This window comes from Poeciliopsis prolifica, unplaced genomic scaffold, assembly GCF_027474105.1.
Source record: "Poeciliopsis prolifica strain line A6 unplaced genomic scaffold, Auburn_PproV2 SCAFFOLD074, whole genome shotgun sequence".
In the NCBI taxonomy this organism is placed as follows: Eukaryota; Metazoa; Chordata; class Actinopteri; order Cyprinodontiformes; family Poeciliidae; genus Poeciliopsis; species Poeciliopsis prolifica.
This window is the reverse complement of record NW_026562449.1, coordinates 1,526,531-1,630,000: the sequence shown is the minus strand read 5'-3', so window position 1 is coordinate 1,630,000 and position 103,470 is coordinate 1,526,531. Positions and strand designations below refer to the sequence as shown.

The 103,470-nt window shown below is 42.6% G+C and overlaps 1 protein-coding gene across 6 annotated transcripts; it reads right to left on the bottom strand.

Annotated features, from left to right (window-relative positions):
- Nucleotides 1-23,427: 23,427 nt before the first annotated feature.
- bahcc1b (BAH domain and coiled-coil containing 1b) lies at nucleotides 23,428-102,839 on the bottom strand. Of its 6 annotated transcripts, none has more exons than XM_055021103.1 (28): nucleotides 102,760-102,839; nucleotides 86,983-87,396; nucleotides 62,129-62,287; nucleotides 58,935-59,045; nucleotides 56,253-58,187; nucleotides 55,916-56,027; nucleotides 55,193-55,383; nucleotides 54,737-54,877; nucleotides 52,781-52,971; nucleotides 52,117-52,489; nucleotides 50,523-51,386; nucleotides 44,343-44,509; nucleotides 42,427-42,563; nucleotides 42,013-42,117; nucleotides 38,013-38,091; nucleotides 37,710-37,884; nucleotides 37,459-37,614; nucleotides 35,595-35,762; nucleotides 35,196-35,437; nucleotides 32,417-32,588; nucleotides 32,155-32,272; nucleotides 31,693-31,768; nucleotides 31,495-31,603; nucleotides 31,299-31,421; nucleotides 30,414-30,545; nucleotides 28,439-29,865; nucleotides 27,089-27,325; nucleotides 23,428-25,871 (listed from the first exon to the last, which is right to left on the bottom strand). In XM_055021103.1, the coding sequence occupies exons 2-28, from the start codon at nucleotides 87,152-87,154 to the stop codon at nucleotides 25,662-25,664; spliced, it is 8,082 nt and encodes a 2,693-aa protein (XP_054877078.1). In that variant the 5' UTR covers nucleotides 87,155-87,396; nucleotides 102,760-102,839; the 3' UTR covers nucleotides 23,428-25,661. The 6 variants fall into 6 exon arrangements, with proteins under 6 accessions (XP_054877078.1, XP_054877079.1, XP_054877077.1 ...); XM_055021104.1 differs by lacking the exon at nucleotides 102,760-102,839 and adding an exon at nucleotides 92,758-92,776; XM_055021102.1 differs by lacking the exon at nucleotides 102,760-102,839 and adding an exon at nucleotides 90,489-90,689.
- Nucleotides 102,840-103,470: the final 631 nt, after the last annotated feature.

Genomic DNA, 103,470 nt, shown 5'->3' with positions numbered 1-103,470 from the left:
AGATGTACCTTAAATCACACAATGACCTCTTGATGCTCAACATTATATCATCGGTAAAACATATCAGTGAGTCAATAAGCTGATTTATTGTTTCATTTGCGGTCTGCGTAGAAAAGCTGTTTTAGCCTTTAATCCACATCTGAGCGACACAAAAACAACAGAAAAATCCAGTTTTGACTCACTTTCTCTTTCGAAGAATAAATTATATTTTTCACCCATTGTAGGTTTTTGTACAATAGTTCAGAACATGACAAAAATAAACACAAACTTAGGCCCTTTGTGACATTTGCAGTCAGGAAGATGAGTATGTTTTAGGGGATTTTATGCGATAATCTCGCCTGGTAAAAACCAGCCTCTTGTTCTACGCTTTGCTTTGTACAGAAGGTCTGGAAATGAGGCCTAGATTCTGTTGAAGTTTAGATGATTGGATCTGAATGTATATCACTTGTAGGAGTAAAATATATTTTGATTTGTTTCCTGGTCCAGTGGCCCTTTAATCTTACAAATTCAGTATTTGAATCGAATACATTAAATTCCTTCTTTTCATTCTAGTTACACCAGTTCACAATGAATATTGTCTCAAGCTGCTTTACAAAGTAAAATCAAACAAATACATATCCTGGCCACACATTATGGATGACTATTTAAAAAAACTAAAACATTGAAATTATGCACTAACTTGTGTTGTCATATAAAAACTTGTGTTTGTAACAACACCATTCAAAAAGTTCATCTTCTGTGAAGAAAATGTTTATTTTGCATTAGAAATACAATAATAGAAAAGCAAAGATTCATTGTGCAACTGTAAAACATAAAGGAAACAAACAAACAAAACAAAAAAACACTGTCGGTTGAAAATTGAGTTTATGAAGCATTGTGTCAAAGTATTAAATCTATTTATTTCTCTTATTTTTTCCCCTGTATGCCAATGAGGTTTCATGGCTGCCCGGGAATCCAATTTTTCATAGAAGGGTTTTGGAAGAGTAAACCTCACTGCCTTTTGCGTTTTGCTTTCTTTTTGTCCCTTTTGAAAAGCGGGGCTAAATGGATGTCGGGTCCAACCCTTTGTAAACAGGCTGTGGGTCCGGTCAAGGCTGCAGGAGCCTGTTAGAAGAAGGACACACAGGGGAGACAACTGAGGTTGTTTGCCATCAGGTGTGTGTGAAGATATCTCTAAACATTTGGACCCTGGAGATAACAACATGCCAGAGAGGTGGGGGGGCACAAAGGCAGAGAGACAGAAGGAGATGAGTGTATTTCCCGGGACCACCTAAGCCGCCTAATCAAGATACGACTTCAGTGTGTGTGTGTGTGTGTGTGTGTGTGTGTGTATGTGTGCGTGTGTGTGCGTGCGTGTGTGTGTGTGTGTGTGTGTATGTGTGCGTGTGTGCGTGTGTGTGTGTGTGTGTGTGTGTGTGTCGGGAAGGGGAGAGAAGCAGACACAGAAAGCAAGTGTGTGCTTCTTTGCCCAAGATAAAACACGGTAAATCAGAGGGTTCCCCCATCCTGATCCCTCATAGCAGGTTATATGTGTGTGTGTGTGTGTGTGTGTGTGTGTGTGTGTGTGTGTGTGTGTGTGTGTGTGTGTGTGTGTGTGTGTGTGTGTGTGTGTGCTTTAGACAACAGCCCCCATCCCATCACCTTGACAGACCATGGAGATGGGATGGGGACTGGCGCAGCGGTAATGAGCAGTGTGCTGTTTTGTCTACTCTACTCATAATGATTGTGTGTGTGCATGTGTGTGTGCGTGTGTTTGTATGTTTCCATGAGAGCAAGTGATAAGCAGTGGCACTGTGATGTAGCTTTAATTGTGTGCAGAGTCTTTGGTTTGGTCGCATGGCGTTAATGAAGACGCTCCGTGCCGCTCGTCCCTCTCCGGCGTTCTGCTTTGAGAGCCACGGTGGCCTCCGCCGCGTTTAAGCACCGTCATTTGGCTTTTAACTGAAATAAATGAGTTATCAGGGAGATCCTCAGGAATATGATGATTATTATGTTTCCCTTGGTGGCAAAATGCCATGCTGTGATTGGATAATGGCCCTCCGCTGAGCAGCGGTCGCCCTGCAGGGTCGTCCGGAGCGAGGAGGAAGGGAGGGAATTGAAGGTGCCAATCTGGATGAATACCGAGGAACAGTCACATCACAAACTGTCTCTGACCTTTCTAGGACCTTGAGCTTTGGGCAGATCGGACACAGGAGGACACGATAGAGGGCCACATTGTGAGAAACCTTTGGATGTGAAAAGCCTTCATTCCATCGCTGTGATGTAATCAGTCTTCAAATGCAGCCTTCAAAGGCTACAGGCCCTGAGTTCAGCAAAACATGAATTTTTTATGAATATTATGAATAGAAGCCAACATTTACCAACTTGTTTGACAGAATGAAAGTTGGAATAAAAGCTACTTTGAGATTCTGAAAGAGGAAAAACATTAGATTAGATGACTGTGTCACAGGAAAGGAAACTCTGCCATAGAGCCGTCTTCTGTAGCTCAGGATGAGACCACCAAGGTCATCGCCTTCAGCCACCACCCATCCCACTTCACACCTGACCCCTTTGGCCCTTCCCACAGGTGGTGAACCCATGAGAAGGGGGACCAACGTTTCCTTTTTGGGTTGTGCTCTAGTGGCTACCATGCCAGCATGACTCACCTCTAGGCCAGGCTCCAGAGAGGAACCCAAAGGCACAAAGGTGAAGCTCCCTATTATACAAGTCTATCTACCTTGCTAACCTCATCTGTGCTCATGAGTTTTGAGTTGTGTCTGAAGGAACAAGATCACAGATACAAGAGGGTGATATCAGTTCAATAGGACATCTGAGCTGCTGCTTCTCCACATCGAGAGAAGCCAGTTGAGGTGACTCGGCCTCTCTGGTGAGATGAAACCAAAGAGGAAGACCCAGGCAGACTGCAGGGACTATGTTTCTCTGCTAGTCTGGGGACGCCTTGGGATCCCCAAAAGGAGCTGGAACAAGTGGCTGAGGAGAGGGACGTCTGGGCCTCCCTACTTAGGCTGCTGCCCTTGCGAACTGACCTCTGACCCTGGATAATGAATGGAAACTCTGATACACATGCCTAAGATTGTGAATGATATCATTTTGGCCAGTTCAGCACAACATTCCACTGCTTGAATATTTCTTTACCTTTGAACTGTAGTCAGATATGGAAGTGGGAACGTTCTGGATATGATTCCAAGAAAATAACATCTGACAAACAGCTTGCTCTCAGACTCAGAGCTGCCATGAGCACATTTCAATTACTAAACATGATTTTCATGTTAGCCGTGCTGCAGTAGGTCTTAATGTCTGTGGCTCTTCCAGATTCACATCAGCACTAAACATGCCATCCAGCGTTTATCTACACGATGAACTCATATATCACAGCTCATTTTCTGATACGAGTCTGTTTTCTGCGGAGTCACAAGTAGTCAGATGTGGAAAATCCTCATTCATTGTTGAAGATAAACCTCTGGGAGAAAACAAAGACCTTTTGTCTGTTCATGAAAAAGAAACATTCCAACCATTGTTGTGTTTTGCCAAGTAATTGCAATGTGTTTATGATCTTAATCCATTTTCACATGTGAACCTCACACTCATTGATCATAAATGTACCTTAAAACCACCAAACCACTGCATGCAGCTACTAGGTTCTGGCCCGCGCTTCGTCCGTCTCCATCATTGGGACGAGACACTTCAGATGCTGCACGCACTGCAAAAACACAAAACCTTATTTTTTTCCGTTTAGTTTCTAGTGCAAATATATTGGAACAACTTGAATTAAGACAAACCTGACTTTTTCAGAAAGATATAGATGCTCGTTTTAACCCATTTAATCCCAAATTTTTTCCAGACATGAAAATATTCAAATCAGACGTCATTTATAGCCCTTTGAACTAACCAAGGGGAAATAATTTTAATAAATGTGAAAAAAATATATGAAAAAGTGTGTTATGTTATTGGTCACAATTGTGATTGGTGGAATAATGTAGTGTTCTTACTAAAATGAGCTAAAAGTGCAAATAGAAAAGATCATAAAAGGTGAACATTGTTTCTTTATTTGAATATATCTTGTCACAGCATAACTTTACTGCAACATTTTCTCTGTAAAGTACAAATTTGACTATCTGTATATTCTAAACCAAGGTAAATTTGAGTGCTGGAGTGTTTATGCATAATTATGCTGAACTTCAGTCATTTGTAGTGTTATGTTATCACATTAACATAAACCATAAATATAACTTCTCTAGTAGAAACCATCATTTATATGATTGAAAAGCAATCAATGTGCAATAAAGCCTTGAATTTCTCCCAGGCCAGAGTGATGCAAGAAACGATTCTTGCTTTGACTGACCAGTAGGCGTCTTGGTCACATCTTGAACAGAAGAGTCCATCTGAGATCGTTTTCCATGACTTTGTGCCAAACCTTTGCATAATATAATGAGTCTCTGTGTAGTTCTTTCTCCTCTTTGTTTCTACTGTGAAAACATTACAAAATACATTAGCACTGAAAGAGAAATGAAGTAGTGGAGATAAAATTTAAAAATCCAAATTTTTCCATTTAATGTTTTATTTTTAATTGTTCTCTCAAAATGGATGAACTCTACCACACTATACGCAGGTATTCCACTTCAGCTAGTGCATCTCGGTTGTCCCTCACTTTGGCCGCTCTCTGTGCATATGCAGATAAGGATGATTATTCTGTCTGTTCCTGTGTGCACATTGATGGAAACTAAAAGTCTTTCTGTCTCTGCTGAAAGCAGAACACAAGATCTGATTGAGGAGAACTCCCTGCATGGTTAAAACCCTTTTTTTCCCCCTTCCAGCTTGCTTCATATAAAAAAACCTCCACTATTCTCTTTGTCTATTTCTCAAAATGCTCGACTCATTGTCTCTGACTTCTTTCAGATAATCTCATTTGGACTTCCTCTCTTGATTTTCAAGCCTCTCCTCTCTCTCGGCATATTTCTCTGCCTCTCTCCCATGGCTCCTTCTTTCTTTTCCTTTCTTGCTCACTTCCACTAAATGCACACAGTATTGATGTTTTTTCTCTCCATCATGGCCCCTGTGATGCTTTTCCTCCTTTTAGCTTCCTTTGTCTCCCACCTTTCATTTGTCAAAGGTTCTCTCCAGTGTTTTCTCCCCAGGTACATGCTGTCTCGTGCACACTGATGTACCGGGGCTTTAAGGAGCTTTTCGGGGCTAATACTGATTTCGGCCCCAACACTGCTGATGACCAGAATGCCAACAGCATAAGAGAGAACGATCTGGTGTCTAAAAGAAAAATGCTATTCCACAAAGGATTCAAGAATTAATCATAATTTACAAGCATGACATGCTAACTTTGTAAAAATACTTTAAATGAACTATATATTCTTTCTTAGTGGTGGGCAAAGCAAACTAAATGTTAGTTACACTAACCCTAAAGCGCTACATAGAAACATTAGTTCTGTTGGTGCTATGTTGGAAACTAATGCTAAAGTGCAAGGCGCTAATACACACCATGACTCAATGACACAATCCACAGGGCCAAGTTTGTCATTCCACACCAATACTGCTGAGCATGGCTAACTCTGTGGTTGCAAACTCTGTTTTTGCCTAATGGACCACAGAAGGGCTTTGGTCAGAAAGCAGGCGGTACATCAGTAGATTTTAAACTGTTTACTGCAGAACCACAGCCTGTAGTTTTGGAGCAAACACTCTAAAGGCCTGTGAAAGAACTCTCCTGGTAAAACAAACAGTTTTTCAGAAGTTCCTTATCAAACTAGCTGTGCAGTTTCAAATATGGATTTGATTGGGGATGTCCTGATCCATTCCAAGAGCTGCTTCGAATGCTTCACATTGATTTGTAGCTCAGTGCTTGAGCCACGGTGGCCCAGAGACAAACAGAGATTCATCCCTGATATGAATGCTGCCTGCTACTTTTCCCGTTGAGAATTTCCACCACACTCAGTACTGGAGTCCATCAAGGTTGTGTACTCAGTCCATTGTTGTTTACTCAGCTAACATGGGACATGTGCATCCACACATGGAAACCTGATCATAAAATGTGCAGATGCCACCACAGTAGGGTTCGTTATGGGAACGATGAAATGAAGCAGCCAGATATCTGTCAGATGTAGAAACAGTAATCTGGTTCTCATCTTGAGTAAAACAAAGAAGTTGACTGTGCAGTGCAGGGAGAGGACGGCATCAAACTACCCGACGTCCTGATCTCTGATGACTCCACTGAAAGAGCGCCGTGAAGCTGGCCCACCGGACTGGACAGTCTACAGAACTGTGGCTGATACTCCAGTTCTGCGTCTGATGGCAGAACTCCAAACGAGGCGATTAAATTCATCTCAGGTCAGTATTAAAGTAATGAAAGGCTGATGATCTGTTGTAATACTAAACGTTTCTTCTGTTCCGTGCAGCAAAACCATCATAAACCTGAAAGTTAATGATGGGAAAAAAGAGCTTTAAATTGCAGAAGTGTTTCTTTCTTTCCCTCTAAACTGTTTCTCCATTTTCTTCACTTTGCCTATGTATCCCACTTTCCTTCAGTTCTGCCTTATTACATCCCATGGCTGAAGTGAGGTTCCCTGTGGTGCGTCTATATTACCGTGTGCAGCTTCAACTCGGAATAAGCTTTCAGTTTTGATAGACGTGTCTCATTGCCAGGAATGAGACTTCATCAAGATAAACGTGCAGACAGTAGATGTGAGGTTGTAATATTTCTTGCACTTATGCACAAGCATTCGCCGGTATCCCATGGCTGCTCGCTTACATCACATCAACATTTCAAACCATTCAAATCGCGCTTGCACCCTTTGTGAAAGAAAGGTTTAAGTTTTGAACTGTGCCATTCATCTTTCGCATCATGTAAACCAAAATACGGCGAAAGAAAAACAAAAAATCCAGTTGAATTTCATACAAAGAGCTTCAACGTCTTTCATTAAACACCAAATAAATAATTTTCGCTTGTCGCCGGTGAGATTTACTAACCTCTAATGTTGAAAGTAAGTCCATCATCAAGGCACAAATATTTACTTCTTCTCCAATTAGTTTCTAAGTCCCAGTTTCCAGCTACACCCTCCTGTCCAAACAGAACCTTTTCTGGCACCAAGGAGCCACACGGTGATGGCCAGACGCCAAACTCTAAACTTCAAAGAATCACTTTAAATGCGAAAGAATAATCTGAATACAGTAAGTACAGTACTAATGGGGCCGGTGTGTGTGTGTGTGTGTGTGTGTGTGTGTGTGTGTGTGTGTGTGTGTGTGTGTGTGTGTGTGGGGGTGTGTGCGTGTGTGTGTGTGTGTGTGTGTGTGTGTGGGGTGTGTGTGTGTGTGTGTGTGTGTGTGTGTGTGTGTGTGTGTGTGTGTAGGTGTGTCGGCCTGGACTGAGTATCTTTACCTCATCTTAGATGTGGGTCTCAATGTTTTATTTATGTTCTCCGATGCATAAACATAAAAAATAAAATAAAATTTAAAAAGGATCAAATGTTAGGAATGTTAAAGGTCTGAGAAAGTTGGATTAATGTTTTATATGTGAAAACTCCAGTTATGGTGAAGTCAAAGAACTCATTCTAGTTGATACCCAGTGACATTGGTTACGTTTTGGACATTAAAGTCATTGAATGTGATTGATGTTTGTTGCTAGACTCAATGCAACCGTCCATGTGTCAGTGTAACATACCAACAGAGGCAGTTTTTGATGAGGGCAACATGGGCAGCTGCTATGGAGGCAATAGGAAGGGGCAATTTAAAGAAAAATGTAAATTTACCTCCCAGTTGCACCCTGAATTGCATTTTTTGCATGTGCCAGTCGGGGCTCGATCCGTGTACAGTAAGAGCACCACAGCATGTTTTTCTCTACCTCACATCTGAAAACATTTTCTTGATGTTGATCATTGTTCAGGAAGCGTAGTGTGTCTATAGAACTAAACGCGCATCGGGTGAAGTGCAAGTTGACATGAGCGGGTGCCTGATGTGAGTTTTAGCAAGCTTTCTCTGGACATTTGTGTTGTGAAGGCAGTAATAGAGAGGAGAAAATGTAAAGCTAACGGGGAACGGCATGGCCTGGCTGACGGACCCAATGAGTCAGGAGCTGCTTGTTTACAGCTGGAAACGGTTCCACACACCCAGAGCAGGTTTTGTGGTGTTTATGTGGAGCAGAAGCTGTGGAATAATAATAATAATAATAATAATAATAATAATAATAATAATAATAATAATAATAATAATAATAATAACATGCAAAGGGTTCTAATGAAGGGTAAATACTTGATTTGAGAAATTTTGCGTCACAAAGTCACAAACAGTTGTTGAATTGTGCTTTCTGGCCTCTGACTGGTTCTGATTTCCATGAACTTGTTTTGTTGTCAGTAAAGTCCAGTTTCATTTGGAGTCAGTCTGAACAGCAAAGGCCACTTTGGTTCAGTTGTGGATCCTTTAGGAAAGTTTCTGCCTATTAGTGGTGGAATGATCGTTTGCTGAAGCCACTCAGCTTGGCTTTTGCCTTCCTGCATGATTCCATTTGATTCTCACTTTCTTTTAGGTCTCTGTTTGGAATTTCTCCCATTGAGCTGGATTTCTCTTTGAATGAAGACGGCGCTTTTCTGCACTGTTTTAGAATCGTAGTCTGCCTGTAGTGGCAGCAGAGGAAGTGAATGAAGACAGTCCGTACATGTTGGCCGTGCTACCAAATACTGAGCAACTTAAGTTGGACACAGATGAATGCTAAAGGCATTTTATTGCTGGCGAAGATAACATAGTTTTACTCTGAATGGGATTATTTGCAGCACACACAGTTTTTGGTAAGCTTGATAGGTCAAACCTTAACGAATGGTTTAAATCAGATCTAATCGTTTAGAACAAGCAAATATTTCTCAGTAGTCAACGATCCAGATGTTCTGCACGAAGTGAAGCATAGAACAAAAAAGGGACCGATTTTTACAAGACTAAAAGCTAACTAAAGTATGAAAAAAGAACAGAACATGTGAGGATCCATCCATCCATCCATCCATCCATCCATCCATCCATCCATCCATCCATCCATCCATCCATCCATCCATCCATCCATCCATCCATCCATCCATCCATCCATCCATCCATCCATTTTCTTACACCGTTGTCCCGGGAGGTTCTGGTGTCTACCTCCACCTAAAGTTCTGGGCGAGAGGCGGGGTCACCCTGGACAGGTCACCAGTCTGTCTCAGGGCAACACAGAGACAGACAACCATCCACACACACACACACACACACACACACACACACACACACACACACACACACACACACACACACACACACACACACACACACACACACACACACACACACACACACACACACACACACACACACACACACACACACACACACACCTCGGTAGAATTTAGAGACCATTTAACCTGACAGTCATGTTTTTGGATATTTAACTATATCTAAATATTTTGTGAAGTCATGCATTATGTTTTAAAGATCACCAGTTTGTTTTGATTGATTGAAAGCCATAATTTAAACAACCATTTATCATAGTAAGAGCCTGTTTTGTTCTGTTAAGAGTTTTTGTCAGATTTGCAGTAGCTTTGACAGCTGGCTTGGAAATCATAAAACAGGCTTAGTGTACAGTTCTCCAGATGGAAACACTCGCCCTCCATATCAGCATGAAAGCTGCCCGTCTTTCCAGACCAAATCCTATTGAATGTTGAGGATTCGATTACAAACTGTCAAAAAATTTTACAATTTTTTTTCTTTTATACCTTTCTGTTCTAAGTCATCCAGTGTAACCAGATCAAGACCAGTTATCTGAAGTTAAACATGGAAGATACTGATTTCTACATTAAGCATTAAGCCAAGGCTTCCTCTTTAATACTTCTTTGCTGAAATTAGTGAACTTTTGCTCCGTTCATGTAAACCATCATTAGCTTCATGACCCTGAAATCTTTGTAGAAATCATTCTAAGCTACTTTTCTATTAAACAAATATTTAGTGGCAGTAAATCAAGTAAATGCTCCATGTTTCCAGCAATACATGACATTTGATAATTTTATTGGTATTTATAGATTTACCTTTTCCAAAAGGAGATGCTCTCACTCAGAGGCAACCTTGGCCCTGTTCGCTTGGACTGTAAAAAGCAGCCGTAATAGAGAGCCATACACCATGACAAGCTGTATTTTACATTAACAAGCACATCTTTCTACGAGCCGTTCTGGGGAGCTGGGGGGTGAGGGGGGTACTGCCTGTATCACAACCCATCCAGTCAGCAGTTGCTCACCTCATAGCATGTCTCGTATCTGAGCAGAGGGGATATTTAGGGAGCAAATATTGAGAGAGATAAACGATGGGTGGCAGGGAGGACACATGAATGGAAAAAAGACGTAAAAAGAGAAGGCTCATGTGTAAAAGAGGTCATAAAGAGCGAAGAGGTTGGTTTCAGTGTGTTTAAGAGCTTGGCCGAGGAGCGGATACGGCAACTGCAACTGTGGTTTCTGGGGAATCGATGTGAGCGTGATGGAGGGAGGAGGGGAAAGGATTCAAGGTATTTTTCTGGCAGTTGATGGACAGCTTAATGCCCGGCTTGTAAAAACAGCGGCGCAAAATGTTCCTCGTGCTAAAGGACAGCGGAGGTCACACACACTCAAATGCACACACACACACACACACACAAAGATGCATGCAAGCACATGCACAATAAAAGTGAAGTGCAGAGTTGTAGTTTTATTTATTAGAGATCCCGGGGTGTAGGTGAACAGTCACTGGGTGGCAGGGCGGTTCAACAGCAAGAGGATATTTTCTTAACATTTCCCCTCATTACAGTGACCCCCCCTCCCTCACTCGACCTTCATAATTAATCAGGTTTTCAACATCACCCTCAGTGGGACGGGGAGCCAGTTATGACCCCCACACTGGTGGCTACATTGCCTCAGTCGGGCCTTGCTGAAACTTATATTGCGATGTTTCCACATGTCATAATAATCAGTACATACATAATCACCTTGGTTGTAATTCTTCTTCTTCCAAAATGAAGGGACATTTTTTTAAACTTATACCAACATTAAACTTTGTACAGTATAACCTTACATATCATCCCTGCTTCAACTGTCTACCATTTCTACTCCAGTTAGTCTATTAACATTATTACCGTAGTCTATTAAAATTATTACGGTAGTCTATTAACATTATTACGGTAGTCTATTAACATTATTACGGTAGTCTATCAACATTATTACGGTAGTCTATTAACATTATTACGGTAGTCTATTAACATTATTACGGTAGTCTATCAACACTATTACGGTAGTCTATTAACATTATTACGGTAGTCTATTATCATTATTACGGTAGTCTATCAACTATTACGGTAGTCTATCAACATTATTACGGTAGCCTATTAACATCATTACGGTAGTCTATCAACACTATTATGGTAGTCTATCAACATTATTACGGTAGTCTATTAACATTATTACGGTAGTCTATCAACACTATTACGGTAGTCTATCAACATTATTACGGTAGTCTATTAACATTATTACGGTAGTCTATTAACATTATTACGGTAGTCTATCAACATTATTACAGTAGTCTATTAACATTATTACGGTAGTCTATCAACACTATTACGGTAGTCTATCAACATTATTACGGTAGTCTATTAACATTATTACGGTAGCCTATTAACATTATTACGGTAGTCTATCAACATTATTACAGTAGTCTATTAACATTATTACGGTAGTCTATCAACACTATTACGGTAGTCTATCAACATTATTACGGTAGTCTATTAACATTATTACGGTAGTCTATTAACATTATTACGGTAGTCTATTAACATTATTACGGTAGTCTATTAACATTATTGTGGTGTTTCAGTAGAAACACAGCTTGTGATTCTGCAAGTCTTCAGTGATGGATGGACAGAGGGACAGTTGGGTGGATCCTGCTCAGACAGCTGCAGTACAGAGTGGCATCCTGAGGTCACCACCGGTCGTTTGTGAGAGATGGAAGACAAAAAGTCATCACAAAGGTCAACTTGGAGTTTGCTCAGCCCTACTGGACATTACCTTGAGTTGAGTTCGTTGAGCAGATGAGACTCTGATAAGACTGAGATCTTTGGGAGCAAACAGTTCAGATGTCTTTGGTGTGAAACAAAACATGAATAAAAGCATTTCATGCCCACTGTTCAGTATGGTGGAGGATCTGTGATGCTGTGGGTCTGTTTCTCCTCAAAATTCCCTCACAACACTTCATGGCACTTTTAAAAGGGAGAATTATGCAAAATCAACTTTATGCTTTACAGTGTGATGTATTGTTTCTTTTTTCCTCATCAAAAACATATCTGGAGTTTTGCTTTCATTTTTTCCTGCATCTTTGTGGAATTTTTGAATCTCCCGTGGCAACCATTCAGCTGTGCCTAAACGAGCTTCCCTCCCGTCTTTAAACCAAGAGCCTGCAGAGTATTGATTTCAGCCCATTTCTTCAGCTCTGTGTTCGGCCTCCAGCTCTTTGCTACACCATTGGTCCTGTTGTGTGTACAACTGGATTTTACAATACAACTTAAGACCTACATTGGTTCAAAGCACAAATCAAGCACTTCATATACGAGGGTCAGTGGCAGAAAGTCATTCTCATAACTTTAAGCGGTCAGTTTCAGTCTCATGTGACGGTCGGACTCAGCTGCTATTCTGGAGCTTCCATCACATAACAGGGATGCTGCACTAAGGGGAACCGATGATCCCGTTGTCTCCAACTGTTACATTTCATCAAGATATATTCTGGTGACAGTCTGTATGTTAAATTGAAATGCATTGATTTAAAATCAAATCGATGTGTGTAGTCGGTTTTAAAGCCTATTCTGACTGTCTCTGATTGAATTGTAGCCGGAATGAAGTGAACTGTATGTTAATACGTGAGGCAAAGGTCATTGGACGTCTTTTCTGAGTCGTCAGTGTGTCACATTGGTACAATCGAATCAAAAGTACATTGGATGTCAAACAGCTGTAAAGTAGAGTCCTGTCGCTTTCATGTTCTGATCCTAAAGTACTTTCACAGCCGGTGGTTCTTCCGGGCTGAAATGAGGCGGTTTAGGTGCCATCCAGGGGCCTCCGTTTGGGGGACCTGGACATGCCCGTCTGGGAACACACTCAGAACTCACTGGAGGGACAGGGACTTCTTTCCCACCAGTGAGTGAACCCTGTGGCCTGGGAAGGAATTGCATTCCTCCCTGGAGAGTGTCTGGGTGTCCTTACTTTAAATGTTCCCCACAAGTCAACCTTTCATAAGCTGAAGACAATGAACAGATGAGTGGATGCATTAATGCACACGTCAAACTAAAACTAAACCAAACGCCGTATGAATGTGTGTGGCTGGTTGGTTGTAGCTCTGATGTGAAGGGATTTGAGTGGCTTTACTAGAATCTGCTTGGTGTTGACCTCTGCAGGTCAGTGGGCACCAGGTGAACTACAACCTGAACAGATCACCAGTCCGGTGAAGTTCTCATCCAAATCTGTAAAAATCAAAATCTGAATCCACTCCTTCTGTTTTCCACTGCTGTCATGTTACCTGGATCCTTTAAAACTCCATTATGAACACGCAGAACTAAACAAACACTGAGTCGAGGTTTGCTCTGGAAACACTTGATCTGCATTTACTGTTGCCACCGGCAACCCTAACCCTACCCCTCGATAAGTTGATGCCAGTAATATTTAACGTTTGTCCCAAGCTATCTCACAATCTGTCCCTCCAGACACCCCCCCGCCCTCAGCCCCTCCATCCATGCCACATTTACTCATAATGAGGAGCCGTCACTCAAACCGCCTCCAGCTGCACTTATTGCAACACCGTCGAGGTTCTGGGACAAGCTCGCTCAGCTGGGATTAATGTCTTAGTTGCATTTGTTGAAACAGAGTTTTGAGCAATACAGTGGACTAATCTAGGGGAAAGAGTTCCAGACAAAGGCCGCCTGCTGCAAACTCTCTGGATGAGCCGTACGAAGCGGAGCTTGTGAATTGAAATGCATGCATTATGCATAATGAACAGAGTCCAGAGGAGAAACACAGAGACAGAGAGGAGACATCTTGTCATCACTAAAGGAGAGCGATGAAAAGATGGACAAAGGAGATGTCCCAAGAGACTATGCTCTCATTCTGCATGGCTGCCTATTGGTCACCATGGAAACTATGTGTGTGTGTGCGCGCGCGTGTATGTGTGCGTGGATGTGTGTGTGTGCTGCAGACCAACATCACTCTGTGTGTGCCATTATGAAGAAGATTCATAATATGGAGGTGCTAAATGAAGGGCCTCCCACTATGTTTGCAAGAATTTGTTCATAGAGCGCTACGGTCACAAGTCACGCCACACACACACACCTGAGAGAGTACGTGTGTGTGCGTGTGTGTGTGTGTTTGGACAGGGAGAGATCTTATCTTTTTTAAAACAGAGCCCTCGGCTGATGACTGATCTGCTGCATGGCGTGATTGATGAGGGACGGAATGATGAACACTTGATGAGATGAAAGAGTGAAGAGCCATCGACCTGCAAACACAGGCATGGGCACACACTCATCTACACGTGCACACACACACACACACACACACACACACACACACACACACACACACACACACACACACACACACACACACACACACACACGCACGCACGCACTCCGAGGGACTTTGCTTACCAGAAAGTCCCAGCCTATGTGAATGCATACTTGAACAGAAACTTGAAGAAACAAAAGGCACTTTCTGAGATCCCACCTGGGTAGATGAAGGGACGTCTCAGCTGGAACGTGTCTTCCAAGCTAACTGGAGTGTGACATGAAAAGCACGGTGAAGGCTGTCGCTTCTGTAGCCACAGATTTTGCCGAGGTGGAGTTTGCTTCAGTAGTTTTCGTGACGCTGTAGGAGAGGAGGCCCGAGTGACGTTGGCCGCAACAATTTCCTCAAATCCCACAAAATTGGTCTCAAACGTTTGTGCGGTAAAGATTTTTGGTTTGTGCCTCCATGATTTTAAAGATGTTGATGAAAACTTTTCCAGACGTCATCATCGATACCTTCGAAGCAAAAGCAGCACAAATGAAAGTTTTTGCTGCGCAAACCAGCACAAATGTAGCAGAACTGATTGACACCAAATCTGTTTGGTTTTGTAAATGAAAGGTGGGGAAGTGGCTGCTGACGGCTGATGACCTTTAATGACCACTGCACAGAAGCAACTCAAATGTAAAATAAGTCATATTGGAATAGTTCATGTCAGAGAGTTATGACTGTTAGACTGTAACCGTCTGCAGGTCCTGTGTGGTCTGGGCTCAGAGAAACAAATGAAACATATTCAGATCCAGGCGTTACTGTAAACATGTAAATACACACAAAAAGACAAAGTCTTATGCTTTCTGCCACATGCTCATGCTTTTCTTTCAACACACACACACACACACACACACACACTCACACAGAGCGCTGGCACCTGGGGAGAGCGCCCTCACTGTTCCGTGCTGCGCCAACATGTGGGAGCTGTTACAGTAAGGAAGCTCTGCCAACACCTCTCTGGGCACAGCAAACAGCTGCCAGGGACACACACACACACACACACACGCGCACACACACACACACACACACACACACACACACACACACACACACACACACACACACACCCACACACACACACCCCCACACACACACACACACACACACACACACGCACGCACACACACAATCCTAAAAACCTGCACTCTTGTTCACCCACCTCTGTCCCTCTTTAACTTCTCTGCGTATTTTCTGCACACAGAGATAATTCACACATAATCCTCCACCTCCTCTTTTGCCTTCTTTTTGTCATGCAAGTAAACACACACGCAAACACGCGCACACACACATTTGCTGAGTCAATTCCACAAAAAAAAAAAAAAAAAATTGTTCAAAAACCAAAATGTAAGTAGGATTCCCCCGCCTGTCTGCATCTGAGCTGATATATAGGAATCTTAAGCGATCCATTGATTTTCTCCGGTTGGTTCTGGTGGCAGCGCTCTGCTCGCTCAGCGTGCCGTCTTAATCTCTCAGGACGGCTGCCAGTGATGAATTGTCAGTCATCGAGACAGAAGGAGTGCAGGTTTCAGCTTTGGGGACGGAAAGCCGGAGAAGTGACACAGAGAGCGTCCCTCTGACGGCGGCGCGTTGAGGCGTCTCTGTCTGCGCGGCTCCTGCATTGTTATTTAGATGAGAAGTCGCTCCTCTGGGGTTCATTTCTATTCACAAATGACAAGGTTTACCAATTAGAGCCTAAATTGTTTATTAATTTCCTGCCATTTATCGCCATGGTAACCGTGCCTTTGCATTAGCCGCGTTCAATGGGTGTGTGTGTGTGTGGGGGGGGGGGGGGGGGGGGGGGGGGGGGGGGGGGGGGGGGGGGGGGGGGGGGGGGGGGGGGGGGTGGGGGGGGGGGGGGGGGGGGGGGGGGGGGGGGGGGGCTGTGATTATTATTAGCTCAAATTTTCTTGTGGTTTTGCAGGAACTGCAGAAGTGGCCTGTGTTTTTAATCCTGAACTGTGGAGCTGATAGAAGAAAACACACCAGACCTCATCATGTTCTCTGTTTGACATATTCAGAAAACTACAAATGTATTTAGTTCTGCTGAAAGCCGCAGATAAAGCGTTTGTCCTTGTTTGGGTTTTGTTGACATTTATCAAGCCTCTGATTTCTCCCAGGTATTTAGAGAATTTAAAATAAAGACAGAAATGACAGGAGTGTCATTACAGACACTCCTGTCACATTTTTGACCCAAAGACGACAGACTGACAGAGCGCCATGTTTCAGGGGCAACTCACTTTCATTTTGGGCCAAATCCAAAACCTGAATGTTCTTAAAGGGCCAGTTGTGTCAGAATGTATTGACTGGAATCCAGAGGGCCACATGAAAAGCTACGGCGGGCCAGATGTGGCCCTCGCGCCTTCAGTTTGACACGTTCCATATTTAGAAAGATTTCCAGACTATTTCTAAAACTCAAATCTACTTTCATGTGATTCGTCTGAAGGGTCTCTGATCCACAGCAGACCCTGCAGAAATGTGAATAAAAAAAGGTTCCTTTATTCCTGTAATTTCACAGAAATATTAAAAAACTAAATTCAGTACAATACAATGAATGAGTGATAGATTTCAATTACATATTTTCAATAATTAGTGAACATATTCAGGTGTTTTTTTTCCCCCTAAAATTTAAATATACTGGATGGATATACTGCACTGAACAGCATATGGACGTGTTTCTTTTGCAAGAATTACATTGATTAATCCCATAATGTTGAATGTTTTCTTTTTTATTCTGCAGCTCTTTCATGGACCGGGTCAGAGCAGGCCGGTATAGAACACCTTGCTCCAGGTCAGCCTGTCCGTCTGTCTCTTCACCTGACGTCTAGAGACAGACAGGACGGAGGGAGCTGCAGCGTCTTCTGACAAACATGTAGAAGCATGAAGGATCCACGGCGAAGTGGAATATAACACATTTGAGGGGTGACAGGTCGAAGGAGGACGCTGAGCTCAACTCATTAAACATCTGATCTCCAGCACAGGGCGAGATGTGCTTCAACTTGCTCACGATGAAGCTCAGGTGATCATCTTCACCTGACGATGAAGCAGCCGTGCAGGAATTAATGCGTCAGTGCAGCGTGACACGGAGACAGTCGGCCATTGAGCCAATCATCTGTCCTGCTGAAGGACAGACGATTGTTTGAAAATAATATTCTAGTAAAACCAAACGTTCAAGCTGAACTGCTTTACTCACGAAACATTTACAAAGTAAATTTGAAATGTACTTGAGTCCACAGTGTTCTACTTGTTAGAGACACTGGAAGACTTTTTTTGTGCCATCGGTGGATTTTTCCATCTTGGAAATAACAAGAAAAAGAAAACATTCCTTTAATGTGAAAATATGAGGAGTAGAAAGTGCAGATATTTCTCTTAAAATGTAACGTAAAGGAAAAAAACCACCAAAATGATAAATACTCAGTAAAGTTACCTGAACTGTTTACTTCAGTGCAGCAACAAAACACTTGAACTTTTTTACTGCCAGCTGAAGCGTCAATGAATAAACAACATTTTTGAAGACATTCTGATTTACTCAAATTTTCACATGAGGATTTTTAGAATTCATGATGGACATATTTTAGATATATTTAACACGTGCTAAAATTAACTAAAAATAAGAGTGAACTTTGTCTACGCTAAAACACTACGACCACATTTAAGTGCCAAAAGTGGATTCTTTCTTCTTTAATTAAATCTTCATTTGCGTTTTAAGAAAATGTTTGTTTATGTGTCAGGATGAAGTTGCAGCTCAGTGAGCAGATCGTCGCCTCGTAGCGTTGAGGTGAATATTTCTACCTGAAGTATAAAGTTTAGCTGTACATACCTTTCTGCGGCTAGCTGCTGGAAAAGAGGAAAAAAGTATTTTGTTGTTACCACTCTTATTGGTTGTGCAGAAGGCTCCACTTCTGCTTTTCAAAGATTCTTGGTTGGATGTAAACAGCAACCTACAGTGACTTAAAAAGACAGAGCTCATTCTCAAAGGGACTCAAAAAGGCAGAACTCGGATTTTATTATCTACAATTATTTTGTACCGAAAATACAATGAGGATGTCTTGTGCAGCTCATAGACCCATCCTAACTCACTCAAGAAGCATCATAGGTCACGTTATGGACAGACAGTGTGAGAAAAATGAAAAGGAAAAGCAATGAAACTCAACCCATTTGCCTATTCATACCACACTTTTTATTTGGGTTCATATTTAACTTGGTGAAGTGATAAATCCTCAAACACTGTCGCAGCGTTCAGGTGTCACTTTAATTTACTGTACATATTAAATCGACATCAGTGTAACGTTACAGGCATTTTGATGACCCCCGCAGTGGGCTGACAGCACTTCAAGAGGAAACATCATACAGGCCTGGGTTGTGTGTGTGTGTGTGTGTGTGTGTGTGTGTGTGTGTGGTGTGGGTGTGTGTGTGTGTGTGTGTGTGTGTGTGTGTGTGTGTGTGTGTGTGTGTGTGTGTGCGTGTGTGTGTGTGGTGTATTTGCAGCGGCGGTTTATTTCTGATACTCTGCAGATATCTTCCGTCTTCCTGTCGCTGAGGCAGAGCTGACGAGCCTGGCAACCGACTCTGTTAATTTCAGCCTGTATCAAGATCATATCAGGAATATCACACTCACAGGATCCACACACAGCTGCTATCAGGTGTCTGTGGCCGAGGCTGCTGTGTTCACCAAGACTTTTACAGGATGTTTGACCTACTCTGACTGCCGGTCCAGGCAGCCAGCGGGCCACCGCGGACCTTCTACTATTCCAAATATCAGATACCAGCAATAGCTGCTGCAGGAGCTGCTCAGCAGAAAGAAGAGCAATTAGATGTATCTCATCTCTCACTCTCATATATATATATATTATATATATATATGTGTGTGTGTGTGTGTGTGTGTGTGTGTGTGTGTGTGTGTGTGTGTGTGTGTGTGTGTGTGTGTATATGTATGAGCTTCTTTAGCTCTTGTTGAGACATTAGTCCTTTAATCCTTGAAATGTTCTTCAGGTGATAGAAGGTCGACTTTGTAACTTTCTTCATGTAGCTCTAAAGTTTCAGGTCAGAGGTCATCCCTCCTCCCAGATTTCAGCCTGATCACTGGTTTCTGTCTGTAATAACTGAAGCTGCGCATTGACTCTAGTTCAGGTGCAAAGATAATGACTTTGATTTAGTTTCTCTTCAGTTACGACACATCCACACATTGACATGCTCTCATTGTCTGTTCAGTGCTTGGATGGTGACGTTGTGATGTAAAGATGTATCATCTTATAATTTGTCACAACCTGAGCCAGCTGGAGCATGTAAACATAAAACAGAAGCGGCTCAAGGACTGAACCTTGGGCTACGCCACATGTGACTCCTGTCCACTCTGAAGGGAAGTTAGCTAAGAAATCTCTGTTCTTTAGGTGAGACTTGAACCAGTTACGTACTGGACCAGAGACTCTGACCCTGCTCTCCACTCACTTCAGTGATCTCTCATGGTCAACAGTCACATAAATCTAAAAGCAACACTGGCTGCAAACTCTTCACAGTCTGTTCAAGTCAACAGTGAATAACTCAGTTGGGCGTTTCAAGACACCAGTGATCCCAAACTCTAATTGAACCTGATTCTAGAGAAAATCAAGTCGCCTAAAACTATAAGCTTTTGGAATAACTTGAACATCAACCTTCTTAAAAATGTATGATATTTGCTGGCTCAGATCAGAACCTGTTATGATCTGAAGGATGGTTTCTGTTTGGTCTGGTTCAGAGTTCTGTGTCACTCATGGTTTATTTCACATTGTAGTAGAATCTTGTATTTACTCGTGTTCTGGGCTGTCAGGGTTTGTGGTTTTATGTTTTTTTGTAAAGTTTATCCTCCGTAATTTCTGGGTTCTTTATTGTAGTCGTGACTTTCCCTCAATGCCTTCGCTCTCAACTGTTCATCATCCACTATTTAGACTCACCTGCTCTACAATTCAGTCATCAATCTCCCCAGTATTTATGTCTGTCTGTTCTGTTCTGTCTCCTCTGTCTTCCTCATGCCTTGCCGGTTTGCTCTTTGTCTGTTTCCCTTCATGTAACCTCCAGATTTTGTACGTTTGCATATTCCATAAAGTCATCAACTCAGAATGACCTGCCTGGGTTTGGGGCCCAAACCGCACAACAGGATTATGCTTCTGATGAGGTAAAAAGCCACGCCCAAAAGTTCTGCTCAACTGGAAAAGTTGTGGGGGGGGGGGGAGAGAAACCCCCAACATTATGCATTCGCCTTATCTTCTCATGGTGGAAGAGAGAAATATAGATGTCAGAAAATTTCCTTGGAACTCTTTGTGTAACAATCGAGAAAGAGAAACAAGTCATAAAACTAGCAGGATGAGGTGAGAGGGGGGAAGAAAAAGAAAAACTGAAACATTTGTAGATGCTGTAATGTGGAGAACATGCGCATGACTTCCACTCTGCCAAGAATTCCTGATTTATGTGAGTGTACCATCTGTCGCCGTGGAATATGTTGTACAACTGGAATGGAGTCCGATTGGCTGCAGGACGTTTACAGTGTCTCTGCCTTACGGTCCGGCGGCGGCAGTGAGCCTCGCTGCGGCTCATGTGAGCGATGGATGAGGTGATGCGGACGGGACCGCTGATCTCCTTACCCCCATGCTGACCCGAATACATCCTGGCAAACACACACACACACACACACACAAACACAGGGATATGTACACACCTCACTGCAGCTGACAGCCATCCATTCACTTCCCTGACATGCTCAGACTATATCTAAATGGAGGGCTTTCTCATGATTGGAGCCCCCCCTCTGAGGCACAGCTCTGCATACAGTTATGCTTCCATTCCTCCTTTTGCGCTTCGGTTTAAACCGTTTATCTTTTCACCCCTTTAAAGTTCCTCAGCTTCTCTTCTGTAGCATTTCATAAAACAAAACAGAAAAACCCTCTCAAAATGGAATCCCAGCCCCTCCTGCAAAAAAATACAATAAAAGCTACCACACCTTCCTGCGACACCTTGACCCTTCACACACACACACACACACACACACACACACACACACCACACACACACACACACACACACACACACACACACACACACACACACACACACACACACACACACACACACACACACACAAATCAGCGAGCAGCATATTTGCTCTTACAACTTGAAAGCCTCTCTCATTAACCCAGAAGACCCCCCCCCCTGCACCCCCAAGCCGACTATTGTGCCCATATCTCCTGCAGCATTCTGGGTAAAGTAGTTTAACAATGTCAACTAGATAAGCCCAATGCAAACCTGCTGATAAGGAGCCAAAAGACCACACTAAATGTCTGTGTATTTTCAAGGCGTGGGCTGATTGAGGAGCCAATGAGGAGGATGTAAAAGACCAACAGGGAGCAGAATGGGGGCATGTGTGTGTGTGTGTGTGTGTGTGTGTGTGTGTGTGTGTGTGTGTGTGTGTGTGTGTGTTAGGAGCACTGCTTCATATCTTTGCAATAACAAACTGCCAAACGGCTAAAAGAGAACTGAACAAAGAGGTTGTAATTGAGTAAATGAATAATAAGTAAATGTTTGTAAGGTCTTAATTTATGACCCTGGTCTGTTGGTCAGGCGCTTTTTTCTGAACTGACAAGTAAAAACTGAGCCAGTTGAGGGCAAAAAGGCAAACGTTTGAAGGAGGCACCGCCACTAAAAAAATCCACTAAAAGTGAGGTAAAGTTTACGTTGACACGGCAACGCAGCGTGTCAGCTTCCTTCGAGCCGTGCCATGAGACGGCCCGGTTGTTCCAGGTCAAAGGTAAATGCCCCTTAGATGATTGCTATGATCACACCGAAGGCTGCAGTTACAGTACGATAAGAAGGTGTGAATACGTCGCAGGAAGTCTCAAGTAACGCAGTAAAAAGTGAACACTTTGTCCTGGAAGATCAACACTCTGGAGGCCATAATCCCAGCTGGTCTCCAGGCTGAAACTGACTCACCTATTGCAGCGCGCTCTGATGAGCATGTGGGAGCGGCACACACACCGAAGGGGTCGTGTGAAAAGACGACCCCTTCGGGGTCTCCAAGGGCCGATGAGTTCCTGACAACTACTGGCCGTGTCCTCCACAAATCCTTTACTTATTTGTCACAAGCCATGTGTAGCCCCATTTTTGGCCTATATGGGAAATGCTCTGTATGCCACATGGTGGTGGCAGCATCATGCTGTGGATATACTTGTATTCACATAAAATTACACACAGGGAGAAACTATATGTCATTTGATTCCATTTGGATTTTCTTTAGGGGTAGAAGTGGGAGTTGTACACAAATGCACACCACACTTTTCAGATTTGACTTTTTTTTGTTAAAGGGATGAACAACCAAACTGATTGAGACATGTTCTAATGATGACATGCTACGAGTTACAGGGGCTTGAATACTTTCTGTGCTGGCCACAGTCAGTGTGTGAAAGCTGTGAGCGCAGCCTGAAAGCCGATAGCCCCCCCGACCCCCCTTCTCCACCACCCCCCCAACCCCCACCCCCCACAGCTTTGTTCTATTAATGGTCCTGTTCCGTTTTTGTGTTGCTGTGAATACCTGACCCACCTGAGGAGCCGGAGAGGAGGCTCCACATCCTGCCTCGCTCCCCCCCATCAAACACCAGATACAGTTTCCCATTCTCTCCTGCTTCTTCCCCTCCTATCAAACTGGAGCTACAGTTTCAAATTGCTTCCCTTCTTTTGAGCCCCCCTCCTCCTGCCCCACCCTCACAGCCTCCACCTCTTTATTCCTGCTTGCCACTGCGCTCTGTGTCCTCACGTCTGGCTTGGCATTGATGCACACAAGGCCGCATTCAGAGAGCAGCACACGCTGCAGGAAAGGTGAAAGGAAAAGCAGTTCAGACGCTTTCATTCTTAAGAATCCTTTTTTTTTTAATGAAACGCAATAAAAGGCAATAAAATTAAGATAAATATTTTTCTTTTTGTACACAAGGAAATATTTTAGTCATATTTCCAATGAATGACTGAAATTACATAATATATTTTCGTAGGCTATTTTAACCATACAAAGCAGATTCCAGTGGGTCTAAAAACAAAAAACACACAATGATGCTCCCCACCCCAAACCCCACCTCCCGTTGAAATGTGATGATCAGAATTCAATCCAGTGTTTCTTAAAGAAAATACAGCTTTAAAAAATCAATCAATTAAAGACCCATAAAAGCAATAGTTCAAAGCTGAGTTTCACATTAGGTTCCATTTAAAGCTTTTGCTTTGCAGTGTAACAGCAGAGATGCTGTTAAAAGTCAGTCAGTCCTCAAAAAGGGAAAAAAGGCATTTATGTTCCTCCTCCTGTACATCCTATACAACAAACAGTCATCCAGGCTTGCATAAACAAGAAGATGATGATGAAAAACAAAAGGAAACATAAACACAAAAAATGTACAGACATATTTTTTGTTTTTGGCAAAGCGTGAATAAAAGTGACAAGAAGCATAAATTTGTGATTTGATCCTTTTCTCTTGTATTTTTGTCTCCCAACATCGTCCCATTGATTGGCTCTGATTGTCCTACAGGGTCACGTGATGCCATACTGGTTGCCATAGAGACCTCAAGTGCATCAGCTGGGTGGCATGCGGACACCGTCTCCGCGAACACCGGATGAATGCGGACAGGACGAGAGGAAATCCCTCTGAGATTGCAGGGGTCCCGGTTTCAGAATTGATTGAACGTCTTTTATACTTTCTTTTTATTGTTGTTGATCTAATAGGGTGTAGCGTAAAGTCACAGGTGCTTTGGTATGTTTCTTTTTGCTGCCAGATAAGTGTCTACACTTTCCACAGGCTAAAAACAGGCAAGAACTGGATTTTTAATTTTTTTTTTTTTAGTTTGTTTTTTGTTTTCAGGATTTAGGCAGAAATGCAACTTTCTTTTCTGGTATTTGCTGAACAGAAGTGAAAAGAAATGCACATTCTAACTCCAATCGATTAAAACAAGCAACAAAAAAAAGAATAAAATAGTTACTAAACATGTATAAAAAAGAGCTTTTTTTGTTTTTGTTTTTTTAAAAAAAGAAAATATTCCAAACACCTTTTCTACATATTTACTTTTTGCCTAGAGCTACAGCCACTAAATCATCACATGGGTTGCAGAGCTTCACCCCAAACACACCTCTAGTCCTATTCAGTGCATTTATACAGAAGAAAACATTAGCCCACCTTCTTCCTCTGCAACACACAAAAACACCCACCATCCCCAGAAAACTCTAAAATAAAATAATCTCTGCAAAGGAAACCACATGAACATAAATTTATATATATTTATATATTTATATTTATATACTATGTTACAGCGTGTTACTCTACATAGAATGCTGTAAAAAGCACATACACATTTGCCCAGGCACACACACACACACACACACACACACACACACACACACACACACACACAGCTCAAATAAACAATCCTACTGCCTGCGCCCGGACAGGCGGACATGACAGAGACGGCGATAGAGAGGTATTGATGTGTATGGCTTCAAAGGAGGAAAACTTGGTTCGGCCTTTTGGTCGTTAATGACCGACAACTAAAGTCGTCGAGCACTGAATCGATTATTAGAGTCTGGTGACATCGTGTCGTCGCTCGACGTCACAAACTGTACAAACGCAAGCACTGATAATGTGCATTAAAAGTTCATTAAATGCCATCACAGTCACTCTGCAGAAACATATATGCATTTAAGTCCAAACTACAGTGTTTATTGGTCCTATTGGGGGCCTTTAAATAGCGTCGTCCGAGTCAGACTACATGTATAAGACCGTTACATCCATCCAAACCAGTGTGGTTTACAGCATGTCTCTCCTTAGCGTTGAGTCTCTTTGCTTCAGAAAGCCCTCCTGTTGGAATACTTCCAAGACGTTCCAGTCCAAAGTACTCGTGTTTGGTTGCCCCAGAGAAGGGTTGAAACTCTGGGTAAGACAAGGAGCCTGGGTAAATGTGGCCTGGGCCAGTCCGTTCCTCTGAACTACTGGCTCACTCTTTATCCAAAAAAGTGAGTTCATCCACGGAATCAAGCGTCATCTTGCCTCTGTCTAGAAGAACTCCAGCAATCGTGTTGGATATCTGCTTCCCCCAGCGGTGCTAGGACAAGATCACCATGCCGTCCGCGCTGACCAGCTGGCCTGTGGTGGGCTCGTAGGTTCCAGCCAGGTAGAACAGGTCGTTGGAGGGGCCGCCCGCCTTACGTTCACGCATCAGGTGATCGTACTCCACTTTGCTGACCACCTGGCAACGATGGGAGATGGTCTGCACATCGTTCTCATCCTCATGGCTCGACTGGTACAAAGCGTTCTGCCGGAAAGAGACAGAGAAGGATAATGAGAACTCTCTCATGGAAAGCAAAACTGGAAGATAATGTTTTTGTTGGCTCTTGTGGGCTTTATTTGAAAGTAGTTCGACAGGAAAGAGGGTAACAAATAAAGGGGAAGACATGCGGCAAATGTCACCAGGCTGGGAGTCGAACCTGTGACCACTGGTGTGAGGACTAAGGTATCAATATGTGGGTTGTGCTTTGCCCCTGCGCCACCACAGCACCCTGGAAGATTACATTTTTGTACTCTGGTGGATTTGTGCAAACTTTCTAGCATGCTTGGTTGCACTTCACTCTATGGAACACCAGGCATACTTCAGGCAGACTAAAAGTGGACGCCTGCTAACTCAATTTTTATGACTCAGGAAACAATGTTAAAATCAAATTGAGTTTTGTGCTGATAAGGTGCAACCACTGGGGTAATGCACAGCAGGATTGCCACTCTCTGTACACATTTGCAGATGTGCAGTGACTGTCCTTGTGGTCAAGACACTAGTATGTCAAACTTGCTTGTACTGTATCTATTCATATTGTTTGAAATGTAGCAATTCGTCATGAGAAATTGAGACAATTTAGGTAATGACTATGAAATTTCAACCGCCTGTGAACAGCAAGCTCATGGTTCCATGTGGCCCACAGAATTTGGTCGATACGCCTGACAATGTGAGACCCTTTACAGCTGCAGTATGTAACTTTTATAAAAATAATACTAATAATAATTTCTTTACATATTATAACAGTAACATATCACAGATAATCAGTCATAGAGAACTGCTGTTAGCATGATGGTTCTTCCAATACCAACTCCGCTCTGCCAGAAACAACCAATCACAGCTAGAGGAGGGTTTTGGCTAAGGTGGAGGAGCTTGATGTTTTTTGTTGAGATTATCTGTCTCATCCCAAATTGATACAATGTGATAACGGTTTTAATAGACATGGAAAAACAACTATTTTTTAAATGTACATACTGCAGGTTTAATAGAAGGCGTTACAGCTCAGCATGAATGTTATATCAAGTCCATGGTAAAATCTACAGTAAACATTCCATTTAAAACAATGTCAGAAATACAAATGCATACATTGTTCTGATCTGAAAATTAGAAATAATAATGAAAAGTACCAATGTGGTTTTGCATTACTCTTAAAATACCACAGTCTAGATATGTGTAGAAAGGATCCTTGCACTTTCCAGCCTTACCTTGCCATCACGGTGTCGCTTCCCCAGGCGAGTTTCCTCTGGGTGGTAGAACCACTTGACCCTGACCACCATGCTGGAGCTCCACGACTCCCAGAGGCTCTCCACTCTTCCCACGTAGGGCAGCTGGGGCCGACCAGGTGACAGGAACACGGCGCAGTCGCCGACACGCACCATCTCCTTGCCCCGCATGATGGCCTTGTAGAAAAGCTTACGGGCTTTACCCTTTAGACCTCTTCTCTGTTAGAGAAACAGCAAATAGCGGTGACTTTTTTTCACCATGTGTTGTTTTTTTTTTATAGCTCAATTTAGCTTTGCTTTGTTGAACACAAATGTAGGAGAAAGTAATGTGTCTTTGCAATGCAAAACAAAAATTTCTGCAAAAAAACAAAACAAAACGCCTGATTCACTCAGTTGTTTTCAGTCAGTAAAACAGCAGGTTTGATTTTTAAGGGGGATTTCAGGTTCTTAGGAAAAATGTAATATTCTGCCCTGAAAGAAATTGAGTAAAATGATACATTTCTTGGGTCTAACAGAGAATGGAGAGTCCTGTAGCAGTCTGGGTTTATGCTAAATGCAGACATCAAGACTTTCTGCTACTGTAGCTACGATATTCACAGCTTACAGTGGACCCCGACAGTTCTTGGTTCAGTATTTATCTCTTTTTTGCATATTTCTGTGAAACGACAAAATCAGCCTATTTACTAATTTGATTGGTGGAGCATATCTAAAAAACATATTTTTAAAATGCAGCTTGGGAAGTTGATATACCTCGGTACAATGACACTTGGCACGCTTTCGGCTAGAATTTGCAAAGCAGCCAATCCAGTGCTGGGGAATGACACTGATTGGTTGACCATGGATATTAGCTTCTGCAGTAGTGCCAAAACGATTCCCATTGTGTATATTCATACGCATTAAGATGTATTTGTACACTGAACTATTAAAATAGACAGCTATTAGCATTTTCAGAGTTCTCTCATGTCTTCACAGATTTCAGTCAAATGCAAATCTTCTGCAACCTTTTTACAAAACCTCGCTTAAAAAGGTGCTTAAAATTAAACTAACTGAATGGAGCAAGAAAATGTTTCAGCTATTTAGACTTTACTTGTATCAAAAAATGTATTTACTTATGTATTTAGTGGATGGCATTTCAGCACATTTATTGACAGAAAAAGAATTAAAGAGAAACAGAAATTTCCATAAACATTTCTGCTTTATCCAGTGGAATTAAGTAGGGGTTCCTGAAACTCAACATAGCTTATTTCAGATCATAAAAGTCTTGATCTTTCTAATGAACAAATTACTGGATGCAAAAAACCTCTAGTAAAAAAATGCCACAAAATGTCATACCTGTGTGGGATTGCCAGACCATTTCCAGAGCTGGCGTCCAGGCAGCAGGGCGGCCATTTTTGGAAGAGGTTCAGGCGAAGACATTCTCTGCTTCTTGGTGGCTGCTGAGTCCTTGTTGGCTGGTTTCATCTGCTGGCTGGCAGGGCTGCTTTGGGCCTGATGGTGATCGTTAGAAGAACTTTCTTTCCTCTTCAGCTGCACTTTAGTCATTCTGCTGCTGACCATCATGCTTTCTTTGGAGATGTACTCTTTCCTGTCTTCCGCTCTGTCGGCTCTTGCCTTCAATCCTCCCATGGCTACACCAGCTTTGGTAACGTAGCCATTAGGCGACGTTGAAGCGGGGTTGGAGGTGGTGGGATCGGGGCTCCGGAGGCCGGAGTTGACGTTCTGCCTGTTCTTCTGTTTGTCCTGCTGGAGAAGCGCCCGCCGCAGCAGCACAGACGATGACTCTTCATCGGACGAGTAGGAGGAGTCGTTGTCCGAGGAACACAGAGAGGAGGAGGAAATGGAACCAGATGAAGAAGAGGAGGAGGACGATGAAGAGAAGCAGATGGACGGACGGGATAGAAAACGACCGCCCCGATGGGATGAGACGGCTGCTCGTCTCCGTCTTGCTTCTTGACCATCGTCCTCGTCTTCCTCATCCAGTTCAGAGTAAGAGCTGGGGCAGTCGCTAGGGTAGTCCAAACTGTAATCTCCACCTTTCACCCCAAGTCCTGCAGAGAGAACATCTTTCCTGAGAGGTGGACTGCCCTTCCGAAGGGTCTCAGACCGAGGCCTGGCGCTGCTTTCCCTTTTCTCTCCCATCTTCTTGTCATGTTTTGCCAGAAGAGAAGGTTGGATGTACCGTTGTGGTACAGTAGATGCAAGGCCTTTCACTCCTCTCCCTCCTCCTCCTCCAAACCGCAGCAAAGCTTTTCCATTTTTGGTTTTGGGGGAAGTCACTCCTTCATGGTCTAGCTTCACTAAGAAGTGTTTTCTGTCACGTTCACTCAGAGGCTTGCGGCTCACAGCTGCCGCGGCCATGGTAACTGATGAGGAACAAGGCGAGTCCCGGAGGCCCATGGAACCCATGGCGGTGACTGGTCTCCCGGCTACAGAGGCTCCACCGTTCCCAAAGGTTGAGTAGCCATTAGCGATGCTACTGAATGAGTCAACCTCAAATGCAGTGCCAAAAATGCTTTTAATAGGGGTTGGAGGTGCTAGAGAATGCAGGACTGGCCGGTGAAACAAGCCCAAGTCTCTCTCCCTAATCTTCTTCTGGGTTTTACGGGATGTCCCATTGAAGAGGAAGAAGTCCATTGGTGGTCTCTTTCTGGGCATGGACCAGTTCAACAGCGGAACATTTCCCTTCATCACAGAATTGGTTGCTGAGCTTGATAAGTTGGCTGTCTTTGGCACTGAGTATGTTTTCTTTGGCCTGCCAACTAAAAGAAAGGAATGGAGATGGGGGCTGAAATCAATAAGGAAGAAAATCCTAAGGGCAAATGTTGATTAATTATGAAACTAAAAGCTTTGGTGAAACTTAATCTCTATCTCCTTGATCTTCACCTAGTTTCGACAGCTCCATTACTCAAACTGCAACAAACCTGGTAAACCTGTCTTCCTCCCCCAGGTTTATTGTCACTTTTAGTTTGCGATGACTTGTGATGTTAGCTAACTTTACAAAGTACCCTTATGAAACTCTATAAAGCCATGATTTATGTGTTTTTTATGGAGGCTAAATAAAAGGCGGCAAAAAAGTCATCTTAATTTATGAGGCCTTCAGTTAATAAAGCTGCTCTGGGCTCACCTGTGACCTGAAGGCATTTGATAATTAACAAACAACTGAAACTGTAATGTTTTTTTCAGTGAATGCACCTCAAGGGCCTTTAGACTATGTGTAGGAGTTAAAATAGCACTGGATTGCAAATAACTAGTCACTATATGGAAAATGGGCTGTTGGAAAAGCAGTGATCATAACCCAACTATGTACCTGGTCTTTTTTCCTGGGGCTTCCCTCCTGCCTCCTCATTGGCTAGTTTCTCTGTGTCTTTCTTCTCTGCCGTAGCGCTTCGCCGACCCCGATGGCCCGGAGAGATCAACAGAGCTGGAGACGGTTCTGCACCTGGAACACGAAACCACATCAGATTTCTCTCACATACTCTTCAAAATGGGGAAAACAAAAGCACACGCCAGTCATGTAAGGTCCAGTGTAGTTGATCTTCCAGAGCCAGAATTGGGTAAGGACAAAGCTACCTGCCAAAATTCACTCATATCTACAGTCAGAGCAAGAATTTAAAAAGTTATGAGTTATGATAAGGGAGCTACAGAATCTCCAACACTCATGGAGGGTCACCAGGTTTTCATAACAAAAGACAGACACTATCGTCATGCCAACTGGTTGTTCTGAGTCGTGCCAAGAAACCGACTTTCCTGTCCTACCACCACAAATGCAAATAAGAGGTGTTCCATGTACTTTACAGGGACTTAAACTAGAATCTTGGTCAGCTTAGACCAAAGTTGAGCTTTTTGGGTGGCTGCATTGAGGACCTCTGGGCTCTGTATTTGGGCTGCCTAGTCTACCACTAAATCTCACAGTGTTCCGATGTTATTTTTAGCAAAAATAACATCTACCAGAAACCTGTAAACTGAGCCTCTCTGGGTGCTTTAGTTGGATGTAAAACACAAAGCCAAATAAATTTAGAAATGATCACAAGGCTTCTTCCATGCCTTGTTAGCTAAAGACAGGTGCACTAAGTTAGAGCAACAGAGGATTCAGTAGTTGCGTTGCACATGATTTCATGTAAGAATGATGTCTTTGTCATTTTTTCCCCTGTGAATTAAAAAGTGCAACGGTTACCCATAACTCCACACTTACAGCGGATCTGGTATCCAGGAGGAAGAAGTCTGATGTTTACAAGGGAAATCCTTCCTCGGTCTCCATCATCAAACTCCACCATCACGCTCCCTTCCTTCTCCTTCTCTTCCTCACCTGGACCTCCTGAAGGGCGGACACAGAAATATGAGTTTCAGGAACAGAGTGAGCTGGTGAGAGGACAGAGGGGTCATCTCACCACGGTGGACGTAGCCGGGGTACAGGCAGCGTGAGCGTTCGCTCCAGTAGGCACACACTCGGGTTCCCTCCGTCAGAATAACCTCCGTCTGGGGTCGCACGTCTAACACCTGGAAGCAAGCACACACAAAGCTTTCAGGAAGCAAATAAAAAGGTTAATCATAAAATAATAAAAAAAATGCCATGTGGTCTGACTCACGGCTTCTTGCAGTAGCTGCTCCAGTGAGTAGATCCTTGGCCGATTTCCCCGTTCCCCTTCAATGACGACACTGAAGCTGAGAGAAGGAAATTGTAATTATACAGGAATGTATACCAAACTGTCATTTGAATTTGTAAATAATTTTCAGAGCTTAATCTGCAGCGTGTGTTGTGAAGGCAGGAGTTTTGTGACTTGCAGGCATATAATTATTTTTTCTATTAGCAGATGTGTTGGCATATGCTGCGACGCTTCCAAGCTTTGAAGTCTTTTAACATCCTTTTTGTCCTGTTCTGATCACCCTTAATGCTGCCACACATTCATATGTTGGGCATGACTAAGTTTTTGTTTGGAGTATGTCACCCAAATGGACTCATTGCGTCACAAATTTTGGAAAAAGGCGGTGAAAGCCCCTTAAAGATTGTGAGTGTGCTTGTGAACGATGGGAGTAAAACATGCTTGTACATGTCAGGCAGGTCCAGGGTTTGAACCGACGCGGCATACAGCAGCTCGTCCTCCTTGGAGATTAGGATCTTCAGGCCATCCACCAGCATCTCTTTACTCAGCACACAGTTTGGCAGCGCTGCAGCCAGGTGATGTGAAAGTTCAGGGATTGATGGTGGAGATAAAAGGAAACAAAGACATTCATTTCAGATCGAGTTGATGAATTGTAACGTCTTAAGGCAGGGACTGTAAGTCGGGTACAGAGGCATGCATTTATCCTCACCTGGTATTCTGGAAGGCATGTTGGGGGGAAGATGGGACAGGGACTTCTCCTTCTGCCTGTCGTCCTCCTCATCCTCTTCTTCCCCCTCCGAGAAACTGCTCTCCTCATCCAATCGGAAACCTTCATCAGCCGTGAAGCTCTGCAGGAGCCTGCTCACTCCATGACCCTTTTCCTGACCGGAGGGGAAACAGGATGTAAACGGTAAATGAACAGTACAGAGCTTTATCAAGTCAAGAGGACTCCAAAGTGCTTTGTACTATAAATCATTCACCGATTTATGCACACAGTCGCGCAGTGACGGTGGACAATATTGTCCTAGGACATAATTACAGAGGCAGACAGTGCGGGGATCGAACAGGCAACCCACCGATTGCAAGACGAACACCTACCGCCATCGTCAGCATCAACATCAGTCAGGGAGAAAACAGAACATAGTTCCACTATGTACCAGACTTTCCTCCAGTGTATTACAAGAGGGTCACCAGGCTTTACTTGCCCACGCCTACCCACCAGTCTAGGGTGGTTTGTTTACTTTATGTGCAGTTTTTCATACAGTAAAGATGGATTAAGCTGGGTTTATAGTTGATGCATTGAACTGGGCGCCGTTCCTGTACCCGCCCGCTGGCCTCACAAGCTATTATCTTCAAATTATGATGCCTGCTTGTGCACCTCTGAATTTTTGTAATTTCAAACATTTCTTAACTCAAAAACACGATGGTCTGCTGATGGACTGCCCTGGCATCCCTACCACCGAGGTTCTGGGAGAAAACCTGTGTACGCAAATGAGTCGACAGAAACAGGACCTTCAGGTGAGCAAACCTGGTCTGTTCCTGTCAGATTTGACTAAGGCAGTGAACATATTGGTGAGGTGTAACCGCTGGGACCAACGTCGCCAGTAATATGATGCTTCAATTAGGCCCTAAGCTGTTTTCTTCCCCCTTCATTCTGCGCAGTTCACTTGAAAGTTTGAGGTCACAGTCAGTAATAACTGCTGCCCCTGAATGGACTGGGTTTCGGGCTTATTGCTACATGGCGCTTCACTTCAGGTGGACACACACACACACACACACACACACACACACACACACACACAGTACACACCAGATCCTACCCATCTCTACACCGGTTTGAGCTGGTCTGTCTAAAGATGACAAATGAGTGATGATAAAAAGCCAGCTCACCCAACAGGTTTCTGCTTGTATTTAGACTTTCCAAAGACCATAATAATCTAGGTGAGATGGTGTGTGTGTGCGTGTGCATGTGTGTGTTGGAGTTTTCCACACCAGGAGACCGTATATTTTAGTGACAGAAGTTTCATCACCAGAGGGCATGGAGGATTGTTTCCCGTTAGTACCGCCGAGTGTGTGTGAGTGTAAGCATGCATGGGTGTGTGCAGAGTTATGGCCAATGATTATCTTCATATTCCTCTGTTTGGTTTGGAGTTATGTGTTTTTGGACATTCCCATATGATGACTCAAAAGGACTGAAACCTCAGGGCATTTCAGATGAAGGTAAATATAGGTGCCTCATCGCTGCTGCTCAGAGAGAATGAAACAGCCTCTTCACACACACCACATTCATACAAATATTCTAGAATGACTGGAGAAGCAACAGAAAACTGTCTCATTTCCAGGCTGATCAATGACAAGCTGGACAAAATGCAGGACAAAAGTCCTGCATTTTTCCAGACAGTAAAAGCACCAAGAAGCATAACTATGCTACCTTAGAAAGTACAAGACTTAAAGTTAGGGATTTTCACTCATTTTGGTATTTAACAATATTGTGCAGTTATAATTTTTTTTTGCAAATGTACTTTGAGAGTAAGTGAGAAGCCTATTTTTATCCTTAAGTCACAAAAGATAAAAGTTTAGGGGAACACAGAGACGCAAAAAACTTTTTAAAAGGAAGATGTATTTTCTACAACATATCTACGGTTGGGGAGCAAAGTTGCCCTGCAACGAGAAGTTTCTGGGTTCAAATCCCAGCCTGGGGCCGTTTTGCATGTAGCTTGCATGTTCTCTCTATGAAGGCATGAGTTCTCTCCAGATACTCTGACTTCCTCTCACAGTCCAAAAACATGATTTCGACTGGGTCTGCTCCACCGCGGCACAAACTCTGCAGGGAAACAACCTCTTTATAGTCAATAACGGCTTCTGCCAAAATTTAAGTCTATTCTTTCTTTTTCTTGCCCTGATACACCGGAGCAAGTATCAGTCTGCAAAGATCACACCACACTAACAACAAACCAAAGACAGACTATGTTTTAGATAATGAGTGGACATCTTTAGGCTGCAATGGGGCAAGAGAGAGCAAGATTTACAGTAGAAAAGAATGGGAGCAAAGTTGCTGTTTGAAATTGTTGCATAAAATGGGCCCAATAGCTCAGATATAGGGCCCATTATTTATTTATTTAATTTTTTGCAGTATGTGCTATTACAGGGGGGTGTCACTGTAAAGCTACATGATCGTCAGACTTCCTGACCGGGTGTGGTTCACCTCAGCGCCTTTAAGTGAGCGCTTTTCAAAAGTCCTTCAGGCTTTTCTGCCTCCTGGCATTTATTTAGATGAACAAAAGGCCAAAGGGAGTAACCTCTCATGACTCACCCCTCTCCTTTCTTGCTTCATTACTCTCTGACAGCTGACATTTCTGCTCATACTCTGTTGTTTTTCATAAGCGACCATTAATAGCAGTTACATTTTTAGATATTAGTTATAAAAATGTGCAGACTTCAACAGATGAATCCGTACGTGTTAACATAGCCCATGTGTAAGGCCTCACCTTCCCTCTTAAGCTCTGTCCTGCAGAGGTCTTCCTCTCATTGTCTTTGAGTCTCTTTGCCTCGGTCAGAGCTCGGTGGTTGCTGTGGCTCTCTCCAAAGTTGCAGCCTATTGATGGCACACCCCAGCTGGGGAGGGAGGCTTTAGTAGCCCCCATGTGGTCCGGATGTCCCCTGTCCAAGTTGCTGAAGTTTGGCCGCCTGGCTGCACTCCTCTGCTGCATGCAGGGGAAGCTTCCCAGGCCTGAGGATGAGGATGGAATATTAAAGAAGGTAAAGATATGTTGCAGTTACTTTCAGGTTACAATAGGTGTGACTGTAGACAAAAAACTGAAAGAGGCAGTGTGGAGTTACGTTACAACTTCCACTCCTGCAAATTACGAGCACATGTAATCTCTCACCAGGAGGTCCAGGCCTTTTGCTCCTGGCTTTCAGGCTTGCTTGGAGCTTGGAGGACTGAGCTGAAAAAGGAAACGTCCCAGCGGAGTTTGCAAGAGCTTCTTTAGAGGATGAGGTAATCTTGATGTCACCCGCTTCGTCTTCGCTGTCGTCACTGCCAACCTCCTCCTCTGTGAAATGTCAGCATCGGAGTCATCAGTCAGAGAACCTCCAGTGACTTTTACGTGAGCGTTGCTAACAGCCAGAGTCTCTACGATATTCGGGCCTCGGATGTTTTATGTCAAAAGACAATCAGATTTCATCACCGATGTATTCTGGCTGAATTCTGTAGTCTGGATTTTTTCAATTTTATAAATCACCAGTTTTAAGTGTTTAAACTGACTTCTGTTAAGCAATTTATACAGAATTTGCAGGGAAGCGTTAGATCTACCAGAGTGGGTTTTAACAGGAACTGTAAAGTTCCCTTCTATAGAAACACTTTTGCTCAAAGCACTCTCTCTGTCAGCAGATCTGCGATTTGGAACTATTACCAGCTTCAATATGTTCAGAACACCTGCTATGATTGCTTTAGGAGATTTGAACCTGGAACAGTGCAAATAGCTCCACACCTGTGCAGCCCAAACCTGATGTGCATCATTTCCTTCTTTAAATGTTGACACTTGCACTTAAATTGTAATTTTAATCTGTTCTTGATTCTTTATAGTAAATGTGTTTCAAGGTCAGTTGTAATCTACACAGTAAAGAGCGCGGCATAAAATATTTAGTGAATGAGAAAGAGTTTTGCTTTCTGAGAAAAAGTTGCTTTTGTTTTGAAAGTCTTTGCTACCATACCAGTAAGAGAACAATAGCTGTAAGGCCTAATTCAGCTTGAGAGACATCCATGAAGCTACAGCTAGCAGGAACAGATAATTATAAGCCATCTACAGGGTTTTCACCAGTTATTACAAGAGGTAAAGAGAGTTCATGAAATCTTGTTCCCAGATCCAGAATCTCAGTCTTAACAGCACAAGTCAAAATGAAGTCTGAAGTCTTTACTTTTGCATCTTCAGTGTGACTCGAGTACCAGTCTGAGACCAGAGCCACCATTTCTTGTGTGTACACACAAACAGATTGTTATTGGCAGCTGAGTGTTGCTGACACTCAGCTGAGGGGGGATTGTGAGGAGGATTTGTGTTTTGGGTGTCAACACTTCTCAAATACATTTGTCACTTACTCAGGATTCTCGTCAACACTTCGCCCTACACCCACACATATCCCACCTGTGCCGGTTGCCAAGGCCACAGGTGGATTGAATTCTTGAGTTTCCTCAAAGTTTTACATTCTCCTCATCAGCACTTCCTACAAAAAGGTCCATACCAGAGTGGATTTGATGGTCTCGTCAACTCAAAGCCTCCACTGAAGGCATTTTCACGAGGTTAGAGTTGGGAGGAAGAGACAGAAGGATGGGGGTGTGACATTCTGGACGGGCTCACGTTACGGTGTGAGGATGAGGGCCGGGGGTGGCAGTGCTGCATGCCTGTGGTACGTCGTTAACAGTTTTAACAGTGTGACAGACAAGCCGGGCAGAAAGAGGAGCCCCATGATGACGGCAGACATCTCACTCTCAGATGCCTCGATGAAACACTCACAAACACACACTCGCAGCAAAATCTCACGCCGAATGGTCAATGTTCATTAACCCCATCAGTCCACCGTTTGACTCACATGATTGACTACATATGAACGCTGAAAGCTAACAGTAGCATGTGACAGCTCTGCAAAATATGTTTTCCAATTGAAAATTTTGTCTGTAACTTTTGTATGATTTAGCATTGAATAATTTGTACCAGGACACAATCCTGCTGTCAGACCCAATCAGTAACTCACCACGCTCTGAACTCTCGCTGCAGCTCTTCTCTTCTCTTTCATCATGCGTGTCCCGTCTTTCCCTGTGATGAGGCCGGTTGGGGTTGATGCCCATTACCACTTTGGGCTTTCGACCTCTCTTCTTCATGGTCTCACCTGGCATCCGGTCTTGTCGATCTGATGGATCAACAGCAATCAGAGCTTTATCAATTTGGGATCCCAGATGCTTAATGGACAACAACTTTGCATGTATGCTCACACCAAATCCTCACCTTTCCCCTCCTGCCGGCTGTGATTCTTGGAAGGGTCTTCCTCACTGCTGTGCACCCCTCCGGCTGTTGGCGCCTCCCGCTGGGCGGAGGTTTTCTGCTTCATCTGGGTCACCCGCCTGGCCAGCCTGGAGCTCAGACAGCTTGGTCGACCTCTGTGTTTACAACGAGCTTTCATCTGTGAACAGTGAGTGGAACGACTAATTATTGACTCATTTTATTGTTGTGATTGACAAAAGAAAATAAGCGGCAGGAGATGGTAGTGAATTTGTGCGTAGGTAAAGTGTGAACAACAGGGTAACTGACCTGTGCAGCACTCAGACTGTTGAAGCTGTGATTGGACAAGACATTCCTGTTCTTTTGCTCTAGGATATTTAGCCCAGTCCTGGGAAAAAGAAAACATAGCAGAGATGGTCACATAATGAGAATTGACACTAGCCAGGCATAACATTTTGACCACTGATTATGTTTTAATTTTCTTTTCAATGTGATACTTCTTACCGGGTTCAATATATTAGATAGCAAGTTAACATTCTGTTTTCAATGTTAATGTGCCAGAAGCAAGTGAATGTGAGTTTTTGACAGAATATGCAATATTCACTGAACACTGATCCAGAACGGCACAGCATTCTGCACATACATCTGGGAGATACAGGCACAGGAATGACATCAGCTGTTCGACCTCTCTTGTTGAGCTAAGCTAACTGAGTGACATCAACTAACTCACTCACTCTCTGGTTACCTAGCAATAACCTGCTGAGTGACTTGTACCTGCTTAAAAATAAACAGCGGGGTGGAGAGACACTGTGGATAAAAGTTTTTCATATATATATATATATATATATATATATATATATATATATATATATAAAAGAAAACAAAATTTAATCAATAATTATTGAGAATGACAATTATAAATATTCACTAAAATGTCAAGCTTATATTGTGATGAGTTTTTCAGCAATCCTTGTTTGATCAAAACAAAGTGATGTGATGGCCAGAGGACTGTGTGAAGAGGATCTGATGGGAAACTTTCGATCCTGGTATCTTTGTCAAATGTTGCTTTGACACTACCTACATGTTTACACCTATACCTGTTCGTGGAAACTGCATTTCCATGTAGATGTAGTTTTCTGAAAGATAATGCACCTTGCCACAAAGCTGAAATGGTTTAAGTCTAAGGAGAATTAGATACAAGGTGATGACTTGGTCTTTAAATGCTGCAGGTCTCAATCAGACGTCCCGGACAAGCAAGTTCAATCCGTTGAATCTCCACTTTGCCACTTAGAGGATTTGGAGGATCTGCTGTTAACATCTTGGTGCCAGATACTGCAGTACATCTTTAGAGGTCTGGTAGAGTCTGTGCCTCTTTGGGTCAGGGGCTTTTTTCCCCTCTCACTAGACGAATGTTTGCCACAGTCCACCCTCTCTGGTCCTTTCCTTCTAGTTTCACTTTTATCTCATGATGGTTCGTTCATCTTCTCTCCGTCCTCCCTCTGGTTCTCACTGTCTTAATTCTTTTCATGAGGTTGGATGCAGGGTTTGAGAACCACCAATGCGGTTTGAAGGCAAACACAGAAATATTCAACCGCTGTGTGAATACGAAGCTGAATCATCATGTAAAAGGGCAAGGGTTGGTCTGAGAAACGAAGCTGCTCTACTGAAGATAGAGACAGGGAGAACAAGACCGAGGTTTAGTGGGGGAAGGGAAGTGAAAGAGAGAGAGAGGGAGAGAGAAACAAAGAGAGAGAGAGATAAAGCAGTCTCGGGGGAGTCTGTCCGTTGACCGGAGCTTCAGGGCTCAATCGATAAACACTAACCTCTATCGAACACTGCTCCTCCCTGCCTCTCTTTCACTCTGTCCTTCCTTCACTGCCTGCATGGACTCTTACACCATAGGCAGCCAACACACACACACAAACCCACACTCTGTTAGCAGCTGGTGTCTGAGGCAGGTGAATCCTATATTCCCATGGAGGGAAGGATTGGCTTGGAGCATCTCCGGTCCCAGGAGAGGCGGGAAAAAAGAGGAGGAGTCTGCAATCTAAAACCACATCGCCGACCCTGCTGCTCATCCCCATGGTTTAAGCTTCAAGGGCCAAAATTGCATCACAGGCAATAGGTACTGAATGCGCTCTCTATTACATACTTGCTAAATAATAGAATCATTTTAAAGCCAACACACTGGTTTCCCTTTTGCAGAAGGTCATTTGCTTTTTCAGTTTCACCGTAATGTGATCCAAAAGAAACTGATGTGAGGCCGAAAGCAGGTCGGGCCTCGTTTCATTCAAATAAATCCAACACCTGGATGTCAGAACACGCTCTGCAACTTTCTTACTAAAAGAAAAATATATTTCAGGTTAAATCCAGGAAGATGTTTGCTTCCAACTCTACTAGTAATCAGTGTGTCAGACATTGCGTGTTTAAAGGTGCTCAAATAAAATTTGACATCCTTCATCACAGATAATTTTTCTTGCATATATTCAATGCCAAATGTTTGTTATATGGCTAGCATTACCAATATTAGAGTGTACAACTAGAAATTATAATATAAATCTGTTACTTCACTTGATACATTTAGATGTTAGCACTTTTTGTTGTTTTTAGAGATACTGCTGTGGTTTCAGAGTCCACGAAATAACAGTGGGTAAGTAGTGGATGAACCTGTCAAGTAGAGACTCCTTCTGTATATCTAATGCTTTGAGAATTCTAGCAGAGTAGGGCCCCATGCTGGTGTGGGGCCCTTAGCAGCAGCTTAGTCTGTTATGCCTTGGGTTGGCTCAGAGATCCGATCTAAGTTCATACAGATGCCACAAAAGTTGTGAAACATTTCTTTACCACCAGCTGAAGCCAACTTCAAGATGAAAGCCAACTTCAGGATGATTCCATTGGCTGTGGGACAGACTGGAATTGAGTTTAGAAATAGTAAATGGTGACTTATGGATCCCACTTCATAATAGTCACCTTAACACAATGGAAGGTTTGACTACTCCTATGATCCTGGATGTTATGTTATTCATATTGTCTCCTGAGAGGTTTCCTATAGCAAGTTAGTCTTATTAGCAGGATCGGACGAAATATGTTTGACAGACCTTGGTAAAAGACGACCCCTACAAATAAGCAAATAAAGAATAAAGAAACAGGAGTTGGACAGATGGGAGATGCTTCGGCTGCAGGTCATTATGTGGGCAGGTCTGTCACATACCCTCAGCATGTGACAGGCTGAGGGTAAAGTTTCTAAACATGGCTAACTGAGCATGCTCTGTCCCAAGAATTGGAAGCTACTTTACATTAACCTTAGCTGAAAGCTTCTCCATTATTAGCATGCTATGCCATGTGAATGCAAAGAAAAACAACAGTTTTAATTTTGTCTGATCCTCTCCTTCTCTCACATTTTTTAATTGTTGACTTTCGCCCTCAATCTTCATGAGAAGATAAAAGCATAAACACGCGATACATTGCTTGTTAATGACAACATTCGTCGTGTTGCACAGGCACGTAGAAACCAGCTCGGCTAATTAAACAAGTTCCCTGACTGACTATGTGTGCGGCGATGCCGGCATATTATGACAAAAGGCTTTCATTGTCATTTTCATTAGCGCCTTCTAATCATGGTAACCGTGACAAACCCTGAGTTTCTTTAATCATTTTATCAAGGCGACGGGTGCACTTGCTAACAGAGGTGGGGCACCATGAGAAAACACATTTATCACAGTGAATGCTGGTGTGTGCGTGTGTGTGTGTGTGTGTGCATGTGCGTGTGTGGGTGTGTCTGTGTGATTTGAGCTTGTGTCTGCTTAAAAGTTAGCATGTTTGAGGTGCTAAAATGTGTGGAGACGTGTTGCTGCAGGTGGGGGAGGTGTTGAGTCATTTGTCACTGTAATAACAGACTTTGTCCAGCTGTATTAGTATATGCAAGTGGTTCACATGGAATCAGGACACAATCAATACAAGTGATAAATATGATTAAAAGTGATTAATGATGATTAATGAAGCCCTCAGCTCCATTACCTTCTCTCATTAAAAATCACAGCCATCTTACAGCTTCCATCACATAACCCACTGTGTGCGTGCACGTGTGTGTGTGACAGTGTGCGCGCGCGTGTGTGTGTGCATGCATGAGCAGCTCCTTCCAGGGCCCAATCAAGCAAATCATCAGCTATAGAGCATTTGAATCAATTCAGCTGAAGAAGAACTTCTTGAAAATCAACCGTGCCTTTCACCAAAAACACAAACAGAAATCAGGATGAATGAGCTGGGCTTGCCAATCACACTGATTATACCGACGCAGCATCAGAGCACTGACCTGAGTCTTTTGGAGCTCTCCGCGGCAGCTGGGCCGGGGGTGGACCTGCGCTTGCGGGGGCGGCCGGGCCCCCGGCGAGCGGGGCTACGAGACGTCTCGTCTTTCCTGCAGGGAGAGGAGCAACGAAAAGGAAGAGGAGGATGGAGAGAGAGAAAGAGTGATAGAGAGAGAGAGAGAAAAAGAGAGAGAGAGGGGTTGAAAATGCAGCAGAAATCAGGCGGTGGGGGTGGGGGCAGGCTGCTTCGGCTGCAGGTCAAAATGCATCCAGTGTGAGAAAGGCAGCAAGTCATGATAAATCAGGAGGGGATGCAGCATGAAAGCACAATTGTGAATGTCGGAATGCCCAATTCAGTAAAGACAAGAAAAGTGTGCGTGCATGAGTGCGTGTGTGTGTGAGTGTGTTATTCTGCTCACTGGTGGTCGTGTTTCCTCTGTAGTTTGGCCAGCTCTCTCTGTTTCTCTTTGTAGCGGCGCTGTAACTCAGCCAGCTGGACACGCATGGCCAACTCCTCCCCTCCCATAGTCTCCATGGAGCCCTTCACTGGGCACACCTGATACACACACACAAAGCAGAGGAATTTATAATGCTGTGCTACAAGCACTGAATATATAACCAGTGAGTTTTTTTTTTGGCTGGCGTATTGATAATGCACGTTTTAGGGCATCTTTTTTTGTCTTTTCTTTTCTTTTTTCTTTTAACAAGTATTGTCTGTTCTCAAATGCATATTTCTGGAAAACAGAAAAACATATTTCCAAAATGATGTCACTTTGAAAAAAAAAGTTTCAAAGGAGTTCCTTATTTTAAGGCACTTCAAAGTGATTCCAGGAGGCGGGTTGATGATTCTTTCTGTGTATTCACCAAAACCGGTTTTATTATCCAAATGTTCCGTTATTTAAACTGGAATCTCTTTTTTTTTTTATTGACTGTGATATTTGTGACAAAGAGATGAACTGTTCTACTTACACGGAAGTTTTGAATATGCAAAACAATCTGGCACAGTGTGCATATCACTGATAAAAGTGCCTGGATGATAATGTAGTGGTTCTCACAGTGCCAGAGGCGCCTGAACAATGGAGCAGCTGGAGCCGCCGCTCCAACAGGAACCCCATCCCTCCCAGCAGTCCAGAATATATATATTTTGTTGCAAAATCTGTTATTTCTCACTGTACTAATTTTGGACTAGTTTTGACTAAATATTAATTATAATTGGCTAACATCAGTTGCTTCAATCCAACTAGCCACATTAAAAGTGGCTCTGCCTCAGTCTGAATTCTTCGGTTGCTGTTCACAGCCAGGGAAACAGAAAATGAGCAGAATCTCAATCAGCTCTTTAAGTGTGGGAGCAGTGCAGCGTCTCTGCAGGAGGAGCGCAGGCCTGTGATTGGCCTGCCAGAAAAACGCAAACAGATGCAGGTAGTCTCTGTAAACTCTGTAAAATTGACTTATTAATTAGCAATAGGACGGCATCACAGAACTCTGCTGCTTATTGCATTTTTGATAGGTTCTTTTTTATTTCCATTATATTAGAAAGAAGCAGCAAAGGCCCCAGGATTAGGAATCGGACCCTGGATGTTGTGGCTCCTGATCAACTTATCAAATTTCTTCATATTAATAGTTCAGTTCATCCACTTAGTGAGTGTTTCTCTTACATGTATTACAAATATGTTTCACACAGTGCTATGCTATGCCATGAGTAAGATGGGGTATTTTTTTGAGTGTTGGTATTATTTTTTACCATGGTCCTTTAAATTTCAGTGGACTGCCATGTTTTGGTATTTTTGCTGATGTTCTCCAATTAGGAGAACATCAGCCATTTATTCAATTATAAATGGAATATCCATTTATAATGAAACCACTCTTTGAACCTCTGCACCTGTCTGATCTGGTTGTTGGTCTTTGTGATGCTCTTCATTCACTAATGTCTGACCAGTAATCTAAAGCCTTTGCAGAATAACTGGATTTATACTGATATTAGATGTATTCATTTGTTTGAGGGCGTCAGAGTGAAGAGGGGTGAATAAAAAAATTGCACAAAACCATGTCTGTATTTTTTTTTTTTTTTTGTGGTTGTTTTTTCAAATGGAAGTAAGATTATCACAAACTATGAAAAAACAAACAACAAAAGAAGAAGTGAATTACTTGTTTGGAATAGGCCAATTAGATCAAATCCTAACAAGACAAAGAGGAAGCCACCCGATCTGCGCTCTGTTTGTCAAAAACAACAAATCCCGCTTCTATTGTTCAACTCTGCAGCAACCCACAATTTAGTATGAATGATTCATGCTTCTGAAAACAGACGTTCTCTGATGTAGGATGGTGAAGGCCTCACCGGCTCGTGCCGAGGCGTCCAGCTGCACTTCCGGCGCAGATTTAGCCTCTTCCTGATTGGACACTGCCGGTCAGACTCCGTGTCCACAATGCTGCCGCCCATCTCTAGAGCCCGAGCCGCCGCCAGCGTCGCCAGACTGTGAAGGTCAAAGGTCAGCGTCTCCTCACCTGCGCGAGACATGGTTTCAGTTCAGTCCTGAGCGCCTCGTTGTAAAACACGGTGAGCGCTCAGCGGATTTATTTTCTTAGAGCGGTGAAACTGTGCCCTGAAAAGTGGTGATATTTATGATATTAGCTGTGTAGTTTATTTGATGTATACTTGTGTTCCTGCCTAATCGTACACACAAACACAGGCGCGCGCGCATCCAGAGGGGAGTAATGGTGGAGGTGAGATGGGGAGGAAGTGGAGGGGGCTCTCTACATCTGTCACTGTCATTAACTCTGTCATTGTCACCGCGGCAGCAGATAAAACAGAATATTAATGAGGAGGTTCACATACACAAACCTGTGCTAACACAACACACTCATTCGGAACACACACAGTTTTCGCTGAGCTCCACAGACACGAAGCTGCACGAGCGTCTGTATGTGTGGGAGAAATGGAGAGAAGGAGAGCAGCGGGTGGCGGGAGCAAGAGGAGGAGGAGGAAGGAGGAAGGACTGCAGCGCGGTGAGAAGGAAAGCAGGGAGGGGGTGAGGACTGAAGGGGAGGAGAAGCAATAAGAGGCAAAGTGTTTATTGAGCTATCTATTTATTCTCCTACATCTTCTCATTATGGACATGGACAGAATCCAATTTTCCCTCCGAGGAGATAGACGAGGAGAGGAGAGAGGTTCCGCTGGATCACTCGCAGGCTGCGCGCGCGGGAGCAGCAAGACCTGCCCAGCTGACACCTGACATTATAAAAACCTGTGCGCGCGCTTTATAGCAGGACACGGCGGCGAGGGGGAAGGCGGGAAACAAGAGGAGTGCGAGGAGGGCAAGAAGGATGAGAGGTCAGAGAATACGAGAGGGGAGTACGGAGGTGTGAGCTCAGGACGGTGGACAGAGAGGGGCGTCAAGGCGCTGCCTCTGCCGGCCGTGTCCGGTCCCGGCTCGCAGAGGTCAATGTCATCTCGTGTGTCAAGCTCCACAGAGCCAATGGCACGCTCCAGTTACATTGACAGGATGACATCACCGCTGACATCACCACCCCTGGTGTAGTATTATGGAGGATGGCCGCAATCAATACGTACGTTCCACTCAACAACACACACACACACACACACACGCACGCACGCACGCACACACACACACACACAATAATAACACTATGGTGTGTCGCTAACAGAGGAGAGGTCTGTAATAGGAGGCAGCTCAGGGGATTTGACATGAAAAAAAACAACAAATGTCCAGAGCATTGGTGATTGGAGTTTACTCTGCTGTATGGACAAATCAGTTCCCCCACCTGTTGCTGCGCACTGCTTGGTTAGCTGCCTGAAAAACAGCATCCACTCATAAATTCACTTGATTTTATTAAAATAGAATAGAAATTCCTCTTTTGTCCCACAGTGGGGAAATTACTCTGCTGCAACATGACAGGTAGTCAAAGCCAGTACGCTCACACAATAATAGAATGTAAAATATAGAAAAACACAATAAAGAATAAAATAATGAAAAAAGCAAGGGGCAACATTTCAACATGAATGCAATGTAATTATTAAAAAATATCTGTTTCAAAGGGTGGTGAAACTGCATAGGTTAATTTAAAAATGTTCAAAATGTGTGTCTACTTGGCCATAACAAAACAACAGACCAATTACGATAAGTAACAATAAAACTTTGCATCAAAGACATGCGCAGATCCCACCAGAAATGTTATTTAGAAATGAGTAAAAACTGTGCAAATATCAGTGAGCTGTTTGGAGAAGAGGTCGGATCAGTAGCTGTGTTTCCACTACAAATATGCACAAATCTGTGTTGATATTCTGCTAATTAAAAATAAATTAAAAAAAACACTATTTCACAATTGCAATGTTTATAATAAACAACAAATGCAATTTTAATCACACGTGAATAAACTTGTTCACGCAATAAGTTGTGATCCTCATGAGACTTCCTGTCTTCTTTGTTGTTTCTGCCAGTAGTAGCATCCAGTTGTTGATCAGGTGACTCATGTGATGTGAATCACCATTCTTAATACTTTACATAAAAATATGAAAGTTTGTTTCAAGAAATTGCTGCGTTTAAAACTAAGCAAATTTACTTTCGAAATATTAAATTGTACAATTTTAAAGTTAATGGAAATGGAGCTCGTGATGACGCTTAGAGCAGCTCTGCTCTTCAGTAACAATGTCATGCATGGAATTGAAACTATTAAAACTGCAGCCGGCATACTACAAGCAGCATATCCACCAGGTGTTGGCTAATTACCGGTATTATAGTATACCAATGAAATAAAGAAAAAAATTATGATCCTCCTGTTCCTGATGTTTAAAGTGCTCTTAAGGAGTTGCTGGAGAAAATGCAGGAGTGACAATATTTTTCTCTGACTTTACAAAGCATAAAGCATTGCAAGCTGGCTGGTCACTTACAAAAACAAACAAAAAAAGTTTTCTGGCATTTAGTAAACAGAAATCATTTTGGTAATTCGAGTTAACCTAAAATGAGAGCTTTTGGTCTGATTTAATGCCAGTAAAAATGAGATTGTGTCTTTTTAATTGATGTTATGTTGCCAACAATTGTGCTGTTAGTGACATAAAAGCTGCAGACTGTCCCGACCAGCTTGTGTTTTTCCATAAAGAACAGAACAAAAAAGTACAATATTTTGAGCTATTAGCACAGTGAGTTACTGAATTTAGAGGGTGGTAATTATAGCTGTAAAAAAACTAAGCGGGAGCACTGAAAAAAAGAGAATGGAACTTTTAAAAAAATGTGCTTAATTTATAACAGGTAATCAGATTTACTTCGTCAGACTTAATTTATTTACATTTGCTTAGCATAGCAACTTAATAAACTTAATATATTTACTTGGATAACCTTAATTTTATTACCTGTAACAAATTGACTCCATTTTTAAAAAAAAGTTGGATAGCCTGTTTTTCTTTTTCAGTGAGTGGGAGTAAAAATAGTTTTTTTTCCCCATTTGAAATAAAAGCAATTAGAGTGTGTTATTAAGTTTTAAAGTTTTCCTTCGGTACCATGTAACTGTGCTACTGTTCAGGAAGCTTTGTTCCAACGTAATTCATATATGAAAAAAAATTAGGAACATGTGACACTGACAGATTTTTAAAGTTTAACTCTGGGTGCGTAGATTCTTTCAAATGGTTTGCTGAATTGCTGATCTGCAGTTGGGATCTTTGGTAAAAAGCCTCGTCTGTCTGGGATCGATTTCCTCTCCCAATCGTCCAAAGCGACACAAGCCCCTTCAGCTGTATTAATAACATTCTCAGCAACGAGAGCAGAGCTGCTTTTTAAGTAAAACGCGCTGGGATCTGGTGTTTTCCACGCCCCGGATGGGACTGACTTATTGATTTCACACCTATTACACATGCTAAGCACGCGCGTACATGTAAACAAATGCACACTCACAAAGCCCGTATCTCTCTTTGCAGCAGCTGAGCGACTTATGATTTTTACACTTATTAATTCCGTCAACAAGGCTTGCAGAGGCAGGATTTACACACAAGATTACATTGGTTTTGTAAAAAAAAAAAAAAAAAGAGAGAGAGAAGACGCAAGTGAGAGGGAAAAAATAACAAAGGAGGAGGAGGAAAGGCAGGAGGAGGCAGTCTGGTAGAGAGACACAGGGACTCTGACGGAGGAGAGCAGGGATTCATCTGGGATTACTTAACAGCTTAGCCACATACACCGGTGTGTGCACGCCATGCATACAACACACACGCACACACACACACACAGATGCTGGCATAAATAAAAACACTTTCTCTCAGAGGGACGAGAGGAAAATAGGAGCGCTTACAGGAGAAGTGTTTTAAAGGAAAGGGTCTAATTAGCAAAGCAAGACGACAGAGCCTGAGGGACACATCGGGCTGAGAGTCTGTGCATGTGTGTCCTGGATCGTGTCTGAAGCTTAGCTTGTTTGTCCATCTCTGTGTTCCCTTTAAACACACACACACACAACACTCAACACACACACACTTACTGCCCAGGGGGGGAAATGTGGTTCTATGGGAAGGAGCTGAGAGTGGGAGCGAAAAGGAAGGAAACAGGACAGTTAGAGGAACATTTCTGAAGGTTTGTGTGTGACATTATAGACATCTGGATTTCACACGTGCGTTTCACATGTCTCCCAGTCCACCTTTTGTTTTGGGTTTGCTGCAAGTTGGAATGTTTGTTTAGGCAGAGAAAAAAAGTTATTTTTCTTCTTCCTTGATCTAATTTTCTGGCCTCATGGAGCTAGTTTGGACCGAAGTAATGTCTGCCGGTTATTAACAGTAAAAGTGCATTAATCTAAAGCAGTCACATTAATGTCATATCCTTCAGCTGATTTTAGCTATTTAAAACAAGTCAAAGTGGAAATGTTCACATTCAGATTGGCAGGTATGCAGTCAGTGTTTGGGTTGTTTCTGTCTTCTCAACTAAACAATATTAGTGTTGCTACACAAACGTACATGTTCTAAGGCCGCCATTTGTAGCAAACCACTCGATTAGTCACAACTTTTTACCATTTATCATTTATAGCCTGTCAATCCACTCTAAGCCCGCCAACAGGGAAGGAAACCACTGGATTTTGTCCAGTGGCATTAAAGATGGTACATCCTGTTCCTTTTTAAGTCTCACTGTTATTTGGAGATTATCACGAGTCACAACTGATCAAGGATGGATTGCTACAGCTAGCGGTCTCAGCACATGTCATTTTGTCTAGTAATAAGAGTTAAGCTGATGAAATAGTGATATTCTAACAACAGCCTGTGAATCTTCCATCATAGTCCAGTAAGGTCCTAATGAAATGCCAGAGACAGTGTAGAGTGTTTTCTTGTGGAACAGTGTTGGTGACCCCTGCATTTCGTCCTTCCTTTCCTCCTAAGCTAGCTATCAATCTATTAGCAGCTGCACACTGCAGGCCAGCTACTTGATCGAGCCTGATAAATTAAACAGCTTTTATAAGATTGTCATACTTTTAGACAGTGTCTGTAGTCTTTTGCGTTTCAGCAATCACAGAAATCTAAGCAAAATCAACCAACCCCTCTCATTTTTCCCCACTAATTTATTGTAAATTTTCTGCAAAAATGTCAGAAAAAAAAGGTTTTATTGACTTCTAAGCCCCACTTATTGGTGTCAGTATTTCCTACTACACTTCTGCCTCGGCCTTACTTAGTCTCAAGTCATTTGTCTTTGATCAATATGGTAACATTTTTATTTTCAATAATAAAAATGTTTGCGTGTCAAATCTACTTTCATTTTTGTCTCATCTGTTTTCTTTTATGTTTAGTTTTAAAAGGGACTTATTGAGGAAAAACATTTTTCAATTTCTTGCAAATATTGCTGAAGTAACGATACAGAATCTGATCTTGACTGCAGAAAAAAATTCACAAAAACATTCAGAAAATCTTGGAGGTACTTTCCTGAGATATTCCATAATGAGCAGACCGGGAAGATGATCTCAAAGCTCTGGCCTTACACAATGGCCCTTAATTCCCTATCGTCTGAATAGGAGTCTGCACAACATCTGAGCTAATTAGAGAAATAAATTCTAAGATGTTACTGAAATAAGCAAAAATTGTAGGTTGTGAGTTCTACGTGCTTAGATATGGTGGCCAACTGATACAATAATATGGCATCACTTCTTTAAATTAGTGTAGCTACATCATAGTTTCTTGCCTGATATATTCAACTGAAGCTAAACCTTACAAAAAACACCTGTTTGATCATTTTGCACCTTTATTGCTCTGAACAGCCTCAACTTTGCATTGACTCCCATTCAAATCTACATTCCCCCAAAGGACTGATGGGAGAAGCAAATGACATCATCACATAGGTCAGATCTAATGTTTACATGTCTTTCATTATAATCTGTATGCCAAAGCCAAACAAAGTTCCCCATAGGACTAAGTGTTAGCCTCTCACCACTCTCATGCTCTCTTCACCTCAGTACAGACACATAGATATGACATCTGTTTGCTTGTGATAATTTTAAGGTCAAAAACAGTTTAAGAATAGTAGTTAAAAGATATTCTCACCTTCTTCCTCCTTCTCTTTGAACTCCCTGCTCCTTTGCTTGATCTCCAGCTCAGCTAGTTCCCCCAGTATTTCCATACCATGGTGAGAAGAAGGAGACTGGGTCTGAACAACTGGTGTCGGCGGGTACAAGGCATCTCTGGTGGCACACAGAGCCGCCGCAATCAAGAGCTCCAAGCTCCACATGTAAGCCCCTTCTAACTGGGCTGCTGTTGTCATAGTGGAAGAGGGGAGCGGGTCAGCAGAGGGGGAAACAACAGAATATTCTACCAATCGCTCATCTGGACTTTTCCCACTCCCATCTTCTTCCTCTTCCTTATCCTCAACCACCTCTACATTCTCTTCACCGTTGTACTGATCCTGCTCCGGCTCCCCATTCGCAGGCTCTATGGGCACAGAGACCATACATTCAGCTGGTCCACGCTCTGTTCTCTCATTCTCCCCCATGTCATCCTCTTTGATGCACTCCCAATCATTTCCCTGCTCTTTGGACATCTGAGACTCCATAAGGCCACCCAAAGGAACATCCACTTTTAGGGTTTTGCCTGCTGGGCAGAATGGTTCGGGAACTGGAGCTTGGAAAGGGCATGACGGTGATCCAGAAAGAGCACTCTGGAGTTCAGATATAGAGCATCCTTTTGATTCACTCTCGGACTCCACTGCCTTGCAATCTGTTATGTTCTCTTCTTTCCTTGCCCGCTCTTTGGTGAGAGGCTGGATGGTGCATTGTTTAGAGAAAGTCTTGGTTTCAGACCCTGTTTGCTGTTCTTCCAACAAAGGTTGCTCTGCCGCTCGCGCTTCAGGAGGCGAAGGCCCGGCCTTGTAACCCATGGAAACTGGAGAGAAGCTATATACAGGTGGCAAGTCTGGTGAAAACATAAAGTGAGAACAAAAGTCAAAGTTTGACATAAAACTAAAAGTGTTTCTACATGTCAGAAATTTGACATAAAACACATAAAAATGTACAGAAGTAAACTCTGGCCTAGCTTTACTTCATTGGCATTCTGTTCAGGCAGACAAGATGAAGCATGTGATTACAGTTGACATAGTACATTAACATCGAGGTGCAGAAAACACTGAGTGTGTTGGTGTATATTAAATATACAAAATGCATGTGTGTGTGTAGAAGTGTGAGTTTATAGATCTACGTTGGATATTGATGACACCCTGCTGTTTTCCTATGATTGCTGCAGCAGACCTGTCACCTCGCTCTCATTTTATTGATGATATCCCTCCACCCCCTGACAACACAGCCAGATGAATGTGTATCCTTCCACCTGTACTTTTCCAAGGACCCCTGAAGGATAAGAAGACTTTGTCTGAAGATATCGCTGACCTTCCTCTTGTGACACACGTGTGCGCCTGGCAGGTTGCACTCATGCAACACAAAGAGTGTCCATATGCTTTCTTTGACCTTACTGGCTGGCCTGTCTACCGTCTCTCTTTAGCTTTCACAAATACACTCAAGGACATATGAAGCAAAGGCCCTGCTTCAAACAATTTTGCAAAACTAAAAAGAAACCATGTTTTAAAGATATACACCATGCTTCAGCAACCCTGCCTCTTTTTTTCTATCTCAATCTTCTCTTAACACACCTGGCTCTAAGGACTGGGGATAGTCCTGAGGTGGTTGCCCTTCTCCTCTGTCACTGACTCTCTCCAGTGCTTTGGAAAGGTGTGAAGGGGCAGGGCTGAGGGCCGGAGATCTTGGCGCTGCCGCTGCTGGGCTCGGGGTCGGAGTCAGGGAATTTGGCGGGTGTGTCAAACGCGATGATGGCGAATGGTAGCAGGGTGACTGCCGGCTGCTCGGGCACAGCCCTGGAGACGGTGTGGAGGTCTTAGGCAGAGGAGGGGTGTGAGAGAAGGGTTTTGCTGCATGGGTGGAGACAGAGGATGAGGAAGAAGATGGAGTTCTGGAAGTCGGGGATCCATTCGGCGAGTCGTCTATTGTGATTGTATCATGTTTTCTCTTTTAAAAAAAAGAAATGAAAAAGATTTGTGGTGCAAGAATTCTTGGGAACATGCAAATTCAAGTTTATTATTGTTAGTTCAAGGATTACTTTTTGCATGAGGATTTGGTTGCAATACTAAGCAATAACATCACCATTTTATGCTTTCCTTACATTGTGCAGCCCTACACTATCAACAAATATTTTACTGTGTTCCACTCCTAAATACCCGAAAGAGGAAGTTGGATCCGTGGATCAGCTTACAACATTCTGACTAGTTCTGAATCTCATTACTTGAAGGCCAATCTTACTTGTCCTAAGGGGAGTCGCTGCATGTGTTCCATAGCTCGCTGCTGTTGCTGGTGGTGCTGATGCTGCAGTGCGTACAGCTCTTGCTGCTGTAGGAAGGAGGTGCGCGAATAGACTGGGTGGGGCTGCAGGTGAGGGGGAGCTCCTCTGGCTCCGTACATCGAAGGCCAGAGACCTGACTGCTCCAGAACATCTAGAGGAAGAACCAAAGAAGAAGGTGGGACTTTACTGAGACCTTTGCTGAGATAGATTGAGATTGTTAACAAACTTAGATTACTTAGAACTACATGTAGGCAGCAATATTTTGCAATAAATTTGTCTGCTCACAAGATGAGTTGATAAGTTATACAATTTTTATGAAACAAGAAATGAGAAATTGTTATTCCCCATTTTTTGTTGTCATAAATAGAGCCAAGATTTCAATTATAATCACCAATCTGTGATCGACATGGAATAATTGGTCCAGGTTTGATTAAAACTATGTTTTGCTTCATCTAATCCAGTTCTAAATACTAAAAAGCCTGGAAAAGGCTTATTTTTGTGTATTCATAAATAGAATAAAGGTTTCATTATTTCATGATAGCCAACTGCAATAATGTTCTTGTCCATCAACATTTGTTTCATCTACAATTAATCCTAAAACAGCCTTTATTATTCTACTCCATTAACACTACAGACCAACAGTTTTTCAAGTTGCAAACATAGACACTGAGATACAAGCTTAAAAAGACACGGCTTTATATTTTCGGCTCATATGTAGCTAAACTACATGCTGACAGCCAGTAGATAGTGCTTCATTTTAACAAGAACATTTTTGAGGTTTTAATATTCTGTGATCTTGTCACGCCCCGTAATTTCACCCCGAGTTTCTTTTTCTGAGGATATGGTACTTTTTGCCGGGAAACCTGCAGGCTTTCATCCAAAGACACACACACAGACCCACACGCACATGCATCCCCTCCTTGGCTGGCTTGTCACTGGGAACCTTTGTTCTGTGAGATTAGCCTGAGTGGGCTAATGTTTCCCAGGGGAAGGGTTCAGTGGATGCACTTCCCCTCTCTGCAGGAACTCTTACAGAGCGAGTCAAGGGAGGCGGGAGATAATTAAATTTCACAGCCTGTTTGCAAAGCATCATCGACACACAAAGACAGACAAACACACACACGCACACACATATAGTATGTATTTCTATCTTCACAAGGATTTTACATGGACTACCCTCCATTTTTTTAATTCATTTTGATACCCTAACCATAAATGTAACTCTGTCCGTACCCACCACCAGTAAATGCCCAGCCCTAAACCAAACCTAAACTCAATTCACATTTTAGTCCTAAACGTAATCCCGAAACTCAAAACAGCTCTTCTTATGTGGGCCCAGGCTTTTGGCTCAAAAAGGAGCAGTAGATCCTCACAACGTTGTACTTGTTGGGAAAATGGGATTTACAAAGTGAGGAATGCTAAAACACACCCCCCCACCCCACACACACACGCACACGCACACACCCACACACACTCACACACCCACACCACACACATATATTTTTCTCTCTCCAGCAAAGGTTGAAATATACAAAAAAAAAAAAAACACTGTAACATGTTGCTTTAGACATTAACATGACTTTTAACATGCACACACAGTCTAAGCACCTCTGCACTCTACCGCAAGAGTGATGAGACGACAGTTCAAATGGTTTGCATAATGCTAGGCACATGCAGAGGGGGCAATAGAATAGCCGCTTCCATTAACAAAGCAATAAAACTTTGTCCCACTGACAGAGGGGCTTAGTTGAGCATTATATTATGATTAGCCAGTGATACTAAAACTCAGAGAGAGAACCGGCAGCAGCAGCATCCATTGTACAAATGAGAAGAAAGCAGGAGGCAGCAGGGCAGTAAGGCAGTACACAACAATCATTATGCATACTGTTGTTGCTGTGAAAGTCTGCTTTTCATACCGAGAGAAAGATGAGGCCCTGGTTCTGTTGGAAGAACCACAAGAGGGGAGTTAGGATCTTGGCTGAGGGACCCCAAGACTGGCTGGAGAGGGCTGGCAAGACCTGGTGGGAAGCTGGGGCTCATCCCCACATGGCTCAGACCTGAAACAGGAAGGGAGTCAATCACAGAAAGTCTGATCGATTAATCCATCCTTGTAACCTTTTCGCACTTTGTCATGTTGCATTTTTATTTTATGTGCTGGAACATCGCAAGGTATTGCACAAAATGTTTATCAATACATTTTTAAAAATGGAATGCTTTTATATTTCTTATTAATTAAGATTATTATGTATACTTTGTAATTTAAACAGTAAAGGCAAAAGGAAAAAACATGAACTTCAACAATAAGCCATCATTTAAAATGGAAACGTCAAAATCAAGTGTGAAATGGCTGGAGGCCCTGTGTTCAGTCTCACCGTATGAAGGGCCCATCCAGAGGGAGGGACTTCCTGTCCTCTGCATCCAGTGGCGGTGAGCTGGGTGAGCATGTGCAACAGGGTCCCCTAATTGGCTTGCTCCACTGGGGACAAGGAGGTGAGGGGTCAGGTCACCGTGGCAGCTACTGGATGGGTGGATCCGAGCAAACTCCATGCAGTCCTTGTTTTCCCTGCAATGGCGTTAGGCGAGGTGAACTTTGTCATTATGTTGATTATCCCTCTTATTGTCATCACCATCATCACCATTATTATGATCATTATCTTCATCCGTGTCATCTTCATTACCTCTACCACCATTATAATCATGAAGAAAAGGAAATGTGACGGCAACTGGAACAGCCATCATCTTGTGCCTGGTCTATGACTACTCATTATATGTTTTCTTCCCTTAATATGACTACATAATAAGAGCCTGATACTTCAGAGACATCCGTATTAGTCCCTGTAACATTAATGCACTACATCTCATCTTCAGGAGAAAGAGAGAGATGTGAAGTAAGAGAGTGAGGAGGTACAGAAAAACCACATCAAAGGGTGAGAGGAGTAAATGGAGTGAGGGGCTGAGAGAAAAGAGAAGCAGGGCTTCAGACTGGGAGAAAGAAGCGAGGAAAATAAAAGAAGTGCAGCTTATCAGATGAGAAGAAAACTGAATAGATGCTACCTTGTGTGTGTGTGTGTGTGTGTTTGTGTTTGTGACTCTACCTGATGACCAGTTCTCTATCTCTGTCGTGGTGATGAAGACCAATCTGGTCCTCTGACATCCTCTTCCTCTCCTCCAACTCCCGACCAAAAGGATACACAGTGCGCGATACTCCTGAGTTACCAAGACAACAGGACAAACATGCTCACTATTTTCCAGAACCTGTGCTACGTGCACACAAGATATCAGAGATGGTGCTTTTCCTTCTGCTTGATGAGTTTATGAAGCAGTCAAGTGTATCTTGCTTCTCATATTTCTTATATTTTAGCTAGCAACAACAACAGCAAAAAAACTTTGATTTGGACCAAATAATAATAAAAGCAGTATATGATGTCTGACCTTTCAGGCTGGGCATCACCCGGCCCTGTCTGCTGTTTCCAGGAGTGCTGTCTGGAGAACGATGGGGGGGCCTGGCTACAGCGACAGCAATACCCACCGGAGGCTGTCGGACCTCCCCCTCTCCGGCTTCTCCGGCCTCCTTTGCACCCCTGTCAGTCTTTTCTCCCTCGTTAGTGGAGCCACGGCGAGAAGGGAGAGATTGTTTGGAGGGGTCTTGCAGTGTGGTGTTGCTTTTAGCTCCTCCTCTGTCTGTCCTCTCTGATCTCTCCCCACTCTTGTTAAGGCAGCCCAGACCTCCGAAGGGGCTTCGCTGTGGCAGTAACAAAGGTTGCTGAGAGCTGTAGTTCATAAGGTTCTTCATGGCACCTCCCTCACCATCAGGTGTGTGTGGCGAGGAATGGGACAGAAGAGGAGGCTGTTTACTAACTGATCCAAGATGGCTACCTTTTCTCTGGTCCTCTTGTTGGCTCCCCAGAGCTCCCCATGATGATGCTGCCTGACTTCCATCCCTTAACCGCTCTTCTGCGGCTGCAGGCTGGCTGTTGTGCTGCTGATGTCGTATCCTTGCAACCTTTTGTCCTTCCCTCTGAGTTGCAAGTCCAGTTCCCACTTTTCCATCTGGACTTGAGAGAGAACAGTCCCTTAGTGAGGAAGCTTCAGTATCAGAACTGGTCTTGGCTTGTGAGAGATGATGGCAAATCTCATTTGCAACATCAGCATCTTTAAGAGAGATATTTGTTTCTAAGCTACAGGACCGAAGTTCAGGTTGAGAAATGCCGTTGGAGCCAGGTTTGTTAAAGTGATGTGTCTGCTGGTTCCAATCAGGAGGTTTGTCAGCTTTGCCATATCCCATCTGCTGTAGGTGGGGCTGGGATTTGTCCTTCTTCTGGCAGCTACTAAGGCGGCTGGGATGGTGAGAGGGACTTTCATGGGATCCCTCTATGGTTTTTTCATCTTTTCTTGTTCCTCCGGTTGCTCCACGGCAGTCAGGGGAGGACATGTCTCCTTGTGATCCAACTGAGGGCACATAAGTTGAGCCATTGACCTTTGCTTCCCTGCTGGACCCTCCAGTGCTGGATGTGGGTTCTTTTGAAGGTGTAAGTGTTAGAGGTGGGGGAGGAGGACAGTAAAACTCAGGATGCGGGTGGTGATTTGCAGGGTGTAGCCAGCCTCCAGATACTGTGGAGCCTATGTGCAAGGTATGAGGTGGAGGTGGTGGTGCGGGGGGTGGAGGCATAGAGTAGGAAGCTACAGCGTGAGGGGTTGGGGGTGTCAGGAATGCCGCCGCTGTAACAGTTCCTCGACGCATACATTCAGATGAAGAAGTTGAAGAGTCACTGATTCTCATTTCCCCAGTTATGGGTGCATCTTTTGAGCTTTGCCTGCTTATTCCAGATGAAAGTCTGCTTGCCCCACCATTGCAGCTGCTTAGTGTTCCACCTTTTGCTTCACAGGCACCCTCTGACCCTGTCCCACTGGACAGTTTACAGGCACTCATAGGTTTTGCTCCTTGACTACCCAAGTCACTGTCTTTATACTCTTTGTGTCGCTCTAAAGAGTTTCTGTGGTCTTGTTCCCGACCCTGGAAGGAAAGATGTGGAAGAAGAGCATGGTGTGGATGGGAGTAAGCTTGGTGGATTCCAGATGGAGTGGTAGCAGAGTTCATCTGATGAGAATGGTGTTGGTTGTGGAGCTGCTGCTTTTCTTTGCTGTCCTGGTGTCGCTCTTTGCTGCTTAATTTTTCCCTCTCTTTTGACAAACCCCCCTTTTCGCCCACATCCTTAATGCTCTTCACACCTCCTCCCCCACTGTCCATCTCACCACGACTGCAGGGGCCAAGTGGGTGGCCTAATGCGGTCCTGGACAGTGGAGGAAGGCTGTGATTGGTGGAGAGTAGAGGAGACTGGGGAGGAAGGCCTCTCAGGTAGAAGTGATCTAGAAGAAAATGAGAATTTGAACATGTACATGTAATAATTTCTTGAAACTGAATGGTCTCTGTAAATCAATAGCTTCTTTAGCAAAACACTTCAATAATAAAACTTAGATATTGTTTAGTTTTGTCTATGGTTATGTAAAAGAACCAAGGTGGCAAAAGAGATTAATTTCAACACAGTCACTGTCCCACATCAGCTGTTTTGTGCAAGAGTAAAACCTGCATTGCAGCTCAAGAGTGTCTGGTGATTACAGACAGTCTGTGCAGCAAGCTGACCAGGGAATTTATGTCAAAAACAGAGTCCACTTCTGTGTAGTGCATCACTGACACTTTTATTTCTTACTATTAACACAAGAAACTATGAGTACAAGAAAGCCACTGTACTTTGGTGAAGAGATGTTCCTTTCGGAGGGCTGTCACATAAAATTAGTAGAAAATATTTTTTTAAAAATGTCACAACTTGTGTTTTAAACCCTTCAGGGGTTTTTTGACTAGTATTTTCTACATAACATTCTCCATCAACCCTGCTGAGCCCCCCTTGGATCCATGATGCCAGTTTGATTTTATAGAGCTAGCCTGTGTGACCAGAGGCAGCTGAAACAGGACTAGATCTTTGTATGCTTGTGACGGCTGATGTATTCAAGTAAACTTTAATCATCATTACGATTAGAGTTATGGTTGAAAGCTAATTAAAGGGTTTAAAAGCTTTTTTTCCCCTACACAACACACAAGTACTCTGTAGCACTAACCTTTTTGGGTTTCATAGAAGCGGGGCTGTCCATAGAGACTGCTGCTATGGTGATCCAGGGCACTCATGGACAGAAAAGGAGAAGCAAGACTTCCTGAATAGCCTGGGTACCCTGTCAATGGGAAAGGGAGAAGCAAGAGAGAATTCATGTTCCTTCCCAATGTTGATGCTCAGCAGCACCCTGCACAAACAGTTTATCTCTGCAATCTATCATAAAAGACCCCAATTTTGGAAAAACACTGAAAAACTACAGCCAGTTGGTTCTATTTTCATCATAAATGAACTCTTGCACAAACATGCCAGATGAGCTGACATTATTTACAGTGGACAGAAGGGTGACAGAAACCACAGCCGACCACTATTGCCAAGTGTTTGCAGATTTTGAATGGATGGAATTTGCTCTTCTACAAAACACAGTTTTCCTCCCAAAACCTAAGACGAATAGGAGAAAGCATCACTCCCACTCCTCACCCTGAAACACACACACCGAGTCCTCCAAGGAGGTCAGTGGGAGGTGAACGATCGTTTCACTTTGTTCCTTGTCTTCAAGGACGTTGAACTAGGTTGTGAGATTGAGGAGATCTTGGCAGACCCACATATCTTTAGTATGTGGTGCTAGACTGTGTGGCTGTGCGGATGCTGGAGTCTGTTTTCCAGAAGTTGGTTTCATGCCCCACAGAGTGTCCTTGCTGGCCCGTTAATTGGCAGCCGTTAAAAGTTTAATGGTAGTGGCCAAAGTAAACAGCACTCCATAAAAACTCATCCTACGCATTCCACAGTCACACAGCAAAACCAGCAACACCCCCACACTGCTTCTAGTGTGCATGCGTGTATGTGTGTGTGTGTGTGTGATTATTCTGACTGGCTAACAACCAGTGAATCTAAATGGTGACAATTAGCCAAAAGGCTCTATCAGCCATCTAAGGCCAATCCCCTGGTTAATGATGAGTGATAAAACGGGGGTGGAAAGAGAGAGAGATGGAACTGGAATGACATGGAGTGCCACTGAGGCCAAAATGTGGAGAGAAAATAAAGTAAGGGAAGAGTAAAAAAAGGAGGGAGTTCAATGGTTGGATGAACGGGGAGATGGTCGGGGGAAACAGACACTAGAGAAGAGCAAGGCTGTCAATATGAAAAGTCATGAGTGTGCTGCTGCTGTGAGGCGTATGGAGAGAGGAGCGGGGGATGTGTGTGTGTGCTTGTGAGGGAGAATGGAAGATGAAGGGACAAGTGAAAGGAAAGTGGAGAGCTTTGAGATGCTGGAGATGAGAGGATGAGAGAAAGGGAGGTAAAGAGATGAGGAAAGGCACGAGTACGGAGACATAAAACAACGACAGGTGTAGAAGAGCCAGTAAAAGTAGAGTGTCCGTGCGTGTGTGTGTGTGTGTGTGTGTGTGTGTGTGTGCGCGTGCGTGCGTGCGTGTGTGTGTGTGTGTGTGTGTGTGTGTTTGAGACAGGTTCCTTCTCTCTGTGCTGGCTATGCTCCGCTCCCTGGACCGTGGCCAGCTGGCAGGCTGCCTATTGGAGCTCCCTGGCTTGAATTCTTAAAACCAATCATTTGTAGTGTGTGCCCGTGCAAGTGCGTGAAGGCGTATGTGCGTTGGAACATCAAAGCCGAGCCACACAGACGTAAACTCTGTCTTATAGGCACACATACATTCTCCCTACACACACACACATTCCTGCTCTCTGTTCACCACTGCTTCCTGTAGTCTTCAGCCTGAAGTCTTGCGAACGAGTTGTTCCACGGATTCAGGTGAGGAAAGTCACTCCGGGCTACATTAGTGCTCATTTTTATGGCTTAGTCATTGAAAATTAGACACAATTCTGTAGCCTGGCATCAAGAGAGAGTGCCAAACTGCTTTAATAACAGGAAGTAAGAAAATTAAAATCACAGGAGGGAAGTAAACAGCAGTTTTACTCTCGCCTCTTGGGCTTTTTGCACTCTAGGTCACAACCACTTAAAACGGCAAATGTGCCAACTATTGTCTCGCCAAGCAAAGTTCATGGTGCCACTGGCGAGGAAGACACATTTTGACTTGCAATGGCAGGAAAATTATAATAGTAATAAATCATATTACCACATGGCCTGTTTCTTTCAAGCGTCCCGGCATGCATGGCACCGGTATGCTGAAACTGATTCACCTGAATGGAATGCACTCATTACTTTTGTTATTGATTGCACCGCCGCTTTCCTTCTATGGTGCACAGAGATGAGGTGAGAAAAGCTGGATCGCTGAGATGACTGGTATGACGGGAGCAGCGTCTTTGTCAATGTTATAATTCTTGCCAGAGAGACAGTTTTGAATTGACAACACTCAGAAAGGCTAGGCTGTATTCACAAAATGCTAAACTGGAGTTAGATTCTGAGTCAGTCTTTACTTGATTGAGAAATATAGCTTGTGGTGCAAACTGTCACTTTGTTCGAGTCTTTTTTAGGTGTTATCTTTGGTCCTGTCTCGCCCACCCAACACTTCCCGACATGCACTCATGAGTGTACAAAAACACACACAGATATACCTGAAAGGGACAGATAACTCAGTCAAGCTCAGAATTTCACCACAAACGGTTAACAGTCGAAAGAGGACATGATGCATGAGGATCCGCATGCCGTTTCAGTGCATATGTGTGTGTCAGATCAGGAAGGGGGCCGTTGGAGGTCGGTTAGCCCAGAGGAGGGCCTGGAGGGTGGGGCTGCGGTCTGAGCCGAGGGGGGATGGTGGAAATGGGGGTGAGTTTCGAATCGTACCTGGGTGCAAAGAGAGGAACTCAGGGCCTACTGAGATCCAGCTGGATGAAGGTGGTTATAAAACGTAGCAGCGATGTGGAGTAATGCTGATTAATGGGTTCCCTGTTAGCGTGAAGAGATTTGCGTGCTTATTTATAGTTGGAGAAGGAAGAAGTGGGGGGGCTTTGTTGTGCTTGAGCTCTGAACTAGAAAACAACCACAAATACGAAACCACAAACAGACCCAGAAACACACTCAGCCGTACGTGTGTGTGGCTATAAGTAGCATCATCTGAGGCATCGCTGTTGCACGTGTTTGGCCTCGGCTCCGCGTTGGTTAAACCACTTAATGGCTCCATCTCGGTCTAATCCCAAACCAAGACCCAGGATTAGACAGAGAACCGAGCTGCTTCCTGTGAGTGCGTGCGTGTGTGTGTGCGGGTGCATGCATGTGTGTGTGTGTCTTACCTTCATGTGAGTGGGGGAACCAAATAGGGGAAGTACTTGAATGGGTTCCAGCCCTATAGGAAGGGGAGGCAGGGGAGGCAGCGGGTCCAGAAGGGTGAGGGGGATGTGAAGGTGGGGTCCCCAGACTCCTGGCCAGGAAGGAGCCCATGAAGGAAGGACCTGAGGGACAGAAAGAGAGATAGATTTAATCCACACTGAGACAGCTCAGTGTGAATTAAATGACAACAATTTCACTTTGATAAAGAGGAAGAAAAGTTCTAAAATGTTTCTGTTGTGCAAATTCAAAATAAATGCTCTGAAAATTCACAGATTACAAAGATAGACGTGTAAATGGCCTACAGAGGCATCCCGGGACGTCACAACCACTAATTCTACTGTATACTATTGCAATTTTTATGTGATTGATCAACGTTAAGTGATGCATCCTTTCAAAGTGGAAGGAAAACATGTTGTTTTTTTATTATTTAGAATAAATAATAATAACCTTTATTTATATAACACCTTCCAACAATGCCTTGCATTGATCAAGGTGCTTTAAAACATGAAATAAATACAGAGCAAAAATAAATCAATAAAAAGCTAAAAAGTGTGGTGGGTATTCAAGATCCCCTTCACTCTGATACCCCAAAATATAATCTGGTGCCACCTTCTCCCTCCAGAGGTAATCTGATTAGTAAATGTATTATCCCTGGTGTAATTTGATTTCAACATAAATACTGTCATATAATCTGTGAAGTATTTTTTGTATGAAAAAAAAGCGATAAATTGCTGCTTCTTTTTCCTGAAGTTAATATACTGTAACCAGAAAGCACATGTTTAAATTAGGTGATAAAGCTGCCGAGCCACATGCGTCTCAATATCTGTGTCACTTGGTGCTAACATATTAACCTCAATTAGCGGTTTAGGGAGGGGGAAAAAAAGCGAGATAACTTGAACCGATTAGCCCTGCAGCTGGTCTGACTGGGATTTTTATCTCTTTTCGTTTTAACAGACTCGGTTTCTCTGCAGATCAGATCCTCGCTGGTGAAAAGCGAGGCATCTGTCTGCCATATCTAAGAGTCAAAGGGAGAACTTGTCAAGGCTGTCATGTTTCCACCTGAGAGATTCATCGTTATTTTGGAGACGGGTCTTTTTAGCATTAGCATCAAATGACAAACGATGACAGCTGGACGTGGAAGGCCACTTTGAGGGGATTTTGATTGTAATTCTTATATTTAGAACATTTCTAGGCTGGTTAGATCCAACCAGTTAGGTTATTGTTCATGTGACCTTGGAAAATATAAAGCTCTTCGTTTTTTCTTTTCTTTTTTTTTTTTGAAGCATCTCTCCATGAAAGCAAATTCGATTTATCATCTGAACAGCCATGATATTAATGATTTCAACATTCACACCTTTGGATATATTGCTCATACTCCAGCTCCTGGAACAGCACTAAAGCTGTGTTAATGAATGAATGAGTGACCGTTTACCCTTTGAACGCACATCTGGTCATATATTAATCTCCCTGTGTACATTTACACAGGAAGCTGTGGACACGCAGCGGCTCTTTTCCGATTACTTACGGTCATGTTTCGTTTATACATTCTGGTATAGCAGTCACTGTCACATCCTTCTTTCCCAAAACTATGCACTGATTTCTGACCTCCAGTTATTGTAATGTTAAATGTTCCTCCATCTTGTTAAATATATTAATGCAGCCTCTTTACATGACCTCTCTGAAGTTAAGCACCTACTTCAGCTATTTATTCTACATATGCAAAGATATGCTGATCTGTATGAGAGGTGTGCATTTATCTTATTGTTTCTCCTAGTTTTCATCTTCTTGTTTGTCATTTCTCATGATTTTTTTTATCACGATAAGAATATAGATTTGTTGTTGCTTTGACAAATTTCAGTCATTGGAAAACAAAATCTGACGCTGTGATTGGAAACATTATTCTTGACATTTTCTCCGCTGCTTGTTCCATCAGAATACCAATGAACATCAGAAAATTTAAACATATGATTAAACAGTTTCTATGTTATTTATCTAATGTTATAGATCTCTTTTTTTCTTACTTCAGGTGTTGTCCTGAACAACCTATTGTAAATGGGAATATACAACATTGTGTAACTATGGATGCTGTACCATGCAGTCAGACGATGAGACCTGAAAAACAAGTTATAAATATATTTTTATTGAAATCAATATTGTTACCACAAAACTACCACAAAATATCACAGTAAAATTCTAAGTCTGAATCACCCGCCCCCTAATGTGTAGCCAAACTCGAGCACTTACGTCTTCAACTTCAGCTTTAATTGCAGTGTTTTCCAACTCCTATTGGCTCTAACCATCGATATAGCAGACAAAAAGAAATAAATACTCTTCAGCTAAAAAAATGCTAGACAAACACTGGACATGAAATGTATGAGTCAAAAGAAAAAAAGATTGCAACCCCAAACATGTCATGCTTCACCTGAGTGTCAAAAACTTAACATCTCTTTAATATTCTACTGATATTATGTAATATGCTAGCTTCTGAATGAAACTGCATCTTGGCTAAGCAAGATGGAGAATTACATTTTGTTCAGTAACCAGAATCGGACAAATTTAAGCTTAATTTTCAACTGAATTAACGCCCTTCACACTCAGAGTGTGAAGCTATCCCCAAGTTAGCTGACCCATAGTTAGCTATTTTCATGAAGAGTGAGGGGTCTGAAATCCCAAACCCTGTGAGTATCAAAGAAGTGTGTTCTATAAAAGGTGCTGGTACCACGTCATCCTTATAGTAGAAGCAGAGTCTTCAACTCCAGACCTTGAGGGCCAGGGGTCCTGCGAATTTTAGCTGTTTCCTCTTCAGCACAACTGTGTCAGCTAATCATCTCATTAGTAGAGCTCTGAAGAACTTGATTGTATGCTCTAAAGGTGATTCAGCCATTTGATTGGGGTGTGTTGGTCCAGGAACACATCTAAAAGTTGTAGGGCAGCGGTCCCTGAGGCTGAAGACCCCTGAAGTTGAGTCAAGTCGTTGGTACCAATGGAAAAGCACCATTAGTTCTGTAGCTAGTCTGGCCAACAAGCTGACAAGACTTGATTTGGCCGTTATCTCACTGGGTATTATAAAGCCTCAGACACACAGTGCACTCATTTTCCTCTTTCACCATTTTATAACTTTTGCAATTTTGCAACCTTCATCCATGGCAGGTGTCTCGAAATCTAGAGCCCTGCAATTTTTAGATTCCGCTCTGCTTTGGCATATCTGACTCCGACATGCAGACTATAGTCTGCATGTTAGTGAGGCAGTTTCACCATTTAAGTCAAGTGTAGAGAACAAAGGACGCATCGAAAAGTTACAGGACTCTGGACCTCCAGGAATGTGGTTTGAGACCACTCACCTCCAGAGGGTCAGGGGGGTTCAGTTCTGTCTTCACCACAACAGACAGAAGCAGCACATTACTGCAGACCAGGGATCGATTCGTCTACCTATACCACTCAACCATCACACCAACATGCTCATCATCCTCCGTTTGAGGGGGGAGGCTGACCCCTGACCTTGAAGGTTGTGAACCATGTCCTCAAACTAAGAGATCCTAGTCTCTTCAGACTAGACTAGGAACCACTTCAGTGCATGTTGAACACAACTTGAGTAGCACTTGTATAAATTCCACAGCAGTGGAGCCTGAATGCAGCATACATGGCATCTCAAAGATGCAGTCCTCAGGTCTGATCCACACACAGCATGCAGAGGCATCAGGCGCTCTGTAGTGTGACTGGGAAGAAGTAGTTTTATGATTTAATAAGTAGACAGAGCAGAGAAATTCATCACCAAAAGTAAGTTAGATTTAAAGGTGACAGTTTTGTGTACACATTACTGTTTTATAGCCCAAATTAGTAACTATGTTAACTTCATTTGTTATAAAAATGACTGTAATTTAATCTCCTGAAATTGGGTCTTTAAAAACTCCTGCTCTTTCAGAAACTCTGCCTTCAGGAAGTCTTCATAACATGGCACCTATTAACCCTTTAACAGCATTTTACCAGCGTTTCACTGACCTATTATGAGCTCAGCTGATGTGCAGTTCCACCAACTGTTTGCTAAAGCTGGCTAGTCTGAAGGAGCTGATTGGCATCGCGGGGGAGGGCTATTCTGTGAGGCAGAAGCTCAGCTTGGAAGCTTGGCTTGGAAAATGCAGCTTTGGGCCCATCAAGCGTTTTGCCTAGCTGAATGGTTGCTGTGGGAAACTAAAGAATTTCTCAAAAATGCATGAAAGAATCAAAGAAATGCTCTGGGTATGGTTTTGATGAAGGAAAACATTGTAACATGATGTAAAGCTTTGAAAAAGTGCAATCTTTTAGAAAATCTTGAAACGATCAAATTGAAATATGACCAAAAGCTCGATCAACAAAGCAAAGTTCAGCCTCAGCACACCGAGTTAGACGAGTGGGTTTATTCGAGTGGCAGGGTAAGGAGGCAACAAATCCGAATCCACAAGGAATCAAGTAATTAGCCACAGGACAGAGAGAGAGAGAGAGAGAGACGCTGGGGCGGGGGCTGTGGGGGGCGGCTAGGTCGTTACCCATAAACGCTGCGTCGCATCAGAGCCAATTACCACAACCACAACAGTCCACAGTGGAGTCACTCACACACATGCACTGTACCCTCACCTCAGCTACATTGTGACGCCCTGACAACCACAACCACAAGTGCCTTCAGCTGTCTGCCAGTCCTTCTCTCCAAGAAACACACACGCAATGCACACATGTGCACCAACACACGCACACACACACAAACACACACACACACACAACTGAGAGGGCATGGGATAAATCAGAGCTGGATGGAGCAGTGGCGTTGTTATTAGCTGACAAATCAGGGAGTGTGTGTGCCTATTTGTACAGCTGCTACCCAAGCATTGAGACACACACACACGGTTTAAATGTAGAGCCCCCTGCCCCCTCTTTCTCTTGCTCTTGATATTTTCCCTCTCTGTAGTCATAATAAATCGAAGAGGAAAAGAAAAAGATCCATGGAGACATTTATTTTCTCTATTTTGTTCTCACTCAGACAGGATATTTTTACATCTTTCTTTGCCCCCCTCCCAATCTTTTCTTGTCCAATGTACATCAGCAGACTTGTAGGCAGTCATAATAAAACGCGGATTGTATAAAGCTGGTTTCCCAAGGCACACCCCCCATCCCGCTTACTGTGCAGACTGTTCACACACACACATACACACACACACACAGGAGGATCTACACTGCCTGTGTGGTTCATCATTTACTACGTCGGTGAAGAGAAATAAGGTAAAAAATGGGGAAAAAACATCAGCTTCACCTGATGTCCACATTTTCCTCCTCTCCTCCTTTTTCTGCTCCCTCTTTTTCCTGTCACTGGACTCACACACTCACACACCCTCCCTGTCTGTTTTCTGTTGACGAGGTGATCTGAAAATCATATTTGGCCACTCCCTCTGGGTTGCCGATATGGAAAATCACACCAGAGGGCCAGTCGCTAAGGTAAACCTAATTTCTCTCCCTCCCATCCGTTTCTTCCTGGACTCTGTTTCCACCTTTGGTTCATCCAAATCCACACACACTCGTCCTCTCGTTCCGCCTGTCGCCACCGCTTCCTTTGGGAAGTTCCCGTTGCCCTCCAACCCCCCAACCCCCAAAAAAATACCAAACTGCTCAGATAAATCAGCAGCAGCTGATCTAAAAAACACACGTCTGCTTTTTAATTTTGTGTACGGTTTCAAACATCATACATAAAAACACACATCATATTTCAAATTTCTCTTTGTGCATATGTTATTTATAATAAATACAAGCTGCTGACTGTGGATGCAGCTCCATTCAGTCTCCGCAGTGGTAATTAAAAAAGAAAATGTGTTTGCAATGCTTCCCGTTTTCCCAGCTGGCATCATAACTTGGAAAATTGTGTCAACACGAAAGCAGCGAATCCTCCAGTGTTGACAATCTGAGGTAATAAAAAGCAGAATTATGAGTTTTTATTTACACTCACGCAGTCGCCTGCACTTACAGTGAACAGGATCTGCTTCAGTTTATTTATGAATGGCTGAGATTTGTCAGGAAAAGGAGCCATTTAAAAACACTTATATGCTGTTTTATACACTGAAAGCCCGATCTGGACGTACGCCTCGACTTTCTGGGTTCTGTTGCTTTGGAGTTTTTTTCTTTTTTTCTTCTTCTGTTTGTTTTTCTGTTTTTATACCTCTAAATGTAAGCAACTTTCCAAACATTACGGATAGAACTTTAGAGTTTGATAGGGGAATATTTTACTAAACAAAAGGAATCATTTGGAACCAAAACCTTAATACCCAAAATGCAATATTTCATGTCTTTTCTCTTAAAATAGCCCTAAAAAATAAATGCAGAAAAAAAAACCTACAAAAAAGTGAGAAATAAACTGTGCTGAATGAGTCCATTCTTATTTCCATAAAAAAAGTACTCAGTGCTTCTTGGTTTAACCGTCTCCTTTAACCATAGAGTGACATATTTTTTTCCATAACTACAGTAAGTATTCTCTCTTTGCTTTGACTTTTTCGTGAATGGAGCCACTGGCAGATCTGTAGCTGCCATTAGCTCTGGTCCTCCTGCCAGTGATTCAGGGTTTAGCTGCTTTTCTTCTGTATTTGAAGCCACGCTGGAGCTTTCGCTGGAGCTGTTTCTGTCTCAGTGCTGCTGTGTTTAGTTGTGTAGCATTCTTGGATGGAGAAATTAGAAGAGTAGCACTAAAGGAATACGTGTGAAAGTATTCTGTTAACTCTTTGGTTTTTCTGTCTCTTTCCTTACAGCAGGTGATCATCCATTCCTCCAGTCAAAAGGACGTTGTTCTTCTCTACTGTTGCCCCATGCTTTTCAATTTGAATCAGTGACTCAAAGCAATAAACTGGGCTTCTCTAGATATTTACCTTTTCACCAATAGGCATTTTTAGTTACATATACTTCATATGAAACCTTATGTTTGCCTTATAGACTGAGTTGGTGCTACATAAAATATGAGAATCAACAAAAATGAGTTGACTTGAAATAATGTCCAGAGTAAAACAGAAAGGGGAACGTTGCAAGGTGAAACTACTGACAACAGCAGCTGAACAGCAGTTTAAAAAAATTCAAGAAAATTGTTGAAACTCTTCAACAAAGCTGGGTTTGCATTTCAAATATTCAAAATCCTCCTGCACCATCATCTTCCAACAACTTCCTGTTGTCTTCTGCGTGGCCAGCAGTAACATCTGGCTGTTGCCCATGTGACCCATGTGATACACTAATTTCAATAGAGCCCAAAAATCACCTTCTCCTAACAGAAGACCTTTGTATCAAAAAATCTGACTTTTTTGCCGTGTTTCCAGTAAGTAAATTTATTTATAAAATTTGAGCAATTATATGGTTATTTGTGCATGTCTTATTTTCAAAATCTCGTGTTATTAGATTTATCAGTGCCATTAACAGAGACAATCTGCTGCATGTAACTGAGGTATGAAAATTAGCCAAAAGAAATACGCAACCCTGCATCTTCTTCTGTGGTGCTTCAGTAGTTGCTGACGAGTGCTTCATGAATTCAGAGTGAAATAAAACAGCACAGCGACTGAATACAGGCCAGACCGTCCCAAGGTCCTTCATAGTTTTAAGGAGGGGAAACAAAGAAGGAAGAGGATGACAAAGAATGAAAATGGAGAGAAGAAAAGGGAAGCTCCAGTGGGAGTGTTGTTAGTGGTGATAAACCAATGTCACACAGGGGAAGAAGCAAACAAGGATGAAGCAGAGGAGTGATTTCCTTTGTTGCATCTCTCTGAATGGACTGCTGCTGATCAATAGACACACACAAACACACACGCAGATACACACACACATACCTGGAAGGATGATGAGTTAAATCAATCTCCATCCAATTGAAGATCAATATCCTCTTGTGTCGTATTGTCACATTTTCCAATTAACAAAAGCACTCTGTGCTCATGCTGATATACTGAACTCTCTCTGCGACACACTCATACACTCTTGGACTAGTTGAGACACCTCAAGAGTCTGAATGTGCAGCCTCAGTGTGTGTATGCGTGTGTGTGTGTGTGTCAGAGGTTTTGACTCTCGTTAGCTTGGCTGTTACGCTTATTGCCGAACACTTGGCAACCTCTCGTCAGGCCGACCCTTTCATGAGCCTCCAACCACCAAGAGCCCTGGCACCGAGCCTCCGGCTCTGTGTGTGTTCAGATTTGTGTGTGCGTGTGTGGGTGTGTTTGTGTGTGTTCAGGGGCAGGAGTCAAGCCAGACCTTTCTGATCTGTTTTGACACCATGGCATTGCGCAAGTGACAGGGCTACTCAAACAAGTCGGTTAAGGAAGGCGCTTAGAAACCCCCTCACACAGACATACACACGCACACATACACACACCCACAGGTCCATAAAAGCATTGTGGCACTGGGGACATCAACACATTCAATGTGTGAGTAAACGGCAGAGCGGTGCTTTACAAAGAACATGCTCAAGGCAGAAGAGTGGTTCTTTTGCTCGACTTGATCCAGATAGCATTTTCCTCCTGCTCTATCTCATTATTCATCAGCGATTCCTCTTGACTCATTCATGTTCCAGAAAGAGAGAGAGAGAAAGACAGAGAGAGAGGAAGAATGGTGCACAAGCAAAGCATGGCATGTCGCCTGGGACAAGCAGCCATGCTGAATCACATTACACCGGGAAGAAGAGAGAGGACAGAGAGAGAGAGAGAAAGCGAGAAAAAGATTGGAGGGGGAGAAAAATGAGATGAAAGAGCTACAAATGAGAGATTTCCCTGTGAGGCGCATAAATCAGCAGACTATGAACAGCAAAGCCTGACTCCCAGTCTGCAGACCCGAGCATCGCCATCCACCACACACACACACACACACAGACACACACACACAGACACACACGTTTCTCTCACTCTCTCTTTATGCCTTCACGAGGCTCCGGTAGTCAAAGTTGTAACTCACTGCATCTACACTTGTGCTTTTATGACATTAAAAGTCCTTACGCTCAAAAGAAACATCATCTGACGGAGCCCACTTCACAAGAATTACAAGAAATAATTCAAAAGAGAAATTAAGTGCACAAAAACAGAGGGGGAAAAACTGTACAGGATTGTACCGAATGTGAGACTGTTGGAACAGACTAAAAAAAGAATTGAGGTGTTGCTCAAAGTTTCCCGACCGCCCCACGGAAGTCTGCTGACTGCGAGTGAGGAGGAAAATGTTTTTGACCACAGACTTAATGGACACCACACAGCCACCCACCCGCAACAGGAGGAAGGACCATTTTTGGTCATGGAGAACAGGAACTCACAACAGGAGAGATTCTTGGGAAGCAGGAAGAGGGTGCGGAGGAGAAGGTTGTCAAAGTAAGCTTTTCCAAGTTATAGCAGAAAAAACAAGAGGATTTGGATCACATGACAGCGCTCCTCCAGCGTGGGCCAGAATGAGACACAGATACTCAGTTCAGGGGTACACACAGCAACACACACAAGGCTAATGAAGAGCATAAGGCTGCTGATGGTTAAGAAGAGCCGAGAGTGAAGGGTGATAATGTGTGTGTGTGTGTGTGTGTGTGTGTGTGTGTGTGTGTGTGTGTGTGTGTGTGTGTGTTATTCAGTCCAACATGCCAATGCCACGCCTCTGGTCCATTCAGTCTGCAAACACACTAAAACACTTACACACACACACACACACACACAGTAGCACTGTTTCCATCAACCATAAAATTGCATAACTGGAAATTCTGAAAATAAATTTGCTTAAAGGAAACACACCAATTTCCAAAAGCATGTTTTTTGATTGTTGTTGTGGCAGGATGAGGTATTTTTTGTCGTATTGAAATGTTTTTTTTATGATTGTATGAGTCATATGATCAACATTACTACTGCCGAAAACGACAAAGAAAACGACAGGAAGTGGTAAGAGGTTCTATAATTTTTAATGACCCATCATATGAATAAATTTATTCACACCTGACTTGAATTCTATTTCTTATTTAATGGAAACACCATACTCACAAAATTGTGTGTGTGTGTGTGTGTGTGTTTTTTTACATTAGCAGAATATAGCCAAAGACTTGCGCACATTTGTAATGAAGACAACTACTGACCATGAAAGGTGTGTGTGCCCACTGATGGATGAAACACACCCAGAGTCAGGTCCAAACCCGGTTCAGTCCAAACGAGACCACCTCACCACGGGAAGAGTGAATCTCCAAACCGAATGCAAAAGAAGTTAATCACTTGTGAACGTTTGCAGCTTTACTTTTTTTTTTTTTTTACAACTTTACATTTGACAATCTAGCTTTCAATCTCAACTGCACACCCTGTTTTTTTTTTTACTGAAACAATATACTGCATGACTCCCTGCTAACTGTATGACTACCTATGAGTCAAAGAAAGTTTATGGCAGGATATGATCCATACTTAAAGATGATAGGCAATGTGATGTAATTGTTCAATATTTCTTTAGATGGTGTTTCAAATTACATTTTGTATAATATATTTTATATCAGAAGTGGAGACTGATAAATTCATTAGAGAATCCAGAGGATGGAGGCTGGCAGAGGAGACCAGATTACTAATGTCACAGTAGAGAGATGAGCTCACTTGATCAAAATTAGGATAAAAATGAGTTGTTTGATGAAGTGGGACATGTTGATCAGTTTGGTCCTGACTTACAAAAAGAAAAAGCTCAGACAGAAAAAAAACCCATTAAGGTATTCAAAGCCTAAATAAGAAAAGAGGACACAGTAAAGTCCCTGTCATGTTGGAAGGATTTGTTTGTTTTACATTCCTGTTTCCATTCAGCTTTTCCACTCGAAGGCTCTTTAAGAAGAAGCGAGGCGAAGTGTTTGGACCAAGAATTTAAAAGATATTTATCAGGTGACAGTAGTTAAATATTTAGACGATAAATACTAATTATTTCACAGACGGTTGAGGTTACAGCAGTGCTACGGGAATTTTAAAAATGAATTATATAAATCAAGCATCCATGTTGGACTTCACAAGTTAGCAACTAGCTAATCGTGAAGGACAGTCAACAAACTGACCTTGCAGAAAATTTAAAGACATTGAAGCAATTAAATTCAGGCCAAAACAAAGAATGTTTTGTTCTTTTTTCATGCAGTGATCATGACTCAACTAATATTTTTTATCGTTTGTTTTATTGTCAGCCAACAGTTTTAGACAGTTGGTGCGGTTTCCATATATAACTCAGAAACATTTATATGGTTTTGTCTCTATTGTCTTCTAGATTTCTCCAATTTAGCTTCAGTTTGAGTCAATAATTGTAATTGCGTAATTTATTCAAAAACATGCACATTTTAAAGCAAATACTCTAATTTTAATATGACCTTGTACAAAAAATTCCTAATCAACAATGAAGGGCAGACAACAAACTAGAAATGCTATTTAGAAAATGTACAGTGATTCAAATTTGAATTCAGTCAAAAAGCTAGATGTGTCTTCCTCTTTGTGCTGTAGTGTTTTTCAAAAAACTCAGATTTAGACAATAAGTTGCTCAAAAAACAGGCACAGAATAGCTTGTAGTATTTATTTTTTAGCTAAGGCCAGCTAGTGGCTGCATAGCAACCAAGGACATCCAACAAATTCCACACATGGAAAATGTACACACAGCAAAGACTGAGTTCAAATAAAACCTGGTATGGTTGTGTGTGTGTGTGTGTGTGTGTGTGTGTGTGTGTGTGTGTGTGGGTGTGTGGGTGTGTGTGTGTGTGTGTGTGTGTGTGTGTGTGTGTGTGTGTGTGTGTGTGTGTGTGTGTGTGTGTGTGTGCGGGGGTGTGTGTGTGTGTCCATCATTTCAGATTTACATCTTGTTGTTCCTAATCTACAGTTGTTGCACAAAAGCTACTGCAAACAAAAGTTCACACAAACCTTGCTAATGCAGTTTGTCTCAGTAAACCTGAACTACAGCATTGCTCACACTGTGTTTAGATACACATTTAAAAGCAAGCAGAGTTTAGACATGTAGCAGCGAGCTCAGAGTTCAGCAGCCTTTACAATTCAAAGAGCCACTTTTCCCCAACTGCTGCAAGATCAAATATGGTCTGAGCCGAGAAACAAGACAGATTTTAGAAACATGCTAAATTAAATAACTTCTGTTGAAAGCTAAAATAATTTATCTTCCTATTGCAACGCAAAAAAATACCCAAAAACTTTATTTTATAGAATGAGGCCATAAATAAGGAAGATGAAGAAAGATACGAAGGCCACTTAAATAAATAAAATCTAAAATGAAAAAAGGTTAAATGACTCATAAAAGCCTTGCAGCATTGGTGCCCTTCTGTTGTTGATACTCCATGCATGTAAACATAAAGATGAACTGCCAAAACCAGCCTTTTTTATTACCTTGATAATTAAAAACACTTCTTATTTGGTTTAGTTTGAGCCACAGTGGAGGGGCCAAGGAGCCACATGTGGCTCTGGAGGTTGCAGACCCTGAAGCTAGCTCACAATGAAGGACTGTTAGCAAATTCCACATGGGGCAAATTTACAGACGTTCACATCAAAATTCATGAAAAGAATTCCTCTTATTGTTCTTTTCTCATTTAATGATGTTCAGGATCTCAGATTTAGAATCAGTTAATGTACTATATATGCTGTGTTCTTTTAAGGAAATTATACTGTGTTTGTTATTGCAGCTCATAATATATCAGCAGGTTAGCACAATGTTTCCTGGCTACATTAATTAGGCCTCTAATTAATGAAGCCATAAGCTTGATGCTCTCCATATTTTCCCTTCAATCCACTTGATGATAAAAAAAAAAAAACAACAGACTGGTCTTCTTGTTGAAGTTTTACCTTTTACGTCAGAAATTGAAAATAATGATGCAGATGTAAATCATCTGCATAAATAACAAAGAATAATTTGAAAGACGTCAAAAAATTGTGACTCTACTCCAAGTACCTGACTCTCTCCTCTCTGACCCAAAACTCCTTTATTATCTAATAAATTATATATGCAAATTTAGTGGAGAGCCTTTGAATAGTGTCTAATATTACAAATCCTTAAGCTAGAATTTTTTAATTGGTTAATAGTCATTTTTATCCTAATAAGCTCAAATCACCATAAAAATATAAACTTAATTTATTCTGAAGGTCTGAATACAAAAACTGAATTCAGGCTGAAACATTCAGCTTAAACTTAAATTTAAACCATTTTTTCTATATTTATCATTTCAAATCTGATTTAGAAAAAAGGAAAAGCACAAAGAAATTAAATTCCAAAACTTCAACAGAATTTTGCAAAATAAATAAATGACAGATGTGAAAATGTATATTTCTATTCACAGTTTTGTTTCTGTTTTATGTGTGTGTGACACCCTCCAGAGAGCTCTTTGCTTTTTCTCCAACTGTCGCCCTAAAGCTTAAAGGAAACAAAAGTTTTGAAGCTATTTTTAATGTTGTTTTTTTTCTGTTTGTTTTTTTTCTGCTGCTGCTGCTGCAGCCCAGGATCTGCAGCAGCGGTGCAGCACAATTCGGCTCTGGCTTAAGTTAGTTTAAACTCCAGCGGAAACAAACACACATACACTGCAGAAGCGAAGGAAGAGGGCGGCTGCAGCGGAGGAGACGACATCCTTCGAACCAGCAGACCCAGATTTAACCACATCCAAGTTATCAAGCATCCATCCCACTGAGGGATCCTGTTGCAAACACTCAGTCCTCCCTGCCGCTGCTTAAACTGGCCATACAGTAAAGTCTGCCAGCAACACCAGACACTGTGAGTTTCCCTGCAGGGATCAAATATCACATTATTATTGCAACATGCTACTTGCAAGCCATCTACACAACGCTCACACCACACAGAGTTGCAGCTCAGCATCAGCACAGGCTGAGTGTGTGTGTCTGTGTGTGCAAGCGTCTCTGTATTACCCTGCACATGTGTGTTCAACCCCGTCATCGTGCCGTATCGCCCTCCATCATCGTGAGTCGAGGGGTTGTGGTTCCTAGAGAAGCACTTTACTTAAATTAGACCCTCAACGACTCAACATGCAGGTGTCGGTGTGTTTGTGCCCGCGTCGCCGTGTATGTGTACGCCCATGTCTTTCCAGCACGCTGACTGTGTGGGCGTCAGAAAGTGAGTGCGCCGTGTGTGTGTGTGCGCGTGTGTGTGTGTGTGTGTGTGTGTGTGTGTGTGTGTGTGTGTGTGTGTGTGTGTGTGCGTGCGTGTGCGTGTGTGTGTGTGTGAGTGTGAGTGTGCAAGAGAGAGAAGGAGAAGAAGCTGAACAAGAGAGAGAAACGAGATCAGCAGACAGCGAACATAGAGAGAGAGAGGTGTGTGGAGAAAACAGGTGAGAATAACCCAGTCTGACCTTATTTCAGCTCTTTATATTCCCTTATTACTGTAATGTTTACAGAGGAATGAAAGTTTATTTGAGAGATCAACAGAGAAGAAATGAAAAAAAAAGACAGGGAGGGATAATAAACAAAAGGAAACCACGGAGAAATAGAGACTTATGGGGTTAAGAAAAGGAGTGGAAGTGCATGAACGTCATATTAGAGTTGTGACTAATGATTATTTTCCTTCTAGTTCTGGCGTTTCGATGCAGTCCGCTTATTTATTAGTTTTTTTATTTATAACGCGCCGCAGTAGAAAACAGCAGAGAGCACCGACTCTAAATGTCGAACCCCAGAAGTGACTTCTTTGAAAAGCAGGTGCATATTTGTTGTGTTGCTTTAAAATGGCTATAATTATTCAGCTATTCTCGAAGTTTGCTGAGCAATAAATACACAAATGATTCATTTATGAGGCCGTTATGTTGATTTTTAAACAGGACTGTTTTAGTGTGTATGAAGGAAAAACTCCCAACGAAGTGAAAGAACCAAATGAATGCTTTCAATGCTTTTTCTATATATAATATTTCTATATAGAATATAAAAACTGCTGAGTTTTTAGAAAGAGATTTTGAATGAAAAACAAATATTTTCAGTTAGAAGTTTCTATAAATGGATGCTAGGCTCATTTCACATTTTTTTTAAAAAGAAAGCACACTTGGTGCTTAGTTAAACAAATGAAAGACATGCTCTTGACTTTATATCACCCTTTTTATCTTTGAATCAACGATGAGATTCATTTTTTTGCAAACCTGAAATAGTAACTTTTAGTAATATCTGGGTCATTTCATTTATTCATAAAAAGAAAGGACATTTCAGAACATGGTTTAAGAATATGAAAGATTTTACAAAACCAAGATACCCATTATGTTGTGTACATAACTGCAAAATTAGATTTTTTTTTATTTTCTTTTATGTTAATTAAATTGTTATGCTATTTTCAGATGCTTATTGCTTCATAACAACTTGCAGTATGTTAAATATTACCCAATATTGACCAGGTTGGTTAATAAGTTTATAAGTTAATAATCGACTCAGTAAATGTTCATTTAAAAAAAACTGATAAAGTTTTTGTACTGCACTAAAAAAAATTGCTTTTCATCTGGATGACGCTGGTCATCAATACTATGAACATTTGAATTAAATATATTAACTAATGTAAAATTAATATTTTATAAGAACTAAATTCAAACAACTGTACAGTTTCCATGGTAAACGTTTATTGTGCCATCAATCTAGAACAGATTCATTAAGCTTTTTTTTACTGTTTTTGTGAAGTTTTACAGCTTTATGACAAAAAAGTTCCTTTTTTTTCTGACTTTCTGACAAAACAAATCATATGAGCAAAATTATCACGACACTTTGTGCATTTTATTCTACTGGTTTTTTGCAGTGTAGCTTATTTTACTTGAAAAACGACAGCACTGACATAAGTGAGGAAACACGATAAAAACACAGGCAATGCTACTGACGAAGCAGGAACAGGTAGGAGCGCGTAGCACGCTCTGGCAAATAAAATAAAATAAAAAAAAACCTTTAAAAAATAGTACAGCGTCACACAAACGAGGTCCCTGGATTATGCATGCACACATGCATTCCAAATCTCACCAAAACACACATCAAATACGGGCTGAAGAGACAGTAGGTGGTTATTAAAAAGACTCGTCAGAAAAACAGAGAGGGGAAGACAAGACACTTTACCAGCAATCAAAGATGCAGAGTTGGAGGTAGGAGGAGAGAGAGAGAGAGACAGAGAGAGAGAAAGAGAGAGAGAGAGAGACAGCTTCTAATCAGCCTGGATCCAGAATTTAGACAGGCACACACTGAGGCACGAGCAGTCCCAGTAGGATTAGGACCTCAGTTCTCCGTGTATGCGTGTGTCTCTATGTGTGTGTATGCACCGTGTGTGTGTCCCATGAGACTGATTAGCCATGAATGACTGATGACGGATCTGGGTTTTTTTAAGACTTTCTTGCCCTCTTTTCTTGTTTCTCTTCTCACAACCCTCAGCTCGGGCAAGAGTTTGGGAGAGGGTTCGCTCATTCACACACACACACACACGCACGCAAACCGAGTCAGACACACACAGCTGCACACAACTCCATGTATATTCAACAAAAGGTTCCTGAATATACTTAATGCTTTCATGTGAGTCACTGTGTAACGATCCATGCTGTTCCACACAGCTGCTTCTCTCTCTTTCTTTACTCCTTCACACCCACACACGTAGAAACACACACCGATATGTACCTATTTCCCATTTAGAGCACATTAGCTGTCTTTCACACCAAATGCTAAATCTGTTCAATCCAAGCTTGCAGCAGCAGCAGCAGCAGCAGTGTGGCTCATGAAAAGCAAAGGGTGCTGCGTTCAATGGGCCGTTCGACAACTCTGCATCCTTTAACCTCACCTCCAGATGAACCTGCAACCCCCCCGCCTCCACTCCCACCTCTATGCATCCATCTTAAACGCCTGACAGCAAAACAAACTGGACATAGACTGGCCTGAATGGAGCCTATTACAATGTGAATGAGGCGAACGGGGTTGAAATGACTGGAATGGAGAAGAAAAAAGAAAAAAAAACACGGCAGCTGAGAACGAAGCGCCGCGTTGAGTCAAGCAGGTCAGCTGAGTCAGGCGCAAACGTGACCTGTGGCGGCGCAGGCCCGGCTCAGGTGTTGGTTGTGATAAGGGGGTTGCAGCGGTTGCGGCCATGTCGCTTAGAGGCTTGTGGACCTGCAAGTCTGTGATGCGACTCTGCGTCAATACGGAATTGCCTTGGCCCCTCTGAACAGGAGCAACGTCATGAAAAACAGGCAATTAAAGCTTGTGTTAAAGTTCCATTTCAGGCATCATGCAAGGTTTTCTTCATGCATTCCTGTCTTTGGCTGAAAGCTGCGCCTTGTAAAAGTATTGACGTCCAGTTTTTCAAATTTTGTGACCTTAAAATTGGAAACATCAATGGATTTCATCAGGAAATCCATTGATGTTTGTACCACTGTGACGGAGTGGTACAAAGTAGGGAAGGATAATGCTACATGGATTTTTGTGGCCTGTATTTGTTTCAAGACTACAGAACCACCTTTGGCTGCTGGGGGTTTTACTGTCTCTACTGACTTTACACATTTAGAGTTAAGTTTTATTTTCTCATTCTTCACACCTCCAGTTGAGTCAGAATGGACGAAGAGCATCTGCTGTATGTTTTATTACCATTTTGAAGTCTTGCAAACCCAAGAATCAGTTGGACTTTCAAAAGCCATTCTAACACCTGAGCATGCATTGACCTAAAAGGTTCTTTTATAGTTCTGACTGTATGAAGACTTGTTCTGCTGGAAGGTAGAGCTGGAATGTATGTGCCTTTAGCTACCATGCACCTCTTTGACGTCTGATTAATGCTCCCCTTGTATGAACTGTCAGTTAAAGTGGATCTCCATGTGTTGATTGGTCAGTGTATGTTCAATAATGGATGCATTGTGCTAATAGAGATGTTCCATGTATGTCCATTTAGATGTTTGTTTCCCCACCTTGTCTGCTTTTTTTCCATGATGCTAGAAACCAAGGAATCTCTGCTTTGATTAACTTACATGCAGATGGACTTTTCTATCTAGGTAACTTCTAAGACGGCCAGATTTGATTTAAGGCTTTCCAGTACTTCAACGAAGGCGTTGAAATTGTAGTCGTGTGACAAATATTGCCTCCTCTCCTTCTTGACACCAGGCTGAATTGTTTCAACAGAACTCTGAGTGAAGTGTTGTGCGATTGGTCAGACGTTTGTTGGTGTGGCTATCTAGAAAGACTGACAAATGGCTGAAGTTTTATGAACGAAAACTGCAAAGTTCATCAACAGAGGAGGCTGTCCATAGAAAGGTGTTACCTTTATTAAAATTAAAATTCAAAAATACTTTATTAATCCCAAAGGGACATTAGATATTATTGTAACTCATTGATTTAGATTCTTCAAAGAGTTATTGAAGATCATGACGGCTGTACTGCACTAAATTAAAGAAGACTCTGACAGAAGATGCTCTGCCTTCCCAAGACAGTCTTGTGAAGAGGATGGTCAGGGTTGTCCATCACTTTCTTGATCCTATGAAGAATCCTATGTGGTGTGATGTATACTGAAATGAAGGTGTGTCCAGATATGGTCTGGCACTGCGTGTGAAAGATACGTGCGAATACAAACTGAACCATGGGGGCCTTTAGTGGTGTCAAAGTAAAGCGGGCTAGATCGAAAGGCATGACAAGACTTTCCAACGTTATATTTATAAAAATTGTTGATACCCAACTTTGAATATTCCTACAATTTCATGATTATGCAGATCTTTGTATTGGTCTTTCATAAAATTCTATTAAAATCCACTGAATGTCAACATTTCTATTGGGTATAAATACTTTGCAAGGTCCTGTATTTGCAAATGAATGCAAGCGGCACCTCTTCCGACAGAGCAAGAAGCTGTTTTAGCCTTGTGTTTAAAACATCATTTTTCCTCTCATTCCGCTGACTTCAAAGGCGCCTCGCTGAGCTCTCACTCCCTGTTGCCAAATCCTCCAAACGTTTCTGATTTAGTGAGCTGGCCGCGGGCCGAGCTGCCCCGGGACGGCCCGTTAACAACCGGCCGTGTGGTGGGGAGAGAAAAGGAGAAGGGAGAAACAAACAAGGCAGTGTGGAAGAAGGGGGGGAAGCAGACCGAAACTGAGACAGAAATGAGAGAAGTGCTGAGAGATGCAGGCCTGCTAACAACACAAGGAAGGAGAAAGGTTGCAGAGGGAGGCAGACGGAGACGGGAGATGGATATAAGAGGTGTGGGGATCGATTGAAAAGGGAGAAGAGAGCAGAGGCGAGCAGGGAGGAACATGGCTCTGAGGAGAAGAAGGAAGAGAAAGAGGAGGAGGGCTGGAGCACCACTCGAAGAGCTGAGAGGAGCGAATGCCCTGGTGAAGGGGAAGTGAAAGAGAAAAGCAGAAGGGGGAGGAGGAGGGAGGAGCAAGGAGGAAAGTCTGGCCAGAAAGGGAAAGAAGAACAGGGAGGAGAAGAAGAAGAAAAACAAGAAGAAGAGCGAGAGGGAAAGAGGCGACCACATGGACACAGGAAGTCTGGCGCTTTCCTCTTACATGCCAAGTCATCAGATGGCGGTGTGTGTTCACACCCCAGAGATGTCGCAACCAAACGCGCCCCATTCCCTTTCAAATCACTGCTACCAACAATAAGCAGCTGTTCTCCACTTGGAAGGGAGCTGGAGACGAGACAAAAGTCTTTCCGTCACAGACACTTGCTCTTTGGAGCAAACGTGAGTGTCCCCCACCCTACACCCCAAACTCCACCGTCAAAGCCTCCATAATACACTTACACTTTTTCTTTATCTCTGCACTGATACCAGCCCTCAGGTGGCTCCAGTCTCTTATTCTCAGGTCAGCATGATTAGTTGTAGTGATACACTCAAGAACCTTTTTAATGCATTTGCATAAAGTGGAATTTGAAATGGAAATGATTTTTCTGTAGCTTCACCGGACAATTTCCTGACAATGCTGGACCTTTTCTTTTTTAAATCTGATTTGTTTTTTCCATTGTTGTATTGGATTTAGGAGCTCGCATCCAAGCAGCCTAGGTCCCACTGGGACAGTCTGTCAGTCAGACCTCTCACACTACGGGGCAGTAGAGGACAGTGGTTGATTTTTAGACCTTTGCTGAGGCAGATAAGATCGGCCCATCACCGATCTCCTAAAATGAAGAAAATTTGGGAAGATTTATTGTGAACCTCCAATTTTTACTACTGCTGTGAGGTTTTGTCACCGCTCTTTACAAATTGGCATGACACGCTGATATTAGCTGGGTTATAAGTTGAGATCGCGTAGCAAGCCTGCAGCCAGCTGCTTTACAGATTTATTTGTTTTTTTTATGACCAAAAATATTTCCAAGCAGACAATTTTAGCAGTTTGCGAACTCTATCAGTGCTCAGCAGCAGGTGAGGGAAGGGCAGAATTATGCTTGCCCCAAACCGCTGGAGAAAACACGGGCCATACCCAGCACTTTGTCAGGTATCACGACTTCAAACTGCAGACACTGAAGAAACTTTGTTGGCAGAAAACACACAATTGCCACATTTTTGAATGTTGCCACATTGATTTCACTCTTCTTTTTCATTTGCATCATCCTGGTGTTTCCACAAACACAGTGTGCTATAGCATCTCCAGCACTATGATACAAATCAAGTATTGTTGTCAAGAAAGATAAAAATCCACAAATTAACCGAATACAATACATGACACTTGACAAATATTCCTCATACTAAATGTTGTACCAAGCAGCCCCGTACAATTTTTATTTAAATACCCATTTTTGAAAATTGCTATTTTTTTTCTAAACCATTGTCTACTTTAATTTCTTCCTTGTAGCACAGTCCAGTTGACCATGACACAGTATTGATTAAATTTGGGTCATAATCAATTTTTTTTCTCCCTTTTGAATCAAACCAAGCTGACAGTTTACACTCTTCTCCCTCCAGCCTTGGCTCGGCTGGCCACAGCCCTCACCAGCTGTCTCCTCCAGGCAGGGGGTCGTCTGGCACACTGCACCCGAGATGTGCCCCCTTGTACCCAGAGTAGGATGGGTAGGGGTTTGGGAGCAAGGGTGGATAATTCTTATGACTGGGATTTATCCACCAACGACTACTGACTCAGCTCTCTGTGTTCCAATCATACAGAAACACACACTCACACACAAACAGGCAGGCGTCTCCTCTCTTGCTTTCACTCACTCAGACTCTTAAGAGGCGTAGGATACGCTGGCCCGGGGAGTCGGGGGAAGACGGCTACTGGGTGCTGTCAGGCAGTGGTAATCTGACTGGATTACCAACCAGGTGGAAAGATTCAAACCATCTCCTTCCCACCCACTTACACCCCATCCCCCCGTTTCTGCGTTGCTCGTCATCTCATCGCTTTTCTGGCTTAACACAATGACACGCATTGACCGAGACTCCCCAAATTCCATGCACAAAAACAGCAAGCACGTACAAAGAGGAAGTAATGAAGGGGTGTGTGTTGCACATGCTGGTGTTACGATCAAAGTCAAGAAACTTCCAAGAGCCCACAAGATTATTTTTTCCAGGCATGATTATGATGAGCGGATAGGGGCGCAGATATTCAGCGCAGGATCTGGAGTTTGGCTAACAAGACTCAACATGAAGGGAATCAGAGCAAGAGAGAGGCAAGACACAATCAAATGGGAGGTTATCTACTCTGACAACATAAGGAGGAACTGAGAATATGAACCCTACAGAGTTGAGAATGAGTGTTTGTGTAGCATGACACTAACATAAACTCCAATACGAGGTCCCACACACACACACACACACACACACACGCACAACCATGTAAACAAAAACCGTCTGCTGTCTGGGAAGTAACACACCTGTTCAATGACAAGCACTGCCACTCCCTCCACAATACTGCACACCTGTGCTACTTCAGGCTAAACCTAACCCTAATCTCACACACACACATAAACACACACAGTGAGGTGACTGCTGCCAGGGGCTAACATCACAGAGCAGGGAAGAAAAAGAAGAAAAAGGGAGAAGTGAATAAAAGCCAACAGGGTAAAGACGGAGAGGAGAGGGGGAGGCAGACAGACGGACGGACAGACACAAAGGCTTTCCCAGCGCTCCTATCAGTAATCTGAACGCCTGCGTAATATCATTGTGGGGCTGAGTCTTATGGCACTGGTATGCGTCTGTCATTCCACCACTTTGTCAAGAGAAACCATATTCAAGCAGACACCATGCTGATCTAAATGAGAGGCTTCAGCAAATTGATGGATTGCAGGTTCTCTGGGATGTGAAAAAAAAGCAGATCTGGAGAGTCTATTTTTTATTGTATTAAATTTTTTCCTTTGAATTTTTGTAAGCGACACAGCGAGTCTGGTGAGATGTGGATGTGTGTGTCTTTTTTACAAAAATCTGAAACAACCCTGCCACCTCCTGAGCTCCCCCATTCCTCCTCCTGCTCTTCTACGCCCAACTCCACATCATATCTACCCCCTGTGCCGAGGCCTAGGGCCAGGCGTACAGCTCTCCGAGTCTCTAAGGGGGGTGAGGACAAAGGTAACCCCCCCACCCCATCTCATCCTAACCTCAAACCAAACACACACGTACACACATGTATCCAGCTCCCCCACCCCTAAACAACAATCCTCCATGCCCATCATGTCAGTCAGAACCCCATAAGGGACATGCATGGAGAGTCTGAATATGTGGAATCTCAATACAGTGTCATGCACCTTGAGACGGAGTGAGAGGCCTTCTTGAATATATTTCAATAGCATTATCACCCTAAATTACAATACTTACTCCCCCCTGCCCCTACCCCAACCCACCACCTTTTAACATTACCAAATCAATTTTAAAATGGGCGCTGTAATGCCAGCAAGCAACAATATCAGTCAAATTGGCATTTCAATTGTTTTGCAAGACAAATGAGAGTTAATGATTGATTCAAGAATGACGTGGAGCGTTTCTTTTGCTTGAACAATTTTCGTCAAATTTCAGAAAAAAATAAATAGAAAAAAAATAGGCAACAGAATACTTCATCATGTATGTTTAAAAGTAATCATTTAGATTCAGGGAATCTGAGTCAAGATGCCTTTTCCTGCCGAGCATGCTTTCAAAAGCAATGATTCCCCCTGTCCCTTACCCCCCCATCATTATTAAAATCTCCACAATTATATATTCTACATTACACGGATTAGCAATTAAAATTAACATGAAATGTCTATAGCTTTATATAAAGGCTGCTCAGCAGGAGAGGTGACACCTGACACATTTATACTTGTAGGAGATTAGAAAATGCTTCAATAGAAGGTGGAATAAATATAAACACACACAGGCTCACGCACATACACACACACACACACATATGTACATATATATATATATATATATATATATATATATATATATATATATATATATATATATATATATATATATACATACATATAGATAGATAGATAGATAGATAGATAGATAGATAGATAGATAGATAGATAGATAGATAGATAGATAGATAGATAGATAGATAGATAGATAGATAGATAGATAGATAGATAGATAGATAGATAGATAGATAGATAGATAGATAGATAGATAGATATTTTTTTTAAATCCCAGCCATTTTCTTATATTTTTATATAAAAGAAATATAGAAAGAATATATTGTTTGTTGTATGATATATTGGTAGGTAGTTCATATTTTGTATATTATACATAGACTGTATGAAATATAAAATGTTGTGAAGACGAATGCACAATTTTTAGAATGAAGCCTCAAGGCACATATAATTGAAATCACTCGATCATGTGCCTAGATCATTAGATAGTAATTTCAGGACAACTAATATATATATATATATATATATATATATATATATATATATATATATATATATATATATATATATATATATGGACAGTTCTTAATTTCGGTGATATCAGTACTAGGTCTGCTTTGTGAAGGACAGTGTTGTGTGTGAAGACAGAGGCGGTGTGTGTGTGTGTCCTACACACACCAGACACACCGGACTCTCGGTACCAGTGTCTCTCAAAGAACCAGGTCCACTTCAAAATAACGACCGCAGATTGTTCTGCCTGAACTACTGGATCCCACTCATCCGGTCACTCCAAGGTCTTTATATCCAATTAAAGATTTCAGCAATAATTCTCTTTCTCCCTCTTTTTCCGCCTCCGTGCACACACACACACACACACACACACACTCACACACACACATACACCTACACACGCAGACACACACTCCTCCCTTATTGAAGCAGGATACCAAAGCTACTTGTTAAATCTAATGCATGCACTGTCAACTCATTCGCACCCCGTCACATCCCCGCTCAATATAGAGAGCGGATTATTACACACAACTCCTCTTCACCCCGTTTGGGACCAGAACACACGAGCATGTGACCCGAACCTTCACCTCCGAACGACAAAATTTAACTTAATAACAAATTGTTGTTTTTGTATTAAATGAGCCGAATGGTTTATTTATTATGAACTGATGAGTTCTGCATGAATGTATGACAAGAGCGCGCTGTTGTTTGTTCGTCTCTTACTGCATGAGACTAAATCATTCTCGATTTTTTTTATTCTTCTGAGACTGAAGTACAAAGTAAATAAAATAGCCTAAATAAAATAGTCTACGTTGTAAATGTTAAGCTGTGTCTCGTGTAAAAACGGGCAGCTTTCTGCGTTTGTTCCCGAGCTGCCGTCGACTAATAATCTTCTCCTTCTCTCCCTTTGATCACCACAGAGAAATCACACATTTCCGTTCTGAATTTTAGTTCAAAGTTGTTTTGAAGTCAGCATTAAAGCTATGCAACAGCAAGCGCTGAGAAAACTATTGCATCAAACTTTCACACAGCAGAAAAAAAAATCTATAATAATAATAATAAAACACAGAAAAACACAAGCGCGTTTAGAAACACCGACCTGAGTGCGGACCCATGGGTAGGTGGGACGAGTAGTATTTCCCGGGCTGGAAGTGCGCCGGGTGCTGCACGGAGCTGTGGCCGCCCGGCGCGATCCGAGAAGCGGCGCTGTGCACCAGGGCGCTCCGCTCTGTCAGGAGGTGGTGCGGCGGGGCGAAATCGCGGCTTTCCATCCCGATGAGAAGCGAATAAATTCCCACAAAATCCAAAGTAAAAAAATAAAAAATAAGAAAAACAATAAAAATTTCCAAAAAAAATAAAAATAAAATAAAAATCCAGAGGCACTGAAGGTTTCAGGCACCCAGAGCCCCGAAAGAAAAAAAGAAAATATGATAGTAATCCCTTTTTATGAACTTCGCGCTCCCTTCGCTGTGTGGAGCGCAGTGCACGGCAGAAACGGAGTCCCCGACATGTCCTGCGGAAAGAGAGAAGGAGAGAGAGAGAGAGAGAGAGAGAGAGAGAGAGAGAGAGAGAGAGAGAGAGAGAGAGAGAGAGAGAGAGAGAGAGAGAGAGAGAGAGAGGACAAGTCAGAGCCAGGCGGTGATGTTTCGCTGGAGGAAAGGCTGAGAGACAGCCGCTGTTGAAGTTTACACAAACAAGCATTATTCATCAACGGGGAAAAACATCTTTAAAACAGCAGCATTATATTCTAACCTGACTGTCTGTACGGTGAGTGTTTCATGAAGGTAACCAGTGCGTATGGAAACAGACTCGCTTGGCTTTACACTGCACAACATACACGGCACACACACACACACTCTCTCTCTCTCTCTGGCTCACACACACATAAACACACTACTATTCTTCCACTCATACGACAGAACAAAAGGAAAATAAACAGACAGGAGCGCAAAGAATGGAGAGAAAACGGCACGTTTGGCCCAGGCACCAAACAACTCATCCACACACAGCAGCAGCAGCTGCAGCAGCTGCAGCAGCAGCAGCAGTCAGTCCTGGTTCGGGTTGGATGAGGCTTTTAGTCGATTGGTAGCTTGGAAAATGTTTCGTCCACGCAGACTCAACAAGGACTGGACCGAATCTTGCGCAAAAACAGCAAGAAAAACACAAACAAACAACAAAACAATCTGCAATCTTCTGGATTTTGTGTTTGCACGCCAAAACGGATTGTCGCTCTCAGAATTGCGGTTATATGTAAACTGAGTTTCAGGCATTTTTGTTTTGGTTTTTTTTCATGTCAGATTGAGTCAGGCGATATGAAGTCATGTCATATTAAAGAAAAATATTACCATATTAAGATGAGAACAGCAACAGTATTCATATATATATATATATATATATATATATATATATATATATATATATATATATATATATATATATATATATATATATATATATATCCCTGTCTCTGCCCCTCGTACAGACCCTTTAGTTAAGTGAGTCTCTCTGAGATGCGACCACAGGAACAGAGGCAGTCTGAGTCCCCAGCAGCGAACCTCCATCTATCAGCTCTTCCAATGCATGGCACGTCCATCCAACACTTTGTAGATGCTGATCGCACCTCTACCTCACAGGAACAAAGAAAATACCAAATGCTCTGGTGGACCAGGACTGCTTTTATGAACTTCCATGAGGCTCACACACACACACACACACACACACACACACACACACACACACACACACACACACACACACACACATTAACTTTTCCTAACTTATTTATTTATTTATTTATTTATTTATTTATTTATTTCAAGAATAAATTTGTCCGCAGTTCATTGGTGCTAACAGAACCAGCTTTCATGAATGCGCGCGCCTTGTGCGTAAAACCCTGACGTATAACGTATAAATATACATCCGAGCGTCTTTTCCCGAATTCAGAGCGCTCTTAAATTATTAAATTTCCTTTTTGTTTGAGAGCCTGGCGTTATCTCTGCGGTGCATATCTGGTCGGCGCTGGGAGAAATAAAAAGGTTAAAAAAAAAGTGTGTGTGTGGGGGTGGAGGGGTTAGCAGAGAGAGGGGAGTTGGGGGGGTGCTGGTGGTGGAGATGAACGCAGGCAAAATGGGCTCCTCACTCCTCTTTCTCCGGGGCCCTAAGGCTGTGAGAAACAATGGCCCTTCTCCGCGGGGGCATCAATCACACACCACTCTCCTCTCTGACGTTTGTCTATAGGTTTTTTACATTTTCGGCCCATAAACACACGTCTCAGGGTGTTTACATTCCAAGTCAACAGAGAAGCCACTCAGGGCCCCTGCGTCCAACAACAATCTCCGACTCTAAATCCACGCAAACAGGAACGGTACGAGCAAGATTTCAAAAAAAAAAAAAAAAGAAAGAAAGAAAAGAAAACAAGAAAGAAAGAAAGAAAAATCGCTTTGGAGCTGTTGCGGTGCGTTTTAAAGCCAGCCGACGTGGAAAAGCTTTAGGACTTCCTACCAAACACACAAAGAGGCAGGGAAGAGGTCAGACTAAAGGAACCCACCGCTGGTCAAGGCGACATTACATGAACTTTGGACAAAAGACAGAAAATCTGCAAAGGATCGTGGCAGTAGATCTCGTGCAGTTGCGGTTTAGAGCAAAATACAAAAAGCGTCTTTTGTGCTCTCTTTTTATTTGATTTGAATTTATGTTATTTTAACAGGAATACATTAAACCGTAAATATATTGACCTTTGCACACAAAAAAATCTAAATGAATTATTATTATAATTATTATTTAAGCTTTTAATTATTAAATTAGCTCGGGTTTTCGGAGATGTGTGTGTGTGTGTGTGTGTGTGTGTGTGTGTGCGCGCGCGCGCATGTGTGTGTGTGGCGTGGTGACAGTATCCCGCTGCAATTGATCATTTTTAAATAAAAGTCCAAAAGCAGGCGTGACGCACCGGGTGAGAAAAGCAAGAGGCCAGTCCGGAGCGGGGGAGAGCAGAGCAGAGCCCGGGCTGCAGCCGCAGACTGCCCGGCGTTTTCCTCAGCGCTGAAAGCCGAGAGAGCACTGCAGTCTTCACACACACACACAAGCAAACACCCTCACTCACTCACACACACATCGCAAGAAACTATCCGAAAACACTGAATTTACATTTTAAATTCAAGCTGCTGTGGCGTGGTGGGCTATGAATGATTTAAAGAAACTGCAGGTAATTTGTGCTTTGAGGAGAGATCAAAACAAAAAGTGACACACACACACGCGCGCGCGCACACACACAGCTAAGTGCTGCTGCTGCACACTGGTCAGGAGATGGTGGTTAACATGCGGGATGGACGCTTTAAAACGCTGCTGTCTGTCGTTTGGGTGAATAGGAATAAAGACAGTCGACAGGTTTGATCCCGCTTCTCCCCAACAGCCCGCATCTTCCAGGCTCCAGTTCTGTTTTACTGTAAAGGCGTCATTTCCCCCTCAGCCTTCCTCAGAAAGGTGAAGCCGAATTTTAAAGACGGCCAGTTCAAGGTAACAGTTTCCTCTCCGCGGAAGAAGCGAACTCAACGCGATGTTCGCCGCACGTACAACAGAAAGTGGAATGAAATCATTTTGACGACTTACTGCTAACTTAGATCCGTTGCTCGGCGATGAGGGCTAAAAATGAAAGGAGGAAAGAAAGAAAAAAAAAGTAGAAAAATATTCAAAGTGAAAATCCCCGAGTCGCCCAGATGAAACATGTGGGATTGATTACATCCTAACGCTGCTGCCGCTGCAGACTGCGCTGGTGTGTGCGCTCAGCTGAGGTATGGGAGAGACGCATCATAGAAGTTCAGGCTTGTAGTGAAACGGGGCTCGTTCATGCAGCCGGAGACTCAGACACGCCGGGAGGAGGAGGGTGGAGCGGGGCGGAGGAGGGGGAGGAGGTTGAAGGGGTGTGTGCGCGGGGAGGAGTGGACGCGCAGGCCTATTGGTTTGAGGACGACAATGTGAAAGCGTGCCCGTGAGGCTCTCCCCCTCCTCCCCCGCAACCCTTTACGCACACACACACACACACACGCACGCACACACACACACACACACACACACACACTTCTCTCTCTCACACACACACTCACACGCACACACTCACACACACAGAGCAGCACTACCACCACCGCTGCCCTCCCTTCCGACGGTAAACACAAGCTGCTATTGGCTGCTGCCGGGAGCCAATGAGGGAACCTCCGGAGCCGCGGAGCGAAACGGCGGGCGTTTGATTTGCAACCCTCGGCGCGCTGCGTGCTGGAGCAAATGCGAGGAGACAAGCGGCACAGCTCGGCGCAGCTCGGCGCTGCCTCTCACACACGGAGCGGAGAGGAGCGGGAGTGAACAACAGCATCCGGCTCTCATTCCGCGGGATCCCGCCGCAGCGGAGCTCCAAGTGGGAGCTGATTGGGCCCCGGTCGTCATTTCTGACGCGTGTCGGCGGTGATGTGATCGTTTTATTTCCACTGACGCTCCTTCGGGGAAATCTACTTTTTACGTTTGATTCGAGCCCCCATGTACGCGCGTTCCCTGATTAAACTCACTGTGTGCTCTGCTCTGCTCTGCTCTGCCTGTAAACGGGAGTTTTGTAGGATATTATAAGGGTCGTTAAAACGACCTAAATTTGAATAGGTGACAGTCATTTGTGTGTGTTTTTGCGCAGTGCTCACAATGTGCGAGTCCAAAACTTTGCGTACATTACGTCACGACAAGCACAATATTTGTATTTTTTCCATTTATTTTAATTTGCTGACACTTGTGGTCACGCGGCTTTAAGCTTCAGTTGATTATCAGTTGAGTCTCAGTGAAAAATGGAGATTTGCTTTCATTACAACCTTTTTCCCCCCCAACGAGAGACATTCAATTTTCTGAAATTCTCTTTTTTTTTTCTTTTTTTGAATTTTTACAAATTATTCAGTCATATTTTCTGTAAATGAGCGTCACCAGGAAGGGAAAGTAGACATTTACTTTGAAGAGCGTAGTACCAGACTGTTCATTCCCTGACTGCTTTCTGATCTCCTTAAACATGTGACAACCAACACACACTGAACTGCTGACAAACACTTGAAGCATTTGAAACAGTTTAGCCGCTGCGTGACTTGGGTCGACAACAATCACAGATTGACACGAGAGCTTCTGTCCAACTTGTGGTGTGAACGCGAATTCTGCTTTCACGCTTTTGGTGGCTCATCGACGGTGTCTGAACTTATGAATAATTGTACAGGATAAACGTCACGTGAATATGACGTTTGGACGGCGTTAGATATGACCAATAAATTATTTAGGCCTATATATTACTTTAAAAACAGGCTTAGACTGGTCGATTTATCTTGGTAATAAATCCTAAAAAAAAAAGCAAACATATATTGCTAAGAATTGAACCAATATCAGCGATTCAGTTAGTTTTCAATGTCATTCGTCGTGTGGCTGTTTATATCGCTTCTGTCCTGTTAGCACTAGTTTTGTGCTAATGGTAACGTCAAGCTACCATTAGCTTGACGTAACTTGACGTTTGCTAGCACATTGTACTCTTGGTCCTTTCTTTTTTTACATTAAAAGTGAAATATATTCTGACTTCTCAATTGGAGGTACCAACACAAATGCCACCCAAAGCAGCAATTGGCAATTATGTTGAGAATTTGAGGTTGTGAAGCAGTAAACCGGAAGCAGGCATAGTAAACTGTAACATATGTTAGCTTAAACATGTACAAGGAATAGACGTCGTTACAGGCTTGCATTGTTAATGTTTCCAAAACAAACAACAGCACTGACGTTCCAACTTGCAAGCAGAACTCACTTAACCCGAGGACATCACATTTCCTCATGTAAAATGTACTGAGATGTCCGAAACAACTGGGAGACATACCATGTGCCATCCAAGCTCTTGTTGTCAGGGAAACGGTTTACATGAAAGCACGTTAGAAAACGCTTTAAAAGTTTCAATTTAGAATTTTACATTATAAACACAAACCAAGTAATGACAAATTAAACATGCGAAAAATTTGTTAAAATTTCATTATATTTATTTATTTTTTATTTTCATTTGAGTGAGTGCATTTCAAAAACTGGAAGGAATTTCACTAAATGATCAAAATAAAGCTTTTAATCTTACATAATTTCTAACCATAATCGCTGATTGAGCTTTAATAACGTCCATGCAAGTGCTTTTATCAATATTTGGCCAGTTTGTTTTATCAGCGCATTGGTCGACTTTTTCTTCAGTGCAACCTGATTATTATGAAATAAGCCTATTTTATGACCTGCAATGCTTGTAATGCTTGGGACTATAATCACATGGGCATTTGGAGCAAATGATGCAATTTAAGTGTATTAAAGTTAAAACATGTGGTGTTTATATATATATATATATATATATATATATATATATATATATATCTATATATATATATATATATATATATATATATATATATATATATATATACACACACACACACATAAATGATCAACTCAATTTGCTGCGTTCAGGCCTCTTATATTTGTATTAGTATTTATTTTCTAAAAGGGAAGTTAACAGAGGAGAAATCTAGATTGTATAACATGTCTGTTTCTTTTTTCTTTTTTTTAAACATGCGTTTATTTACAGTTATGCATGTTTGTGTCATTGTGTTTTCTTTCACTGCGAGACAACTTTTAATTAATTTCATCTGGAATTCAGTTACAGCGTTCAATTTCACTTTGCCCTTCTGTCCTCTGAAAACTTTTTGGAGGCACCCCAAAATCTGAATCCCAAACAAAACATTTGGCTTAATGAAGCCACGTGTGTTTCATACAGAAGGCCAAAAAAATAGACAACTGTACATTTAAACTCCATATATTTACCTGCCTCTTACTCTCCCCCCCACCACACTCTTTCTTTCGCTCGCTCTCTTTCACACACACACACACACACACACACACACACACACACACACACACACACACACACACACACACACACACACACACACACACACACACACACACACACAGTCACAGAGGACAAATTGAATCAGTGCATAATTTGAAAGCGTTACTGTCCTCCGGGTTAGCCCAGCGCATGGTTCACTAATTTAGCCAATTAAAAGTGGAAGGATATGGGCTTGTGTGTGTGCTTCCATGTCGAAATATATGAGCTGCTACGGGCTAATATTCCCGTGCAGCTTTTTCTCTTTTTTTTCTCGTTGTTTATATCCGTCCAGGCAAAGGGTTAAAACTCCGGGGCTGTTCGGCCCAGCGAGACTCCTCATTGGCTGGCGAGTTGCCAGCACGCTGTCAATCAACGAGTGTAAACAAGGCTCTGATTGGCTGCTGGCCAGTCCGCACTGGGCTGCCTGAAAAAAGCAATTACTGCCCCTGCGGTTTCCAGGCGCCCCCAGCGCCGAACGATGAAAGGAGATAAGGAGGGGCGGTTTCAAGGCGCCCTGCGCCTCCCTCCGCACGCCGAACCCCGTTGGCCCCAGAGCAAAAGGAGAGTCAAGAGTGACTAAATCAAAGGGAAGACGGCAGAAAAAGGGGGGAAATTACACGTTGTATTAAACGTGGAGGCTCGATCCGCGCAACGCAGCAGAAACGAGTCCAGAGAGAAGAGAGAGAACCGGAGAAGAGCGGCGGCGAACCGAGAACCGACGGCTAAGAACTGTTCTTCACCCGCTCCGACAAATAGAGGAAGAAAAGTATTTTTTCTTGTTGTTTTTGCTGTCGGTGAGGCCAGACAGGAAATAGTCACATTTGTCTCTTCAATGCCGAAAATACAGAAATTTACATCCCGCGTCCCCAACGCTCACGTGCGCTCGCGAAGAGAATAAAATCTTTTTTTTTCTTTTTTGTTTATTTTTTTTCTTTTTTGTTATTTGTTTCTCTCTCTCCCTCTTTTTTTCTTTTATTGCCGGTGATTCAATGAGTGGAAATATCCGAGGTTAGGCCACACGGGAGCTTAAATAGTCGGTGAGTTGGAATAATAAACTAAATGATAAATGGCTTATAACGGTTCACGACCTGAACTTTAGCGATAGCCTAAAACGACTTATTTCCCCCCAACTGTAGATTAATATCCTAATTGTATTTGACTGGAGCTCTGCTGTTTGATTTTATGAGTATTTCTAACTATGTTACTGCATTGCAAAAAAAACAAAAACAAAAAAGTAATAAGCAGTTTGGAGGGGTGATCAATTTCAGCACATATACTTAATTAAGTTTTAACCATGCATATTTATTTACAAAATATGTATTTTAAAAATGTTTACAAAAAAAAAAAAACAACAACAACCCTGAATTGAACTCTGGATATTTTTCAGTTGGTTTTTGCAGCAGAGATCAGTCAGTTCTGCTGTATTTCCATGTGTTAATTTCAACTTCATCAAACTTATGAACTGTCACAAACAGCCGGAGCCGGAAAGCCATCCGGGTCCTGGCCAAGCTGAAACTATGAGCAGCAGCACAGCGCGGAAGGCAAACTTGATATCAATTTTGTCAACGTGTGAAGTGATGCAGCGAGATAAGCGAACCGTGCAGCCTGGATGCTGAGTTCAGACATTAGATTTTACCATACTGATTTTATCATAGTGATTTTATCATAGTGATTTTATCATAGTGATTTTATCATAGTGAATTTACCGAGCTTCTTGTCAACAAACGGCGGACTTAGAAGCTGGTTGGTTTATTTATCTCAGAATTTAAATAAGACAAAAATAACAAAAAAAAGTACATTTTGGAGTTTTATTTCTGCAATTTCTCTGTTAAGTCACAACAACAAAACCACTTTCTATACCATGTAAAATGTCTGATTCTTTCACCGGTTTATTTTTCCTTCCGCCGGTTTTTTTTCACAGCGCAGCGTCAGAGCGGATCCCGCCGCCCGCCTGCTTTTTTAGCTGAACTTGTCCAGAACTGACAACACGGAGCATGCACCTCATAAAGCACACACCCGGCCTGTTCCAGCTTACGTCTATTTACATTAAAATACATGCTCTCTGCAGCGCTGCGGTCCCCACCGGCCCCCCGGGGCCCCCGGGCCCCCGGACCCCCGGCCACCGAGCATAAGCTGGGCTCCATGCACAGCTCATCTAAAGCTTAGAAAACTGAATGCACGAATAGTTAATTGATACTATTAAAATCAAATAAGGACAAAGATAGAGGATATTTGCTATGCTGTTATAGCGGCCTGCATGTCCAAGCTTCTTTTCTGCCATCACACACACACACACACACACACACACACACACACACACACACACACACACACACACACACACACACACACACACACACACACACACACACACACACACACACGCATACATCCTGTTTGTAGCGTGTGTTTGTAAAACCATCCTCAGTGTGCAAAGGCAATGTTTTAAAAGGTAAACAGAGAACTGACACACTGTAATTCTAGCAGATTTTTCCACATCATTTTCAGTGACACAAACTCGTCTCAGTTGAAACGGGGCTGGATTCGTTCAGTCTCTTTGCTCACTGATGCAACTTCCCGAGAGTAGCTTTTTTTTCTTATTATTCTTTTTTTTTTTTCTTGTTTAAAAACAATGTGTATTTTTATGTTAAGAACAACAACAAAAAAAGTAATAAAACAATAAATAAAAAATATAGAAGAATTCCAGCAGGAGCCACTGTTGGGGAAATCCTGACTGGCCCATCAGCCCACACCAGTGAAACGTGGACTACATTTATTATAAAATGACTCGCTTTCCCAGTTCTCTCCCCCCTATAACAGTGTTGTCCACAGCACTAATGACCGGGGGGACAATAAAGAATCCTGTTCCGCAGCTCACAAAAGAGGAAGGGTGGAGAGAAAGGGGAAGGGTGGAAGGGGGGTGTAGGGGGGGAGGCTGCCACTTAAAACAGAAATCTGCATTTAATTTATTTAGTGACAAGAAAAAGGCTTTTGTTGCTTGATTTTTATTGGTTCCTTTTCACCTAATAGAAGCAGGAAAAAAAAAAAGGTGGGGGATGGGCGTGTGGATGAGAGAGAAAGCATAACACGACACCCCCTCCACCCCCAGCCCAGCTCCTCCTCCTCAGCCTCCTTCTCCTCAGTGTGCCAGTAGGGCAGTGCTTCTCAAATAGTGGGGCGGGCCCCCTTTGGGGGGCGCGGTGCGATACCTGGGGGGGCGCGTGTGATCCTGGGGAACAGGCTTTTTTTTGGCCGTACTAGTAGAAAGTGTAATTGCGCACAGTAGGCGGCAGTGGCGCTCTCATTGTTACTTCTGTCACGTTTGCGACAGTGCAACATTTTACGACTTACAAGACAACAGGTTTGCCTTGGTTAGCAGTGTTAAGTCAACAAAAAGCTCCGACTGCGTTCTGTCTATGGCCTCCGTTATTCAACAACCCCCAACATGAAAAAGTTTTTCACAGGGATGAAAAGAAAAGCGGAGAGAGACAAAGATAATGAGACAACAGAAAGTCAACCGAAAGCTAAGAAGAGGAAATACGACGAATCTTATTTAGCGCTTGGCTTCACTGTGACTACAGTTGGAGAAGAGGAAAGACCGCTGTGTTTGCTGTGTCTAAAAATGCTCGCAGCGGACAGCATGAAGCCAAATAAATTAGCGCGTCACTTAAATACGTTACATCCCAATCACGCCGATAAGCCGCTAGAGTTTTTTCAGCGAAAGAAATGTTAATAAGAAAAAAATGTTATGCAGAGATGGATAGTCACGGTGGGGAGTGGGGGGCGCGAATAGTTTTCTTCTTGCTAGGGGGGGCGTAACGGAAAATAATTGAGAAGCACTGCAGTAGGGGGAGGAGGAGGAAGGGTGGAAAAGGGGTGGGGGGTAATTAATGCGGATTGACTGATTGCTCTTGAAACAGACTGATCCTGCACGCGGATTGTCCTCAAGCAATGAAGCGTTCCTGACTGACACTTTCCACCTTCCCCTCCCTTGCTTCCTTATTTCACTTCTTCCTCCTTTTCCCTCCTCTCTCTCTCTCTCTCTCTCTCTCTCTCTCTCTCTCTCTCTCTCTCTCTCTTTTCTCTCTCTCTCTCTCTCTCTTTCTACCTCATTGCTGCCTTCCTTCCCTCTCCAGCGGCTCGGTGGCCTCCTCCCAGCCTCACGACCCAGCCAGACACCGGCCAGTTTCTTCCCTGCTCTGCGTTTGTTGGTGTGGTTGTTTTCAAGCTACCAGCCGGACTGCTCTGTGCTTCACTTTGGATGTGGCCTGCCACCCACAGACCGGCATGCCACGGACACAGTTAGTCTTTCCATTTGTTTTGCTGTTCTGATGTAACACATTCACTCGGTCAGGTCAAAAAAATCACCGTTCCTAAAAACATGAAGGCTGACAACATCACAGAAGACATAATTCAGCTAACCAGGGTTATTTTGAATCCATTCTGCTGTATCATTCTGCTTTCTTCAGGCTTTCATTTCTACAATTTTTTAAACAATTTTAGTCGTAAACAATTACGACTAAAATGATAATTCCTATTAATGAAATGGTACTTGTGATGTGGAAAATCTCTTGCAATAAAAGAAAGTAGAATGAGCTGTTCTGATATCTTGCTGAATAGTTACTTGTAAGTCAGTTTTTTCTTGTTTCAAGTGTGTTATGATATTTTCAAAAAAAGCTTGACCAAAGCTATTCGAATTCATCTTGCAGAAACCTTTAGGAAGTGAGGACAGTGGTGCAAAAATAGGAACACGCTATGTGTGGGTGCTGTGCCAGTCGGGGCGCCAAGATAATAGAGTTAAACTTATTTGTAGTTAAAATTTTATAACAGTTGTTTGTGCATGTTTAACTGACGTTATGTAGGAGACACCTATAAAACATCAACAAATGCCTCAGAATGTACAAAGTTGTTTCCCTGAGTGACAACATAGCATGTATTGGAGTTCAGGGAAATTTGAAAACTAACACATGGACGTGTTTTTTAAAGAAAACCAGGCAGACTGGGATCAGGCTGCAGGGGTTTCAGTGTAACTCTGTCAGAAGTTGTTCATCCGTCTGAGTGGGTGGCCATTTGTGTTCAGCAGGAACAGGCTGGTCAAATCCACTTAACAGACTTGGTTACGTGCAAAGATAAAAAAAAAAAAAAATGTACAAATAATAATTGTATTTTGAATTTCAGATCAACTCCAGGTTGTTTGTTAGCAGGTGAGCTCTTGTAGCTTATGTTTTATTAGTTTTATTATTGCAGATTTATTCTGCTGGTTAATAAACTGGGATCGGTTGTCTCTGACCTGGCTTCGCTTCATCATCACCTCTTCCATCCATTGACTGTTACCTCACTGTTTACTAAGACCAGCTGGTCTAAGCAAACTTTTTCAAATGTATAGGAGCACATTTTTAAAAAAATTAAAAAAACATACACACAATTTAGAATGGAGGGGAAGTACGTTGGTTCAAAATGAGGTCCAAATGGAGAGTGTTCTCCCCCAGGAGGCCCTCGGTGCAGGGCGGCTGTCCTGCCTGCACCAGATACCGTCTGATAGATGTTTAATGGCCATAATTTCCAACAGAGGGTCTCATCAGCCACCACCACCCCCAACAACTCCTGAACTGTTTGACACCAGCAGTAGATATCTGCGCGTTCTGGCTGTGTGATGGCACAAACGCTTCAGACAGCTTTCCTTTCCACATTGTAAACATCAGCTGCAACAAGCAACAATTTGGCCTCGGTGACGACAGGAGCAGACGTGATGAAGTCAGTAGTGGACTGGACACAAAGACAACATGACCTTTTCCTCTCTCTCTCTCTGTGCTGCTATTTTGGATCATCCCGGCATAGAGGCTCACAACAGGTCAGGGGATACAGAACAGTCAGAAATGAGCGATAACACACACCAGCAGCATATCCAGACAGCTTTAAAGCTGCCTCCCCCGACGCTTTGATGCAATCTCTTAAACTTACTTCACATGCAGTTTGTCACCTGTAGAGCAACATGCCGCAGTCGTTCTGGTTTGTTTCACTGCCTTGATGTCGTTAGGTCTGCGCTCTGCAAAACGAGCTTCTGCGTGATGACATCACACAAGGCAACAAGTCAGAATTTTTCAGCGTTTACTTATTTTTATTTGTCGTGCTCTGTTTATTCAAATTCTCACTTCAGTCAAATAATTTCTTCAGAGGTTTTCACGAGTACCGGCTGACCATTCTCGATAGGTGCGCCTCTTGTGATGTCATCAACCCAAATACAACACAAACCAGAGAGAGCCTCCTTTCCCAACCCCCACTCCCCGTCCTTCAGTGTGTTCTTTGGGAAACTTTGCTGTGGAAATCCATATTGGATGAGCCAAAAATATCTTTACTGTAAGTATATATTTGCTGGTGAAACAACAAGCAACCGGTTAATAACTTTAAGCTGGAAATAATGATATGGCACAGAAGAAGAATCTGGAGATTATATATATATATGTGTGTGTGTGTATCTCATACACACAAATATATTTGTGTGTATGTCTCACACACACAGACCTGTATGGAAGAGCTGATGAAAGCTCCACCATGTATTTCTTGTGGTCAGAACCTGCAGGTGGAAGCTTTAATTATCAGAACCATTTCAACATAAACAGCCATACTGTTCCTCCCTGCTGCGGCGCTCTCACTGCGTACAGCTGATATGTGCCTTTATACTGAGACAACCTGTGAACTCATGTGTTGATATTATGCACGCAAATGACGGGATCAACTCTACCAACTGCTGGACACTCTGCAGCACCACACGGCGCTCCCCATGTGCCAACCTCAACCTCGGCTCGGTTGGATTTGCCCCCCCGCTCCACCTCCAAAAAATGTCAGCATCACTTCCCGTGTGCACGTGCACCATGCTTGCACACTCGACGTGACGGGAAGCTGGAAATGAAAAGCGAGCTCGGTGTTTGGTGTTTTTCTTGTCGAGCTCCAAAGATCCATTAAAATACGTCCCACTTGAGTGGAGAAACCCCCGAGAGCCGAGGGTCCGAAGAGGAGTGTTGAAAAGAGTGGGAATGTGTTTAGGAAAAAAAAAGAAAGGGGGAAAAAAACCCTGCAGGAACAGGAGGGGCCGAGGGGTCAGGAGGTCAACTGACCTCCTCCAGCCGATCATTCGGCTCTGTGAGAAACCGACTCCTCCAATAAAACCACAGAGAAGTGAAGTCCTGGGGGATGAACAACTTTAGGAAACTTCTGACTGTAACATCGGGGCGGATTGTGTCTTTATTGTGATCGCTGCACATGAAAATAAAACCTGAAACTTTGGATCAACATATTTTTTAATATCACGCGCTCCCCAGGAAACAAGCAAGTGTGTCTCAGATCTGTAGATTATATATATATATATATATAATCTACGTATATATATATATATAATCGCGTTTTCTCTGTGCTGATCACATTCACATAAAGTAACAGCTGACACGCCAAAGACGGGAGGAAGGTTAGAAAGTCTGGAAAGAAAATCCGACAGGTTTGTTTTATGGGACATATTAATTCACTTCATTGGACATAACTGGGAAATGAGTGAATAAATAAATATTTGGCTGAACCTAAATATTACTTTATTAAAATCCATGACCTGTCTGAGTAATGCTGCATTATAGATAACCTAACTTGGAGTAAAAATGTAAACAAATACATTTTGCAGAGTGGAGTAATCTAACGCAGGCTTGACTCATGCCTTGGATTTTCTACATGTATAATAATTTGAAATCAAGTTTATCAAATTTGATGTTAAGCAATTGCAAACAATTTAGCAGGTGCTAAAAAGTGCTAAAAAATATTTTATTTATTAAATTACACTTAAATAAAATAAAATAAATCCACATAAATTTAAATAATATAAAATTACAGTGAAATAAATTATATATAATGAAACAGAATTACTTAAAAAAATAACTAATAACTAACATAAATTTAAACAAAATAAATTTCCAGTTTCATCAAATTTGATCAAAATCAATCGAGATGGAGTAAAGTGAAAATAAATAGAGTAATTTAATAGTTTATATATATAAACCGTATATATATATATTTGACTGAAGTGAGAATTTCACTTTACATATATATATATATATATATATATATATATATGTATATATATATATATATATAAATATATATATATATATATATATATATATAATATATATATATATATATATATATATTATATATATATATATATATATATATATATATATATATATATATATATATATATATATATATAATTTACATATGTATATTTATAATTTACAAATTAAATTTGTAGGTAAATACAAAAAATGTCTGAAGAAATTTATAAGAATTTTTTTTTACAAATTTTTATTTTTTTTGTTAACTTGATTAAGAGTTAGTGTTGCATCAATGACAAAATGGAGTGAACCTCTGATCCAGTAGAGGTTTATCATCCACATTCTGACTTTAATTCCACTTTATCACACGGGCAGAAACCAGACAACTTCTCCCAACCAAAGACCTCCAGGTGTGTGTGTGTGTGTGTGTGTGTGTGTGTGTGTGTGTGTGTGTGTGTGTGTGTGTGTGTGTATGTGTGGGTGTGTGTGTTTGTGTGTGTGTGTGTGTGTGTGTGTGTGTGTATGTGTGTGTGTGTGTGTGTGGCAGTCCTCTACCTGCAGCGTCACACACCATTGGGAGTCATTCGTCATGCGACCACGTTCCTCCAGACAACTGACAAACTTAGTTGTATTAACAACAAACTGCTTTATGACGTCATGCAGATATTTGCACTCAAACGTCCCTGAAATGTTGAAGCGAAAGGTTCATGTTCATAATTCATGTATATTTAGTAAGAGTCCGCCTCTTGGACAACTCGCATGAAAAATAACTTTTTTTTTTTATCTTAAATTCCGCATGTATCAAACTGCAACCGCGCATCTTAAACGCTCGAGCTCAAACGGCGCTCTGCTTACTTACGCGCGAGCTCCTCGCTGGATTTCTGCACGCAGGGATTTTCCCCGCGTGTGCACAGAGCGCCGGATCCTCTGGAAGTGCGTCTGCGTGACGCTGCTGTATAACAGCAAATTTATGTCAGAGCGACCAGTTCTTACTCTCTCTCTCTCTCTCTCTCTCTCTCTCTCTCTCTCTCTCTCTCTCTCTCTCTCTCTCTCTCTCTCTCTCTCCTGCGCTGACATTAAACAGAAAATTGATGGAGAAACTCTCCGTTTTGCTCCATCTTTCCCATATGCGCCGTCGCCCTGGAGACTATAAAGGCTTTCTTGAATTTACGCCTCCCACCCACCACCAACACCACCCCTCCTTTCCTTTCTTCAGGGGAGGGGGTCTTATGGATCATTATGGACCCTTTCCGAAGGTCTTACTCCACAAAATACAGAAGTAATTCAGCTTCTACACTGTCAAAAACAAGCAGTTGGAATTTGAGCCATAAAATAGATTAAATCAACATCTGAGTACAAATGAGCTCAACTCAGCACTTTAGATAAACTAGTGAATTGATCTTACTCAGCTAAATCAGTTCAATTAAAATTAATGATTAAAAGAATTATTGCAAAAACTTAAATTGGTGCAGGAGAAACTTTCTCAAATCCCTTCTAACAAGCTGGCATGTCAACTATTCTCCATGGTAACCAAATGACGATTTGGGTTGCTATAGTGCGGGTGTGACGT

Excerpts from the sequence above, each read along its gene's own strand:
- bahcc1b (XM_055021103.1), bottom strand. The coding sequence starts at position 87,154 with ATGGAAAGCCGCGATTTCGCCCCGCCGCACCACCTCCTGACAGAGCGG. Across the intron at positions 58,188-58,934 it reads CTTCTATGAAACCCAAAAAG|ATCACTTCTACCTGAGAGGC; the intron begins GTTAGTGCTACA and ends ATTTTCTTCTAG. Across the intron at positions 31,769-32,154 it reads ACCCTGGACCTGCCTGACAT|CTTCAGTGTCGTCATTGAAG; the intron begins GTACAAGCATGT and ends TCCTTCTCTCAG.